The sequence below is a fragment of the Medicago sativa genome, chromosome 8, assembly GCF_051527215.1.
Source record: "Medicago sativa cultivar Bolivia chromosome 8, Bolivia_mono, whole genome shotgun sequence".
Lineage (NCBI taxonomy): Eukaryota > Viridiplantae > Streptophyta > Magnoliopsida > Fabales > Fabaceae > Medicago > Medicago sativa.
In genome coordinates, this window is record NC_140756.1 from 4,907,223 (window position 1) to 5,050,811 (window position 143,589).

At 34.2% G+C, this 143,589-nt stretch overlaps 14 protein-coding genes, 1 long non-coding RNA gene, 1 other non-coding gene and 2 pseudogenes across 19 annotated transcripts in view; 10 read left to right on the forward strand and 8 right to left on the reverse strand.

Moving 5' to 3' along the window:
• The first annotated feature begins 29,040 nt into the window (after positions 1 to 29,040).
• LOC146896330 (protein FAR1-RELATED SEQUENCE 5-like) lies at positions 29,041 to 30,457 on the forward strand (annotated as a pseudogene).
• Positions 30,458 to 31,655: 1,198 nt separating this feature from the next.
• On the reverse strand, positions 31,656 to 32,761 carry LOC146896331 (uncharacterized). Its single transcript, XM_085737849.1, has 3 exons — positions 32,606 to 32,761; positions 32,440 to 32,496; positions 31,656 to 32,231 (listed from the first exon to the last, which is right to left on the reverse strand). Exons 1-3 carry the CDS (start codon positions 32,674 to 32,676, stop codon positions 31,667 to 31,669), a joined length of 693 nt encoding a protein of 230 aa, XP_085593975.1. The 5' UTR covers positions 32,677 to 32,761; the 3' UTR covers positions 31,656 to 31,666.
• Positions 32,762 to 34,900: 2,139 nt separating this feature from the next.
• On the reverse strand, positions 34,901 to 38,156 carry LOC146896332 (uncharacterized). Of its 2 annotated transcripts, XR_015022098.1 has the most exons (4): positions 36,529 to 38,156; positions 36,102 to 36,419; positions 35,803 to 35,857; positions 34,901 to 35,113 (listed from the first exon to the last, which is right to left on the reverse strand). It is a non-coding gene; the product is annotated as an uncharacterized LOC146896332 (long non-coding RNA). The 2 variants fall into 2 exon arrangements; XR_015022097.1 differs by having other exon boundaries at positions 35,803 to 36,419.
• Positions 38,157 to 53,453: 15,297 nt separating this feature from the next.
• On the reverse strand, positions 53,454 to 54,819 carry LOC146896333 (uncharacterized). Its single transcript, XM_085733099.1, has one exon. It carries the CDS (start codon positions 54,465 to 54,467, stop codon positions 53,454 to 53,456), a length of 1,014 nt encoding a protein of 337 aa, XP_085589225.1. The 5' UTR covers positions 54,468 to 54,819.
• A 2,861-nt stretch (positions 54,820 to 57,680) lies between these two features.
• Positions 57,681 to 58,784, reverse strand: LOC146896334 (uncharacterized). The gene is made up of 3 exons (XM_085734816.1): positions 58,652 to 58,784; positions 58,486 to 58,542; positions 57,681 to 58,265 (listed from the first exon to the last, which is right to left on the reverse strand). Exons 1-3 carry the CDS (start codon positions 58,720 to 58,722, stop codon positions 57,746 to 57,748), a joined length of 648 nt encoding a protein of 215 aa, XP_085590942.1. The 5' UTR covers positions 58,723 to 58,784; the 3' UTR covers positions 57,681 to 57,745.
• A 7,518-nt stretch (positions 58,785 to 66,302) lies between these two features.
• Positions 66,303 to 67,643, reverse strand: LOC146896335 (uncharacterized). Its single transcript, XM_085733100.1, has 2 exons — positions 67,167 to 67,643; positions 66,303 to 67,121 (listed from the first exon to the last, which is right to left on the reverse strand). The coding sequence occupies exons 1-2, from the start codon at positions 67,641 to 67,643 to the stop codon at positions 66,303 to 66,305; spliced, it is 1,296 nt and encodes a 431-aa protein (XP_085589226.1).
• A 497-nt stretch (positions 67,644 to 68,140) lies between these two features.
• Positions 68,141 to 68,247, forward strand: LOC146896336 (small nucleolar RNA R71). The gene has a single exon (XR_015024374.1). It is a non-coding gene; the product is annotated as a small nucleolar RNA R71 (small nucleolar RNA).
• An 11,203-nt stretch (positions 68,248 to 79,450) lies between these two features.
• Positions 79,451 to 80,370, forward strand: LOC146896337 (uncharacterized). Its single transcript, XM_085733119.1, has 2 exons — positions 79,451 to 79,457; positions 80,027 to 80,370. Exons 1-2 carry the CDS (start codon positions 79,451 to 79,453, stop codon positions 80,368 to 80,370), a joined length of 351 nt encoding a protein of 116 aa, XP_085589245.1.
• Positions 80,371 to 83,375: 3,005 nt separating this feature from the next.
• LOC146896338 (uncharacterized) lies at positions 83,376 to 84,456 on the reverse strand. The gene is made up of 3 exons (XM_085734817.1): positions 84,273 to 84,456; positions 84,108 to 84,164; positions 83,376 to 83,898 (listed from the first exon to the last, which is right to left on the reverse strand). Exons 1-3 carry the CDS (start codon positions 84,341 to 84,343, stop codon positions 83,439 to 83,441), a joined length of 588 nt encoding a protein of 195 aa, XP_085590943.1. The 5' UTR covers positions 84,344 to 84,456; the 3' UTR covers positions 83,376 to 83,438.
• Positions 84,457 to 85,559: 1,103 nt separating this feature from the next.
• Positions 85,560 to 88,153, forward strand: LOC146896339 (uncharacterized). The gene is made up of 4 exons (XM_085735001.1): positions 85,560 to 85,908; positions 86,015 to 86,112; positions 87,219 to 87,653; positions 87,740 to 88,153. Exons 1-4 carry the CDS (start codon positions 85,860 to 85,862, stop codon positions 87,992 to 87,994), a joined length of 837 nt encoding a protein of 278 aa, XP_085591127.1. The 5' UTR covers positions 85,560 to 85,859; the 3' UTR covers positions 87,995 to 88,153.
• A 760-nt stretch (positions 88,154 to 88,913) lies between these two features.
• On the forward strand, positions 88,914 to 93,149 carry LOC146896340 (replication protein A 70 kDa DNA-binding subunit B-like). The gene is made up of 11 exons (XM_085735000.1): positions 88,914 to 89,063; positions 90,436 to 90,700; positions 90,803 to 90,899; positions 91,000 to 91,127; positions 91,220 to 91,304; positions 91,460 to 91,589; positions 91,688 to 91,842; positions 91,921 to 92,044; positions 92,123 to 92,296; positions 92,411 to 92,482; positions 92,569 to 93,149. The coding sequence occupies exons 1-11, from the start codon at positions 88,914 to 88,916 to the stop codon at positions 92,755 to 92,757; spliced, it is 1,569 nt and encodes a 522-aa protein (XP_085591126.1). The 3' UTR covers positions 92,758 to 93,149.
• Positions 93,150 to 95,374: 2,225 nt separating this feature from the next.
• LOC146896341 (serine/threonine-protein kinase Nek6-like) lies at positions 95,375 to 97,139 on the reverse strand. Its single transcript, XM_085735004.1, has 3 exons — positions 96,505 to 97,139; positions 96,153 to 96,219; positions 95,375 to 95,756 (listed from the first exon to the last, which is right to left on the reverse strand). Exons 1-3 carry the CDS (start codon positions 96,588 to 96,590, stop codon positions 95,670 to 95,672), a joined length of 240 nt encoding a protein of 79 aa, XP_085591130.1. The 5' UTR covers positions 96,591 to 97,139; the 3' UTR covers positions 95,375 to 95,669.
• A 496-nt stretch (positions 97,140 to 97,635) lies between these two features.
• On the forward strand, positions 97,636 to 102,754 carry LOC146896342 (uncharacterized). The gene is made up of 4 exons (XM_085734999.1): positions 97,636 to 98,089; positions 98,194 to 99,119; positions 99,487 to 100,692; positions 101,094 to 102,754. The coding sequence occupies exons 1-4, from the start codon at positions 97,707 to 97,709 to the stop codon at positions 102,752 to 102,754; spliced, it is 4,176 nt and encodes a 1,391-aa protein (XP_085591125.1). The 5' UTR covers positions 97,636 to 97,706.
• A 1,466-nt stretch (positions 102,755 to 104,220) lies between these two features.
• LOC146896343 (uncharacterized) lies at positions 104,221 to 107,709 on the forward strand. Its single transcript, XM_085735003.1, has 6 exons — positions 104,221 to 104,944; positions 105,123 to 105,216; positions 105,512 to 105,575; positions 105,661 to 105,819; positions 105,927 to 106,181; positions 107,309 to 107,709. Exons 2-5 carry the CDS (start codon positions 105,208 to 105,210, stop codon positions 106,088 to 106,090), a joined length of 396 nt encoding a protein of 131 aa, XP_085591129.1. The 5' UTR covers positions 104,221 to 104,944; positions 105,123 to 105,207; the 3' UTR covers positions 106,091 to 106,181; positions 107,309 to 107,709.
• A 6,878-nt stretch (positions 107,710 to 114,587) lies between these two features.
• Positions 114,588 to 116,790, forward strand: LOC146896344 (protein FAR1-RELATED SEQUENCE 5-like; annotated as a pseudogene).
• A 2,162-nt stretch (positions 116,791 to 118,952) lies between these two features.
• Positions 118,953 to 123,094, reverse strand: LOC146896345 (ras-related protein RABD2a). Its single transcript, XM_085739089.1, has 8 exons — positions 122,938 to 123,094; positions 121,712 to 121,784; positions 120,778 to 120,825; positions 120,639 to 120,686; positions 120,464 to 120,535; positions 120,219 to 120,374; positions 119,978 to 120,081; positions 118,953 to 119,252 (listed from the first exon to the last, which is right to left on the reverse strand). Exons 1-8 carry the CDS (start codon positions 122,949 to 122,951, stop codon positions 119,156 to 119,158), a joined length of 612 nt encoding a protein of 203 aa, XP_085595215.1. The 5' UTR covers positions 122,952 to 123,094; the 3' UTR covers positions 118,953 to 119,155.
• An 11,099-nt stretch (positions 123,095 to 134,193) lies between these two features.
• RPL4 (ribosomal protein L4) lies at positions 134,194 to 136,766 on the forward strand. Its single transcript, XM_085732250.1, has 2 exons — positions 134,194 to 135,063; positions 136,418 to 136,766. Exons 1-2 carry the CDS (start codon positions 134,211 to 134,213, stop codon positions 136,453 to 136,455), a joined length of 891 nt encoding a protein of 296 aa, XP_085588376.1. The 5' UTR covers positions 134,194 to 134,210; the 3' UTR covers positions 136,456 to 136,766.
• Positions 136,767 to 138,840: 2,074 nt separating this feature from the next.
• LOC146896347 (eukaryotic translation initiation factor 4G-like) overlaps positions 138,841 to 143,589 on the forward strand; it is a 4,968-nt gene continuing 219 nt past the window's right edge. The window contains exons 1-4 of one of the 3 annotated variants that reach the window (XM_085732249.1): positions 138,841 to 138,951; positions 139,102 to 140,275; positions 141,569 to 142,656; positions 143,302 to 143,589. The exon at positions 143,302 to 143,589 is cut by the window's right edge and continues 219 nt beyond it. In XM_085732249.1, coding sequence (XP_085588375.1) covers positions 139,104 to 140,275; positions 141,569 to 142,619 — 2,223 coding nt within the window. In that variant the 5' untranslated portion in view covers positions 138,841 to 138,951; positions 139,102 to 139,103 and the 3' untranslated portion in view covers positions 142,620 to 142,656; positions 143,302 to 143,589. The remainder of the gene's footprint in view (positions 138,952 to 139,101; positions 140,276 to 141,568; positions 142,657 to 143,301) is intronic. The other 2 variants (XM_085732248.1, XM_085732247.1) reach the window with 2 other exon arrangements.

Below are 143,589 nucleotides of genomic sequence, written 5' to 3' on the forward strand. Positions count from 1 at the left end.
ACCTTGTTTTTGTTTTTTCTCTCTTTGCCACAATAGTTAAGAAACTTAGGAATGACTCAACCTTGAAGGTCCAATCCATAACTATCTCAATGACCACAAAATTGTTATTTTATAATTGTTATATTTCTGTTGTGATTGTTAACTTTCTCAAAGATGAATATGCCAAATATGCCTTAATCTTCTGGGTTACTTTTATAATCTTAATCATCATTTTCAAATGGAATGATTTTTGGGATTAGGGTAAATTCTTGTTCAATGTCACTGGGTTAACATTTCTAGCCAAAAATATTTGGTCTTTCATCTGTTTCTGTTGTGTTGGTTGTTATCATTTCTGTAACCATAATCAATAGTTTTGTGATGTTTGTTGAACTTAGGTTTCAACTTTAGACTAAAGCAAAATTTGATTTTTATTTGATCTTATATTTATAATCTGTGTAATTTATTTTATTTACAAATCCATTACTACATTGTATCAAAAAATGTCTTATTGTATAAAATTTGTTGTAGGTCTTTAAATATGTTTGGCCAACCATGACCAAATTGAATCCTCGTATTCAGCTTAAACAATTAAACCATTTCTCCTCTTGTTGAATTAGTTTATCATGTTTGTTTATGACTGTAATGAAAAAAGTCATTCATTTCTTTTATTTATATAAAATGTTCTAATTTTATTAATTTTGTATTTTATGTTAATTTTGTTTATGAATGATATGAAAAAATTCCTCTCAAAAGATTACTCAAAACAGTGAACTCCAATTAATTTTGTTTATCAAGCTTCATATATGATTCAAACAGTTGACAACCTTAACAAGATGTTAGACAGATAATGATGTCAATGAATATACAAAATGTTAAACATAACTTCATATTTAATTCAAACACTTGACAATGCTTCATATCTAATCCAAACACTAATTCAAGGGACTTCAAATCAAGTGTGATAATGAGTTGCAATTTCTGTAATTGTTGATGTGGTTAGGAAGAGACTCAATCTGATGTTGAAGTGTGTTAATGGGTTGCGATTTGTATTAACTTTTATTTAAGTTAGTTCCGTTAATTTTATGTTTACATAAACTCAATAAGCTAGCTTATCTAACTTATTGAATTAGTTTATCATATTTGTTTATGGTTGTAATGATGAAATGTTCTAATTTTATTAATTTTGTGTTTTAATATTCAAATGTTCATATAGAACAATTCATACAAGCATTTCTAGACACAATCATTAAGAATTGTGTTTATATCAACATGTTCTATCATATCTATCTCAATACCTAAAATGGTTAGACCATTAAACCTTTCTTGTAACATTGTGATCTCAAGTAGTCTTTTTAATAGTTTTAACTTATAAAGACTTTTTTCTACATATGCCACAATCACATACATTGTTAAGAGAATTTTGATAAGCAATTGAAACATTCAGAATTTCAGATAACAAATTGTAGCTTTAACATACTCAAAAATTTCAAATGTTGATATCAACATATTTGGAAAAGACATTTGCAACATCTTCAATTCAGAAAAAAGATCATTTGCATCAACATTCGACAAATCCTTATGACAGAACGCAACCTTTAAGGATGTGCAAGATATTTTTAATTCATCATTATCCAATGATTTCAATATTCTTGAAGTGTGGGATGGTTTCTTTTGATGGTTTATTTTTAATATTCGAATGTTCATATAAAACACTTCATCTTAAAAATACAAAAATGTTGAATGAACAACATTATTATTCTTACTATTTTTGTAACCAAAATGTTGCCTTAGAGATTGAAAGTGTTATCATATCGAATATCCCATCTTAAAAATACAAAAATGTCAAAGTTTATCATATGGATAAATTTGTTGAACGATTGTTGTAATGCTTTAGTAATGGATACATGAGCACATGAATTAGTAAGAATTAGCACTGTTGTTGTCTACTGGTGAAAACGTGGTATGAAGGTGGGATAAGACAAAAGGACAAATTTTAATCTTTGAATGAACAAATTCTCATTCTCCGTAATTTACCATAAAACTAAATATTATATTTAAACCATGAATTGTTGGATTAAATGAAATCTCACTTTATGATCCTCTTGTACACTCACACTCCCTTGTATTTGGATTGAAAATGAATATTTAAAGATGGAAGAGAGAAGAATTTAGAGACTTTTGTATAAAATTGGAATCACACACTTGTTATTCTATATTCACTTGACATGTTTTATATACACACAATGATCATTACTTTGTTTGCATACATATAAAGAATACGATACCTACCATACAACAAGGAAAAAAACATAAAAACTAACAAAACCCTTGCTTGCACAACACATAAGCTAATTTATTGACTAAATTTGAATTGACTCTCAATACATCACCTTAATTGATGTTAGTCATTACGTCAATTCTCAGTTGATCTCTTAGTTTTTGAAACACACAAATAAATATTGAACTAATAAATTGATGGAAAAATATCATGATAGCGAGTCTACACAAAATCATAGTACAAAAATAGCAACCCATTATACAATTAGCTTTGATAATAATTTCATTGAGGCTAAACTTTGCTCATTTCAACAAACAAATATTGTTATACATAGCATGAATCTTACTGTTTAATGTCATTCAATAAGACTAAATTGCAAATTTTAGAGTTTCAACAGTTAAATATTGTTCAACAAACAAATGTTGTCATTCAATTCATTGAGGCTAAATTTTGCTCATTTCAACAAACAAATATTGTTATACATAACATAAATCAGTACTCCCGTTTGTCTGCTAGCTTAGGTATATGGACGAGCAGCTGGTTGTGAATTGTAATAGTACTAGGTAAGTTGAAGACAAAAAGGCGTGTGCTTGCTTGTTGTAAAATTGCAATACTAGATAAGGTGTGCAAAACGGACGGTTTTATTCTTTGACTGAACAAAAAAATTGCATCATTTCATTTTCATCCTTTAGATCCATCATACGGTTGATTTCATTTTTACAAACACACTCTAAGCACACTCTCTATAAATAAATAACAAAAATATTATGTAATTGAATATTATGTAATTCAATATAACATCAATTTGACATTTACCTCCATTCACTTTCAGTAGCCTTCAATGTTGGCAAATTGTCATTCTATGTAACATCAATTAAAAACAGTCAAAAAGAAAAAATAAACACTAAATGATGAGAGACAAAATGACATAATACATTTTATGAAATGAAGGATTTGAAATATACTTTATAAGCATACATTTTAGTTTAGTGAAATCTCCAATTCACATACACTTCAATTCTTAGATTTTCATAAGTAAATTTACTTCGTTTAAACCTAGGTAAATTCAATTACAATTACTACTTGTAAAAGGAGTTTACATGTTAATTTAGAAAAACAACAAATTTAAATTGAGTTCACTTGCGATTCACATGAAATTATAAAAATAACACTAGAGAATCCATCAGGGTATCACTGGGGTATTGCAATAGCAGGTATTAGTATTGCCGTTTTATGGTGGTTGTGAATTGTAATATTACTAGATAACTTGACCAAAAGAAGACAAAACTCAAAAGGACGTGATGGGTGTGAATTGCAATAGCAGGTAACGTGTATATTTACCAACACAAATATTGTTCAACAATCAAATGTTGTCATTCAATTCATTGAGGCTAAACTTTGCTCATTTCAACAAATAAATATTGTTATAACATCACAATAAATTATAAATGGGTCAACAAAGAACTAAGTCAATTACTAACAATCACACCTCCCTTTAAAATTGAATTAATCTTTTTAAGGGCCTAATAAACCCCCCCTTTTTTTTCCTGTTAGGGCTCAGATTTCGTACATATTTTTTGAAGCCTAGGACGGTTGCCCTCATCGCCCTGCCTCAAAATGCGGCCCTGATAAAAACATTTGTTTATTGTTCATCTGAATATGCAAACATGTTATATGATGTTATAATTATTGATGACCATTTTCTTCCTCTCTCATTCGTTCGTTAAATTTCCTTTATTTTCTTCCTGTTGTAAAGAAAAAGATTTGATTTTGATAACCTGAACCAGAAGGTATGACAACAGACAAAATTGAGAAACATTTTCCTTATTGTGGAATTTATTTATTTTTTGAAATTGAATCTACACTTTTATACATATAATATATTGGATAATGCTGTTTATCCCGAAAACAGCTTTCCCGGAATTATCCCGACCGTTATCCTTTTGTTGTAGCACCTCCGTGTATGGCAAGTGGGTCCTATTTTATGTCTTTTTTTTTTTTTTTTGCTACAACTGCATTTTATAATCGTGAGATATTCTTGAAAAATTTACTCGGGACAAATAGCACTGCCAATATATATTAAGCAGTAAATTAGTGACCCACACCCATTTTATTTTGATAAAAAACCCATCTTCCACTATGTTGAACTAGTATTAACTAAAAGCTAATTTTGTAAATTTGTTTTTAAAAATTACCCCACGCATATCAAAAAAATTAAAGCTATTGATTCTTTGTTTTTTTTTCCTTCTACCAATCATATGTGAAAGAAAAGAAAATTCCAAATGATAAAAAGAGATGATTGATTCAATATGAGCTGGAACAAAGGGACCAAGTGAACAAAGAGAAGCTTGAGTTGGAGCATTGCAAGTTTGCTTACAAAGTCTTTGATAACAAGCACTTTTGAAGAACTTAGAAGGAGATTGGGAAAATATCTGTAACTATAGCTTGAAAATAAATAAAGATGCATTTCAAGTGATTTAGCAAGCTAGTTCTGAATTAGTAATGTTTGTTGGATTACTTGTAGAAGAAGTAATCAGATTGTTGAGTTAGTTTTTTAAGTTAATTGCTAAAACTTTCATTTTATAAATAGCTAGAATCATAATTCAATGAATGATATCAATTATCAATCATCATTTCTCTCTCAATTCTCTTACTATCCCTTAATTCAATTCTACAAAGTGTTCTATCAATATTTTCTTTAGCAAGACGTGCTGCATTACATTGCATTTGATCAAGTCTTGCCACAATTTTATTCATCTGGTTTCTATGTTCTGTACAATATCCGAAGCAATTGAATTATATACATCAATACTCCATGAATGTTCACTATGAGCAACTTAACTAGAGGATGTTTGCCCTAACTCTGTTCACATGGTTTAAAAATACGCTTATATCAAAATGTCTATTATTTACACACTCTTCGAAATGGTTTTTAAGCAATACTCTTGAATTTTACTAAAACATAGGCATGTCTAGTGATTTTTTTTTGGTGGCCGAGGTTTGAACCCTGAACCTTACATATATCATGTATTGTCCCTACCAATTGAACTAAACTCATGAGGACCATGTCTAGTGATTTAAACACTGTGTTTAGAACACTGAGCTTAAGTAGAGAATATTAAGAGTGGGAATTCAAAGTTTAATTGGTTTGAGATATCCCAACCAAGTTCTACAGAACCAACAACTCTAGACAAGCCAACAAAGCAAAGGAAATGATGCCTAACGGTATAATAATGATCTAGTTGCTTCATTAGCTTTTTACGGAATTGAATTTAGACCTAATGTATAAAAGGAATATTAATTTTTGATGTAGTTTTTTTTATTTTAATTTAGTCCTCCTTTTTAATCATTTTGACCAATATTATACTCGAGTTGCTAGAAGAGCTACATAATTTTTTTTTGACAAATTAAGAAGAGCTTACGGTTGTAATCTCAGTGTCTGAATTATCTTGAAGACAATTATAAAATGGTCATTAATGTCACTTGAATTAATATTTTTTTTGAGGGAATTAATAAAAATTTCTCTTTCTCCAATTATAAAAAATAATTTTTTTAATCAAATCAAATTGATATAATCCTACTTCAAATTTTTAATCAAATCGAATTTGATTTTTTTTTAGGAATCAAATTCGATTCTTAAATCAGTCTAAACAAATTAAATCTAAACTTTCAGTTTTGAATTACAGAATATAAATTAATTTTTTTGAATTAAATAATATAATTTTATCAAGCACTTCAACTTTATTTTTCAGAATGACAGAGGTTGACTATAGTGCGTGATCCTAAAAGAGCAAATACAAAAGGGGCTCCAAGAAGAATAAAGAGTGGGATCGAGAGAGGTCGTAAGAGAACATCTAGTTGTAAAGTAAAAAAGGTTAGAAGATTTTAACTTCATCAAAATTTGTATAATGTTTTTTTTTTATTTTAGCATTATTTCTCATTGTTATGTATTTGTCGTGATTTTAAGTCTGCTATTGTCCAAAGAGAAGCAGTAAATACCTCAAATGTTCTCAATGGTGAAGTAACAACTGCATTGCCAAGAATGGTATGACACATTATTCTTAGGTGATTTAATATTTAGTTAGTAGATACATTTTGAGTTTTCAACTAATTGTCTGTTGTTTTCTTATTTTCACAGGAAAATCATCAGGGTTGAAGGAGCTAAGAATGTTGTTTTAAAGACTTGTTTGATATACTTTTGTAAAGACTAGATGATGATTCAATTGAATTTGATAATGTTGATGTGATAATCAACTAGACATCTTTACGTACCAGTTTATGAACCTTTTATTTTACTAATGTGGTTTTCTTTAAATAAAAGACCTATTAGGATTTAGCTATGTTGATATGATGATCAACTAGATTTGTTTATTGGTTGCTGTTTCTGTTCAGTTTGGCGGTGTTTTTTCGGGGCGTTACGCGTATGGGCGGCGCTTTTGTTTTGTTGCTTTTGCCAGCTTTTGCGTGTCTTGTGCAAGCTTGGCCTCGAATAAAATTTCACTGATTCAAAAAAGGTAGCAGTGGACTTAAACCAATTGGCTATGTTTCATGTTTGTATCTAGCAAACTGTGCATGTTTTTTAATCCACCAACTGGTTGTGTTTGTATCTAATAAACTGTGCATGTTACAATGTTTTGGTTAAAAGGAAGGTGAATCATATGAAGTGAAAATATAAATCTACAATCCAAATATACTCAAGCATTTTCCCCTGTCATGGAGTTGCAGGCTTGCACGTAGCTAATTCCTTTGCTTTTCACTTCTCACTAATTGCTTTTCTCCATTTCACCTTTCTATTTTATATGTATGCATATTTACTGCCAAAGTTTTTTTTTTTTTTTGGATAAATTAAAATTTGAAAACCGTTGATATGTATTAGTGTATCACAATTATGTTCTTTTGATTGATATGTAATTCACTAAAAGAAAAAGTGGAGTAATATTTCGACATTTACAATCATTGGTATAAGTAGCAGGTATACTTTTTATGTGTAACTCACTTGTTATCAGTCTAAAAAAATGTTACTCACTTGTTCTTAAATATTTTTTTTGGAAGGCAAAATTTATTAATAAACTAACCCAAACACAAGATGTGCAAGGATTATATAAAGTACAAAGATACAACCATCAATTACACAAACTTTATGTGTCTATCTCTCAATAAAGCTCAATGAAAACAAAAAACCAAAATCAATCAATATCTATGAAGCACAGATACATAACAGACACTAGACACAATACGAACACAAGCACATAGACACCGATAATAATTTGTAAACATCACATAATTCAATATAATTATATGTGTTGTCGAAAATTGACGCGTGTCTGATACCGAAACATACTTAATCGAGGAGTATCCGTGCTTCATAAACCAATACATTAATCCTCCTAAAGCAAAGATAGCAATACTTATGAGATTCTCTCCCTTTATAGAATTTATATTAGCTAGACAAGTAAGATTAATGATCAAGCTGTTGCTATCCGTCCACCTAATAACTTAAACTCCTTTAGTGATATCTCCACAAACTTAAGAGTCTAGCAACAACTCAAACATATTAAGCAGAGTTCACCAATCCGGATACTTCATCTTCTTTCCATCAAAAATAATAGTTAAAAAACGGAGATATTTCTTTTTCAAATTAAGTAAAACTAATATAAAAACAAATTAAGTAAAACTAATATAAAAACAAATTATGTAAAACTAATAAAAAAAATTATGTTGTTACGTATTACCTTTTCCTGGGCAAGAATTATTTCCACGAAAATCAATTCCTGGGAAGTCTTTCAATATATTGATTTGTTAAATTTATACTTATTTTTTCTTGAATAATACACATACACATGCATGTTCCAATAAATCACCTCATCATGTTTTCGTTAGCTGCCTCCATGGCCCCTTTTCATGTCGAATTCGACGTAACAAATGCCTCACTCATACAGTTCAAACTCAAACAAAACAACACCACTGATGAAAATTACGGTGTTTTAAATAGTTATAGACACAAAACATGGCATATTGAATGAATAGAAAATTATCGATAAAGCATGTAAACATGTACCTGTCATTGTTGGATCCATTGATACTTCTTGAATCGTTGATAGAGAAGTTGTAACTGCCCTCTTGCTGATGGAATAACGGCTCAGTGATAACTGACCTAATGGGATAGTCAGGTTATATATATCCACCAGATAAGGGTAGAGACCTCTAACAGGCTAACGTAAAGAATGACCCAACCCATCACGGGTCATTCACAATTAAGCCCAGTACAAATATTCATTATATTTATTTAACCAAGTGCATTAACAATTAATAATAATTGATATTATATTTTATATATCAACGTAATTAAAGTTATTCATGAAATCCAACAATTCTCCCACTTGGATGACTTTAATTAATCATTAATATATAAAATTATAAAACGAGTATATCAACTATTTTATATCAGCACTAGTCACAAAAACAACTTAAGAATGCAAGATTTCACAATGCAGAAATTGAATCCGATAGGGAAAACAAATCATATATGTTAAATACCTACATTCCACATAACAATAATGAATATGGATTAACACAACAATAAGAAATATGTAATCCTTAATGGTCCAAGCATAAAAGATGCTACAAAAGAGATATGTTTATTAAGTGACGTCATTTCAGAAATATCTCATAAAAGTTATATCAAAATATAACAATCAGACTCCCACTAATCCGGAATATCAAAAAGACTTAACTAAACCCATATGAGTCACATGCCTTTGAAAAGCTCCAACAGTTAAGCCCTTGGTTAGTGGATCTGCTAACATGTTCTCTGTAGCAAGATGTTCAATTCGAGTCTGAAATTCAAGAATTTTCTCTCTCACAAATAAATATTTAATGTCAAAATGCTTTGACCGAGAAGAGCTCTTAGTGTTTTGAGAGAAATGCACAGCAGCAGTATTATCGCAATATATCACAAGTGGCCTAGATATGCTTTCAACAACTTTGAAACGGGATATCAAATTCTTTAACCACATAGCTTGACAAGTAGCTTCATAGCAAGCGACATACTCTGCCTCCATGGTAGAGGTAGCTGTAAGAGTTACTCTTCCAAGAAATGGCTCCTCCAGCCATCATAAAAATTAAGCCGGAAGTAGACTTTCGGTCGTCAGGGCAACCTGCAAAATCAGAGTCAGAATAACCAATGACCTCGAGTTGATCAGACTTCTTATAGGCCAACATATAATCTTTGGTTCCCTGCAAATATCGCAAGACCTTCTTAACGGATTTCCAATGACCCAAGCCTGGGTTGCTCAAGTATCTCCCTAAAGCATTAACTGCAAAAGCAATATCGGGACAAGTACAAACTGTTGGAACAAAATGTGTTTAACAATGAACCTTAAAGAGTTTTGATGATAACAAGGTATTAAAAATTGTAAATTGGACTAGCTAATATTTGTTCAAGTGTACAGGACCATAATTAAAAAGTTACATCATCATTGGTTCTGAATGAGCAAATAAAGAGCAAAGGAAACAACATAATTGAAGCTTGGACGCTCCTGAAGGCAACGTGCTCCTGAAGTTAAGTCGCTTCTGAAGTAAGAATAGTGCTCCTGAAGACAAGAGGTCCAGAAGTCGTATCATCAGAAGCTGCATCATCAGAAGCTGCAGAAGTCATATCATCAGAAGCTGCATCATCAGAAGCTGCCTCATCAGAAGCTATTTCACCAGAAGCTGAATATCAACTGGATTTGCAAAGATTCAAGAATTGAAGAATCATCACTGCAAAAGCTGTCTATTGGATTCGAAAATGCTACAAAGGATTAGTGGAATTTTGCAACGGTCATTTCAAAGGTGTTTGAAGGCATGTGCTTGCAATTTGGACGAAAGCGTTGACATTTGTACGAATTGTACAACCACGTTCTCCACTACTCTGTTTTGTGTCCACGCTACAAGACAAGAAAACAGCTCCAGAATACGGCTTCGCCTGCATAGATGTTCCTTTGGATAAGGAATGGATTTCAAATTTGTTCTTCATAGGACAACAACCAAATCAGGCAAAAGATCAAAGGTGAAAGATCAAGCTTCAACAACGACTCTTTGGGTGCTGGCAATTTCACAACGTCTCTTTCACACCTCTATATAAAGGAGTGAAGACCTAGAGATTTGGTAATGCTGAACAACAGACTCTCATACTTTTACAAGTGCCAAATCTCTGCTAAAATTGTTCTGCATTCACTTAGAATTTCTGTGTCTCAAAGTCATATCTTAGAAATTCATAAGTCCATTGAGTCTGTATCTGATTTGTATTGTGAGCACCTCTGATTGTATATCAAGTGTTCAACCTTAAACAATTTTCTGTGTAATTTTGTTTAGTTGGAAAGTCTCTTGCAGTTGTGCTTGAGCAGGAAGTCTCTTGATTGTGTTCTTGAGCAAAGGTAGTCTCTAGCTTGTGTGCTTGAGCAAAGGAAGTCTCTTGCTTGTGTGCTTGAGCAATTGTAATCAGATATTACTCTTAGTGAAATCTCCTTGGATGTGCAAGGGGGACTGGACTACTTCCGGATTGTGGAAGGAACCAGTATAATTGCTTTGTGTCGTTCTTCTTCTCTCTCTCTCTGTTTTATTCCGCTGCATTTAGATTCTGATCATCACTTCAGAAGCTGTCTCACTTAGCTTTTGATCAGTGTGTTCAGTTTTTAGGAGAAACGAAGAATTTTTCAAAACACAATTCAACCCCCCTTCTTGTGTTTTTCTCACCTTCAGTTGGTATCAGAGCCTGGTCTGTTGTGTAACACTTAACCGTGCAACAGTCAAAGATCTGAGAAAAACATGTCTACTCCTGCTGGTTCTAGTGATACTAGTTATAAACATGTCTCACATGATTATAGTGATAGTAAGAAATCCAGTGTTGGAAAGATTCCAAAATTCAATGGAGATGCTGAAGAATTCTCTTGGTGGAAGACCAACTTTTACAGTTACATCATGAGCCTAGATGAAGAATTATGGGATATTCTGGAAGATGGTGTTGGTGATTTAGTCCTTGATGAAGAAGGAGCTGCTGTGGATAGAAAGAAACATACTCCAGAACTGAGGAAACTTTACAAGAAGCATCATATTATCAGAGGAGCCCTTGTCACTGCCATACCCAAAGTAGAATACATGAAGATGAGTGACAAATCCACTGCTAAAGCTATGTTTGCTTCTCTCTGTTCAAATTATGAAGGGAGCAAGAAGGTCAAAGAAGCAAAGGCTCTCCTGCTTGTACATCAGTACGAGTTATTCAAGATGAAGGATGATGAAACTATTGAGGAGATGTACTCAAGGTTTCAAACCTTAGTTTCTGGGCTACAGATTCTAAAGAAGAGCTATGTTGCTTCTGATCATGTAAGCAAGATACTCAGAAGCTTACCTGCCAGATGGAGACCAAAGGTGACTGCCATTGAGGAAGCTAAAGATTTAAACACTTTAAGTGTCGAAGATCTTGTTAGTTCTCTCAAAGTTCATGAGTTAAGTCTTAATGGACATGAGTCTACTAAGAAGAGTAAATCAATAGCTCTTCCATCCAAAGGCAAGTCATCAAAAGCTCTCAAAGTGGTTGAATCTGAAGAAGAAGAACAGTCAAGTTCAGATTCTGAACCAGATGCTGCTGAAATGGCCATGCTCTCAAACAGACTTCAATATCTGGCCAAGAAGAACAAAAAGTTTCTCTCCAGAAGGGGTAACTCCAGAAGCTCAAAGAAAGAAGATCAGAAGGGATGCTTCAACTGTAAGAAGCCGGGACACTTCATTGCTGAATGCCCTGATCTTCAAAGAGAAAAGTCAAAGGACAAGTCAAAGAGGTCTACATTCAAACCAAGCAAATTCAAGAAGCAGATTAAGCAGAGTTTAATGGCAACCTGAGATGATTTGGGTAGTGAATCTGGATCTCATAAAGAGGAAGCTGATGAAGATGCAAAGGTAGCTGTTGGGTTGGTAGCAACAGCAACTTCAGAAGCTGGATCAGATTCAGACTCAGAAGATGAAAACGAGGTATATTCCAAAATTCCCAGAGATGAACTTGTTAAGTCACTTAAAGAACTTCTTACACATTTTGAAGTAAGAACCAATGAGTTGAAGGATTTAAAAGAAAAATATGCTGAGTTGGTACAACAGCAAAAATCAACTCTATTGGATCTGAAAGCTTCTGAACAAGGACTTAGGGGCTTTGACTTCATGTGTAAAACATATGAAGATCAGCTCAGGTTCTTATGTCAGAAGCTACAAGAAAAGTGTAATGAAAAACCTTTAAGTAACCATGAAATTGCTCTTGAAGATTTTATTATATCTGGCATTGACAGAAGCAGAGTAGCTTCTATGATTTATAGCATTTACAAGAACAATGGCAGAGGAATTGGTTTTCCAGAAGTGAAACTTGAGAAAACCAATCTAAAATCTTGTTGTGAATGCATCAAGGAAGGACTGAAAACCTTCTTTATATCAGAAGGGGCTGAGTTGGAAACTGTTGTTCAATCAGAACCTGAAGCTTCTAGTTCTAAGGCTAAGATTACTTCAAAGCCAAAGAACTCTAAGTCAAAGGCTATGATCAAATCTGATTCCAAGACTTCAAAGGTTAGGATCCTGAAAAGATCAGAACCTATTCCTCAGATTCTGGTGAAACCAAAATCTGGGGTTCTGAAGTCTAAGTTTCAGAAGAAGACAATTACTGCTTCTGAAGTACCAAAACCTAAGGTGATGGTTAATCAGAAGCAACCCAACTCACAGCACAAGGTACAAGAAGTGAAGAGTAAAGCCTTAAGTACTAACCTTCCAGGACCCATAGAACAATGGGTACCTAAATCTTAAAATGTCAATGATGCAGGTATGTCTAAGAGCAGTGCCAAAGCAAAGATCATGGTACCTAGACAGCGGTTGCTCAAGACACATGACAAGAGACAAGTCCATGTTCCTCAGCCTAACAATGAAAGAGGGAGAAAATGTGAAATTTGGAGGCAACCAGTCAGGCAAGATCATAGGTACAGGAACTATTGGTAATTCCTCTACCTCAATTAATAATCTATGGTTGGTAGATGGTCTTGAACATAACCTTTTGAGCATTAGTCAATTTTGTGATAATGGTTATGATGTGCTTTTTGAAAAACCCAACTGTACAGTAATCAACAAGAAAGACAAATCCATTGTGTTCAAAGGAAAGAGAGTTGACAATGTCTATAAAATCAATTTTTCTGAACTGGCTGATCAGAAGGTAATTTGCCTACTATCAATAAATGATAAGAAATGGATGTGGCACAGAAGGTTGGGACATGCTAACCGGAGGTTAATCTCTAAGCTTAGGAAGTTGCAACTTGTGAGAGGGCTACCAGACATTGACTATCATTCAGATGCACTCTGTGGTGCATGCCAGAGAGGGAAAATAGTGAAATCATCTTTTAAAACCAAAGACATCGTTTCAACCTCAAGACCTTTAGAATTACTCCATATTGATTTATTTGGACCAGTGAGTACTGCATCCTTATATGGAAGTAAATATGGATTAGTCATTGTTGATGATTACAGCAGATGGACTTGGGTGAAATTCATAAAGAGTAAAGATGTTGCGTGTGATGTATTCAGTAGCTTCTGCACTCAAATTCAATCTGAAAAAGAATCAAAAATTTTGAAAGTCAGAAGTGATCATGGTGGAGAATTTGAAAATGAGCCATTTGAAGCTTTTTGTGAAAAACATGGAATTTTCCATGAATTCTCTTCTCCTAGAACACCACAACAAAATGGGGTTGTAGAGAGAAAGAATAGAACTTTACAAGAAATGGCCAGAACCATGATTCATGAAAACAATTTACCAAAACATTTTTGGGCAGAAGCAGTGAATACGGCATGCTATGTTCAAAACAGGATCTATATCAGACCTATTTTGGAGAAAACAGCATATGAACTCTTTAAAGGAAGAAAACCCAATATCTCTTACTTTCATCAATTTGGATGTACATGTTACATTCTGAACAACAAGCTCTACCTAAAGAAATTTGATGCCAAGGCCCAAAGAGGAATCTTTTTAGGTTACTCTGAAAGGTCAAAGGCATACAGAGTGTATAATTCAGAAACACTCTGTGTTGAAGAATCTATGCACGTTAAATTTGATGACAAGGAGCTTGAAGATAAAACTTCAAAGCAAGATGAAAGTTTTGCAGAGATACAGGTTCCTGAAGTTACTCCAGAACCTGATCAGATAGCTGAATCTGAAGATAGTCCAGAAGCTGAACCCACATCAGAAACGCAGGATGAAGCTGCTTCTGATGAAGCACAAGATGGTTCACATCAAGCAGATCCTCCCAGAAACACATTCAAACACAAGTCTTCACATCCTGAGGAGCTAATCATTGGAAACAAAGATAGTCCAAGAAGAACAAGATTACATTTCAGACAAGTAGAGTCAATGATTGGACTAATCTCAATGATTGAACCTACAACAGTTGATGAAGCACTTTCAGATGATGGATGGATCCTAGCTATGCAAGAAGAGTTGAATCAATTTCAAAGAAATGATGTGTGGGATCTGGTACCCAAACCTCAGCACAAGAACATTATTGGAACAAAATGGGTATTCAGAAACAAGCTGAATGAGCAAGGTGAAGTAACAAGAAACAAAGTCAGGCTTGTTGCTCAAGGGTATAGTCAACAAGAAGGCATTGATTACACTGAAACGTTTGCTCCTGTTGCAAGATTGGAAGCAATCAGGTTACTTCTTTCCTATGCAGTTAATCATGGCATAATATTATATCAAATGGATGTCAAGAGTGCATTTCTAAATGGTGTCATAGAAGAAGAAGTGTATGTCAAGCAACCTCCTGGATTTGAGGATATTAAATATCCTGACCATGTTTTTAAACTGAAGAAATCACTATATGGCTTGAAACAAGCTCCCAGAGCTTGGTATGATAGACTAAGTAATTTCTTAAAAGAGGACATGTTGATACTACACTCTTCAGAAGGACCCTTGGGAAAGATATTCTTGTTGTGCAAATATATGTTGATGATATAATATTTGGTTCTACTAATGCATCTCTTTGCAAGGAATTTTCTGAGTTAATGCAGGATGAATTTGAAATGAGCATGATGGGAGAGCTGAAGTTCTTCCTTGGCATTCAAATCAATCAATGCAAAGATGGAGTCTATGTTCATCAATCAAAGTACACAAAGGAGCTTCTGAAGAAGTTCAAACTTGAAGATTGTAAAGTGATGAACACTCCAATGCATCCTACGTGCACCTTAAGCAAAGAAGATGAAGGAGCTAAAGTAGATCAGAAGCTGTATAGAAGTATGATTGGTTCTTTGTTATACCTCACTGCATCTAGGCCAGATATTTTATTCAGTATATGCTTGTGTGCAAGATTCCAATCAGATCCTAGAGAATCTCATATGACTGCTGTCAAGAGAATCTTCGGGTATTTGAAAGGAACAACTAATCTTGGACTCCTTTATAGGAAATCCTTAGATTATAAGCTAATTGGATTCTGTGATGCTGATTATGCTGGTGATAGGATTGAAAGAAAGTCAACCAGTGGCAATTGTCAATTTCTGGGTGATAATCTTATATCTTGGGCTAGCAAAAGACAAACAACTATTGCTATGTCTACAGCAGAAGCAGAATACATTTCAGCTGCAAGTTGTTGTACACAACTACTTTGGATGAAACATCAGTTGGAAGATTATTAGATAATTGCTAACAGTATTCCCATTTATTGTGATAATACTGCTGCTATTTGTTTGTCTAAAAATCCAATTTTGCATTCAAGAGCTAAGCACATTGAAATCAAACACCATTTTATCAGAGATTATGTTCAAAAAGGAATTTTAGATATACAATTCATTGATACTGAAAATCAATGGGCTGATATATTTACTAAGCCTTTAACTGTTGAAAGATTTGATTTTATAAAGAAAAATTTGAACATGCACTACGTGTCTGATTAGATGTTTGCTTGCTCCTGAATAGGATTTTAGGTTCTGAAGTTAGTTCAGAAGCAGTAGTCCATCAGAAGCTCTTTATTGAAGTTCTGAGGAAAACTCGCTTCTGATGATGACGTCAGCATTTGAAGTCCAGAAGCTGGATTTGTTGCTTCTGAATAGTTGAATTAGTGGAAACGTTGGGAGTTACTTTTTAAAGAGTAACTTCTGGCCCACTAACTTGGTAGTTACTCTGTGAACTTCTTACGTGGCCTGTATGTATTGGTGTATAACTAAAAAGGGCAATGATGATTTAATAGCTTTGAAAGTACTTTTCACGCGCCCCCAATTTTGTCATTAATGTTATGTTTGTTTGTCTCTTTTGAATTGCAATCGTTTTACTTTTAACACTTTGTCAATTCACACACTACTCACTCACAACAAACACATTTGCTCTCAAACTTCTTGCGAAGTAAGCGCATTCTTTTAACCTTAGAACCCTAAAATCTTCATCTTCTTCAAATCTTTGTCAATCATCAAATGGCATCATCAAGCTCAAAAGTTTCAGAATCTACATCAAACATGCAAAGCGCACCAGAATCTGGGTCAGTCTACAAAGAAAAGACTATGGATATTCCATGGAAATCCTTAATAGTTCAAGTAGAGTCACCGGTGGACTTTGCTTCACTCAAGAAGTACGAAGTGGAAATGGAAGGATTGATAGAAACTCAGAAGCTGTCTGAGTATTTCAAGATGCTAAATGGGCCAACGTATGTGAACTTGGTCAAGGACTTTTGGTTAAGAGCTGAAGTGTACAATGAAAAGCCTGCAAAAGTCGTAAGCAAACAAGCTGGGTCAAAGAAAGGGAAAATGACCATGGATATGAATCCTACATCATTTGATAGCTTAGAAATAAGGTCTGAAGTGATGGGCATTCCTATAACCATCACTGAGGACGTTATAGCTAAAGCTTGTAGAATGAATGCAGAGGGTAGATTCCAAGAAATAGTCAAGAAGGAAGATGTTCTGCTACAAGGTTACTACAACACTCTTCTGGGTGGGAAGAAAGATGCCAAGCCTTCTGAAATGGAGATTCACAACAGGATGTTGGTGAAATTCAGTAACGACTGCTTCTTTCAAAGAGCAGGAGGGTCTGATCAACCTAACAACCAACAGAAGCTAGCAATTTACTTCATGGCTATTCTGGAAAAGATAAACTTCCCAAGATATGTAATGGATCATCTCTGCTGGGCAATAAATGAAAGCACTATCAGAGGAAGGAAGCAAGTGCCTTATGGAAGATTATTGTCTGAGATCTTTCATCAAGGAAGAGTGCTGGATTTCTTGAGAAATACAAGGAGTGCTTCTGATAATTGCTTCGAAGTCTCTACTGCAGAGAAGACTATCAGTAGCAAGACATTGCATTCTATGCACATATTCAAGACAGCCCCTAAAGATGAGAAGTGGTTAGAGATGACAACTGCTGAAACTGAGATAATCAGGGACTTTCCTCCCATCTTTAAGGAAAGTGACTCTGATTTCCTAGTTCAATCAGTTGCTAAGTATGTCTTGGAAGAAGATGCAAGCACTCAGGAGGAAGCTGTTCCTGCTAAAGTGAAGAAGGTAAAGAGTGCTACTGCATCAGAAGCAACTACTGATAAGGGCAAGCAAAAGAAGGATGTTAAAAGAAAGAGGGGGAAAGCTGAAACAGTTTATCACAAGGAAAAACTGGATGAAGCTTTGGATGAAGTAGAAAAAGAGGAAGCTGAGCCCAAGCTGAAGAAGAAAAAGGCACCTGTTGATATAAAAAGCTCTATGGTTGAGCTGACTCCTGCCAAGGCCAGAATGGCTAAGGAAATTGCTGCGTTTAAGTTAGCAGATTTACAGGAGAAGAAGAGAATTAGGGCTGCTTCTATTCCCGAGAAAAGAAGTAAGGACAAATCAAAGTCCATCATCACAGAAGAGCATCTGAACAAAGCTCTTGATGGGATAAAGGGAAATGAGCATAAGGAGATGGTATCTGAACTAACCTTCACTCCAATGGTTGTAGTGACTTCTGATATGGAGAAAGAAGCTGATGAGCAAGCTGTTCAGATGCTAGCTGAGATAAAAAGGAAAGAAGCTCAGCACAATCTGGAAAGGGATCAAAGGCTCAAGGCTTCAGGACTGGAGAATTGTGATGAATTCTTCAAGAAGAAGTCTGAAGAAGTCAAGGAAGTGGCTGTTAAAGCTTCAGAAGCGGTTTTGAAAGCACCTAGTGCTACCACTTCAGTAGCTGGCTCTTCAGTCAAGGTATGTCAGATTCCAGTCACCTCTACCCCCATTTCACCCCTTTCACCACAAGCAACTGAGCAAGAAGAATACACTTCTGTCTTACACAGTCTTGCTCTCCACTACTCAGGTGAGTTACCTATAGACAAATCTACCTCAGAAAAAGCCTCTGAAACAACTCCAGAAGCAGCTGCTTTTGAAAATGTTGTTTCAGAAAACCCCCATCAACACACACCTGAACCACATACACCCACAACACCCCCACAATCACCAACAGCTACCATTGACCCCCAACTCAACACTCAAACATCAACTTCACCACAACAACCACCAACTGAAACTGAAACCCAACCAGAGCACATTGAACCCCAACCAACTCCCATGGATATTGACAACTCTCAAGTCAATGTCCAAGACCTAACCTCTACCGCACACATTGCTTCTGACCAGCCATCAACCTCAACCCCAACTCAACACATCACCATTCCAATTTCTAGCCCTGTTCAAGACCTTGAACTTAGTGATTCTGATCCTGAAATTCTTGAACAACCACCCACAAACACCCTGGAATCTGGATATATTGATGCTGAGCTACTCTCTATTTTCTCTCAAATGCATAATCTGGTGGATCAAAGGAGGACAATTGATCTCACCAACGCATATGAAGACTCATGTGCATCACTTCAGAACCGGGCAACTGAGCTTATTGAAAACATAAAGGCTAAGTGCATCAGAGTCAAGCAAGCTTCAGTCAGAAGGCTTATGGAAAATCTGAATCAGAGTCTCAGAGTTAGAAATCCTACACTGCTCCTGGCAAACCAGCCTTTCTTCTTAGAAATGGACTACTTGACCAGAGAAGCAAGGTTGTGTAAGCTTCTGAAGAAACAGATGGCACAGCAGCAGCAAGAGGCTAGAGAAAGGGAACATGCTCTTCTCCAAAGGCAACAATTTCTTGAAGAACAGTTGCAGAAGAAAATTGAAGAAATGGAGAAGATGAAGAAACAACAACAAACCAACCCTTAGTTGCACACCTTAGTGTTTTCTTTTGTTTGTTGTTCGTTTTAAATTCTTAGTCCTTGCTTCTGAAACCATCTTGTTTTATTTCTCTATGCTTCTGAATGCTTAATGGTTCTGACTGCTTAGCTACTTCTAATTTATGTATAAATATTCTTGTTCATTTACATTGCTCTGATTGACTTAGTTATTTTCCTATTATACTCTCTTCATGTTTGAGTTTTTCTCAAATCTTTTTGTCTTTTATGCTTATTTTTTTTTAATCTTTTTGATAATGACAAAAGGGGAAGTATATGTGACAAGTATTTAAAGGCTCTGAGCCCCATTAAGGGCATTTGAATTTTTTGAAAAACTTCTATCATTTTTTTTACCTTATTGGTATAAGCTATGAACGAAAGAAGGAGTATCAAAATTCAAGTAAAATTAATTGAATCATTCCTCTTATTTCTAAATTAATTCTTTCAATGATTCATTTTTTTTAAAAGCTCTGATAATTTTATTGTGCGAAAAATGAATTTAATTAACCTGGATAGAACTTAGGGGGAGCTTACAAACCTCACCTTAAAGACTATAAGACTCAGGGGGAGTTTGAGCTTACAAACCTCAGATTCTGAGCTTACAAACCTCAGAACCCCAAAGTCAACTTGTTAATTAGATTAACAACAATTGATCAATTTTTAAATACTTTTGTTTGTCATCATCAAAAAGGGGGAGATTGTTGGAACAAAATGTGTTTAACAATGAACCTTAAAGAGTTTTGATGATAACAAGGTATTAAAAATTGTAAATTGGACTAGCTAATATTTGTTCAAGTGTACAGGACCATAATTAAAAAGTTACATCATCATTGGTTCTGAATGAGCAAATAAAGAGCAAAGGAAACAACATAATTGAAGCTTGGACGCTCCTGAAGGCAACGTGCTCCTGAAGTTAAGTCGCTTCTGAAGTAAGAATAGTGCTCCTGAAGACAAGAGGTCCAGAAGTCGTATCATCAGAAGCTGCATCATCAGAAGCTGCAGAAGTCATATCATCAGAAGCTGCATCATCAGAAGCTGCCTCATCAGAAGCTATTTCACCAGAAGCTGAATATCAACTGGATTTGCAAAGATTCAAGAATTGAAGAATCATCACTGCAAAAGCTGTCTATTGGATTCGAAAATGCTACAAAGGATTAGTGGAATTTTGCAACGGTCATTTCAAAGGTGTTTGAAGGCATGTGCTTGCAATTTGGACGAAAGCGTTGACATTTGTACGAATTGTACAACCACATTCTCCACTACTCTGTTTTGTGTCCACGCTACAAGACAAGAAAACAGCTCCAGAATACGGCTTCGCCTGCATAGATGTTCCTTTGGATAAGGAATGGATTTCAAATTTGTTCTTCATAGGACAACAACCAAATCAGGCAAAAGATCAAAGGTGAAAGATCAAGCTTCAGCAATGACTCTTTGGGTGCAGGCAATTTCACAACGTCTCTTTCACACCTCTATATAAAGGAGTGAAGACCTAGAGATTTGGTAATGCTGAACAACAGACTCTCATACTTTTACAAGTGCCAAATCTCTGCTGAAATTGTTCTGCATTCACTTAGAATTTCTGTGTCTCAAAGTCATATCTTAGAAATTCATAAGTCCATTGAGTCTGCATCTGATTTGTATTGTGAGCACCTCTGATTGTATATCAAGTGTTCAACCTTAAACAATTTTCTGTGTAATTTTGTTTAGTTAGGAAGTCTCTTGCAGTTGTGCTTGAGCAGGAAGTCTCTTGATTGTGTTCTTGAGCAAAGGTAGTCTCTAGCTTGTGTGCTTGAGCAAAGGAAGTCTCTTGCTTGTGTGCTTGAGCAATTGTAATCAGATATTACACTTAGTGAAATCTCCTTGGAAGTGCAAGGGGGACTAGACTACTTCCGGATTGTGGAAGGAACCAGTATAATTGCTTTGTGTCGTTCTTCTTCTCTCTCTCTCTCTCTCTCTATTTTATTCCGCTGCATTTAGATTCTGATCATCACTTCAGAAGCTGTCTCACTTAGCTTCTGATCAGTGTGTTCAGTTTTTAGGAGAAACAGAGAATTTTTCAAAACACAATTCAACCCCCCTTCTTGTGTTTTTCTCACCTTCACAAACTTGAGCATACATTAAGCTACCAACAGCGGAAGCATATGGGACTTTTTCCATTTCAACAATTTCTTTATCATTTTGAGGACATAGAGAATTAGAGAGCTTATCACCTTTTTGAACAGGCGTAGTGCATGGGGAGCAAGAATGCATATTAAACCGCTTAAGGATTTTTTCAATATATCCTTTCTGAGACAATCCAAGAATACCACGTGACCTATCACGAAAAATCTGGATGCCTAAAACAACTGAAGCATCACCAAGGTCCTTCATATCAAAGTGGCTACTCAACATTAATCTTGTCTCATTCAAAAGGTTAATGCAACTGCTAGCAAGAAGGATATCGTCGACGTATAACACAAGAATAATAAAATTGCTCCCACTAGTCTTTAAATAAATGCACTGATCTGAGGCGTTTTCATTAAAACCAAAAGAAGTGACAACTTGGTCAAACTTCAAATACCATTGCCTAGAAGCATGTTTTAATCCGTAAATGGATTTCTTTAGTCTACACACTAAGTTTTCTTTTCCCGCTTCAACAAAACCTTCAGGTTGAACCATGTAAACATCTTCAACAAGATCTCCATTTAAGAAGGCAGTCTTCACGTCCATCTGGTGAAGTTCCAAATTAAAATGTGCAACCAAAGCCATAACAACTCGAAAAGCATCCTTGGTGGAGACAGGTGAAAAAGTCTCTTTATAATCAATCCCTTCTCTTTGACTGTAGCCTTTTGCTACTAATCTGGCTTTGTATCTTTCAATTTTACCATCTGGATGACGTTTGGTTTTGAAGACCCATTTGCATCCAACAACCTTGCAACCAGCTGGTAACTCTGTTAGATCCCAAACATCATTATGAGACATAGAAGATAATTCATCATGCATGGCCTTTAACCAATCAGATGCATGAGAGCAAGAGATTGCTTCATTAAAAGTAATAGGATCATCATCATCATGAAGATCAAACTCGTGCTCTTGAAGATATACAACAAAATCATCTGATATTGGAGACTTACGTACTCTCTGAGATCGTCTCAATGGAAGTACTTCAGCTAAATCACCCGGTTCATCAACATCAATAGGCTCTGGAATATCATTATGGTTTTCAACCTGCAGTGGTGGTATATCATCTCCTTGAGTAACTGGAACCACATTATCTGTGGGAAGAGAAAAGACTGGTGTGGGAAGGAAGGAACGATCTTCTTCAAGAGTAACTGGTCGTGGCATAGAGACCCCATTATCCAAGTTATCCTCAAAGAAAAATGCTCGGTCAGACTCAATAACTCGTGTAGAATGAGAAGGACAATAAAATCTGCAACCTCTGGAACCCACACTATAACCAATAAAGAAACCACTAATAGTCTTCATATCAAGTTTCTTTTGTTCAGGATTATAAGGTCTAACTTCTGCTTTACAACCCCACACATGAAAATGTTTTAAACTTGGCTTCTTACCCATCAAAAGCTCATAAGGAGTTTTCAGCACAGACTTGCTAGGAACTTGATTAAGAATATAGACAGCAGTCCTTAAGGCATCTCCCCAAAGAAAATCAGGCAATGAAGAATGGCTAAGCATGCACCTTACCATGTCCATAAGTGTACGGTTACGTCTCTCTGCAACTCCATTTTGCTGAGGAGTGCCTGGCATAGTGTATTGAGCTTCAATCCCACATTCATCTAAAAATCTAGCAAATGGTCCTTGATTTCTTCCAGTCTCATCATATCTACCATAATATTCTCCTCCTCTGTCAGACTTCACACATTTAACCCTTTTTCCAGTTTTCAATTCGACGGCAGTTTTGAAATATTTGAATGCACTCAAAGAACTAGACTTATCTTGCAAAAGATCTATCCATCCAAATCTAGAGAAGTCGTCTATGAAAGTGATAAAATACTTGTATCCACCCATAGCAGTAGGTGTAATGGGACCACACATGTCCATGTGAATCAACTGCAACACATCATCACATATATTTGCTTTCTTATTCCTAGTCTTGGCGGTGAATTTCCCTTTTAGGCAATCAACACAAGTATCAAAATCAGAGAAGTCAAGATTAGGGAGAATCCCTTCCTTAATTAGTCTTTCAATACGAGGCCTAGAAATGTGTCCTAAACGTCTATGCCACAACATCGAAGAACTATCATCCCTCCTATTACGCTTAGTCCCAACGACAGAATTAACACACATTTCATCGACATTTAGCAAATATAATCCATCACATAAAATTCCAGAACCAACAATATTGGAATTAAAACGAACATCAAGTTTTCCATTACCAAAAGCAAAAGTGTAACCACATTTATCCAATGCCGAAACAGAAATTAAATTCCTTCTCATAGAAGGTACATAAACAGCATCTTTCAAAATTAAATTGTGTCCAGAAGGTAAAAGTAAAGAAACAACTCCTATTTCTACTACGGGTACTCTAGCTCCATCTCCTACTATGACCTTTGCCTCAGCATCACTTGGTTTCCTCAGCCTTGTGAACCCCTGCAAAGAATTCACAACATGAATAGTTGCACCTGAATCTAACCACCAAGTATTGCAAGGGACATCTACAACATTAGATTCAAAGCAAGCTAGAATTAGGGGTGTACCTTGCTTCTCATTTTTCTTTTTCAAAATAAGGCAATCAACCATCTTATTACCAAACTTCTTGCAATACTTGCATTCTCCTTTAAAGAAGGTTGACTTAAAAGGTTTCTTATTAGGCTCCAAGTGATGCATTGCTTTCCCCTTTTTCTTGTTATCATGATGATACTTTCCTTTGTGGTGATTTTTTCTGACATCCTTTGTGCTTGAGGTCAGGGGCGGAGCCACTCACATGATTGTGGGGGCTCCTGCCTGCACAAATCTTTCTATTTTTTTTTATATACATATACATATGCTGCTAATAACACCCCACCCACTATTGCTTTAGTAATTTCTAAAATATCAAACACTCCCACAGTCCCACCCAGTAGCCCAACTGCCCAATCCCAAGGCCCAATTGGCTAACACAATTCTGATTCACACCAACACAACACAACACAACACACGTCCCGCCATCCACAATTCACAATCACGCTTTCTTTCTTTCTTTCTCATAGTGAACAAACAAACTCCCTCTCTGTTTCAACCACATCAAAAAATCAACCACATCCACATCCTTGTTTTAAAATAAAACTTCCTCTTCCTTGTTTCTTGTGTCTCTAATCTTCTTATTCCTTATTTTTTTCTGTCTTCCTCCATTGGTGGTGATCTAAGAGGTACACTCTCTTCCTTATTTTTATGATTTTAAACTTATTTGTTTTATTTGTTTATTATTGTAATGAGAGTTAACATCTATTATTACCTTGTTGATATTGAATTTATGTTGATTGTGTAAACTTTATTGTTAGGGTTTGATAAGTGATTATTTGGGATTATTCAACAATCTTAAACTTTACTGCTATTTTATTGCTTTAAGTGTTTGTGTTGATATTTTTATGTTCTTTTTATGATTGATTTCCTATGATTTTTATGTACTCATGAGTAGTGTTTATAGGGTAGTTATAACTTATAAAAAAAAGTAGTGTTTTTAGAATTATAAATTGATTCTGCTCTGATCAATAAACTTGTAATTTGCAGCAGTAAACATTCAATGAAGAGATTTTACAAACCAGTTGCGAAATCGAATGGGTGATCAATGGTTAAATGATTGTCAAGTTACTTATATATATAGAGAGATTTTTATTGAGATTGAAAATGAGAAAATCATTCGATATTTCCAAAATATGACAAGTCATAGAGGACAATTGTAATTGTTGTTGGCAGTTGGGTTTTGGTTTGGTGATGGCCTTTGTTGTTTTTGTGGTTTTGGAGCTTAGGCAAGGGTGCTCTTTTCCTATTATATATTGCAGGTTTTTCTTTTTGCCTTTTGCTGCAGTGCTGTTGTGTTTTCCTGCTATATATATATATATATATATATATATATATATATATATATATATATATATATAGTGCCTCCACTAGTTGAAATTCCTGGCTCCGCCCCTGCTTGAGGTGGAAGCAGCAAGGTTAACACTATGAGATTTACTTTTCTTGAGAGAATCCTCCTCTTGAACTACTATAGCAATCATCTCATCTATAGTCCATTCAGCTTTCTGGGTATTATAAGAGGTCCTCATAACTCAAACTGTGGAGGCAGAGATTCAAGGACCCTCCAGATCAAAGTGCTTTCACCAATCTCGACCTTGAGATCCTTCAGCTTATTGTAGTAGTGCATCAGTTTCATAATATGCTCTCGCACACCGCTTGTACCATCATACTTTGTCTTGTCAAACAATGATAAATACTCACTTTTCTTGGCTTTGTCAAAGCGGGTGAACTTTTCACTTATGGACTTCAGATAATCTTTAGCATTGTCACTTTCTGGAATGCTTTGCCTAATGGATTTCTCCATGGTATAAGTTATGACCTTAAGACACACCCTATTAGAGGTTTCCCACTTTTCATAAAAGGCTTTCTGGGTATCAGTAGATGCATTGGTAAGGGCAGCAGGCTTATCAGTTCTTAAAGATAAGTCAAAGTTATTAATAACTAAGTAAAGATCCAGAGAATCTTTCCAATCCTCATAGTTAGTCCCATTAAGAGTTTTCACAGAGCTAGGAAAAGAGACTGTCATTGAACAATAAGGAATCATCAAAAATTATACAAAAAATGATTCCACATATATGCAGTCAAAATTATCCTAATGAAAAACTCTACATCATTATGATCTTATATCACAAAGTACAATAATAACCAAAGCTTATAGCACAAAATATTTCAATATCGATAGGATATTTGAATATAATAAGCAAAATTAAACAAGATATTGTACCACAATAATTACACTAATAATAATACATCGATAGGATGTAATTATTATTATTATAATATAGATCATAATTACTAATAAACAAAATTTACATCAATAATAATACGCCGATAGGATGTAATTACTACTAATGTAAATAATTTACTTCGTTAATAAATTGATTCTACAATCAAAAACAAAATTCACATAGTTGTATCACGATGGGTCAAAATACAACTACACAAACAAACAACTTATACGAAATTCATATTAACAATAATATATCGATAGGATGTAATTACTACTACCATGAATAAATAAATTGCTACCAAATAATTATTAATTATGCAATTAATTATTAATTATGCAATTAAATGTCCCAAAATAGCTTAAGCAAATAAAAAAAACGAAAAGGAAAAAACATATTTGATAAAATATGGGACAGACTAAAAATTGACCACGACAGGCCATATAAAAAAAATATGGGACCTACTTCTAAGTAAATGTGTGCGTCACACACGTGTACGGTCTGCAAGTAATACGGAAGAAAATCACGTGCTAAAAAATTGTCCCTTTTTTTTTTTGAATCATCTTTTTCACCCGGATTTACTTAAACGGGTCAAAATGACCCGTAATCATACCCGGTTGAATCTACCGTTTTAGTCATCGAAAAACAACGATTTTTACAGGGTTTTAATCGCGAGACAATAACAAACAATTTTTCAAAATCAATTTCATGAAAACGTCGAACCAAATTACAAATAGAATTAGGTTTTCCTTAAATTTGAAAATCAATTTTGCATCGATGAAAAGAACCGTTTTTCATGAATATCCAGATAAATTCAATCACAAACAGGGAGGGTTTATCGATAATCTAAATTAATATTTGTGAAAACATGCTTTCTTGAATCATATATTCAAACAAAACAAGACTAACCGTACTGTCAAAAGGAACAGGAACAGAAGTTGTATGCACATGAATAATATAAAGTTGTAATCGCATGCATCCAACAAACAGAATCGTACAATGAAAAATAATAAGGGTTAAATATGTTTTTGGTCCCCATAAATATGTCAACTTTTCGTTTTAGTCCCTCTAAAATTTTCCTTTAACTTTTGGTCCCTATAAAATTTTCAATCACTATTTTTGTCCCTATTTTCAACTTAATTTATGTATTTTTTAATGAAATTGTGCAGAAATGTGTAAGATATTCTAAAACAATTTCCTGAAAAAAATTAGAATTTTTTAACAAAACACAAATTAAATATGAATTTTTAACCGTAAAAAATATAAAAATTCATATTAAATTCATGTTTTGTTAAAAAATTCTAAATTTTTTTTGGAGTGATTCTTATAATATTTGGAATTTTTCTGGAAAATTTTATTAAAAAATATGAATTCTACATATGAGTTTACTTTAAAAGAGGGACCAAAAGTGAAGTTTGAAAATTTTATAGGGACTAAAAGTTGAAGGAAAATTTTAGAGGGACTAAAATGAAAAGTTGACATATTTATAGGGACCAAAAACATATTTAACCCAAATAATAATATTCATGCAATCGTTTAACCATACAATGTGTCTAATTGGCTCTGATACCAATTCATGAAAATTACGGTGTTTTAAATAGTTATAGACACAAAACATGGCATATTGAATGAATAGAAAATTATCGATAAAGCATGTAAACATGTACCTGTCATTGTTGGATCCATTGATACTTCTTGAATCGTTGATAGAGAAGTTGTAAGTGCCCTCTTGCTGATGGAATAACGGCTCAGTGATAACTGACCTAATGGGATAGTCAGGTTATATATATCCACCAGATGAGGGTAGAGACCTCTCAACAGGCTAACGTAAAGAATGACCCAACCCATCACGGGTCATTCACAATTAAGCCCAATACAAATATTCATTATATTTATTTAACCAAGTGCATTAACAATTAATAATAATTGATATTATATTTTATATATCAACGTAATTAAAGTTATTCATGAAATCCAACAACCACCTCATATTACAACTTTAAGGTTAACATTACAGCAAAAAAAAAAAAAAACGAAAATTGTTCTTCTCCAATCACGTTTTGATCGTTCCCAACTGCACTTTCAAAAATATCCTCAGTGTAACTTAAAAGTTAAAAGTCACGCAACTGTTAAATACCACGTGACTTAACTCCGCGTGAGTTAACTCACGTAGGTTACCTTTGTTCATCATTCTTGATTTGAACTTGGAGAAGAACAACATAATGGATTGCTTTATATATGCATCTACAACATAGTAGACCCTAGTGGTGTTATGTTGACTTTATCAACCTTCCTCACAAATTCTTTCAATAATATATATGACAGATTATATTCTTCGGATTTTATTTGTTTATTCCAAAACCTTTCACACGTGTTTTTCATGGTGTGGATTAGTGGCAATGGAAAGCAGGCCTTATACCACTAGTGAGACATGTGTGTTAGTCATATGGAATGCAGTGATTGGGGTGTGATAGATTGATCACTTCTACCTTCAATTTGTCAATTATATGTGAAAACAAAACCAGCATGAGTTAACTCACGATGGTGTTCAGAACGTGATTCAGTATGACATCTCGAAAATTTTCTTGTTTTAGAGAAGGCTTCAAGAGAATAAAAGATGAAGAAGGAATTGGTCGAGAATCGAATGGAAAATATGTGGTTACATCTTTTGTCAAAAGACCATAATTACCATGAACTTGCAACCCCCAGGAGTAGGCATAAGTTACCATCACAAAGAAAAGTTACCGTCGCTCAAGCGACTGAAGTTGAAATGGCGAACCGGTCCGGCATACGACAGAAACTAATTTTTGAGTTCATTAGTCGACAAGTTGGAGGGAGAGAAAATGTTGGTTGCACTACTAAAGATATTAGCAATCATTTAAATTCTAAGAGGATGAAGGAAATGGAGGAAGGTGAGGCATATACTCTTCTTCATTATTTTAAATCAAAGCAAACAGAGAATTCATCATTCTTTTATGAAATTCAACTAGACGTTGATAATCTAATAACAAACATCTTTTGGGCTGATGCTAAAGTGGTTGTGGATTTTGATACCACTTATCGCACTAATAAGAGTTTACAACCATTTGCTCCGTTTGTTGGATTTAATCATCATCGAGAAAGTGTGTTATTCGGTGCAGCATTATTATATGGTTGTTCAAGACTTTTCTTAAAGCTATGTGTGGTAAAAAGCCGATGACAATTTTAACAGATCAAGATCCTGCAATGGCAAAGGCAATTCCAGAGGTTTTTCCCGAGTCATATCATCGTTTATGCTTGTGGCATTTATTTCAAAATGCACTAAAGAATGTTAATTATGCCTTTCAGCGATCTAATTATTTTGCTAGCGAGTTGCAAAGTTGCATTTATGGTTTCGAGTATGAGGATGATTTTCTGAATGCTTGGGAGTCATTACTTAACAAGCATAATCTTCGCCAAAATAAATGGATGCAAGATTTCTTTAAAAAAAGGAAAAATGGGCTTCGGTATATGGGCGACACACTTTTTCAGCCAGTGCTACAACAACACAATTAAGTGAGAGCTTTAATGTTCGTTTAAGGCTTTACATGAAGCCTACCTTTAATGTGTTAGAATTTTTCAGAAATTTTGAGAGATTTCTAGATGATATGCGATATAAGGAGGTAGAGTCTAAATATGAAATGAGCCAGAAGATGCCATCATTGAATATGAACATCATGTTACTGAGAAATCCAAGAGATGTCTATACACCGACAATTTTTTCTCTTGTTCGTCGGGAATATGAAAAATCATGTAATCTTGTTTTGGTAATATGCAGGCAGAACTTAGTGTTATATGAATATGATGTGTGCTTGTTTGGGGCTATGAGGAAGCATAAAGTTACCTTCAACTCTGAAGATCAAAGTGTTGAGTGTAGCTGTCAACTTTTTCAATTTGTTGGTATCCTTTGCTGCCATGCTATTCGAGTACTTAATCATTGGAATATAATTGTTATTCCTTTTTACAGGCATGTACTATACCTTTTTCTCAGACAGAATCTGTTTATTTCAAGTTGATTCATGGGATACACTTTTCTATTCAGCTGTGTTTCTTTTCTTGTCATGCCCTTGGTTGTAATTTCTCTCCTTACTTACTCACACTTGACAAAACGTGATGATATGGAACATAACCAGTAAACCTTTAAATACATTCAGCACTTGTAATTGCCTGAAGAAATAACAGATGTGACTTTAATTGTCAATCAGTTGCAAGCTCTCTCTTAATACTGTCCAAGTGCATTACTAATTAGTGAGAGTTGAATACAAACTTCTTATAGCATCAGGAGCTTGCTTGTAGAAAGACACAAAATGTCATTTTGTGTCAAGATAGTTCGTCATGAGAAGCATTAGGAGCGAAAATTCTATATCATGATGACAAAGTAGAATTAACAATTTCTTGAAATTGTATCAAGTTTTAATGAATAATTAGAAACTTTACCTAATAAAAAGTTTGTACACTAAAATCCTTGTCTTCGAACACCCAACATACTTGCTCCTGGTATTATGTTTTTCTTTAACAAGACTATGATCATATGTTGTGGTTTCAAGTGACCAAGTTGTGGTTTCAAGTGACCAAGTAACGCACAACAAAGCCTATGTCATCCTTGTTCTGAATTTTGTTGAAATATATGTATTTTTTTTAAGTAAATACGCAGAGTTGTTCATCAATTTTCGATTAGAATCTTCCAACTTTGTAATATGAGTAATCTCAAATAATTTGTTTTCTTGAATTCTTCCAAATTCTAATGAATTCAATCCACGGTTACTTGTGTTTTTTTTTCATTGCCTAATAATTTCCAACCTATATAATTGCATAATGGGAGAATTAATTGAGACTGCACATTCAATAATAGAGATCGACTGGTAGAAACTAGAAAAAAAACTTCTTTTTTTATCAGAATCTCTCAATAGAAGATAGTGGGTGGAATCAACTGGAGAGAGTGTGTGAGTGTATAGAATCATAAAGTAAGATTTCTCTTAATCCAGCAATTAATAGCTTAAATATATAAATATTTGAATTTGATGGTAAATTACTGAGAACGAATTATTAGGGTATAGACAAAATTACATCAAAAACAGCTAAAACTTGATTATAGATGCGTTTTGTAGTTGATTTTCTTTATAATAATCAAATCAACACAAATTCAAACTAAAACCATTAGACTGTTAAAGAAAGAAGGAATGGAAAAGGACCAACAATGAGAATATAAACTATAAAAAACCGGATCATAATAACATTGATGAGCCGCAAAATCCACACACCAAATCTTTATTGACATAAACATAGTAGACTATGCTTTTAATAGTGTAAACTATTGATATGAAACAGATAACTGATACGAATTTTTGTATTCCTTTTGAGAATACAATGTCTTCAGTAGAGATGAATTCCCAATTATCATGGACAAGCGGTGCAAATACGATGGCCGAAGTGATCAAAATGATGCTAGCAGCAGTCCATGAGAAAAGACCAACTTCTATGACTGAAATTACATCTGATAGCAAAAGTATGAATAAGATCCCAAAGATTCTGTTGTCAATAGGGCGGATTGAACTAATATAAACCAGCCTTAATTGAATAAACAAAACAAGAGGGATGAGTATGACCATGATGATATTCTCATATTTTGCCATGAAGTTACGACCACCTGATGACATCTTTAGTATAGGCAAGATAGCCAACAGCAAGCATAGTATTGTCGAGAGCACGGCGACAATGGAAGTTTTCTTCCTACGCCATGCGACGATGCCAGTTTTGGGCCTACGCTTGGCGACGATGGAAGTAGTGTGCCTATGCATATTAACATGTGTTCATGAGATTATATACATACATTGGTTTGTAAGAGTTTTTGGGTCAGTTTGGATTGACTTATTTAATCACGATAAATAATGCTTGTGTTATAAAGCACACAAATAAATTGACCATCCAAACAAACCCTAAAAAAAAAAAAATAGTATAATTGTGTGAGGGTAAATTAAAGGGATTGAGTAGTACATACACTGCATCAGATTCTTTCATCTCCGCAAACCCATCTTTCATGCCTTTTTCACAATCGCTATAAACAATGAATATATACGAACAAACGTTTATGAATTAAAAAAAAAAAAAATCAAAAGCAAAAGCAAAAAGAATTATAAGTGGAAAAATTAAATGGGACAGAGTACCTTGTATTAGTAACTGGCTTATATTCTTCCAAGAGAGGAATTACTTCATCTTCCATTCCTTTTACCACCATTGGAGTGCTTTATTTCGGTAGATAAATGTTGCTCGCATTCGCACAATATTGCTCGCAGTCGCACAAGGGTTACTAACCTAACCTATGAGGACTTGACATATATAATGTGTGACTTAACCAACATCCCAACTTTAGTGCCCACAATTTTTGGAGTTTCCAGTTACTATTCATTCAATTCAATTAATTGCGTTATTCATTGCCTTGTTAACCCATTTTGATTATTATTATTATTATTATTATTATTATTATTATTATTATTATTATTATTATTATTATTATTATTATTATTATTATTATTATTATTATTAGGGATAATTATATTGACCTCCCCTGAGGTTAATGTAAATACAACAAACACCCCCTCTATTTTCCGAAAAATCATTCACCTCCCTTACCGTTAGAACAATCCAACTTCCGTTAGAGAGAAATGGTTAAACATGTTGTTCTGGAAATGGTATTCCTCACTCTTCGAATGGAAAACCCAAAGGAAGTGAATCAATAAACACTCGAGAATATGGAACCAGGTCATCAAAAGCAATCTTTCATCCTTTTTCTCAAAAAACCAATCTTTAATCCTCTCAAATCAACCAACTGAAACAACCGAATCCACACTACCATTCACATCAATTGCTAAATTGAGTTGGAGCATAACATATCAGGTCACTGCAATTCAAAAAATCAATAGACAAACCAGTAATTCTTGCAAGATTCGCAGCCCTGTTAAGCTGATATTGGTAGATTTGAATAAAAGGATATTCAAATAATACTTGATTGAAATATGTAGATGATTTATATAAGATCTTAAACCTAAGGGCCGCCACTGTTAAGCAAATTAATTACTCAACAATTGAAAGAACACAACAATCTGTTCAATTCAAGTCGAGTAACAATTCAAATTTTCCTTTTGTTAGTTTTCTAAGGAACCAACGGAAATAGGAATGCAGAAAAGGAACAACAACACAACCGTTCTTAGGAGCCAAGATCATACCTCTTTACATTGAGAAAAAGTATAATGGCAGTCAATTAACAGTGTTAGGCAAAGGGGGTCTCTCACATGATTTATCAAATAATAAGGGAGGTTTGTGCATAGTGAAAAAATAGAGGGGGTGTTTCTTACATTTGCATAAACTTCAGGGGAGGTTGATGTAATTTTCCCTTATTATTATTATTACTACTACTACTAGACTCTTGACCCGTGCTACCCCGCACGGGTCTTTCCAAGAAGAAGTTAAACGAATAAGTCGCAACAATGTAAACATATATAGTTTAATAGAAGTCATATAAAAATTAAAAAATAAAATGAATTGAAAATTGATTTCATCGGTTATGACCATTATTTGATGGTGAAATGTCAAAAATTTAAAATTACAAAACAGGTTGACACTATTAAAAATTACAAAAGAAATTAATAGAGATAAATGTTGCAATAAAAATAAAAATCTTCATAACATTTGAATCTTAGCAAAACATCTATTTACTTTTAGCAGATCCAAAAAGATACTCCCCCGGTCACATTTATAAGCAAAAATGCACTTTTTAGGTTCATTGAATAAATAATGAATTTGGTCTATATATTGACCAAATACATTAAGTATTGAATGAATCTAAAAAGTGATTTTTTTGCATATAAATGTGACCGGAGGGAGTAATTTATTAAGCTTATTTGTTTGCTTTTTGATAACAAAAGTTAGGAAAATATTTTTTTTAAAAGGAAAATTAACACACATGTTAGCATGATCTCGAAAATCAAAATAAGTAGAACTATAACTAATAATTAAGACCCGTTAACTATAAAAAACCACATATTTTACTGATATTAACTAAAATTTGAAGTAAAATTGGTGATGTCCTTTTTTCAGTTTACAATAGGATCCCTTTAAACAACCATTTATAGGTGGTATGGTACCCATGTACTTTTTTGGATGATGACTAAACCGATTGTTAGAGATTCCACATTGAGGCTTAAAGTCAATTATATAAAAACCACATATTTTACTGATATTAACTAAAATTTGAAGTAAAATTGGTGATGTCCTTTTTTCAGTTTACAATAGGATCCCTTTAAACAACCATTTATAGGTGGTATGGTACCCATGTACTTTTTTGGATGATGACTAAACCGATTGTTAGAGATTCCACATTGAGGCTTAAAGTCAATTATATAATCCAGAAGAATAATTATTTATATATAAGTTTAAATATATGTATCAAGTTTAGAGATATATACAAAGAATTTCCCATTTTTTACCATTAAACAATAGAATTTTCCATTTCAGAATCTCAACAATAATAATGTGGAGTGGCTTAAACTTTCTATTTTTTGGTCATTGCTACTATCTTTCTTCCATTGAGAATCATGCTATGAGTATCCTATTTCTTTTCTCTTTCTGAAAAGCTTTTTGGTTACATTCTCTTTCTCAAATGCTACAATATGAATCTGTCAATGTGAAAGAAAAAAATTAATACCAGTAAAAAAGAAACAGCTTTAACTTGTAAGAAACAACAACACAATGATACATGTACACATCTCATATTCCCTAACACTTATTCAACACCCTATTTTATCTTTATGATCAAAAGTTTATGCATAAAAAAAACAACAAAAGATTCATATTCATCCAATAAAACACACTTAAGCTTTTTTTGCAAAAAAAAAAAAAAATTCATATATTTCAAATGAGGATTAGTGCTAATACATATAGTTTTTTGGCTCCCCAATTCCATTATATTGGGGAAAAAATGTTGTGCAATATACAAAGAACTTAGATATCAAGGACTAAAGCTAATATTATTTCAAAAATAAAAAGGACTAAAACTAATATGCAAAATGGAGTTATATATGCCCTTCTCAATGTCCGAGTCATGAGTGATCACTCTATTTATAGGTTGATGGGATAAATTAAAGGTGAAATCCTATTTATAATTTTATATAGTTCGGATGGCTTCAAATAACACAATATACCCAACTTTTTGTCTCTTCATCAAAAGGCTCTTAAGTATTATCCTCCTTATCAATCATTGTTGAAGAATTTTTTTGGTAAAAATCCCCAAAAAGATTATTAAACTGTTTCTAATCAAACCCATAAAACAAAATAAAAAATGAAAATGAAAGATGATTCAACTTACATAATTTGTAGAGGAGGGAATTTGGATGAATATTAAAGACAATACACACTTGAATCTGCAATAGTGAGGAGGGACAACATCAATGTAATTGTAGCCCAGACCATGTTGTCGATGAAGAACGGTCCTAAAACTCACTATTCCAAAGAAAATTAAGAAAACAATTTGTACCTCGAACGAATCAAAAATCCATTTTAGCCATTCAGATACACATTAAGAAAAAGGTCAACAATTGAAGATAAACCAACTATCCTCAAAAGAAAAGGAATTGCACATGAATAAAAATGATGAGAGAAAATTACCTCAACGACAAAATATTCAAGACGACGGCGAGGTAAACAGGAGGAGCGGCGCTGGTACAACCTTAAGAAACTGAGTGATACAGAAAATAGGAAATTAAAGATCATCCTTGCTGCTCCTTGAGTAGGCCTTCTAGCGCCCTGCATAAAAAGAAAATAACAAATTGTTACCACATTGATTCAAGTCCAGCACAGGAAAAAAACGACACTGTTGCATTCTTACATCCCTAACATGAAACTGAATGCAAATCCTTTTGTATTGAAGTCGTAATTCATTCACAATTTTGTCAAAATCAGTGACTGGATTTAGATTCAAAGGAGCTGCACAAAAAAACACCAAGAAACTGATTAGAACCAAATATATTCAATGAAACATGATTAGATTGATTAGAACAGAAATTGTATGGAAATCCATTAAGATTAACTGTACCACAAAGGTATGTGCACGCCACTATTTATACCGGACTCATAGACAAAATGAATTTGAATCATGGTGACATGTGTACACAATGAATTGGGGAGTTGGACAGACTTCTCGTGGAATACAAATTCACTTGCTGCATGGAGAGATATGGAAGACCACATTAAATGTTTAATGGACCAGTGGGTAGTTGGCAGGAATGACCAAAATTAATGCAAGAAAATTTTGTTAATTTTGTTAATAAAGGTTGGAGCGATCTGTATTGTCAAAAAAATAGGAGTGGATATGCAACAGATAAATGGGAGTGGAATTTGTTAAGAAGGACTGTAGCGACAGATAAGAGTGGATATGCAACAGATTTGTTGTTTTTATTGTTAATAATATTTTGTTAATAGGAGTGGATAGGAACAATTTGTTAATAGGAGTGATTTTTTTTTATGTTTATCTGTTTAGTAGGAAACGATTAGGAACAATACGATTTTTGGCTTGCAAAAAAATAGGGTTAAACAAATCGGAATTAAGCTTTAGGGTTAAAACAGTAAATTTCAGCAATAGGGTTTAGGTTAAAATTAGAGCTAAAATAAGCTTTCGGGTTAACTTTTATAGATAAATAGATTAGGGTAGAAAATATTTGCTTCATAAAAAAAAAAAGGCAGGAGGATGGGAATAAAATTGGTGCGATGCATTTTTTTAGATGGAATTTGTTATGTTAAATAATTGCAAACCTAAAAGTGTAGAAAATATTTGCTTAAAAATAAAGAAGGATAGGAATAAAAAAAAAAAGGAGGATAGGAATTCAAAAAAAAATAATAAGGATTCGGCCGGCCAAAAGGAGGATAGAAATAAAAAAAAGGAGGATAGGAATTAAAAAAAAAAGGAGAATAGGAATAAAAAAAAAGATAGGAATTCAAAAAAAAAATAATATGGATTCGGATGGCCAAAATTATAGCAAACTTGATAACAAAATTCGGCTGGCATTAATTAAGTAAGATGATCAATGACTAAAATTGAATGGCGCCTAAATGTGCAAGATCCAATGGCTCAGAAAAGTGGAGGGAGAAATGGGGGAAAAATATTAGGGTTAGAAATAGCTTTAGGGGTTAAGCTTTATTATATAAGAAATAAGAAATAAGAAATAGATTAGGGTAGAAAATATTTGCTTCATAAAAAAAAAAGGCAGAAGGATAGGAATAAAATTGGTGCAATGCGTTTTTTTAGATGGAATTTGTTATGTTAAATAATTGCAAACCTAAAAGTGTAGAAAAAATTTGCTTAAAAAAAAGAAGGATAGGAATAAAAAAAAGGAGGATAGGAATTCAAAAAAAAAATAATAAGGATTCGGCCGGCCAAAAGGAGGATAGGAATAAAAAAAAAGGAGGATAGGAATTAAAAAAAATAAGGATTCGAAAAAAAAGGAGGATAGGAATAAAAAAAAAAGGAGGATAGGAATTAAAAAAAAAATAATAAGGATTCGGATGGCCAAAATTATAGCAAACTTGATAACAAAATTCGGCTGGCATTAATTAAGTAAGATGATCAATGGCTAAAATTGAATGGCGCCAAATGTGCAAGATCCAATGGCTCAGAAAAGTGGAGGGAGAAATGGAGGGAAAATATTAGGGTTAGAAATAGCTTTATGGGTTAAGCTTTATTATATAAGATAAGATTATAAGATTATAAGATTATTATTATTATTAGTATTATTATTATTATTATTATTAATTATCCTTATTTATTAATTTTGTTACGTCTGCAGCAACTTAACCTAATTTTTTTCCGCTCATTTGCTTTATCAGGTTTGCAATTATTTAACCTAACAAATTCCATCTAAAAAGTGCATTGCACACCAATTTCATTCCTATCCCCTTGCCTTTTTTTATCGAAGAAAATATTTTCTACCATATCAATGATCACATATGATCCTTCTATTTTATACTTTTTTTTTGGTCAAAAATTTTACACTTTTTTTTTGGATATTTTTTAATTTCATGCCTTTTTTTTTACATCTTTATTTATTAATTTTGTTACGTCTGCAGCAACTTAACCTAATTTTTTCCTGCTCATTTGCTTTATTAGGCTTGCAATTATTTAACCTAACAAATTCCATCTAAAAAAAATGCATTGCACACCAATTTCATTCCTATCCGCTTGCCTTCTTTTTTTTTTTTGAAGAAAATATTTTCTACCATATCAATGATCTTACGCGTTAAAGATTATTTATTGGTCTCTATTATAGTCGAGAAAACCCGTGCGACGCACGGGTCAAAAGTCTAGTTGTTGTTGTTGTTGTTGTTGTAGTTGTTGTTGTTATTATTATTATTATTATTATTATTATTATTATTATTATTATTATTATTATTATTATTATTATTATTATTATTATTATTATTATTATTAGGCTTAATTGCAGTTTTGGCCCCCTATGTTTCAAGAAGTTGCGATTTTGGCCCCCTAACTAATTAAACTACAAAACCGCCCCCTAAGTATTGACTATTTTGCAGTTTTGGCCCCAGGCCAATTTTGACAAAGTCAATGCACACATGGAAGCCACGTGTGTATTTATTTTTTAAATATTTTTTAACTAAAAAATAAAAAAATTATATATATTTTTATTTTTAAGAATTAAAAAATAAATAAATACATATGTGGCGTCCATGTCAGCTTTGACTTGGTCAAAATTGGCATGGGGTCAAAACTGCGAAGAAGTCAATACTTAGGGGGAGGTTTTGTAGTTTATTTAGTTAGGGGGCCAAAATCGCAACTTCTTAAAACATAGGGGGCCAAAACTGCAATTAAGCCTTGTTATTATTATTATTATTATTATTATTATTATTATTATTATTATTATTATTATTATTATTATTAGCAAAAAGACGGTCACTCACGTTGAACTGTGTTTTTTTTATGAAATTTTGATTTTGATTAAAACTAAAAATATAAATGTTTATTGCTTTCAAGTTATAACAGATCAAACTAACAATGGTTATCTATTTCAATTACATCAACAATATAACAAAAAAAAAATAATCTAATTTTTTTAATGACACCAACAACAATCTTTATTATATAAAAAGTTATTTAAGGGTATAACTGGGATATAAAAAAGTAAGTATAAATATATTCATCTAGTTTGTTACACTTTGTAAAAGATAAAGGAAAAAACATATATATATATATATATATATATATATATATATATATATATATTCATATCGTGTTTGTTACATTTGTTTTAATATTAAAATTTATCTTTATCTATTTGTTACATGTGTTATTTGTCTTGAAAATTGAGGGTATTTTTGGAGGTTCGGAATGGTGGTTGAGAGGTGAAAGAGATTCTACCTTTGGAGGCTGCGAGAAGCCTCCTATTTATAGAGGTGGGTGAATGTAGAGTCGTTGTAATGGCACACGTGTGTCCGACAGTTACGAAATCGAGGTAAGTGTAACCGCGGGTGAGATATTCGCGGGAACGTGGGAAAGAGATGTTACAGTTCGTTTGAACTGGTCTCAGTTGCTCTGAGCACCCCCCTGCGGGGAGGGGTTGTGTTGCGAGTAAATTGCCAAATGCAACATTTGGGCTTGATTTGTTATTGGATCTAGGTCATTGACCAGTCTAGAAGAGTAGCCCCCCAAGTTGTGGCTCTTGACAAAGAGTGATGACTTAAGACTGAGCGAGGGAACTGATCGTGGAGGCCTTGTGTGGTACAGTTAAAACTGTATAAATTAATAATGTCAGGACCGGAGAAATTTATTAATTTAGAGAGTTATTAGTTTATCGATAAATTAATAATTATTAATTTAAAGAGTTTTTAAGTAATTATACTGTACATACCAAACAAAAAGGCAAATTAGTCTATGCCTCTTAGAATTACGTTGTAGCGAACCCTGAGACTCAACGTAAATTAGTAACTACTGTGTTCATATGCATTAGAAATTAATAATGACTTTTGAAGTACAGTAAATGTAAACAAGAGGAACAAATGTGTTCAATGTATTCTTAATATTTTTTTTCAGTATCTATGAATTATTAATTTATGATTTTCTTGGGACCGAAAATTATAAAGGGATCTCCCGAAAAATTATTATCTTATTATTTTATCGAGTTTTTCAATTTTTTACATTGGCCCAAGTCGGGACCGGACAAATTTATTATTTTAGAGAGTTTATTAATTTACCGAGAATTAATTTAAAGAGTTTCTACTGTATTTTGAAGCATATCCTGATAAAGCGGATATTGCATGGATGTGCTCGTTATTAGTGTTGAAGCCTTCTGGTATTCTGATGACGGAACAATGTTTGCTCGCCATGAGATTCCTTGTAGGCTTTGTAAACAGCGGGCCAGATAGACAAGTGATTTAGAATCATCTCAGAACCTATCACATCGGCGATTATATCAATTTGGGTTAACGGTGTCGTTCATAAGAGTATGCTCATCAAGACCTTGAGTAGGCTCGTTTGGTATGATTATTTGGACGACATGTCTGCAGGGAAACCGGATGGTTTTCTAAGGAATACCGCACAAATTCTACCAAAAGCGAATTGATTGGTCAGAGTAGGCGAGCATATCTCAGAACTTAGCACTTTGGTGATCGTGTTGTCATTAGGGTTAACAACGTTGTGCAGATGATTTGTGCTCGCTAACCCTTTGCATTAGTTCGCCACCCTATGCAGGAATCATTGTCTGGTAATCATGTGATCTGCTATGTTCGCCCATGTAGTGCATAAGTGAAAAAGATTCCCTCGTTAGGGAGTTGGTCGTTTGTCATTCAGTAATTAATGCTTATGTTTCGAGGATGAGACTGAGGGGACATGACCTTTGGTTTCTTAATGCCACTTGTAAAGGCTATGATGATACTTGAGTACCTAGCACCTTGAGGGTGTCTCGGTTTACATTCATGAGGCGTCATCGTAACCGTTGATTTGATCCTGACGATTGGGAGTCAGGTGTATTTGATCAAAACCGTTGAATGTGTGGATGGGTGTGATCTGGATCGTTGCTTCACTTTACTAATGAAGGGTTTCATGTGAAGGACTGGACCGGATCTTGCTCGCTGTTTTCGGAAAGGTTGTGAGGGAAATATAAATAGTTTCAAATGTATGTTTGGAAACACTTTATCATTTCGCATTCTTAGCAACCCAAAGAACTTAAGATTATTTCCCAAATGTTTTAATGCATTTTGGACCTTCAACCTTCCATCTTCAAGTCCAGTCTCTCATCTACAACAAAGGTTTGTTAAGTTCTGCATTCTCCTTCTATTTTTCTGGTATGATCATTGTAGTTTTTGTTGTTTAAAAACTGTAATCTTGCATGAATGACTTAGGGTTACTCCGTTATAATGGTTTCCACTGTTGTTTTGGTGGTTTCCACTGTGTACGAGGAGTTTTAAGACTTATAGTTTGTTTAGATGTCGTATGTTAGAGGAGGAACCACCGGTGACAAGTTTCATCCTTTTTAGGGTTTTGATTTGTTGCCGTCATGTGGTGGTTAATTTAAGGTGATCATCCTCCGTTCTTCTCGTTTGAGGGTTTCCTTTAGCCGTGGCAAGTCTGACAAGTAAGGGAAATGTGGGTTTGATCGTTTAGATTTACCCTTTCCGTGCTTTCCTTTCAGGTTTGGTTCATGACAGGTAACCCTAATAGGAACGAGGCCATCTTGCATGACATTTCCTGGGTGGGAAAAGAGCCCTTGGATGTGATATCCTTGTTCTCGCCGGATGGTGCGGCGGAAATTCCGCATCTTTCTGTTGGAAGGAAAGAAGACTAGGAAGTGAATTTCCCGAGCACCTCGGATCGGATTTGCTTGAAGTATTGCACCAAGCGTATTCCTATGTACGAGGTGGTTTTCAAGGAGATGGGGTTTAGGCTCCTCTTCTCACCCCTTCAAATCAGTTTGTTCTAGTGGTTTGAACTATGTCTTTCCCAGTTGCACCCGAACTCTTATCCCTTCATCAAAGCTTTTGACTTAGTGTACCAATACCTGCGTGTCTCCCCTTCCAAAGACTTGTTTTTTAGCATTTTTTCAGATTGACGGGGAACTGAGAAAAGTGGTGGGCGCAAGTGGGTCTCTCTTTGTCAGAACAAGAGGTTTTTGATGCCTTCGAAAAGGAGGCAGACAGCTTTAAAGAGCGATTCTTTCTTCTGCGACCATGGACTGAGGTTGCTTTGAGCAATGTGCTGAAGATGGTGGAGAGGCCTCACACTAAAGGAGGTGTGGCCTCTACCCGCATTCCTCGTTTCCATTTTTTCTGGTACCCTGACCACTTTGAGTACAAACCCAGGATCTTCAAATGTAAATACGCTCGTTTGTCGAGCCGACAGAAAATAGACCATGATAGAATCCATGAATTCGTTAGGTCATTCCAGCCCGCCGACGTAGTGGACGAGGAGGGTAACCGCCAGTTGGATTCGTGCAGGAATCCAGTTATTGTTCCTCATGTGATCGATACTCAGAGCTTAGTGCTTTCTCTTAGTACGATGGAGATACTCGGTAGATGACTTCGTTAATTTGCCTTATTGTTGCATTGCCTCTTTAAACCTTTTTTCCTTTGTTGACACGTTCATACAAACTTTGTTTTTGCAGGAAAAATGTCGAAAATACCAAACATTTGTTCCCTTCTCCTTAAGTCGAACCAGAAGGTATCAAGTAACCGAAAGAGGGATGCCCAGAGAGAGCGCACAGTGGATGCTTGGTTCCTTGTGAGGGTGATGGACGATCATATTGAGGAGGACGAGGTCCCTCTGAAAAGGAAGAGGTTGACTCAAGCGAGCAAGAGAAAACAGGCCTGTATTGGCTCGGGTAGTGACCCTTCTAGGAACGGGGAATTATTCCAGCTTCCCAATGTTTGTGAAATTCTAGCGCGTTAGCTTTCAAATGTTTTATACGATGTTTCAACACCAGACAAAAAACGGATGTTGAGATTAATGCTTAAACATCGTGCTAACAATAACAAACAAACAAGATAAAAGTAAATGATAGAAAGTAAAAAGCACAGGAGGTTTGTTAACCCAGTTCGGTGGCAAACACACCTACTTTGGAGGCTACCAAGCCAGGAAGGAAATCCACTAGTGTAGTCCTTGTTTTAAGTTCCCAACAAATTTCAAATTTACAACTTACAACCTAGGACCTACCCGTACTGACTTCAACGTAGGAACTCCTAGATCTGAGATCACATCTGACTTCCACTCAATAGATTCATGCAAGTATGTTGGTTAAGTTCAACATTGGTTTCCTTGACAAGCTGCATTTATTATGATTTGCCATTTTATGACCAAATTACCAAGTATTTGAAGTATATACATACATTTAGAGTCTATTAATCCAACGCAACAAAATTCTTTTTAATGTTATTAAAATCAGTAAGTAGAGTATGTCATCAGTGAAACTGAAAACCATAACTGCAATATGACATACTATTGACTACAACCTATCATCTATGTACATGGTAATTATGAACATCAACTATTTTCTTGGTACCTTCTCTATTTTGATGTCTCTAGAAATATATAGTATTATATTGTCATTTGCCAATATGTGCCACTTTGTGTATTTGCAAAAGATATATCCGCTAGAAGATGAAGGACATAGTAATTTAATCTGGTAGGTCATTTACTATGAAGTGACACCTTTCTTTCAGTTGTTCAAGAGAAGACTCTCTTTTGTTTCTGAAAAAGACCAGCAAGTAAATTTTGTTTATTAGTATTTCATCGTTTGTCTTGATAGGATTAGTCACAGATCAAGATATTTGTGTTTTTGGTCTTTATATGGATTTTATTACTTAATTTCTAACTGATTATCTGATTGATTATCTTTATGAATTCAAATTTAGACAGATGATTTGGTTCTTCGCATTACTTTTTTTGTGCAATAAAATTGGTGGAAAAAATGAGTAGAGTGCAAGTATTCGTGAAGGTTAATGTCATCAGAGGGCAGGCTTGTCATTGTTTATGTGTTTAGAAGAAAGTGAAGATTGAAAACATGATTTTTTTTTTTTTTAAGTTAAAATTTTAATGCAGGTTATGTCTGTGTGTTTGAACTTAGTTCTGAAAATTTCTGGTGTCGAAGTGCATATTTTTGATCAACCGCTAGTTTCTAAACATTGTTCCCTCCATTTCTAATGATTGTGGTTCTAAGCCTGTTTGGATTTGGATTGGGATTGATTTATTTGATCTTATCTAATGGCATAAAGGCTTCTGAGATTATTTGAGAGAGCTCACAAAAACAACTTATGATATGTCCATAAGTTGTTTTCAACTTATTTCTATATGCTCTCCATAGGATAGCTTATGAAAACAACTTGTAGCTTATATTAAAACAATTTGAGTTTATCTTTCGTTATAGAAATAACTTATACATAAGCACTTATGCTAATGCTTTACGTTTTCAAGGAACACATCAGTCTATTTTTTCCAATTTTACATTGAAAAATAATCTTTCATGTTCAATTTTGAATCCTACTAACGTGAGAAGTGAATAATCAATATGAAGTTCAAGGAAACTGAACAAGAGTAGTATAAACTATAAACATAATCTTCATTTATGTGTATATGCATATTTACTATAATATATCTCTGATATCAGCTGGTTGTGTGTTCTCTGTGTCTTACAGGAAACCCTGCAAGCGAAATTGTCGACATTTTGAACAAGAATAGAACAGATCAAAAGCTCCATAACCTGAATGACAGTCCTGGTTTAGGGTGCATGGCCTTACAATATGTTGAACTATGCAAAGGAAACTGCACTAATAACAATGCTGTCAGCTCTAAACCTCCCGAAGATGATTTCGTTGAAGTTTTCGCTCCTAATTGCGGTGTAGAGTTACCGACTTTTGGTACCATAACTGGACACATTGTTGGCTGTCAAAGAAATTACCTTGAACCATCATTAGCCTTTACTCAAATTCTTATTAAAGATAAGAAATCTTTGACGCTTTTGAGAAACAAATTTGACTAGGAAGGTTCATTTTTATCTTGAGTGTCAACATCTTTATGTATTAAATTGTAAATGATACATGTACATTTGCACGAGTTGCACAATATTGTTGGTTATTATTGATTCGCTAGGAAAAAATGTGAATTTTGAGTCATTCAAAAGTACACTCTTGTAAGAACTAAAAGTAATTTCAGAAACTTAGAGATAATTTCATTCTACATCAAAATAAAGCTTCTGATACAATATATAGAAAAAACAGAAAAAGTGAACAGCAGGACAGCATAGTAGTCTGTCACCTAACCAAGATTACAAAGTCTTAAACACTTCAACAAGTATGGGTCACCATACTTCTGCAGAGGTAACTTCAACTACTACATTAAAATAAAAGATAACATAAAATATCACAAAATACTATTGTGTACATCTGAAATCTCAATGTCTCAACACTCCTCCTTGAGATTTTGGATGGACACTCCAAGCAATTCTCGAAACTTTTCAAACTTAGCTCTTGGAATAGATTTAGTCAATATATCAGAAACTTGAGAGTCGGAACAACAATGAATAAGCTTGATCTCTTGATTTTTGACAGTCTCGCGTATGGCATGGTACTTCACTTGAATATGCTTGGTTTTTCCATGTTGAACTGGATTTTCAGCAATAGCAATTGCTGATTTACTATCACAATAAAGCACAGTTGCTTCCGGCTGTTGTATTCCCAAATCAAAGAGTATTTTTCTCAACCAAATAGCTTGGTTTGCTGCTGCAGCTGCGGCTACATACTCTGCTTCAGCCGTGGATTGAGCTACAATTTCTTGTTTCCTTGAGTTCCATGAGAACATGCCAGAGCCTAAAGAAAAAGCATAGCCTGTAGTACTCTTCATGTCATCAATATTTCCAGCCCAATCACTATCAACATAGCCCAACAAACTTCCATTTTCACTTGGCATGTACCATATTCCAAATTGAGTAGTACCCTTAACATATCTAAGCACCCTCTTTGCTGCAGCAAAATGTGTCTTGGTAGGACTCTGCATAAATCTTGAGAGTAAGCTTGCTGCATACATAAGATCAGGTCTAGATGAAGTAAGATAAAGTAGACTTCCAATCAAACTTCTATAACGAGAAACATCAATTTTTTCAGCTTCATCTTCCTTTGAGAGTTTCAAATTCCACACCAAAGGAGTGGGAGCTGATTTGCAGCTTTCCATTTTAAACTTCTTCAAAACTTTACGAGCATACTTCTCTTGATTCAAAAAAATTCCACTCTCAGATTGATGCACTTCCAAGCCGAGAAAATAGTTCATTTCCCCTAAGCTAGACATCTCAAACTGGTTTTTCATCTCCTCCATAAGTTGTTGAACTTCTTGTTGATTATTGCTTGTTACTAGCAAGTCATCAACATACAAAGAGACAATTAAGGATCCACCATCCAACAACTTTTTTACATAAAGAGTTGCATCATTTTCACTCCTTTTGAATCCTTGATCAAGAAAGTGGCTATCAATTTTGCTGTACCAAGCTCTAGGGGCCTGTTTCAGCCCATACAAAGCTTTATGAAGCTTATAGACCTTGTCTTCCCTCCCTTTTACCAAAAAACCAGCAGGTTGAGCAACATAAATTTCTTCATCAAGGTTTCCATTTAAGAATGCTGATTTGACGTCTAAATGCCAAATTTTCCACTTCATTTGTGCTGCCAATGCTACAAGAATTCGAATAGTATCCATTCTTGCTACCGGTGCAAATGTTTCTGTGTAGTCGATCCCGGATTGTTGAACATAGCCCTTGACAACAAGTCTGGCCTTGTATTTGTTGATGGATCCATCTGGGTTCATCTTGACCCTATAGACCCATTTCACTCCTATGACATTCTTGTCTCTAGGCTTGTCAACCAGCTGCCATGTCTTGTTCTTTTCAATGTTGTCCATCTCCTCTTTCATAGCCTGGTACCATTCCTCAACTTTACTAGCATCTTCAAAGTTGGTAGGTTCAAGGACAGCACTATTGCATCTTTGATAAATCTCTGAAAGAGGTCGGGTACCTCTTACAGCAAAGTCATCATCAACTTCTTCATCTTGATCTTCATTTGTATCCTCGAGAGAAGGCAAAGTTGAACCTCTATCAACTTGAGAGGTCTCCCAATTCCAATATGCATCTTCATCCACCTTAACATCTCTATTAATGTAAATTTTATTTGAATCAATTCCATAGACTTTATAGCCCTTAGACTTTGAGCTATAGCCTATTAAAATTCCTTTTTCAGCCTTTTCATCCAATTTGCTTCTTTTCACATCTGGTATGTGAGTGTAGCACAGAGAACCAAACACTCTTAGATGCTTGATAGACGGCTTGATGCCTCCCCAAGCCTCAATAGGTGTCATCCCTTCTACAGCCTTTGTAGGAAGTCGATTTTGGAGATAGACAGCAGTGTTTATTGCTTCTGCCCAAAAGGACTTTGGCAATTTCTTCTCAAAAATCATGCATCTAGCCATTTCAAGGACAAATCTATTCTTTCTTTCAGAAACTCCATTCTGTTGAGGCGAGTAGCTGACAGTAAGTTGACGTTCAACACCCAAATCATCACAAAATTTATTGAATTCTGCAGAAGTATACTCCTTCCCGTTGTCAGTTCTGAGTTTCTTCAATAAACAACCACTTTGATTTTCAACAAAGACCTTAAACTTCTTAAAAACAGAAAAAACTTCAGACTTCTGTTTCAGAAAATAAACCCAAGTCATCCTTGTAAAATCATCAATAAAAAGAATAAAATACTTGCTTCCATTGAGTGAAGTAGTATTCATAGGTCCACAAACATCTGAGTGAACCAATTCAAGTTTTTCACTTGCTCTCCATGTTGCTGAACTTGGAAAAGGCAACCTATGTTGCTTACCAAGTTGACAACCTTCACACACCTCTGAAAATTTTTGAATATTGGGCAAGTCTTTGACTAACTCTTGCTTTTGAGCAAACTAAATAGATTTCAAATTATAGTGGCCAAATCTTTTGTGCCAAAGCTTAGAATCAATTTCAGCCTTACTCATTTTACATTCATGTTCAGAAACTAAATTCCAGTTAATAGGAAAACTTTTTCTCATATTTACTTCAAATAATTCATGACCATTAACATCAGTAACCACACAACTTCCTTCTTTAAATAACAAGCAATAACCTTTTTCAATCATTTGGCCCACACTCAACAGGTTTTGATCAAGTTCAGGAACTAAAAGTACATCAGAAATGTATTTAATACCTGTTGCAGTGTGAATTTTCACCGTTCCTCGACCTGTGATGGCAACTTTCTGTCCATTTCCAATCTTTACAGATCCTGCAGCGGGTTTGAGCTCTGAAAACAGTTCTGGTTTGCTAGTCATGTGTTGTGTGCAGCCTATAAGATAAGAGAGTATTTGATTTTGAGTGCTTTTCATTGATGTACAATAGCTTACATATATACATAAGAATACCTTACAGTAAATGGAAAGATAATTACTTCTATAGTTGACCGAGACTCTATTCTATGAATTAACATTATATCCTAGTAAATGACAGTAATACATACTAATTGAATATAATCATATTCTGATGAATAGGTGTTGACTGAGATATCATACTTTAAATGCCAAAATATTATAATGAATGTCTATCCTTTAATATGCCCCCTCAAGATAAAGTTACCATTTGTAACTTTTATCTTGGATGTGATTTCATTGAACTTGCCTGCAGCGAGAGGTTTGGTGAGTATGTCTACAAGTTGATCTTTGGTAGAGACATGAGAGACTTGTAATTTGTTTGCTTGTACCTGCTCTCTTACAAAGTGGTAGTCCATTGAGATGTGTTTCATGCGAGAGTGGAGAACTGGATTGGCACAAAGGTAAGTGGCTCCAACATTGTCACAAAGTAATCTTGGAGTAGTGGTCATGGGAACATTAAGCTCACTAAGTAGGTTTACAAGCCACATGATTTCAGATGCAGCAGTGGCAACTGCTCTATATTCTGCTTCAGTAGATGACCTTGTGACCGTTCGTTGCTTCTTAGACAGCCATGAGATTGGATTCAGACCCAAAAAAATGATATATGCGGATGTAGAGGTGTGGTCATCAACATTTCCTCCCAAATCTGCATCAGAATAGGCTACTAAGTTGCACGAGGATGAGGGTTGCAGAAGGATACCATGATTAATGGTGGATTTGAGATAGCGAAGAATCCTTTTAAGATGTTGAAGATGCTGCGTTGTGGGTTTATGCATAAATTGAGCAAGCTTGTTGATGGCGAAAGAGATATCTGGTCTCGTAAGATTTAGGTATTGAAGAGCTCCAATTATCTTACGATATTCAGTAGCATCAGTGGATGGTGTTCCATCATGGAGTTGAAGAGCAGCAGTTGCTGAGAGAGGTGTGGGTGATGGCTTTGCGCCCTCCATGTCAAAGCGTTGGAGGATATCACGAATGTGTTTATGCTGAGATAAGAGAATACCTGATGATGTGGGAATGAGTTCTATTCCCAAAAAATAATGCGAGCTCCCATATTCTTTAAGGAAAATTTTTGTGAGAGAGAGGATATGAACTGTTGTAAGAACTTATTGTTGTTCCCAGTGAGAAGTAAATCATCAATATAAACAAGAAAGTAAGCCATTATACCTCCATCCAAATAAATGAACACTGATGGGTCACTTTTGCTGCAGCGGAAACCATAGGCCAAGGTGAAGTTTTTCAACGCATCATGCCATGCTCTTGGTGCTTGACGAAGACCATAGATAGCCTTATGTAGTTTACATACATAGTGAGGATGTTGCGGGTCCTTGAGACCTGGAGGTTGTGACATGTAAACTTGTTCTTGAAGGTCTCCTTGAAGGAACGCATTATTGACATCCAATTGATGCATTTGCCATTTCTTCCCCAATGCAAGAGTGAGGATAACTTTGATTGTTTGCGGTCGAACAACAGGAGCAAATGTTTCATGAAAGTCAACACCATGACATTGAGTGAAACCTTTTGCTACAAGTCGAGCTTTGTAGCGAGAGATAGATCCATCAGCTTGTCTTTTGATGCGAAATAACCATTTGCATCCCACAATATTTATATTTTTGGGAGGAGGAACAAGTGACCAAGTGCCATTTTTTAACAATGCCTCAAATTCTTCATTTATGACTTTTCTCCAATGTTCATATTTCATGGCTTCTTTAACACTGGATGGTTCAACATTCTCAGCTAATGGATACTTGGTAACTTGAAAAAGTTTCTTTAGCTTGAATATGTTGTTTTGAGATCGAGTAATTGGTTTATTGGATGTTCCAGTGGCTGCAATAGGGTTAGTTGCCATAGAAATGTTTGGAGCAGGTTGTGGAAGGATTAGAGCATTACCTGGTGAAGGTGCTGAAGTTGCAGGACCCTCTTGATCTGTCACCGGATGGTTATTGGGAAGGTTTGGTAGGTTTGGTTGTTGTATTGGTGATTGGACCTTAAGTATAGTATGCATGGGTTGGTCAATGATTTCAATTGGAATAGGTGTTGGGGAAGGGCTGGTGTGAAGTGTGGTGTATGGGAAAATGTGGTCATAGAATTTCACATGTCTGGATGTATATGTTTTGTGGGTGACAGGATCAAGGCAATGATAGGCGTATTGAGTGTCAGCATAACCAATAAATATGCAAAGATGGGATCGAGGTTGAAATTTGTTTGAGGTGTAGGGTCGTAGCCATGGAAAACAAAGGCAACCAAAGGAGTGAAGGTGTAGGGGATTTGGGTCGATATGATGAAGTAGTTGAAAAGGAGATTTCATTTGAAGTACGGGTGTGGGGAGACGATTTATAAGATATACAGCTGTACGAAATGCGTAACTCCAAAAAGGTGCAGGTAAGTTTGATGTATGAAGTAACGCTTTTCCAGTTTCAACTATGTGTCTATGACGTCTCTCAGCTGTGGCATTTAGTTCGGGTGTGTGGGGTGGGGTTGTATAGTGAGAAATACCATGAGTGGTAAGAAAATTTTTTAATTTGATGAATTCTCCCCCATTATCAGAATAAAGGGTAACTATGGGTAAATTAAAAAACTTTTCTACAAGGTTTTTAAATTTGGGAAAAATTACAGAGACATCTGATTTATTTTTTAAGGGGTAAAGCCAAATATATTTGGTAAAGTAATCAACAACAATCAAATAATAAGAATAACCATCTATTGATTTAATTGGGGAAGGTCCCCATACATTTGTGTACAATAGTTCAAGAGGTTTTTTGCTAGAGAGACTCGATGTAGAGAATGGTAGCTTATGACTCTTAACTATGTTACAAGAGATACATGGTTGTTGATCCTTCTGTTTTATTTGCTGAATAAAGGGAAATTGTCTCAAGATGCGATCTGACGGGTGACCAAGGATGTGATGCCATGGAGGATTTGTGGAGGTAGTGAGAAAAGCTGCGGGTGTGGTGGATGGTTGTGGTAGAATGTAGAGACCGTGCTTATGGTGACCTTTGATTAGAGGGGCCCTTGTCTTCAGGTCCTTTACCAAAAAATGATCAGGAAAAAATTCCACATATATAGGGTTAGTTTGACAAAGAGATGAGACAAAAACTAAATTTTTTGAGATTTTTGGAACATGTAAAATATGTGGTAATTTGAGAGGGTGAGAGAGAGTCTGAAGAAAAGTTTTACCAGTATGAGTGATGGGCAGACCAGAGCCATCTCCGACTAGTAACTCATCTGTGCCATGGTATGGAGTGCTGAGATGAAGGTTATCCAAAGCATTGGTGATGTGGTGTGTTGCACCAGAGTCTATGATCCAGTCTTGTGGAACAGAACGAGACATAGTGCGAGCATGATGCGTCGTGGGTCCATTTGGACGTTTTGGATAACCATGCAACTTGTAACAAATCTTGGCAGTGTGCCCTGATTTGTCACAATACTGACAGACAACTTTCTTAGATTGAGTGGGTGATGTAGATCGGAGGGAGTTGGAGTTTGAAGGACCTTGTGTTGTACCTCGTCTCGGATTGTAAGGCTTGCCCTTGAAGGCTGCATTGGTTGTGGCAATGGATGACAGAGAAGAGTTGTTGTTCATGTTGTCTTCCCTTTTGAGATAGTTCTCAAAATTAGAGAGAAGATCATGAAGTTCTTCAAAGCTGATGGGATTTTCCCGGGTGCGGAGAGCAGTTGAGATCTCGCGATATTCGGATCCTAGTCCGTTGAGAGTGTGAATGACGAGATCGACGTCATCCAAGGGTGAGTTGATGAGAGCCAACTCATCTGCAACAGCCTTGATGCTATGAAGATAGTCGGAAATAGGACTGTCTCCTTTGGTGAATCTGGAGAGTCTTTCCTTAAGATGCATGATGCGAGCACGGGTCTTGCTAGCAAACATTTTCTTTAGAGTGTCCCAAGCTTGTTGTGAAGTTTTCACATTGCCAAGGACAGTGATGATACTATGATCAACAGAAGTGATAATAGCATGCAAGATTAGTTGATCTTGCCTTTTCCAATATTTGAAATCTGGATCAGATTCAGCAGGACATTTTGTTGTGCCATCAATGAATCCACTAAGGTCATATCCAATGAAAAGAGCATTCATTTGGACATGCCAAGCAGCGTAATTGTTACTTTTGAGTTTGATGGAGTGTTGTGTGTTTAGGACAATCACTGTTTTGGTGCCTACCAAAAAGGTGTTGTCATTGTTGTTGGCAGAAGTTGTTGTGGAAGACATGGTGTTGTGGAAAAAAAAATAAAGCGGCCAAGGATCTTATGCTGTTAAGCTATAGGCGGATGATACCATATAAGATAAGAGAGTATTTGATTTTGAGTGCTTTTCATTGATGTACAATAGCTTACATATATACATAAGAATACCTTACAGTAAATGGAAAGATAATTACTTCTATAGTTGACCGAGACTCTATTCTATGAATTAACATTATATCCTAGTAAATGACAGTAATACATACTAATTGAATATAATCATATTCTGATGAATAGGTGTTGACTGAGATATCATACTTTAAATGCCAAAATATTATAATGAATGTTTATCCTTTAATACAGCCACTATCAATAAACCATGTGTCTCCATCCTCCGAACTACTTGTAGTATTAGCCATGAACAAGAGTTCTTCACTATCTTCAGTTTCAGTCACATTTGCCTTTTGAGAAGTATGATTTTGTTGCTGTTGTTTCAGCCTACAAAACCTTTCAATATGCCCAGTTTTATTGCAATATCTACATTGAAATGGTGGTGGTGTTTTTCCCTTGTACCAACAATCACTTTCCTTGTGACTTGTTCTTTTGCAAATTCCACATTTTGGAAATCTTTCCTTCTTCTTTGTATCTTTCCCAGAATGCTCTCCAACAAATTTCTTTTCATCTTTGGTTGCTATGGCTTTTCCTTTGTGCTTGACTTGTAAAGCTGTTTCTGATGCTTCCTCTTGTCTCAAAAGTCTTCTCTGCTCTTGAGCTTGAAGAGCATTTACAAGCTCTGTTAAGGTTATCTTGGAAAGATCTTTTGATTCTTCAAGTGCAGAAATCTTTGATTCGAATCTTTCAGGTAAAACCACCAAAACTTTTTCTACAATTCTGCTATCAAGAAATTGTTCTCCCAACAATCTGATTTGATTCACAACTTTCATAACTTTCGTCATGAAATCATTTATGTTTTCAGCCTCATTCATCTTTAAGGCTTCAAACTCTCTTTTGAGATTTAGAACCTGCATCTGTTTGGTTCTTTCATTCCCAAAAAACTCTTCTTCTAGCTTTTCCCAAACTTGCTTTGCTGTCTCCAAGTGTGAGATTCTCATGAAAACTTCATCATTCACAGCAGAGTGAAGGATGGTAAGAGCCTTAGCTCTCTTGGCAACTTGCTCACTGTGGTATCTCATTTGAGCAACAGTTGGATTTTCTTGCAAAGGTGGTGGTTCAGCAGCTGTTTCCACCACTTCCCAAAGATCATAGGCCCTCAAATGAGTCTTCATCTTCACAGACCAGATTTCATATTTCTTTCCTGTAAATACAAGAGGTGCTGGAAGGGTAATATTGTTTGAAGCCATCAAGAAAAATTGTTGGGTATCAAGAAAGCAAGGGTTTTTAATCACAGGCCCTTTAAGAACAAAGAAGCTCTTTATACCATTTGTAAGAACTAAAAGTAATTTCAGAAACTTAGAGATAATTTCATTCTACATCAAAATAAAGCTTCTGATACAATATATAGAAAAAACAGAAAAAGTGAACAGCAGGACAGCATAGTAGTCTGTCACCTAACCAAGATTACAAAGTCTTAAACACTTCAACAAGTATGGGTCACCATACTTCTGCAGAGGTAACTTCAACTACTACATTAAAATAAAAGATAACATAAAATATCACAAAATACTATTGTGTACATCTGAAATCTCAATGTCTCAACAACTCTGAACAAAATATATTGTCTGGAACTACACTTTCTGAAACATGTTTGAAATTTTAGAAATCTCCTTTGAAATAGGTGATTTGGGAAGGCTTAGGCCTAAGTTGGATTGTTCTGCTTGGGCAACAGGTTATTTGCAAGTGGATTGGCCTGAATTATGGTTTTCAACTAAATATATAGATTGACCTTCACTATTTTGCATAAACATTCTAGCACCCACGACCAATGTATGTGGCCGAGTTTTCATAGCTGTGCACGGCAGTGCTTCTTCCGCGCAGCAAAACCGTATTCTTGCTCATTGCGGAGTTGTGCTTCCTCTCCTGCATGGTTGTTAACCTCTATTAGTGGCTCTAAATGATGGTTTTTAAACTCCTTTATACTATATTGTATTCTTTATTTCTTTTTAGTGTATTGCTATAAACAACATTTCTCATTCTTTTTATCCAATCCAATTTGCATAAACATGGGAGAGTTGGTAACTACCAAGCATTGTTACCACAAAGTGAGAAGTAGTATCCTACCCAATAACATCCAATCACATGTCCACAGCACAGACTAATATATACCGCATATGGCGATTGAGAGGATCCAATTTCGGACACCCATAGGGTATGAGTTTTCACTCGATGGGGCATTACTATCATGCCCACCTTACCTCATTGTTATCACTCTTGTGAATGTGACTCTTTTCATATGTATACCAAAGTACCTTGAAATGACTTGATATTAGCTTGTAATATTTGAGTTGATTGTTTATAAATCCCAATTTAGTAACTTCTTAAAGATGTTTTTGGGTAAAATATCCTTCTGATTTTGTGGTATTAATATGCTTGGTAGTTATCCAAGTCTCCCACATTTGATATAACTATCATTGAGTTTGCATACAGGACAATGACAGTCAAATAAAAAATAATTCAATGACAGGCAGGAAAATGAACGCAATTACATTCTTCTTGCCTTCTTGGCCGGAGTTCTACACCGGCAATCGACCTTTACCTTGCGGTGGAATGTTGATGTACCTCCCAAAAAACTGGCTGGCTGATTTTTTCTGACTGTTTTGATGAGTTCTTGTTGATAGTAGTTATTGTAAATGAAAACAAGCACAAAAATAAAGAGCCATAAGACCAGAGTAATCACAGCAATGTTCAGTGAAATCAGTGTCAAGGCTAAAAAGGACAAAGCATACCCCAACAAGAGTAAGAGTGAGATTTGGAAAATACTAATAGAATCATTTGGAATAGGGTTTTGTAAGAGAGTTTGGAGCAGCCAAACTAAGAAGTATGCCATAATGATGTAGACACTTGCTGAAAATATAGTATAGTTTTTTGCTAGTAACTTCTCCCCATCATTTGTGCACTTCACTGCAACCATGGCTGCTAAAGTGGTGAACATTTTATAAAAGATTTCTGCCAAATCTTTAAACACTTCATTATTTTTCCTGTTTCAAATTGACATGCATTAATCACCAAAACAAAGTTGAAAACATAAGTTAGTTGCTTGACGTATGAAGGGAGGAAAATGTAAAAAAAATATATGCAATAATATAAGCTAAGCGAGGTGTACTATACTACCTTGAAGCCGCACTGCTTGAACCATGAAGCGAATCCATGTGATTAGTTTGATTTCTTATGCTCAGCTACCAACCTGTATTTATACATGGATTAAAGAAAGTATCCTTTCATTGATTAGTTTAAAAAGATGTCGTCTCAAATACATAATAAATTAATTATAATAGTTAAAATAAATGATGTCGTCTTAAAAAGATTTTTGATGGAAATGATGTCATCTTAAAAAGAGGTCGTCTCAATTATTTTTTTTAAATAATATTCCATGCACACTCCCTCTCCAAGTCACATGTTCCTTTTCCTTAATTCAATCACTTTACTCCGTTAAAAAATTATGATTTCAATCAAATAAAACCTTTACTATTACTCCATGCATTTGAAAAGTGTCTGCCAGGGATCGTATAAATCCTCTCATCTCAATTACGACTGTCACCAATGTTTGACCGAAGAAGTCACCTTAATTAACTCATTTGCCAATGACTAATTGAATTTCATTTGTTTCTGAACTTCATATGGATTTTTGTGTGAACATATTTGTACTATAATCTTGTTTAGACATGCTACCATGATTTTTTCCCATCAATGTTTATTAGTTCAAGTGACAAAGAAGCTCAGTTTTTCAAGATTTTGTACTTCGTAATTACGGTTCAAAGTTGAAATTTAAAATGCTGAAAAAATGTTTGGCGGTTCGGTTAAGTGTGCTTAGACTTTAAAGGATAAATGCATTGTCTTAATCTCTGTCTCCTAAGAGTCCAAATATCTTTTGCAAACCACCTTTCAAATTGCTCATATCTCGATTTTCAATTTGCATCAACAAGTCGATTTAAGTTGTTTGATAGATTTCTACACCATCTATGCACATGACCCATCAAAATATACCAACCACATTACCGAGTCATCACTCCTATGCACAACAAAGTAGTGATCATTGTGTGTATGTATATAAGACATGTTAAATGAATATAGAACAAGTGTGTGATTTCCATTTTACAAGGGAGAGAGTGTGTGAGTGTATAGAATCATAAAGTAAGATTTCTCTTAATCCAACAATTAATAGCTTAAATATATAAATATTTGAATTTGATGGTAAATTACTGGGAATGAATTCTTAGGGTATAGACAAAATTACATCAAAAACAGCTAAAACTTGATTATAGATGCGTTTTGTAGTTGATTTTCTTTATAATAATCAAATCAACACAAATTCAAACTAAAACCATTATTCTGTTAAAGAAAGAAGGAATGGAAAAGGACCAACAATGTGAGAATATAAACTATAAAAAACCGGATCATAATAACATTGATGAGCCGCAAAATCCACACACCAAATCTTTATTGAGATAAATAAAATTCCAAACTACACATAAACATAGTAGACTACGCTTTTAACAGTGTAAACTATTGATAAGAAACAGATAACTGATACGAATTTTTGTATTCTTTCTGAGAATACAATGTCTTCAGTAGAGATGAATTCCCAATTATCATAAACAAGTGGTGCAAATACGATGGCCGAAGTGATCAAAATGATGCTAGCAGCAGTCCATGAGAAAAAACCAACTTCTATGACTGAAATTGCATTTGATAGCAAAAGTATGAATAAGATCCCAAAGATTCTGTTGTCAATAGGGCGGAGTGAACTAATATAAACCAGCCTTAATTGAATAAACAAAACAAGAGGGACGAGTATGACCATGATGATATTCTCATATTTTGCCATAAAGTTACGACCATCTGATGATATCTTTAGTATAGGGAAGATAGCCAATAGCAAGCATAGTATTGTCGAGAGCACGGCGACAATGGAAGTTTTGTTCCTACGCCATGCGACGATGCCAGTTTTGGGCCTACGCTTGGCGACAATGGAAGTTGTGTGCCTATGCATATTAACATATGTTCATGAGATTATATACATGCATTGGTTTGTGAGAGTTTTTTGGGTCAGTTTGGATTGACTTATTAATCACGATAAATAATGCTTGTGTTATAAAGCAAACAATAAACTGTCAATCCAAACAAACCCTAAAAAAAAAATTAATAATAATAATAATAATATAACTGTGTGAGGGTAAATTAAAGGGGTTGAGTAGTACATACACTGCATCAGATTCTTTCATCCCCACAAACCCATCTTTCATGCCTTTTTCACAATCGCTATAAACAATGAATATATGCGAACAAACGTTTATGAATTAAAAAAAAAAAAAATCAAAAGCAAAAGCAAAAAGAATTATAAGAGGAAAAATTAAATGGGACAGAGTACCTTGGATTAGTAACTGGCTTATATTCTTCCAAGAGAGGAATTACTTGATCTTCCATTCCTTTTACCACCATTGGAGTGCTTTATTTCGGTAGATAAATATTGCTCGCAGTCGCACAATATTGCTCGCAGTCGCACAAGGGTTACTAACCTAACCTATGAGGACTTGACATATATAATGTGTGACTTAACCAAAATCCCAACTTTAGTGCCCACAATTTTTGGAGTTTCCAGTTATTATTCATTCAATTCAATTAATTGCGTTATTCATTGCCTTGTTAACCCAATTTGATGATTTTTTTTAGTTATTATTATTATTACTATTATTATTATTCCTACAAAAAAAATTACTATTATTATTATTATTATTATTATTATTATTATTGTTGTTGTTGTTACTAGGCTTAATTGCAGTTTTGGCCCCCCTATGTTTCAAGAAGTTGCGATTTTGGCCACCTAACTAAATAAACTACAAAACCGCCACCTAAGTATTGACTTTTTTGCAGTTTTGGCCCCCAGGGCAATTTTGACAAAGTCAATGCACACATGTGTTTGTTACATTTGTTTTAATATTAAAATTTATCTTTATCTATTTGTTACATGTGTTATTTGTCTTGAAAATTGAGGGTATTTTTGGAGGTTCGGAATGGTGGTTGAGAGGTGAAAGAGATTCTACCTTTGGAGGCTGCGAGAAGCCTCCTATTTATAGAGGTGGGTGAATGTAGAGTCGTTGTAATGGCACACGTGTGTCCGACAGTTACGAAATCGAGGTAAGTGTAACCGTGGGTGAGATATTCGCAGGAATGTGGGAAAGAGATGTTACAGTTTGTTTGAACTGGTCTTAGATGCTCTGAGCCCCCCCCCCCCCCCCCCCCCCCCCCCCCCCCCCCCCCCGCGAGGAGGGTGTGTGTTGCGAGTAAATTGCCAAATGCAGCATTTGAGCTTGATTTGTTGTTGGGCCTAGGTCAGTGACCAATCTAGAAGAGTAGCCCCCCAAGTTGTGGCTCTTGACAAAGAGTGATGACTTAAGACTGAGCGGGGGAACTGATCGCAGAGGCCTTGTGTGGTATTTTGAAGCATATCCTGATAAAGCGGATATTGCATGTATGTGCTCGTTATTAGTGTTGAAGCATTCTGGTATTCTGATGACGGAACAATGTTTGCTAGCCATGAGATTCCTTGTAGGCTTTGTAAAGAGCGGGCCAGATAGACAAGTGATTTAGAATCATCTCAGAACCTATTGATAGGATAAACTGTTGGTGTAAGCCCTAGAGGCCAATAGTTAATGTTAAACATTATCTTATGTATCATGACGTTTATTATTGAATAATATATGACACTCTTTATTATAATTGTGTAATGTTAATAAAGTCCTTAGAATAGACCGTTTGTGTAATAATATATTAAGTGTGACTTAATCATGAGATTACATTATAATAAAAAACGCTATTCTTAAATGAATCCGTAGTCAAAGCTTTTATATGAATAAAGGATAATAATAAAGCGTCGAGACTATTATGTATGTAGACTGATGACCTCATCTCATGGGTCATAGATATGAGATATTAAGTCTATACATAGGTATAAAAATTAGGAGTAATATTTATACTGGATTGACCCACCGTGAGAATACTACATAGTAAGTTATGCAATTGTCATAAGATATTCTCACAATGATAATAGTGTATATCGCTCTTAGACCTGAAACCACTATGATCCCTAGATGTGGACTCAAGTGCTTTGTTGCCATTCTAACGTTGTCTGTAAAAGGATAACCATAACGTTGGTTGATGGGTACTTGATGAAGCGTGTTGAGGGACATGAGTGTCCTAGATGGGATTTGTCCCTCCTCATAAACGGGAGATATATCTTTAGGCCTCTTGATGAAATATGACTGTAAAACTGCATGGCCATGCCGAGCTAAGTCAATATAAGATATTGGACTTGTTCGTTATTCAGTATATTTCGGAATCAAGAAATATAAATATTGATCTATACAAGGGGGACAATATCTATGCCTTGGGATCAATAAAGATATTGAGACAAAGGAGTAATTGTACACATGAGGTATTATCATAGAAAGGTTTCGTCAGATCACTTGACATTCTTGTCACTTGGGTAGCAATGATGTGTTGCTAGATACCGCTCATTGTTTATAATATTAAATGTTAGATTTAATATTATTGCCAACGTGACTAGAACCTATAGGGTCACACACAAAGAACAATCAAAAGAGAAATATATAAGTATGACTTATATAAGGGGTGCGTTTAGTAAATAACGCTAATTAGTTAGCAAAATTACTAAACTCGTTGTTGGGCTTACTGAAGCCCAATAGTGACTTTTGACTTGCAGAGCACACTAGAAATTCTATAAATAGAACTCTAGTGCTGAAGTTTTTGGTTACACGTTTTGGAGCAACCCTTCTTCTCTGCACTTCTGATTCCTTGGCTAGCACCGAGTTTTGGAGAAGCACTGTTCGTGTGGACTTGCTAGAGGCTTTGCTGCTTGCTGCTTGCTTGGCAGTGATCGAGATTCCAGTTTCCAGTTTCCAACGTTCAGATTCCAAACTTCGAGGTAACAATCGAATCACTGATTCATGTTTGAATTTCGTAATGATCAAAGGAAAGAAAATCGAAATTATTCCACTGCTTCAACTCCTTTCTTGTATTCAATTTTCCTTCATAAACCGCAAGTGTACGGTCTATCGAAGTAGTAATAAAAGAGAGTATCGTTCCGACAGGGAGTTGTTCAATTTAATTAACTTTTAGAGAATGATTAGAGGAGAAGAAAGATTGTAGAATTGAGGGTTTTAGTTGGTTGAAAGTAAATATAATAATAAAAGGAGCCTTGGGATTATTGGTTCATCGTAATAACAAATCCTTCACAAACCAAAACCTTAACTTATAACTTCATGGTTTATACCTAATTTCTAAAGCATGGTTTCCCTTTAGCCCCTCACCTTTCCAACAAAGTCCAGTGAGAGTTTACCTCTAGCAACCAAACCTATTTCGCTGATTTGATTACTAGAAGAAGCTTATAAGTATTGAAACTACCCATGTCTCAAGAATTGCAAAGACTATTTCGCTGCCTTTGCAATTCTTGTCTAAATTCACTTGTTCCAATATCAAATCTCCGCTTTCGTATTATGAATTGATATTTGAGATGATGGATTAACAATTATCAAACCCTCCACTTTCGTTTCCACAGTTTGATAATTGTTAATTCATGTTTAATCGGTGAATTTAGATTAGAAATTAAGGTTACATGAAATTAGGGTTAAAGCTTGGTCCGATTAGGATTATGTCATTAGACTTATCCAACAATCCCAAGACAAGAGAAGTTTACTCACTCATGCTCATCGTAGACATATAGAAGAAGAGAGAAAGCATAAAATAAATAACAAGAAAGTAAATAAAATAAAAGAAGAACTTTATTAAGAAAGACAATTGTCACTTATTGAATTCCCATAAATAAAGATGAATATTTGTGATGGGAGGCTACTCTATTTATAGTTTATATTCGACTTAAAATCTAAGCAACTACATGGGCTTTTTGGTTATTAAAACTAAAATAGAGTAGCTTAAGTCCTATGCAAAAGCAGCAAAAGGCACTTTGGAGGGTGGCACGGCCGTGCCACATATTGGCCCGGGCCGTGCCAAGCTTCTGACTTGGGGGAGACATATTTCAATGTACACTAATCACAACTTCAAGTATTCCTTGTGAACCTATTCAACCCAACAACAAGTCTCAAGTGAGTGTGTGTGTGTGTGTGTGCGCGCAGTCCGACCCTTTTCTTGCTCCTGTATAAGACATATATTATGAGGAACAGGTTCTATCCTTAATACTAAAGTAACCAAGAAAAGTCCTTTCTTCATTTCATATAAGAGAGATGGGAATTTAGTTAGAATTAAATTAAATTAACAATTTAAGCGCTTGGGGCTGCAGATTGCTTAGGGGTTATCATTTCCTCATAGGAAGTCTTTTTGGAGGGGGTGTCCTTTCCTCCTAGATTCCATGATCACCCTAAGTAGTGCTGCAAATTTTTATCATCTCCGCGTAGGAAGTCTTTATGGAGAGGGTGTCCTTTCCTCCTAGCTTTGATGAATTTATTTCCTCTTTTGAGGGATTTAGAGTTTAAGTTCAATTAGGGAGTCACCACCACATTTAGGAAGTCAGAGAGGGGGTGTCCTTTCCTCCACATGTTGGTGCCATTCTCCCGCCCCATTTTAGTTTAAAACATTATAACAATATAGCACATTATTTCCCACACAAACTTATACTACTTTTACTCTGAAGACTTTTAAGGGTCTAAGTTACTATTAAAGATAGAACGTGCTCCTTAAAATACATACTCATGCATTTACTCAAAGATTGCAACTGAGTGCTTTTCTCATTGGAGAATTTTCACAATAAAACGTGATGTGGGTATAGCAAGAACACTAAAAACACAAGAGGTCACTTTCATGTACAAGAAACAACCTTTTAAGAGAAGACAACAAAAAAATTTATGACATAATAAACAATAAAAACAAGCTACTTAATCATGTCTTTCGCAATAAAACAAAACAAAAGAATAAAGTTTAAGGGAGTTTGGAAACACTACGACTCAAGACACTTTATTAGGCTCCCCCCACAATTACGAGAAGCATTGTCCTCAATGATTCAAGAAGAAGGGGTAGAAGGGATGCGGAAAGCTCACAATTTGCCGAAGAAAACAAAAAATTGAATTCTTGAGGACTGTAAGGCTGGCACGGCAGTGCCATCTTTCTGCCATTTTTTTGGAATTTTGAAGTTTTATGCAGGCTCGGCCATGCCAATCTTAGCACGGGTCGTGCCACCCTTTTGGCTTCCTATCTTCAATTCTTCTTGCTTTTTCGAATCATGGACGGGCAATTACCTACAAAACAAAGGGAAATAACAGGAAAACCAATTAAACGCGTGGGTTGCCTCCCACGAAGCGCTCTTTTACCGTCACTACCTTGACAAAAGTGAAAGTGTAGTCCTTTAAGGAGGGTTGGTAAGATTCCAAACAGACACAACTTCATTTTCTTCTCCTACATTATAAACCTTTAGCCTTTGTCCATTAACCTTGAATGGTCTGGTTTTTTCAGAAAAGATTTCAATTGCCCCATGGGGATAGACTTTGCGGACTTGAAACGGACCTGACCATCTAGACCTTAGTTTGCCTGGAAAAAGCCTCATCCTAGAGTTAAAGAGAAGCACAAGATCACCGCTTTTGAAGTCTTTTTTTAAGGATATGCTGATCATGCCATTTTTTAGTTCTTTCTTTGTAAATGCGAGCATTCTCATAGGCATCTATCCTAAGCTCTTCTAACTCACTTAATTGAAGTTTTATTTTTTGACCGGCTAAATTTGGGTCCAAGTTAAGGTTCCTTATTTCCCAATAAGCCTTGTGCTCAAGCTCAACCGGAAGGTGACAAGATTTTCCATAAATAAGTTTAAAAGGAGTCATTCCAATGGGAGTCTTGTAGGCTGTCCGATAAGCCCAAAGAGCATCGTCGAGCTTACTGGAACAATCTTTCCTAGAGTTTGAAACGGTTTTTTCAATAATAGCTTTTATTTGTCTATTGGAGACTTCAACTTGTCCGCTAGTTTGTGGGTGATAGGGTGTTGCAATTTTGTGTTTCACTCCATACTTTTGTAAAAGTTTTTCAAAATGTTTAGAAATGAAGTGAGACCCTCCATCGCTTATTACAACCCTTGGCACTCCAAACCTTGGAAAGATAATTTTTTTGAACAATTTCATGACTACTTGTGCATCATTAGTGGGGGAGGCAATGGCCTCAACCCATTTGGACACATAGTCAACATCCACCAATATGTATTGATTACCAAAAGAAGAGGGAAATGGCCCCATGAAATCAATACCCCATACATCGAAAATTTCAACTTCAAGGATGTTGTTCAAAGGCATTTCATTTCTTTTAGTAATATTACTAGTGCGTTGACATTTGTCACATTTAGAAACAAAGAGATGCACATCTTTGAAAAGTGATGGCCACCAGAAACCAGATTGAAGAATTTTGAAAGAAGTTTTTTGACTACTGGCGTGGCCACCATAGGAGGAGGAGTGGCAATGGTGAAGAATACTACTTACCTCGCTTTCAGGAATGCATCTTCTGAAAATTCCATCTGATCCTCTTTTGAAGAGGTAAGGCTCATCCCAATAGTAGTGCTTGAGATCATGGAAGAATTTCTTCTTTTGTTGGTAGTTCAATTCAGGTGGTAGTACCCCTGCTGCAAGAAAATTAACAAAATCTGCATACCAAGGTGCGTTAGTTTGTGCCAATAAGAAGAGTTGGTCATCCGGAAAGGAATCATCTAAAGGCAACTCATCCTCATTGGTTTCCCTAAGGAGGGACAAGTGATCAGCTACAACATTTTCAGTACCCTTTTTATCTTTTATTTCAAGGTCAAATTCTTGGAGGAGCAAAATCCATCGGATCAACCTCGGTTTGGCATATTTTTTATTAAACAAATATTTTATTGTCGAGTGATCTGTGTAAATAATGATTTTTGATCCTACCAAGTATGGCCGAAATTTGTCAATGGCATAGACTACTGCTAATAGTTCTTTCTCTGTTGTAGCATAATTTACCTGTGCCCCATCAAGGGTCTTACTTGCATAGTATATAGCATGCATCTTCTTTTCCTTTCTTTGACCCAACACCGCCCCAACTGCATAATCACTTGCATCGCACATTATCTCAAAAGGTAAGTTCCAATCTTGGGGCAGTGACCAAAGCTTCTTTTAACCTGCAAAATGCTTGTAGGCATGCATCATCAAACACAAAATCTGCATCCTTAAGGAGCAGGCTTGTTAGTGGCTTAGTAATTGAAGAAAAATCTTTAATAAAGCGGCGGTAGAACCCCGCATATCCTAGGAAACTTCTTACTTCTTTGACCGAGGTAGGAGGTAACATTTTTTCAATAATTTCAATTTTTTCGTTATCTACCTCTATACCCCGTTCAGAGACTAAGTGTCCTAGGACAATTCCTTCTCTTACCATGAAGAGCACTTTTCCCAATTCAACACTAAATTCACCTGCTTACATCTTTCCAAAACTTTTTTCAGGTTAGTCAAACAATTATCAAAACTAGATCCATGCACAGAAAAATCATCCATAAAAACTTCCATTATATTTTCAACAAAATCAGAAAACATAGACATCATGCATCTTTGAAAAGTAGCGGGAGCATTGCAAAGACCAAAAGGCATTCTCCGATAGGCAAAAGTGCCAAAAGGGCATGTGAAAGTGGTTTTCTCTTGGTCATTAGGGTGAATAGGTATTTGGAAGAATCCAGAATAACCATCTAAGTAACAAAAATGTGAATGCTTAGCTAACCTTTCTAACATTTGGTCTATAAAAGGAAGTGGAAAGTGATCCTTATGGGTTGCTTTGTTAAGATTCCTATAATCAATACACATTCTCCAACCGGTGACGGTTTTAGTTGCAATGGATTCATTTTTATCATTTTTAATAACTGTGAGACCACCCTTTTTAGGTACTACTTGAACGGGGCTAACCCATTTAGAATCAGAAATTGGATAAATAACACCTGCATCTAGGAGTTTTAAAACTTCTTTTTTCACAACTTCTTTCATGTTAGGGTTTAACCTTCTTTGGTGTTAACCTTCTACCTCATTTAAGCTTGCACTCACAATAACATGGTAAGTTGAGTTAGGGCCCAAGAATTCATACCTCAAGTTTGGTGGAAGCGGTTTAAGCTCCACCTTTGGTGCCTCTTTCGGTAAAGGGGATGGCTCCTCTTTCACTAGCTCTTCTATACCCAAACCTTCCACGGGAGGATTTTCATTCAATAACTCCTCGTAAGCTTTGGCATCTCCTTCTAGCTTTGTACCTGCATCATTTACCAAGCATACCTCCAAACCATCATGTGTAGTTGATGCTAAAGAGCATTCTTTCACACAATGGTCGATTACATCTAACACACAACAAGAGTCCTTAATGGAAGGAATTTTCATTAGTTTAGCAAGCTCAAATTCAACAGTTTCTTTACCAACATTAAATACCAACTTACCATGCTTAACATCAATTATGGCCCCTGCGGTGGCAAAGAATGGTCCTCCCAAGAGAATTGGTACTTGGTTGTCTTCTTCCATCTCCATCACAACAAAATCAGCGGGGACATATACTTCTCCTACTTTGACCGGCACATCCTCTATGATTCCAGCTGGGTACTTAATGGAACGGTCTGCTAGTTGTAGGGTCATCTTTGTTGACTTAAGCTCCCCTATTCCTAATCTTTCATAAAGAGATAACGGCATCAGACTGACACTAGCTCCTAGATCACACATTGCCTTTTTCACTATTTCGGAGCCTATCACACGAGGTATGGAGAAACTTCCTGGATCTTTAATCTTGGGTGGCAATTTATTTTGGATGATGGCACTACACTCTTCTGTAAGGTTCACCATTTCACACTCCTCAATTTTTCTCTTTTTAGAAAGAATTTCCTTTAAAAATTTAGCATAGGTAGGCATTTGAGTTAGGACTTCGGTGAAGGGCACATCAATGTAGATTTTATTCATCATTTCGATGAACTTTTTAAATTGCTCATCTAGCTTAGGCTTGGAAAACCTTTGTGGGAAAGGGACTTTTGGTTTAAAAGGGGGTGGTGTAGCTTTCTCACTTTGTGGTTTTTCGCTCTCTTCCCTAATTTCCTCTCCTTGTGGTTCACTAATCTCTTTCTCAACCTCATTAGGCTTGGTCTTTCTTATAGGGTCCTCTAGTTGCTTACCATTCCTAAGTGTAACATCATTCATCTTATTAATTTTAGGTTGGCTAATTTTTTGGGCAACTTGGGAGAGTTGAGTCTCTAAGATTTTGTTGTGAGAGGAGATGGAATCTATTTTTGAGGTAAGCATAGCAAGAGAGTCATTCAAAAGTTTAGTCTGGTCCTTAAGCTCCTGGAGCTGTTCGGATTGTTTGAAAAAATAATTTTCCATTAAAAGTTCAAGATTATACTTTTGAATGACTCTTTGAGCATTTGCATAACTGGGTGATGCTGCTTCTTGACCAAAGGGATTTTTATAAAGATTTTGGTTAACACTTATCCCTTGGTTATTTTGAATGAAATTTAATTGTTCAACATCACCTAGTTTGCATTTAATGCTAGAATGGCCGAAAAGAAAGAGGTGTAGAAGCAGAAGTGATAGCACTAACATTTAGTTTTCCAAATTTTTGGGTTAGCGCATCAATCTTAGCAGCAAGATAATCATAGTTAGAGACTTCGTACATACCTGCCTTCTTTTTGGAGGGTGAAGAATTGGTGACGGCTTCCTCATCGGTCAATTGGAAGAGATTTAAGGCCATGTCCTCGATCAGGGCATAAGCCGTTTGGAAATCCTTGTTCATTAAAGCACCACCTGCAGCTGCATCAACAGAAATCCTAGTGGTATATGTTAGACCATTGTAAAAAGTGTGGATGATTAACCATTTTTCCAAACCATGGCGGGGACAAAGTCTAAGCATTTCCTTGAAACGCTCCCAAGCATCATAAAGTGACTCCCCTTCTTTTTGAGTAAATTGATAAAGTTTGGCCCTTAGTTGGGCGATTTTAGAGGGGGGAAGAAACGTGCAAGAAATTTTCACCTCATTTGGTCCCATGAAGTGATGGAACCAACTTTTAAAGAATGGAACCAAGTGAGAGCTTTATCCCTTAAGGAAAAAGGAAAAATGTGCAGCCTAGGTTACACTGAGTCTCCAAAAAGTTGAAATATGCAGGTTTGGATCCTCAGTGGGTGATCCAGAAAACTGATTTTGTTGCACCAAATTAAGAGTGCAAGTTTAATTTCAAAATTTTCACCCTCAACCGTTGGATACACAATAATAGCATGTGGCTCGTCCGTAGAAGGGTTTACACTCTTTAAGAGTACGTTCTTCAGCCATGTCGTTATTATCCTTGTGTTTTCCAAAAAGTTAATGGTGAAGAAAAATAAGAAAAGAAAAGAAAAAGAAAAAGAAAAAGAAGAGAAAAAGAGAAGAATTTTAATCACAAAGAAAAAGCTAATTAAATTAGTTAACTCCCCGACAACGGCGCCAAAAACTTAATAGGACAAACCGCAAGTGCACGGTCTATCGAAGTAGTAATAAAAGAGAGTATCGTTCCGACAGGGAGTTGTTCAATTTAATTAACTTTTAGAGAATGATTAGAGGAGAAGAAAGATTGTAGAATTGAGGGTTTCAGTTGGTTGAAATTAAATATAATAATAAAAGGAGCCTTGGGATTATTGGTTCATCGAAATAACAAATCCTTCACAAACCAAAACCTTAACTTATAACTTCATGGTTTATACCTAATTTCTAAAGACCGGTTTCCCTTTAGCCCCTCACCTTTCCAACCAAGTCTAGTGAGAGTTTAACTCTAGCAACCAAACTTATTTCGCTGATTTGATAACTAAAAGAAGCTTATAAGGATTGAAACTACACATGTCTCAAGAATTGCAAAGACTATTTCGCTGCCTTTGCAATTCTTGTCTAAATTCACTTGTTCCAATATCAAAGCTCTGCTTTCGCATTATGAATTGATATTTGAGATGATGGATTAACAATTATCAAACCCTCCACTTTCGTTTCCACAAATTGATAATTGTTAATTCTTGTTTAACCGGTGAATTTAGATTAGAAATTAAGGTTACATGAAATTAGGGTTAAAGCTTGGTCTGATTAGGATTATGTCATTAGACTTATCCAACAATCCCAAGACAAGAGAAGTCTACTCACTCATGCTCAACGTAGACATAGAGAAGAAGAGAGAAAGCATAAAATAAATAACAAGAAAGTAAATAAAATAAAAGAAGAACTTTATAAAGAAAGACAATTGTCACTTATTGAATTCCCAGAAATAAAGATGAATATTTGTGATGGGAGGCTACTTTATTTATAGTTTACATTCGACTTAAAATCTAAGCAACTACATGGGCTTTTTGGTAAAAACTAAAACAGAGTAGCTTAAGTCCTAAGCAAAAGCAGCAAAAGGCACTCTAGAGGGTGCCACGGCCGTGACACATATTGGCACGCGCCGTGCCAAGCTTCTGACTTGGGGGAGACATATTTTTGTCTCCGAATCTTCGTATTTTTGCCTCGAATTTGCTCCAGACTCCTTTCTTTTGCTCCAAGACTCAATCCATCATATATTTGTTCCTGAAATATAATAATATGCAATTGAAGTAAAATAATTCAAAAAGGAAATAATATTAAAATAAAATAAAACTAAATCTAAATAGGGTAAACAGTGTTTTTATCCCCTGTAATATATGGCACTTTTGGTTTTAGCCCCTGTAAATTTTTTTTTTAGATTCTACCCTTGTAAAATGAAGATTCTTCAGGTTTGGCCCCTGACCCCTGTGACTCAACAGAATCTTTGACGCGGCATGCTGCGTCACCTTTTTTGTTGACGTGTCACGCTGACTGTATAATTATTTTTATTTTTTTATTAGGGTACACGTGGCATTTTTGATTTTTTTAAAAAAAAAATTAAAATTCTGGAAAAATGAAAAATAATAAAAAAATTGAAAAAAAAATCTGAAAATTAATAAAAAAAATCTGGAAAAATGAAAAATTAATAAAAAATATAAAAAATTCTGGAAAATTGAAAAATTAATAAAAATGAAAAAAAAAATTAAAAATACGGAAAAAAATTTAAAAATTTTGGAAAAATTAATAAAAATAAAAAATGATTAAAAAATTAAAATAATCTAATAAAATGAAAAATAATGAAAATTCTGAAAAAATAAAATTTCAAAATTTTCTGAAAAAAATTAAAATTTCTGGAAAAATGAAATTTTAATGAAAAATTTTAATTAAAATTTTCGAAATTTTAAATAAAATTCTGGAAAAATTCTAATTAAAATTTTAATGAAAAATAAAAAATCTGGAAAATATTTAAATTTTTTTTGAAATTTTCGAAAAAAATTAAAATGATTAATCATTTTTAAAAAAATGAAATTTTTGAAAAATTCATTAGTATTTCTTGAAATTTCGAAATTTTCATTAGTATATATGTCGAGCTTAGGTTTTTTCAGTGTATTTATTTCCAAAAAAAATTTCGGGAAATTTTGTGTATTTATAAGCCGAGAATAAGGGAAAAAATATGTGTATTAATAAACCGAGCTTAAGTTTTTTGTGTATTTTTCGAAATTTTGAAATTTTCATTAGTATTTTTTCCGGGAATTTTTGCGTATTCCGAGCTTAGGTTGAATGACAAGTACTTTCCGAAAAAAAAAATATTATTTTTTTCCGTTATACGGTTGAATGACAAGTACTATCCGAAAAAAAAATATGAATTTTTTTCCGTTATACGGTTGAATGACAAGTACTTTCCGAAAAAAAATATGAATTTTTTTCGAAATTTTTTAATTTTTTCCAGAATGTTTTCATTTTTTTTATTTTTCCATATTTTATTTTTAAAATTTTTCAGATTTTTGTTTTCATTTTTATTAATTTTTCCAATTTTTTTATTTTTTAAGAATTTTTTTTAAAATTTTTTTTTAAAAAATTAAAAAAAAATCAGAAATGCCACGTGGACATTCAAAAAAAATTGAAAAAAAAAATGCCACATCATAGATTCTTCTGAGTCACAGGGGTCAGGAGTCAAACCTGAAGAATCTTCATTTTACAAGGGTGGAATCAAAAAAAAAAAAATTTACAGGGGCTAAAACCAAAAGTGCCCTATATTACAGGGGTTAAAAACACTGTTTACCCATCTAATTAAAATGATACTAAATATTATAATAAAGCAGATTAATTATTGACTCATCACCTATCACATCGGCGATTATATCAATTTGGGTTAACGGTGTCGTTCATAAGAGTATGCTCGTCAAGACCTTGAGTAGGCTCGTTTGGTATGATTATTTGGACCATATGCCCGCAAGGAAACCGGATGGTTTTCTAAGGAATACCGCACAAATTCTACCAAAAGCGAATTGATTGGTCAGGGTAGGCGAGCGTATCTCAGAACTTAGCACTTTGGTGATCGTGTTGTCATTAGGGTTAACAACGTTGTGCAGATGATTTGTGCTCGCTAACCCTTTGCATGTGTTTGTCACCCTATGCAGGAATCATTGTCTGGTAATCATGTGGTCCGCTATGTTCGCCCATGTAGTGCAGAAGTGAAAAAGATTCCCTCGTCAGGGAGTTGGTCGTTTGTCATTCAGTAATTAATGCTTATGTTTCGAGGATGAGACTGAGGGGACATGACCTTTGGTTTCTTAATGCCAAGTGTAAAGGCTATGATGGTACTTGAGTACCTAGCACCTTGAGGGTGTCTCGGTTTACATTCATGAGGCGTCATCGTAACCGTTGATTTGATCTTGGCGATTGGGAGTCAGGTGTATTTGATCAGAACCGTTGAATCTGTGGATGGGTGTAATCTGGATCGTTGCTTCACTTTACTAATGAAGGGTTGCATTTGAAGGACTGCACCAGATCTTGCTCGCTGTTTTCTGAAAGGTTGTGAAGGAAATATAAATAGTTTCAAACGTATGTTTGGAAACACTTTATCATTTCACATTCTTAGCAATCCAAAGAACTTAAGATTATTTCCCAAATGTTTTACTGCATTTTGGACCTTCAACCTTCCATCTTCAAGTCCAGTCTCTCATCTACAACACAGGTTCGTTAACTTCTGCATTCTCCTTCTATTTTTCTGGTATGATCACTGTAGTTTTTGTTGTTTAAAAATTGTAATCTTGCATGAATGACTTAGGGTTACTCCGTTACGATGGTTTCCACCGTTGTTTTGGTGGTTTCCACTGTGTACGAGGAGTTTTAAGACTTAGAGTTTGTTTAGATGTCGTATGTTAGAGGAGGAACCACTGGTGACAGGTTTCATCCTTTTTAGGGTTTTGATTTGTTGCCATCATGTGGAGGTTGATTTACGGTGATCATCCTCCGTTCTTCTCGTTTGAGGGTTTCCTTTAGCCGTGGCAAGTCTGACAGGTAAGGGAAATGTGGGTTTGATCGTTTAGATTTAACATTTCCATGATTTCCTTTTAGGTTTGGTTCATGACAGGTAACCCTAATAGGAACGAGGTCGTCTTGCATGACATTTCCTCGGGGGAAAAGAGCCCTTGGATGCGATATCCTTGTTCTCGTCGGATGGTGCGGCGGAAATTCCGCATCTTTCTGTTGGAAGGAAAGAAGACTGGGAAGTGAATTTCTCGAGCACCTCAGGATTTGCTCGAAGTATTCCGCCAAGCGTATTCCTATGTACGAGGTGGGTTTCAAGGAGATGGGGTTTAGGCTCCTCTTCTCGCCCTTTCAAATCGATTTGTTCCAGTGGTTTGAACTATGTCCTTCGCAGTAGCACCCGAACTCTTATCCCTTCATCAAAGCTTTTGACTTAGTGTACCAATACCTGTGTGTCTCCCTTTCCAAAGACTTGTTTTTTTAGCATTTTTTCAGACTGACGGGGAACTGAGAAATGTGGTGGGCGCAAGTGGGTCTCTCTTTGTCAGAACAAGAGGTTTTTGATGCCTTTGAAAAGGAGGCAGACAGCTTTAAAGAGTGATTCTTTCTTGTGCGACCACGGAATGAAGTTGCTTTGAGCAATGTGCTGAAGATGGTGGAGAGGCCGCACAGTAAAGGAGGTGTGGCCTCTACCCGCATTCCTCGTTTCCATTTTTTCTGGTACCCTGACCACTTTGAGTACAAACCCAGGATCTTCAAATGTAAATACGCTCATTTTTCGAGCCGAGAGAAAATAGACCATGATAGAATCCATGAATTCGTTAGGTCATTCCAGCCCGCCGACGTAGTGGACGAGGAGGGTAACCGCCAGTTGGATTCGTGCAGGAATTCGGTTACTGTTCCTCATGTGATCGATACTCAGAGCTTAGTGCTTTCTCTTAGTACGATGGAGATACTCGGTAGATGACTTCATTAATTTGCCTTATTGTTGCATTGCCTCTTTAAACCTTTTTTCCTTTGTTGACACGTTCATACAAACTTAGTTTTTGAAAGAAAAATGTCGAAAATATCAAACATTTGTTCCCTTCTCCTTAAGTCGAACCAGAAGGCATCCAGTGACCAAAAGAGGGATGCCCAGAGAGAGCGCACAGTGGATGCTTGGTTCCTTGTGAGGGTGATGGACGATCATATTGAGGAGGACGAGGTCCCTCTGAAAAGGAAGAGGTTGACTCAAGCGAGCAAGAGAAAACAGGCCTGTATTGGCTCAGGTAGTGACCCTTCTAGGAACAGGGAATTATTCCAGCTTCCCAATGTTTGTGAAATTCTAGCGCGTTAGCTTTCAAATGTTTTATACGATGTTTCAACACCAGACACAAAACGGATGTTGAGATTAATGTTTAAACATCGTGCTAACAATAACAAACAAACAAGATAAAAGTAAATGATAGAAAGTAAAAAGCACAGGAGGTTTGTTAAGGCCAGTTCGGTGACAAACACACCTACTTTGGGGGCTACCAAGCCAGGAAGGAAATCCACTAGTGTAGTCCTTGTTTTAAGTTCCCAACAAATTTCAAATTTACAACTTATAACCTAGGACCTGCCCGTACTGACTTCAACCTAGGAACTCCTAGATTTGAGATCGCATCTGACTTCCACTCAATAGATTCATGCAAGTATGTTGGTTAAGTTCAACATTGGTTTCCTTGACAAGCTGCATTTATTATGATTTGCCATTTTATGACCAAATTACCAAGTATTTGAAGTATGTACATACATTTAGAGTCTATTAATCCAACGCAACAAAATTCTTTTTAATGTTATTAAAATCAGTAAATAGAGTGTGTCATCAGTGAAACTGAAAACCATAACTGCAATATGACATACTATTGACTACAACCTATGTACATGGTAATTATGAACATCAACTATTTTGTTGGTACCTTCTCTATTTTGATGTCTCTAGAAATATATAGTATTATATTGTCATTTGCCAATATGTGCTACTTTGTGTATTTGCAAAAGTTATATCCGCTAGAAGATGAAGGACATGGTAATTTAATCTGGTAGGTCATTTACTATGAAGTGACACCTTTCTTTCAGTTGTTCAAGAGAAGACTTTCTTTTGTTTCTGAAAAAGACCAGCAAGTAAATTTTGTTTATTAGTATTTCATCGTTTGTCTTGATAGGATTAGTCACAGATCAAGATATTTGTGTTTTTGGTCTTTATATGGATTTTATTACTTAATTTCTAACTGATTATCTGATTGATTATCTTTATGAATTCAAATTTAGACAGATGATTTGGTTCTTAGTGTTAGCTTTTGTAATGGCAGCAGAAGCAATAAGCTCAAAGAACAGAAAACAGAAATTAGAGAAAAGGAAGTGGAAGAGAAAGAGACAATAACAATGTTCAGTATGCTGCAATTTCATTCATACTTCAAAATAAAAGCTTCTGATACAATATATAGGCAAAACAGAAAAAAGGGGACAACAGCATAGTCACCCAACTAAGCTTACAAAGTCTTAAACAATTCAACAAGTATGGGACACCATACTTCTGCAGAACTGCTACATTAAAATAAAGATGTTGCCATACTTATGCAGAGGCAACTACTACATTAAAATGATTACACACATAAGCAATTAAGTAACATAACAATAGAATATTCAGAAAAGTTTTAATGGTCAATTAGTCAACACTCCTCTTTAAAACTTTTCTGGAATACTCCCAGCTTGCTTCTTAGCTCCATGAACTTGGCACTAGGAAGTGCCTTAGTTAAAATGTCTGCTAATTGTTCTTCAGAAGTACAGTGCTGCAATTTTACGTCTCCATTCTGTTCAGCTTCTCTTATAGCATGAAATTTGACATTGATATGCTTTGTTCTTCCATGTTGAATGGGATTTTTGGCAATTGCTATAGCTGATTTGTTGTCACACCATAGCACAATTGGTTCCTCTTGTACATGATTCAGATCACTCAATACCTTTTTGATCCAAATAGCTTGATTTGATGCAGCTGCAGCAGCAATATACTCAGCTTCAGCTGAGGATTGAGCAACCACATCTTGTTTTTTGGAATTCCATGAAAATACACCACTACCAAGTGAAAAAACATAACCACTTGTGCTTTTAGAGTCATCAACAGATCCAGCCCAATCACTATCAACAAAGCCTTCAATCTTACCATCACCTTTGTAGTACCAGATACCAAAATCAGTAGTACCTTTTATGTACCTCAACACTCTTTTGCCCACACCTAAGTGTGTTACACTTGGTGAATGCATGACCCTTGAAAGCAAACTAGCAGAGAACATCAAATCTGGTCTAGTTGCAGTCAAGTAAAGAAGACAACCAATCAAACTCCTATATTGAGTAACATCTGCCATAACATCTCCATCAGATTTTGAGAGTTTTTCATTTACAGCAAGAGGTGTTGAAACAGATTTACAACTCTCCAATTTGAATTTTTTCATCACATCATTAGCATATTTCTTTTGTGAAAGAAATATTCCATCATCAAGCTGATGCAATTCCATTCCCAAAAAATACTTCATCAATCCCAGGTCCGTCATTTCAAAGACCTGCAACATGTTCTTCTTAAACTTGTTAATCTCATCAATGTCATTACCGGTAATCAACAAGTCATCAACATAAAGAGAAACTATAATCCTCTTCCCATTGCCACAATCTTTAACATAAAGTGTATGCTCATTTTGACTCCTCCTGAAATCATTTTGCAGAAAATGTGAGTCAATTCTGCTGTACCAGGCTCTAGGCGCCTGTTTCAGCCCATACAAGGCTTTGTGAAGCCTATAAACACTGTCTTCATGACCTGCAACAATAAAACCAGCAGGTTGTTCAACATAAATTTCCTCCTCCAGGATTCCATTTAAGAATGCCGATTTGACATCCAAATGAAAGATCTTCCATCCATATTGTGCTGATAGAGCAACAATCAACCGAATTGTTTCATGCCTAGCAACCGGTGCAAATGTATCACCATAATCAATTCCAGCCATTTGAGAATATCCTTTCACAACAAGCCTTGCTTTGTGTTTGTGAATGGAACCATCAGGATTTAACTTGGTTCGGTAAACCCATTTAACTCCTATCACATTTTTATCTTTGGGTCTTGGAGTGAGTTCCCATGTACCATTTTTATTAATGGCTAGCAGCTCCTCCTTCATTGAATCTTTCCATTCTGTTATCAATGAAGCTTCTTCAAAACTAGAAGGTTCATTCACAACAAAATTGCAATTTTCATAAACTTCAGCCAGAGATTTGCTCTTTAGAATTGGGGAATCAGATTCAGCTATCTGATTTTCATCTTCATTTGTTGTGTGCTCTTGTTTGTCAGGAGCACTTTCAGCAGATTTTGTACTTCTTTGAACCTCACCATTTTCCCAATCCCAATATGCATTTTCATCGACATCAATGTCTCTGCTGATCACAATTTGTTTTGTCTTCAAGTTGTACACTCTATAGCCTTTGGAGCTTGCTGCATAGCCCAAAAAAATCCTCATTTCAGCTTTGTCATCCAATTTGGATCTTTTTGCTGCTACAACATGAACATAACATATTGATCCAAAGATCTTCAAATGTTTTGCTGAAGGCTTCACACCTATCCATGCCTCAATTGGTGTTTTTTCTTGAACAGCCCTTGTTGGCAGCCTATTCAAGAGATACACTGCTGTATAAACAGCTTCAGCCCAAAAACCTTTTGGTAATTGCTTTTCAGCAATCAAACATCTTGCCATCTCCATAACTGTTCTGTTTTTCCTCTCAGAAACTCCATTTTGCTGAGGTGTGTAGCTCACTGTCAGCTGATGTACAATGCCCATATCTTCACAAAACAAATTAAATTCATTGGAAGTATACTCCTTTCCGTTGTCAGATCTCAAAGCTTTGATTTTGCAGCCACTTTGAGACTCCACCATAGCTCTAAACTTTTTGAAGACATTAAAAGTTTGAGCTTTACTTGTCAGAAAATACACCCATGTCATCCTAGTCAGATCATCAATAAACAATAGAAAGTACTTGTTGTGGCTAAGAGAGGGCATACTCATAGGACCACACAAGTCGGTATGAACAAGCTCCAATTTTTCCTTTGCTCGTGTAACATTTGTGGACTGAAAAGACTTTCTATGCATTTTTCCAAGTTGACAAGCATCACATAAATCATTAATGCAATTAATTTCTGGCATGTCTCTCACCATATCATGAGATTGCAGAAATTTTAATGCATTAAAATTAAAATGACCATATCTTTTGTGCCATAGTGCAGAATCATCATGTTTGGAAACAAGTGCTGTTTGATTCACTTGATTCAAACATAATGGAAAACTATTTCCACACATTTCAACCTTCACAACTTCAGAATCAGTTGAATCCATTATGACACAAACATTATTTTTAAAGGAAATTGAATATCCTTTCTTCAATAACTGAGCAACACTTAGCAAATTTTGACTCAGGTCTGGAATCAACAAAACATCATGGATATATTTTGGACCTTTGCTAGTGTGAACATAAACAATACCTTTTCCTTTGGCCTGAACAATTTTTCCATTTCCAAGCTTCACTCTGGTTTGTACAGCTTTGTTCAAAGAGGTGAAGAGACTTGGTTCTTTTGCCATGTGGATTGTGCACCCACTATCAACATACCATACATCTTTTGAAGAAGAACTAGATGTCTGAGTGGCCATAAACAAGTGATCTTCATGGGCTTGTTCATCAGTGAAGTTAACTTGATGTGCATGTTGTGGTTGAGATTGGTTTTGTTTTAATCGACAAAACTTCTCTCTATGACCCCATCGATGACAGTGATTGCATTTAATTTGGGGTTTTCCCTTATAAAAGCAATCTTTTGACAAGTGATTTGTTCTTTTACAAGTTAGACAAGGAGGGAACCTGTCCTTTGCTGCAGATCCACTTGAACTACCATCATCTTTGTTCTTTCCTTGTTGATAACCACCATGTTTGTTGTTCCTTTTCTTCTGCCCAGACTGCTTGTAGTTGGCCTGAAAAGCCCCATCAGAAACATCATCCATTCTCATAGAGAATCTTTGTTCATGAGCTGACAATTTGCTAACCATCTCAGAAACAGTTAGTTTCTTGAGATCACATGACTCTTCAATAGCAGCAACTTTGGCTTCAAATTTGTCGGGTAAGCTGATCAGCATCTTTTCCACTACTTTGCTGTCATCTACAACCTCACCATGAAGTCTCATTTGATTCACCAAGTGAGATAGTTTTGAGGTGTATTCTTTGACAGATTCATGTTCCTTCATTTTCAGCATTTCAAACTCCCTTTTAAGAGTCAATAACTTTATGGATCTTACCCTTTCATCACCAGCATACCTTTCGTCCAGCTCATCCCATATTTGCTTGGCTGTTTCGAGATGCATGATTCCCGTAAACACATCATCTGCCAAGGCTGAATGAAGAACTGAAACTGCTTTCTCCTTCTTCAATTTCTCCTCCTCATGGTGTTTCATTTGAGCTACTGTGGGATTAGCTTGCAGTGGTGGAACCTGCTTGTCTTCATCTACATAATCCCATAAGCCAAAAGACTTCAAACATGATTTCATTTTGACAACCCATATGTGATAACTTTCCCCAGAAAATTGAGGAATAGAAATTACAACATTACTACCAGAAGCCATTTGATTTCTAACAAATTTTCTGGGTTTGTGTGTGTTTTTTTTTTCTTTTCACAGCCTCTAAGAACACTGCTCTGTATACCACTGTTAGCTTTTGTAATGGCAGCAGAAGCAATAAGCTCAAAGAACAGAAAACAGAAATTAGAGAAAAGGAAGTGGAAGAGAAAGAGACAATAACAATGTTCAGTATGCTGCAATTTCATTCATACTTCAAAATAAAAGCTTCTGATACAATATATAGGCAAAACAGAAAAAAGGGGACAGCAGCATAGTCACCCAACTAAGCTTACAAAGTCTTAAACAATTCAACAAGTATGGGACACCATACTTCTGCAGAACTGCTACATTAAAATAAAGATGTTGCCATACTTATGCAGAGGCAACTACTACATTAAAATGATTACACACATAAGCAATTAAGTAACATAACAATAGAATATTCAGAAAAGTTTTAATGGTCAATTAGTCAACACTTAGCATTACTTTTTTTGTGCAATACAATTGGTGGAAAAAATGAGTAGAGTGCAAGTATTCGTGAAGGTTAATGTCATCAGAGGGCAGGCTTGTCATTGTTTATGTGTTTAGAAGAAAGTAAAGATTGAAAACATGATTTTTTTTTTTTTTGAAGTTAAAATTTTAATGCAGGTTATGTCTGTGTGTTTGAACTTAGTTCTGAAAATTTCTGGTGTCGAAGTGCATATTTTGCATAATATATATCTGATATCAGCTGGTTGTGTGTTCTCTATGTCTTACAGCAAACCCTGCAAGCGAAATTGCCGACATTTTGAACAAGAATAGAACAGATCAAAAGCTCCATAACCTGAATGACAGTCCTGGTTTAGGGTGCATGGCCTTACAATATGTTGAATTATGCAAAGGAAACTGCACTGATAACAATGTTGTCAACTCTAAACCTCCCGAAGACGATTTCGTTGAAGTTTTCGCTCCTAATTGCGGTGTAGAGTTACCGACTTTTGGTACCATAACTGGACACATTGTTGGCTGTCAAAGAAATTACCTTGAACCATCATTAGCCTTTACTCAAATTCTTATTAAAGATAAGAAATCTTTGACGCTTTTGAGAAACAAATTTGACTAGGAAGGTTCATTTTTATCTTGAGTGTCAACATCTTTATGTATTAAATTGTAAATGATACATGTACACATTTGCACGAGTTGCACAATATTGTTGGTTATTATTGATTCGCTCGGAAAAAATGTGAATTTTGAGTCATTCAAAAGTACACTCTGAACAAAATATATTGTCTAGAACTACACTTTCTGAAACATGTTTGAAATTTTAGAAATCTCCTTTGAAATAGGTGATTTGGGAAGGCTTAGGCCTAAGTTGGATTGTTCTGCTTGGGCAACAGGTTATTTGCAAGTGGATTGGCATGAATTATAGTTTTCAACTAAATATATAGATTGACCTTCACTATTTTGCATAAACATTCGAGCACCCACGACACGACCAATGTATGTGGCCGAGTTTTCATAGCTGTGCACGGCAGTGCTTCTTCCGCACAGCAAAACCGTATTCTTGCTCATTACGGAGTTGTGCTTCCTCTCCTGCATGGTTGTTAACCTCTATTAGTGGCTCTAAATGATGGTTTTTAAACTCCTTTATACTATATTGTATTCTTTATTTCTTTTTAGTGTATTGCTATAAACAACATTTCTCATTCTTTTTATCCAATCCAATTTGCATAAACATGGGAGAGTTGGTAACTGCCAAGCATTGTTACCACAAAGTGAGAAGTAGTATCCTGCCCAATAACATCCAATCACATGTCCACAGACTAATATATACCGCATATGGCGATTGAGAGGATCCAATTTCGGACACCCATAGGGTATGAGTTTTCACTGGATGGGGCATTACTATCATGCCCACCTTACCTCATTGTTATTACTCTTGTGAATGTGAGTCTTTTCATATGTATACCAAAGTACCTTGAAATGACTTGATATTAGCTTGTAATATTTGAGTTGATTGTTTATAAATCCCAATTTAGTAACTTCTTAAAGATGTTTTTGGGTATAATACTTCTGATTTTGTGGTATTAATATGCTTGGTAGTTATCCAAGTCTCCCACATTTGATATAACTATCATTGAGTTTGCATACAGGACAATGACAGTCAAATAAAAAATAATTCAATGACAGGCAGGAAAATGAACGCAATTACATTCTTCTTGCCTTCTTGGCCGGAGTCCTACACCGGCAATCGACCTTTACCTTGCGGTGGAATGTTGATGTACCTCTCAAAAAACTGGCTGGCTGATTTTTTTCTGAAACTGTTTTGATGAGTTCTTGTTGATAGTAGTTATTGTAAATGAAAATAAGTACAAAAATAAAGAGCCATAAGACCAGAGTAATCACAGCAATGTTCAGTGAAATCAGTGTCAAGGCTAAAAAGGACAAAGCATACCCCAACAAGAGTAAGAGTATGATTTGGAAAATACTAATAGAATCATTAGGAATAGGGTTTTGTAAGAGAGTTTTGAGCAGCCAAACTAAGAAGTATGCCATAATGATGTAGACACTTGCTGAAAATATAGTATAGTTTTTTGCTAGTAACTTCTCCCCATCATTTGTGCACTTCACTGCAACCATGGCTGCTAAAGTGGTGATCATTTTATAAAAGGTTTCTGCCAAATCTTTAAACACTTCGTTATTTTTCCTGTTTCAAATTGACATGCATTAAGCACCAAAACAAAGTTGAAAACATAAGTTAGTTGCTTGAAGTATGAAGGGAGGAAAATGTAAAAAAAATATATGCAATAATATAAGCTAAGCGAGGTGTACTATACTACCTTGAAGCCGCACTGCTTGAACCATGAAGCGAATCCATGTGATTAGTTTGATTTCTTATGCTCAGCTACCAACCTGTATTTATACATGGATTAAAGAAAGTATCCTTTGATTAGTTTAAAAAGATGTCGTCTCAAATACATAATAAATTAATTATAATAGTTAAAATAAATGATGTCGTCTTAAAAAGATTTTTGATGGAAATGATGTCATCTTAAAAAGAGGTCGTCTCAATTATTTTTTTTTAAATAATATTCCATGCACACTCCCTCTCCAAGTCACATGTTCCTTTTCCTTAATTCAATCACTTTACTCCGTTAAAAAATTATGATTTCAATCAAATAAAACCTTTACTATTACTCCATGCATTTGAAAAGTGTCTGCCAGGGATCGTATAAATCCTCTCATCTCAATTACGACTGTCACCAATGTTTGACCGAAGAAGTCACCTTAATTAACTCATTTGCCAATGACTAACTGAATTTCATTTGTTTCTGAACTTCATATGGATTTTTGTGTGAACATATTTGTACTATAATCTTGTTTAGACATGCTACCATGATTTTTTCCCATCAATGTTTATTAGTTCAAGTGACAAAGAAGCTCAGTTTTTCAAGATTTTGTACTTCGTAATTACGGTTCAAAGTTGAAATTTAAAATGCTGAAAAAATGTTTGGCGGTTCGGTTAAGTGTGCTTAGACTTTAAAGGATAAATGCATTGTCTTAATCTCTGTCTCCTATGAGTCCAAATATCTTTTGCAAACCACCTTTCAAATTGCTCATATCTCGATTTTCAATTTGCATCAACAAGTCGATTTAAGTTGTTTGATAGATTTCTACACCATCTATGCACATGACCCATCAAAATATACCAACCACATTACCGAGTCATCTCTCCTATGCACAACAAAGTAGTGATCATTGTGTGTATGTATATAAGACATGTTAAATGAATATAGAACAACAAGTGTGTGATTTCCATTTTACAAGGGAGAGAGTGTGTGAGTGTATAGAATCATAAAGTAAGATTTCTCTTAATCCAACAATTAATAGCTTAAATATATAAATATTTGAATTTGATGGTAAATTACTGGGAATGAATTCTTAGGGTATAGACAAAATTACATCAAAAACAGCTAAAACTTGATTATAGATGCGTTTTGTAGTTAATTTTCTTTATAATAATCAAATCAACACAAATTCAAACTAAAACCATTAGACTGTTAAAGAAAGAAGGAATGGAAAAGGACCAACAATGTGAGAATATAAACTATAAAAAACCGGATCATAATAACATTGATGAGCCGCAAAATCCACACACCAAATCTTTATTGAGATAAATAAAATTCCAAACTACACATAAACATAGTAGACTATGCTTTTAATAGTGTAAACTATTGATAAGAAACAGATAACTGATACGAATTTTTGTATTCCTTTTGAGAATACAATGTCTTCAGTAGAGATGAATTCCCAATTATCATGGACATGCGGTGCAATTACGATGGCCGAAACGATCAAAATGATGCTAGCAGCAGTCCATGAGAAAAAACCAACTTCTATGACTGAAATTGCATCTGATAGCAAAAGTATGAATAAGAGCCCAAAGATTCTGTTGTCAATAGGGCGGATTGAACTAATATCCGCCAGCCTTAATTGAATAAAGAAAACAAGAGGGATGAGTATGACCATGATGATATTCTCATATTTTGCCATAAAGTTACGACCATCTGATGATATCTTTAGTATAGGGAATATAGCCAATATCAAGCATAGCGTTATTGAGCCCTGGACGACGATGGAACTTGCTTGCCTATTAACATATGTTCATGAGATTATATACATGCATTGGTTTGTGAGAGTTTTTGGGTCAGTTTGGATTGACTTATAAATAATGTTTGTGTTATAAAGTACACAATAAACTGTCAATCCAAACAAACCCTAAAAAAAAAAAAAAAATAATAATAATAATAATAATAATAATAATAATAATGTAAATTAAAGGGGTTGAGTAGTACATACACTGCATCAGATTCTTTCATCTCCACAAACCCATCTTTCATGCCTTTTTCACAATCGCTATAAACAATGAATATATACGAACAAACGTTTATGAATTAAAAAAAAATAAATCAAAAGCAAAAGCAAAAAGAATTATAAGTGGAAAAATTAAATGGGACAGAGTACCTTGGATTAGTAACTGGCTTATATTCTTCCAAGAGAGGAATTACTTCATCTTCCATTCCTTTTACCACCATTGGAGTGCTTTATTTCGGTAGATAAATATCGCTCGCAGTCGCACAATATTGCTCGCAGTCGCACAATATTGCTTGCAGTCGCACAAGGGTTACTAACCTAACCTATGAGGACTTGACATATATAATGTGTGACTTAACCAACATCCCAACTTTAGTGCCCACAATTTTTGGAGTTTCCAGTTATTATTCATTCAATTCAATTAATTGCGTTATTCATTGCCTTGTTAACCCAATTTGATTATTATTATTATTATTATTAGCAAAAAGACGGTCACTCACGTTGAACCGTGTTTTTTTTTTTATAAAATTTTAATTTTGATTAAAACTAAGAATATAAATGTTTATTGCTTTCAATTTATAACAAATCAAACTAACAATGGTTATCCATTTCAATTACATCAACAATATAACAAAAAAATATAATCTAATTTTTTTAATGACACCAACAACAATCTTTATTATAGAAAAATTTATTTAATTTTTTTAATGACACCAACAACAATCTTTCTTAAAAAAAAGTTCTCCTAAAAAATAATATTACAAATAATTTTAAATTCTATAAAAAAAAATATATATATATATACTTTTTTTTAAGGAAAAACTAAATATATACTTAATGTGTCAATTCAGAATTTATAACCGTTCATTTTAATAAATAATAAGATAAAAAAAAATCATACCTTTTTTACTACATTAAAAAAAATCAATTTTAACCTAATTTTTTCCCGCCCATTTGCTTTATTAGGTTTGCTATTATTTAACCTAACAAATTCCATCTAAAAAAAATGCATTGCACACCAATTTCATTCCTATCCGCTTGCCTTTTTTTTTAGAAAATATTTTCTACCATATCAATGATCTTACGGGTTAAAGATTATTTATTGGTCTCTATTATAGTCGAGAAAACACGTGCGACACACGGGTCAAAAATCTAGTTTTTTTTAATCAAATCAAATTGATCTAACCCTACTTCAAATTTTTAATCAAATCAAATTTGATTTTTTTTTTTTAGGGATCAAATTCGATTCCTTAAATTAGTCTAAACAAATTAAATCTAAACTTTCAGTTTTGAATTAAAGAATATAAATCTTATCATACTATATATAAAAGTTGCCCCAAGCTTCTGTTGTCGCCCTAATTTTTGTGATGCCCTAATGATATTAATTACTATTTTACCCTATTCCAAACTTTGGTTGTGGAAAATAAAAAGAAAAATTAAAAGAAAAATACGGATAAACATTAGAGGTTCACAATTTTCTATTTTCTTGCAACTAAACTTGGTGCACAATTCTTCCAAAATCACAACAGATAAACATGAGAAAATAGAAAACAGATAAACAGATAAACATGGGAAAATATAAAACAGATAAACAGATAAACACGCAAATAGACTTGCTTAATTGTTGTTCTCGCTCAAAGTTGTTTCCTATCACACATAAACCGCAAATCAAACAAAAGACTTGCTTCCTATATTGTTTCCAACCCTAACATAAATTCGTTCTCCTTTTCTTCACCTATGGCTGGAAGAAACATGGAAACTCTCCTCTCCTATCACTGCCTAACTGGTATTATTTTTGCTGTTTTATGTAACGATTTTTTGCTACTGTTTATATTATTTTTGTTTCCTTGCAATTTATGCATAACCAATATTTCACTCTCCTTCATTGACAGGTCCTCTATTAACAAACCCAATTTCAGATTATGACAAGGCAATCAACAAGCTACAACTCAAATATAGAACATACATCGTCGACTATGACGTTGAAACTGTGAGTATACTTTCCTCATTGTTCAACTATCCTTTTCCTTGATTTTTATAATGTTCTGTGCTTATAATTAAACTTTTGTACTTCTGTGTTTTTGGTCTCTTATTTAATTTTTTCTGTGCTTCATTATAATATACATATAAGTATATGTAACTCTAATTTTAATTAAACTTTTGTCCTTCTGTGTTTTTGGTCTCTTATTTAATTTTTTCTGTGCTTCATTATAATATACATATAAGTATATGTAACTCTAATTTTAGTCACCTCAAATACACTATTTGTTGTTTTTGTTTTAATTTTAATGGATACCTATATAAAAACATTTTTTTTTTGTCACTGTACCATTTTGATTTTACACTTTCATTTTTGGTTTTGTTTCATGCAAAACTTGACCCTCTAATTCATAGTGTTCTTCACTTATTATTTTCCATCATTATTTGCTTATTATTTGTTTGTTTGCACTTATATATAATGTTCTATTTGATGATTTTCCTTATTATTTTTGTGCTTCCGTACATATATATATTTGTCTTCCTAATTTAAACAATTTCGCCCTATAATGTTCCATCATTATAATATAAACAATTTTGCACTTCTATACAATGTTCTATTTGATGATTTTCCTTATTATTTTTGTGCTTCCGTACATATATATTTTTGTGCGTCCATCATTATTATTTGTTTGTTTGCACTTCTATATAATGTTCTGCCAAGCAAACAAAAAGAAAACAATTTCGCCCTATAAGTATATGTTCTACACTATTTGTTGTTTTTGTTTTAATGGATACCTATATAAAAACTTTTTTTTTTTTTTTTATACCATTTTGTTTTTAGACTTTCATTTTTGGTTTTGTTGCATGCAGAGCTTGACCCTCTAATTAATCTTTGCAATATTTCTGTGAGATCATCATGACCGATTGCATAATGTTATTCACTCATTATTTTTGCTCATTTTTATTTGCTTATTATTTTTTTGTTTGCACTTCTATATAATATTCTAATTTTCGATTTTGCTTATTATTTTTGTGCTTCCTTACATATATATATTTGTCTTCCTAATTTAAGACTACCATCTGCCTGCTTCCTTATGATTTTGTTGTTTTCATCAGGCTATCGTATGCTTGCCGAGAATGTTTGGCGGTGATTTTGGAGATCAGATTGGACGCTTTGCAACATTAACTGATCCAAAAGGAAATCAGTTTGAGGTCTTGGTCGATGCCATCAATGGTAACTTTTTTCTAACAAAGGGATGGAAAGCAATTCGCGATTTTTATGGTCTTGGTCTAGGTGCGTGGGTTAAACTGATTTTTCTTGGCGGTGGACGATTCGATATAAAGCTAACTGATAGGTTTCACAAGACTATCACCTATCCCGTTTTTGATCCCCCCATGAATTTCCTTATTGACAAAACTAATGTCCAACCAACTTTCAACCCCCATCTGCAACCAAGAACATCTCTTCTCTGTTATAGTCACAATATTAGTAATATGACTATAAGTTTCGAAAAAAAATTATCCCACCATGATGTGAGAAAGGGTGATTTGGTACGATGCACTTTTCCTATAAACTTAATTTTGTCGTTAGTTTTTCATGAACTATGTGTAAATTGCTTCCATCTTGGTTTTTGCAGATACTCATTTACACTGAAACTATTGCTCAGATGCTGGATACTTCTCAAACCAATGTGAGGATTGTGGATGACTGCGGTAACATATGGGACTTTGACTTGATTTTTGGTACTCTTCCTTGCGAACACTGCAGGATTGGTGGGCATTGGAAGAGGTTTGTGGAGGCTCGCAGGCTACGTGAAGGTGTCAAGATCAGATTGGGAGCTCTGAAGGCAGGAATGAATGAGTGCATTTATCTCGATGTTGTTTACAATTAGAGAACGTTTATTTAATTTCTTGAGAACCTTGCAAACTATTTCTTTTAGCAGATCCACCGTGTTATTTTAATTTCTTCGGAACCTTGCAAGCATTTGCTTCTATCAGATCCTTCTATTTTTTAGATTTAAATTTTTGAAGTCTTTTCCTCATAATTTTGATTCTGGTCCTACACCTTATACAGATGCACATTCAATTATTATTTCAAGTAGATTAAAATATCATTTTTGATTGAGTGATGAGTCATTGTAATAGTGGGAAATATAGGAGTCTTTACCAAATAAAATAACTGTTATAGAGAGTTTGCCTTTATATTATGGAATAAATTTCGGTTCTTTAAAAAACATTTTGGACGCTACTACGCAAGTGAATATCACAACACATCGCATTCCCTTTAATTATAAAATACCCTTGGTTATGGTAATATAAATTAATGTATTAATATTATGGAGAAACTGAAAGTTATAAAAATGATCTCTGAACATGAGAGGCTAAATCCAACAAACTTCAAAGTTAAGTGATATAAGAATAGTTGAATATGGTGAAAAAAAAGGAAAACTATTTTCCATGCTTATCAATATCATAATCCAATGTCAACCTTTGTTAAACAGATTGTTCTATTTTTCATGATTATCAATATCTCAATCTTTAATAAACTGTCTGTCCTATTTTTATAATACTTATCAATATTTCAATGTTTCCTCAACAAATGATCCTATTTTTTATGCAAAGAGCTGAACAGCACGTACCTAACAGAATGAGCTATTTTGACTGCAACATCAGTTCACAAATCGTTTTCCACATTCATTATAGTATCCTACGAGCTTAACATCCCTTTGGTCTATAAATACATCTCCACCTAACACAGGTATAATCTCATTATAAACAACCAACTCCTTTCTTGAAAAATACCAGATAACAATGTCTAGCATTTACACCCCAGTGTCTGCTATTGCTGGAGGAAAGAAGAACCTGAAGATGTGTGTTCGTGTTGCTCATATTTGGTTAATTCCAGAGAAGAAAAATCCGACTAACATCATTTTCATGAACATGCTGCTGGTTGATGCAAAGGTTTGTGCAATTTCGCCCTTAAATTTATATGTTTGCATATGTGCCTCTAATTAAAGTACTAAGTATATTATGCCTGCCTGCCTATAATTATATGGATTTATTGATGTTTTCCTACTTGCATACAATTAGAAGCTTACATGTATGATGTTGTCATTATTTCTGGTTTCCCTTACATATGATGTTGTCATTATTTCTGATTTTTACTGTTAATTATTTATTTTCTGCATTATATCAAATATGAACCAGAATTCTCCATAACCCTCCATACATGCTAGGTAAGGTACCTCAAAGACACTGAGTTGCACAAATATCTTTCTAAGGGATAGCCCTTTTATTCACACACACCTATCAACAACAATGTCATTCTCATCAGAATTCTTTTATGTGATTAAGCAACATACGGAATATCAGTATTAACAAGCTCATGAATTAAAAATAACTATTTTTATATTCTACTAAGGTTTACTTTTATTATGTAATTGACACATCTGAGATTTTTCTATTATTACAAAGATTTTATTGATGATTTCCTACTTGATGTTTTCCTACTTGCATACGATTATAAGCTTAAACTACGGTTGAAGACTTGATTATCATGATTTTCTGGTCTCTTAATTAACAGCAAAATAATAATGAAAAGGAAAAAAAATAGACTATAAGGTTGTGTAGTAATGCAATAAGGTCAAAGAAATTAAGAGGGGAAACTATGCTAAAACTCTCAAAGAAAATAAAGTGAAAGCCGAACAAAAAGAAGAAGAAAAGTAGAAGTAAACATTAGTTAATTTGTCATAAAATTTTATTATAAAAAAACATATAGTTTAAGCTTCCAATATTTTTTATTAATGATAGTATATATAATCTAATAATAAGGAAGTCAAGGAGTGTGGTTGTCACTTTTGAAGTTGCTGAGATAGGAGGGAAAATAAAAACATCTACATACATGCATATGCACTCATTAAATACGTTACAATTTATATTATGTTGATTGAATTAATATTTACAGCACCCATATGATAACAAATTTTTACATGTAGACAAAAGGTTTACTTCGCATGGGGTATGCATGTGATGTGAATGTACACTTACATTTTTTTGGCAGCCATGTGGAATGTATTAACCCTTACATTCTTATCTGTCACCAACTAAGCAATCCACCAATCTTATTATCCTTTTTTTTTGTAAGCATGAAATTGTTCAATAGGGCAATAAGTTTCTTTATGTAAATTATCCTTATTCTCTAACACAAATTAGCACCATTTAGTTGGTTATTTATTTGTTATTCTATTTAAGAAGGAATTGTCAACGTGCCTATTTTAAATTAGTTTATTATTTTAATTAACCACCTACTTAATACTTTTGTTGTCATCTATAGGGTGGACGTATCCACGCCACAGTCAGAAAGGAATTGGTGGCAAAGTTCAGGTCATTGGTTGAGGTAGGGGGTACATATGAGCTTCACAATGCAATCGTCGGTTTTAATGAAGGTCCATATAAGCTAACTTCCCACAAACACAAACTTAGTATGCTGCACAACTCAAATTTTATCAAAAAAGACTTGCCTACTATTCCTATCAATGTTTTTGAGTTCGTGTCATTCAATGAAATTCTCTCTTCAAATGTCCAGGACACATCTGCTGGTAAGACTTCGATTATGAATGTGTGTTGTTCATTACTTATGACTTTCTGGACTCCTTAAGACAATACTAACATTTGTTTTTCTTTTCTATACATTAAATCAGATGTTATTGGCCATGTAATTGAAAGGGGTGATCTAAGGGAAACTGAATTCGAAGGCAGGAAGAGCAAAGTGATAGATCTCACTTTGCAAGATCTGGAGTGAGCTTTATCTTTTTATTCGTACCTCTTTCATGTAATACAATTTTGATAAACATTGTGTGGATGGATGAATTGACTATTACCTAATATTTGATTGTAGAAACAACCGTTTGCATTGCTCTCTTTGGGCTGAACATGCTGACAAAATTGTCAGCTTTTTTGTTAACCATGACAACTCTTCGCCTGTTATATTGATAGTGCAGTTTTGCAAGACACGCAAATATAAGGGTATTTGATAGATTTTGGTTACTGCTTTCTATTTATATCCACACATGAAATGGAAAATAATGTTCACTTGCTGGTCAATTTGGTAAAATTAGGTGCAATGGGAATTGCTAATGCATTTTTTGGGACTAAGCTCATAGTTAATGGCGATTTACCTGAAGTTGCTGCTTACATGGAAGCGTAAGTATTTACGTTTTTATATATAATATAAACTAAACATTAATGATTCGTATGAACGTATTGTGTAAGACTTGATATATTATAATTACTACATCAATGAAATCTTTTGCTGGTTGAGTAAAATTCTTTTAATGACGTTGTTGTACTTTTATCAGCATGAAGAATGCATCGGTCCAATTGACCCAGAGTGTTAGCCAGATTTCCTCAAACGGCTCTGCATCTCTGTCAGATGAGTTGCTCAACACCGAGAGAATGACAATCGAAAGTATGATCGAGTCAACTCAGGTAGTTGTCTGTTTTAGTAATTTTTAAATATTGGTTTGGATTACTCATTGACCTTTATGTTCGAGATTTATATGTAAAAGGCGGTGAAATTTCTACAGGTGTGTCAAGGTTCGGTACTTGCCACTATATGTGAGATCGAAACTGGAGTTGAGTGGTACTTTCGGTCATGCACCGAATGTGCTTCACTGGTCACTATTGAGGATGGAATGCTCCGTTGTCGTAGGTGCAAAAAATGCAAGGGCGCTGTGCCTAGGTATCTGAGTCTTATCCGAATATAATTTTTGATTTTATTATTCATAGTAGTCTATTGATACCGTTAATTATTTGTTAGGTACAAGCTGCATGTCATTGTGATGGACGATACAGGGTCCACTACCTTTGTCCTGTTTGATCGCCAGGTAACACAATTTATAGGGCGTACCGTGGAAGACTTAATCAAAGAACATGATAAGGTAGTGGATATATCCATGTACTACATATGAGCATTTGTTTTCCACATAATTCTCAACTGGCATCTTCTAATCTTTCAACAGGGAGGTGCCAGTGATTATCCTACTGATTTTGATGTGCTTCTTGACAAGCAAGTACTTTTCAAAGTTGAGGTTGGTGAAGGAAATATCATAAAGAAGTATAGGAATTATACCGTTAAGAAGGCATCTGATGATGTTGATGTCATTGAACAATTCATGTCTAAGTATAATTTAGAGGTAGTTCATATTTGATATTACAATCTAATAATTTTTTTAAGTTAATGTTTATAAGGAAATCATCCTATGACATTCTATGACTGATTTGTTCTTTTATTGGTGTATGTATGATAGAAACCCAACGATGGATCTGGTGAGGATCCAAGTGTGGATGGTGTTGCTGCAAACAATGATAATGTTCAAATGGTACTTGATTGATCACTTACGAATGAAATTCATAACATTAAATCTCTAATAAATTTAAACAAATTTTTTTATGCAAATGTCTGCAGGATGTGCAGGAGGTTCAAGACTCATGCAGCAATACCTCCATGATTGGCACACCAACCAGCAAGACAAGTCTTAAGAGGTCCTCTGACAGCATTGACTCTGTGGCTGTTGAACATGGTGAATCTGGTCAGGCATCAGTTACAAAACCTAACAGGTCTGTTCGTGTCAAGATTGAGCCTACGGACACTTAAGCTGTTTGACTTGCTCGAATGTTGGAACTACCTGCTTTGTTATTTACTGTCTTCAATGTTCATGAATCAGACGTTTAAGATTCTGTGTTTTTCCTTTCTGTTTATACAATTTGGACAATAGTTTTCGTCGTATTATTGTGTTGGTTGTACTTGCTTAGCTCTGCAAACTTTCAGCAGTACACCTAAATAAAGTTTTGGTCTAAGCATTAAGTGCTTTAAATCTAATGTGTCCGGCCTTCAAATTTGTTGAGTTTGAAACACTCTTAGTACGATCCACACTTTAGTTTCGGATTATCTGTTAACAACTCTTCTTTTATGTGATTAAGAACCTGTTCCAATGCAGTGTTTTATTATCAAACGGCTAATGAGTTAACAACTCTTGGAATAGGCTATTAGTTCTTTTTTGATTTCCTTATATTCTGCAGTATTTTAGAATCCTTTTTGTGTATTTCATACAGCCTTGAATATAAACAAAAAGGTAGTGTTTTTAGTCCAAGTTTGGATCGACCACTTCATAATAATAACTGAAATATATGAGACCATTCAGCTATAAACATGACCAATACACAAGTCATGCCTAAAAAACTTGGTACACAGAAAAAACTCAAAAATAGAGGGCTCAATTCATATTGCTGGCATAGAAACTCGCTATTTTAATGCAGCCTTCAACTGTTAATTCTTCAGAATATTCTTTAGCATACATTTGTGATATTTTTTGTGGACACTGCACAGGCAATTAAAATGTTGGTCCAACAATCAGCATCCCACGTTATTCCTCCATCATAACTTTGTGTTAAAATCGCTCTGTTGTGATTGCTTATACATTTTAAAAGATTAAGATTCTGGATCAGATTTGTTGTGGTGGCTTATACATTTTAAATAAATCAGATTCCCACATCTCTTCTTCAGCTCCACGCCCTTATTTGCTTCTGTCATCTATCTTAGATGCATGATCTTAAATGGTCATTTATATCCTCTATTATTTATTTCATAATGCTTATGGGTTTTGTATGATGTTTATTTATCATTCATTTTTTCAGCCTTTTCAATGTATTATGCAAACCAATTTGTCGTCTGAGCCTTTGAAATTAAAGGCTTCCAGTAGAGGTTAAAAATTTCAGTTTATTTGTTTTTTGCCTCCAGTTTGAGATTCCCACTATTCTCTTTGTTCACTTTCAATCTGTAATAATCCTTTTTTTTACTTTTGCTAAACTCCATTTAAATTGGTAGTTAAAAAAATATGATCGCATATAACAACTAATCCAATCCTCTATCCATGTTGTTGTTCAAATTGAAAATTGTAGAACAAGGTCAAAGTGACATTGCTGCTATATAACTCAAGGTGGAGCTAATCTCAAGTGCAACTTAATGTGTTTTTCTATTGTGACAATGTATATGCAGAAAGTGCCACTGGTGTAGTAATATAGTCTTAGAACTTTGGAAAAGTTAAGAAAGATGCACATTCTACAATACCACAACAATGAGAACGAATTTAGGAGACTGCATAAGACATATTAGTTAGAAACAAATTATGAAAGTAAAAATATTAGTTAAGAAATATTAGGTTGTTGTGGAAGTAAAAATAATTAGAAACAAATTCTCCTCCTAATCTTATGCATACTTCCTAAATAATTCCAACTATAAGTGCATTATTTATGGAATTATGATTTAACTTTATCAACAATAAAGGTGCAGTCGACTAATAATATCTTCAACCTATTCACTTCATTTACACAGAACAGCAAGGTACTGATAATTCTGCAAAGTACTTCCGCTTTCTTTTCATCTCATGTTCCCCTTCGCTTCATGGAGAATAGCAAGAAGCGAAAAATTCTGCAAAGTACTAATAATTCAGAAATCAATTCACATCAGCCTTCATCACATACAGGTTTCAACGTCAATAACAGTTATCCTTTGTCCGACATCACAAATGGTTAGTCAAGCACAAACACCGCGATGCTATTAGTAACTATTTCACCTAATTTCGCTAAAAAAATTGATGTTTATTTGCAGAGGTACTGAATAGGCGCAGTTCTAACATCCAGATCAGCAAAATCCTTGGACCCGGTGGACATGATTTAACAAATTCCACACATATATATCACGGCCAATCTGCCGGATCCTTCGACGGCATATGTGGTGAAAACCGCGAGGATTCTGATATACCAGACAATGAAGGTAAACAAGCAAAAAACATAATTAGTTTGCATCTTATTCTATTTAGATTATAATAGAAGCACACTCACGCCTATTTTACCAAGAAACTCAATTTTAATATAAAAAATAAGTGACTGATTGTGCAATTAATCTTATTGCTTGAGACATTATTTGTCAAATGTTATTTTAGTCATTGACTTTTTTTTATATATTTCGTTGCCATCAAATATGTGGTGAATCATTGGATTAGCATAGAAACCAAGTCTTTAATGTTTATCCTAAATCAAGATTTAAAGAATATAACATGTTTGGAGATCATACCATAGCTAACATATTAGGGTAGTTAGATATAAGAAGCACCATAGCGCACATGTTCTTTTTTGATAGCTTCTTCCTTAAAAATTACCTATAGCAATTACAATTTTGATCACGGAATATATTTCGTTGCCAGAAAGTCACGGAATGAAAGTTAGTAGGATCCATTTTGTTGCCCATACAAAAATCTTTAGTTTCGTACAAAAAAAAGAGATTGATAAGTGGTAAATGGATGATCCATGATGTAGGTGTCATAGAATAGATATATAGGTAACAGTAGCATATAAGGTTGTGTAGGGCAACAAGGTTATTATGTGAATTAACCTAGGGGTCTTAGGGTTCAGCCTGATGAGCCTCATGACTTATGTACAAATTAGGGTCAGTTAGTTGCTTATTTCTTTTTTTTTTTTTCATGATTGTGCTCCAAATTTAGATGTGAACTATCTGTCTGTTTTTGTTGGTTTTTGTCCTCTCCGCGATGTTTTCCTTTTCCTGCTTCTCTTCACTTTGTTGTCTCCGTTGGTTTCCTACGAGTCAAGTAAAGGAAACATTTAGCAACTCAGTAACAAGCATGCAAAATATAAGTTGCAGCAGCTAAAAACACATTTAAGATATGTTATATACTATAAAATGGTTGAACGAAACTAGGGGCTTTGGAATTTGTTTAATATGCATGCAGAAACAAAACTAGAACAGCTAAGTATATAGCATCTAAACTGTTTTGCACGGTTGTAACATAACATGGCATTTAAAATAAGGAAAATATTATGGCATAACAGTTAATATTTATGGCAAAGAAAAGATCAACTATTAGGAAAATTAGGTTGTACATCTATTATTTATAATAAAACAAAGAAATAATTGTATGGTTGACACTGACTGGATATATGCAATGAGTGGAAGAATTTGTTACACCAACCAACCTCTTGGAATGATGTCAATTTGGACTTCTCTGTATGCTTGGCCAATCTAATCTTCTTCAACACATACCTACCATGAATGAAATCATCATAATAAGTAATAAATAACAAAAATTTGAAAACCAAAAGCATAATTGAATTAGCAAAGTTTTCAATCTCAAACAAAACTGAAAACTGATTCTTCAGCCCCCCACCAACAATTCAACACAAACAGATTGGAAATTTTCATCTGGGGTTGACCAATTTGGAACAAAAAATTTGATATTGGATTTGAAACAGTTCATGTGATGCCTGGTTTAACATAACCGTTACAAAAACAGACAGAACAAAAAAAAGAACAAAACATTTTTGTTACCTCCTTCTTTCAGTTTTATGAAGAACAAAAAAAGTTGCACCTAAGGCACCTCTACCAAGTTTCTCTACCACCTCATAATCTTCCATCTTCTGAAGAAGAGAAAACAGTGAAAAACAGTAGCTAACAGACCCTGAATTGTTACAAAATCTAGATGAGTGAAATATTTGGTTTTATTTATTTTATACCAAAGTATATAAGTTTATAAAATAATAAATGTGAGTGTGAATGAATTAGAATTCATGCTATTGCTATGTTACCAAGCTTTTATAATTAAGGACAAAAAATAGATGCAGTTTGTAAGAGAATTAATTAGGAGAGTGTGACTTTTGGTGAATAATGAATTAGACTTGAAGGGTTTCACGTTTGACATGAGTAATGAGTAAAGCCACATTTTAAATTTAGTTTATCTAGAAAAGAGAAAGATAGGGAATGAATTGAAGGGTATGAAAGTCAAGTAAAGCTAATATGGGACCAACATCATGTTTACCGTTTGAAAAGAAAACAGTAAAAGAAAGAACAAATATTGAGAAATCGGATAGTGCACACAATAAGAAAACTAAGGAAATAATTCAAGAAACATAGAAAACGATTCTATAATATTAATTTAAATAAAACAATTAATCTGAGAAGAACATTACGACCGTCACAAATTTGTTTATTTCATTTGATTCAGTGATTCATTTGGATGATGATGTAAGTGCAAACCAGAACCACCTTTTTCAAGCCACCTACACAATTTTGCCGTCTGTCACATCTGCTAATGAAGAATCAATAGTTCAAAACTGCCTTCAAAATCAGGAAGACGAAGATATCCCAACAAATTCAGGTAATGTTGCTTTTTGTCTCTGTAACTTTATATTTAATTGTGTAGCTAATATCATATTGCATGAATATGAATTTTCATCGTAAACTTATATTCACCGAACAATGATTTCTTAACGTATGTAGCTTTTGTATTTGAACAGACATCGGTAATGATATTGTGCATCAGAATTGCAACGATATGTTGTTGGAAATATCTTCATCTCTTCGATCAGGTAACATTATTTGTAATTTAAATATAAATATGTTTGCTTTCATCAGAGACATTATTACAATACATACAAATGATCATACTCGCGTTATTTTCAGATTCTGTTGAAAGTGTAAGTTACGAGGATTTTGGGCAACCAGATTGTATATGCAAAGATTGTGGATCACACATGTGGTATGGAGAGAGGACTCGCAAGGAGTGCAATCCAATGGTGCCGGAATTCTCTATGTGTTGCAAGGAAGGGAGGATCAAAATTGCGTACCCACCGTTGCCTGAATCTCTCGCTGATTTGTATTACTCTGACAATAGAAGAAGCAAGTACTTTATGGAAAATATTCGATCTTTTAACAGTATGTTTGCCTTCACGTCCATGGGTGGCAAGATTGACAGCTCTATGAATAGTGGGAACGCTCCTCCGACGTTTGTTCTGAATGGCGAAAACTACCATCGGATTGGTAGTTTGCTGCCAATGGAAGGAGATGAACCAAAGTTTGCTCAATTGTACGTTTATGACACTGACAACGAAATCAAGAATAGAATGGCAGCTGTGGGGTAAAATGTTTTAAACTTTGCTGGTTCCGGTATTTATTTTTCATTGTACTCTATGGAGTAAAGCTTTCATACCATTCATATTGATATTTGGCTTTTGTTTGTAGGATGGATGACGACAACGATTCGATGAAATCGTCAATTGTTACTGACATAAGGGACATTCTTAATGATGTCAATTCCTACGTCAAACAGTATAGAACTGCAAGAGATACTTTAAAGGCGAGAAATGCCCCTACTGTCAAGCTAAGAATATTAGGCAAGAGGAATCGGGATGGTCGGAGGTATAATTTGCCTACAGCGTCAGAGGTTGCAGCTTTGATAGTCGGAGACTTTGATTCTTCTGATTTTGAAAGAGATGTTGTTGTCGAAGAAAGATCTGGTCCTTTGAAGAGAATTTCAATTCTTGAGCCATCTTACTTACCGTTGCAATATCCGCTTTTGTTTCCAAGAGGTGAGGATGGTTATCGAAAATATATCAGATACAATGAAACATCCAAGAAGTCACAGATAAAAAGGCTATATGTCACTCTATTAGAATGGATGGCTTATATGATCCAGCATCGAGAAAGAATTTATTCAACTATTGTTTTTTCAAGGAGGTTGCTCCACCAATTTTTAGTCGACGCGTTTAGTATGATAGAGTATGCAAGATTAAGGTATGCAAGAGATCATCAAAAAGAGTTAAGGGCGCATATGTATAAAGGATTAACCGAAGCACTTCTAAGAGGAGAGACAAATCCGTCTACTACTGGAAAAAGAGTTATTTTGCCCGCGACTTTTGTTGGTGGTCCACGCTACATGATCCAAAACTATCAGGATGCAATGGCTATCTGTGGATGGATTGGATATCCCGATCTGTTTATCACGTTTACTTGCAATCATAAATGGCCGGAGGTTGTTGATTTTCTCAAATTGCATAATCTAAAACCAGCAGATAGACCAGATTTGTCTTGCAGAATTTTCAAGTTAAAACTCGATCATCTCATAAAGGAGATCAAGAAGGGCCAAATATTTGGAGAAGTCCGGGCAGGTGAGTAATCTATACACTAAATTTTTGGTCCCAACTGTAGCATTTTATTTATATATGTTATGTTCCGTTGTAAGGAATTTGAAGTTATTTTCTATTGCTACTTCAGTTCTATATTATAATACACGATGCAAATACTAAAATGAATTTCAATTAATTCCATACGGCACATTGATGAAATAGTATGTCGATCCATGTCGTATATTATGCATCTACCATGTAAATATAATGTTCATTAGAGGTATTTTGTAGTCAATATTCAATAGTAATCCACGACTCCCTGATTATATGACATTTGTGCAATACTTTATTTTTTACATTAATTTAGCATGAAGTTAACTTATTTCGAGCTTCTCTGTTGTGTGTGCAGTTATATATACTATTGAATTTCAAAAGCGTGGGCTACCTCATGCACACATACTGGTGTTTTTGAAGCCAAGTTATCGTTGTAAGAAGCCTGAGGATCTTGACAAGATTATATCAGCAGAGATTCCAAACAAAGATACAGATGTGGAGTTGTTTAATATAGTGACTACGCTAATGATTCACGGCCCATGTGGTGACCAGAACACAGGTTCACCTTGCATGCTAAAAAATAAATGTACCAAGCGCTTTCCAAAGAAATTTGTGGACCAAACCGTGATCGATAACGATGGATATCCAGTATACAGAAGAAGGGACAATGGAGTTTATGTAAAAAAAGGAGAGTGTTTTGCAGACAACAGGTTTGTTGTGCCGTATAATAGAACACTGCTCTTGAAGTACAATGCTCATATCAATGTCGAGTGGTGCAACCAAATTCGTTCTATCAAATACCTTTTCAAATATGTGAACAAGGGACATGATCGCGTCACCGCAAACTTTTACAGTGGTGGAGGTGAAAGTGGTTTGGATGAGATAAAAATGTATTATGATTGTCGGTATTTGTCCGCGTGTGAAGCTGCCTGGAGAATATTCGCTTTTGACATACATTACAGAGAACCTTCAGTTGAACGGTTAAATTATCATTTAGAAAATGAGCATTCAATTATGTACGAAGAGAACGAGGATATTGAAGAAGTCGTAGAGCGATCACGTAGAAAAACTACAAAGTTTTTGGCCTGGATGAAAGCAAATCAAAAGTATCCAGAAGCAAGAAATATGACTTACAATGAATTCCCAACAAAATTCGTGTGGAAGGCAACAGATCATGAATGGACTCCTAGGCAAGTTGGTTTTTCGATAGGAAGAGTCCATTTTGCTCCACCAGGTTCCGGCGAAAGGTTTTACCTGAGAACTCTCTTAAACTACATCAAAGGTCCAACATCTTTTGATGACATCAAAACGGTCGACAGTGTAAAATACAATACTTTCAAGGAGGCCTGCTACGCTATGGGGTTACTGGATGATGACAAGGAGTTTATAGACGCGATAATGGAAGCAAGTCTTTGGGGCACTGGCACTTATTTACGCAGACTCTTTGTAGAACTCATGGTATCTGATCAATTTGCCAGACCAAATGTCGTCTGGAATTCTACATCTGCAAGTTTAATTGATGACATTCTCCACAAACAGAGGCGGGTGCTTGGAGCTCCAGGTTTATTTCATTGCTAATTTATTATTTTTAATTACCTAATAATTATGTTTATTCATTCTTTCTCCTAAATAATTTTCCATCCCTGAAATTACATTCGTTTGTCTTTATATGAAAGTAACTACCGTTGTTTACTCAAATTACATGCAGTGATATTAGTAAATCTAATAGTGATTTTGCGTTTCTGCCAAATAATTATTCTAATGACAATTTACATTAATTATGAATGAATAATTATTTATATCATAAGTGTTTATTGTCTGAAGTTGAAAAAATAATCTCTATTAACTACATTCACACGTCTGTTTTTTATCAAAATTACATGAACATGGCTGTTTTTTTCACGTATATATTTTCGACATACAAGTCCTGCTGATTTTTAACAACCTTGATTTGTCTCCCAGATTTACGGTTGACTGATGAGCAGTTGGAGGCGTATGCGTTGGCTGAACTAGAAACGTTGTTGCAGAGTTTTGGGAAGAGTTTGTCTGATTTTCCTCCAATGCCGACAGCAGATGCATCGTTGGTAACTGATGTCGGAAATAGATTGATTTATGATGAAATGAATTATAATAAGTCTTTACTAGCTGCTGAACATGGTCAGTTGATGTCGACCATGACTTCGGAACAACGTAATGTATATGATACAATCATTACAAGAGTCAGGGAAGACAAGCCTGGGTTTTTTTTCCTGTATGGTTATGGTGGTACGGGAAAGACATTTATTTGGAGGGCATTGTCAGCTGCATTGAGGTCTGAGGGTGAGATTGTTTTGGCATGTGCATCCAGTGGGATTGCTGCCTTGCTTATACCCGGTGGAAGAACTGCACATTCAAGATTCGGTCTCCCTTTTATAATAGACGAGACTTCAATGTGTGGAGTTACCCCAAATACACCGTTGGCATCGCTGGTCATTAAGGCTAAACTTATCATATGGGATGAAGCGCCAATGATGCACAGGCATTGTTTCGAAGCACTTGATCGATCCTTGAGAGATGTTCTAAAGACCGTAGATGAGAGAAACAAGGACTTACCGTTTGGTGGTAAGGTTGTTGTCTTAGGTGGAGATTTCAGGCAGATATTACCGGTCATGCCCAAAGCTACCAGGCCAGAGATTGTCTATGGTACAGTTAACTCATCTAATTTATGGAGGTACTGTGAAGTTCTTACGCTTACAAAAAATATGAGGGTTCTAAGCGGAGCATCTGAAGCAGACATTGAAGAGAGGAAGTTGTTTTCTGACTGGGTTTTAAGCATTGGGGATGGTACAACTGGGCTAATCAATGATGTCGACATATCCGTCAAAATCCCGTCCGACTTGCTTATTCCAAGTTCAGGTAATCCTATTGCATCTATTGTTGAAAGCACTTACCCAAATTTGTTAGAAAACATTGGTAAAGCAGAATATTTTCAAAGTAGAGCAATATTGGCACCAAAGAATACAATTGTTGATCAGGTTAATGATTATGTGTTAGACTTGATTCCTGGTGAGGAGAAAATTTATTTGAGTTATGATACACCTTATCATAAAAACCTAGGCGGTGACGCACTGGACGACATCCACACACCTGAATTTCTCAACACCATTGTTGCCTCCGGATTGCCAAACCATAGGATTCGATTGAAAGTAGGAGTACCTGTGATGTTATTGAGGACCATAGATCAAAATTTGGGTTTATGTAACGGTACAAGATTGATTATTACAAAAATGGGTAAATTTGTGCTCGAGGCAGAAATAATATCTGGGTCTAATATAGGTGAAAAGGTGTTTATTCCAAGGTTATCGTTACAACCGTCTGATACTAGAATTCCATTCAAGTTTAAACGAAGGCAATTTCCGTTGTCCGTCTCATTTGCAATGACTATTAACAAGAGTCAGGGTCAGTCTTTGAAAAATGTTGGTGTCTATCTACCGTCTCCTGTTTTTTCACATGGACAATTGTACGTCGCAGTATCGAGGGTTACTTCGAGGGATGGTTTAAAGATGTTGATCAATGACGAGGACGGTCAGGATATTGATGTGACATCAAATGTGGTCTACAGAGAAGTTTTCCGTAATGTGTAGCACTTGGTTTTGTAGTAATGATTTTATTGCATTTGGGTACTATTTTTATGTTGACAGACGTTGGATTTTCTTTTTTCAATAAACTATGTCATTAAATTTTTATGTCATGTTACTGTAACAGGGTTGATGTCGTAGAGATTGTTTAATATGGTGCGTTACAAAGGTTTCTGACAATTTATTTTATAAATTAAATTATACTGTTTTTTGGTTTCAAGTAAAATTATCCCTTTTACATCTGCGCTATAATTTTTTTTTGTATGACCCGTGCGGAAGCACGGGTCAATGGTCTAGTTTACTAAAGCTTAACCCGTAAAGCTAACCCTAAACCTAATTTTTCCCCCCATTTTTTCATCCACTTTTCTAAGCCATTGGATCTTGCGCATTTAGGCGCCATTCAATTTTAGCCATTGATCATATTATAGTTATCTCTTCTATTTTCCGAAACAACTATTTCGTATTTATCTCTTCTATTTTCCGAAACAACTATTTCATATTTATCTCTAACTATAATTTTGGTCATATCCAAAATTTGTTATCAATTCACTTAAATCCGAAATTTGTTTTCCTATAGTTTTGGTCATCCGAATCCTTATTTATTAATTAACCTAACAAATTTCCCTTTCAAAAAAAAAATAAAATTAACCTAACAAATTTCATTCGTATCCTCCTTTTTTTTTTTTTGAAACAAATATTTTCTACACTTTTACGATTGCAATTTAACATAACAAATTCCATCTAAAAAAATGCATCGCACAAATTTTATTCTTATCCTCTTGCCTTTTTTTTATGAAGCAAATATTTTGGTTATATATATGAAGCCCTAAACCTGTTTCTCTCAATCTTATATCTTATATCTTATCTTATTTACTAAAGCTTAACCCGTAAAGCTAACCCTAAACCTAATTTTTTCCCCCCATTTTTTCATCCACTTTTCTAAGTCATTGGATCTTGCGCATTTAGGCGCCATTCAATTTTAGCCATTGATCATATTATATTTATCTCTTCTATTTTTCGAAACAACTATTTCGTATTTATCTCTTCTATTTTCCGAAACAACTATTTCATATTTATCTCTAACTATAATTTTGGTCATATCCAAAATTTGTTATCAATTCACTTAAATCCAAAATTTGTTTTCCTATAGTTTTGGCCATCCGAATCCTTATTTATTAATTAACCTAACAAATTTCCCTTTCAAAAAAAAAAATTAACCTAACAAATTTCATTCGTATCCTCCTTTTTTTTTTTGAAACAAATATTTTCTACACTTTTACGATTGCAATTTAACATAACAAATTCCATCTAAAAAAATGTATCGCACAAATTTTATTCTTATCCTCTTGCCTTTTTTTTTATGAAGCAAATATTTTGGTTATATATACGAAGCCCTAAACCTGTTTCTCTCGATCTTATATCTTATATCTTATATCTTATATATAATAAAATCTTATATCTTATATATATAATAAAGTTTAACCCCTAAAGCTATTTCTAACCCTAATATTTTCCCCCCATTTCTCCCTCCACTTTTCTGAACCATTGGATCTTACACATTTAGGCGCCATTCAATTTTAGCCATTGGTCATCTTACTTAATTAATGCCAGCCGAATTCTGTTATCAAGTTTGCTATAATTTTGGCCAGACGAATTTTGTTACGAAGTTTGCTATAATTTTGCCATATTTCCATCTCTTTAGTTGTGATGCAACGCATCACACGATCCATAAAAGTAGAACTATATTTGCTTGCATTCACTAAACTATCTACCAATATCACTAAAACTATATTTGCTTGAGGTTCACCTCTTCGAATCTCTTCTCCCGATTCTGCCAACTTCGGATTCATGAAATTGCTCCGTCATCATTTTCAGGTCAGTTTTCAATTCTTCTTATCTTAAGCTAATAATATTCCTTATGCATTTCTCATCAATTTTTGTCACTCTAACAACTTTCACGAACACGCCTGCGATTATAGTTGAATTCGATGAAATCTCACTCAATTGTTTTGATAATTATTATTTTTTCTAATTATTTTGTTGATTTTTGTTTGTTCGGCGAGAACTGTAAATGGCATCTAAACAAGTAGCTAAATAGAAACGATTGGGATCGATTGGAGCAAGAAATGTGTGAATGGGTCGTCCTCTTCAACAACTTCGTCATCTAAACACTGTCGGCGTCGGCGTCAATGCGAAGTAAGCCACAATTTTATCATGAAAATGTGCCTTTGGATTCTCAAAAAACCAAAGAGAATATAACTATGACTATTCAGTTTTGTTCTTTAAAGTATGTGATTGTAAATTTTGTTATTGTGTTGTGCGATAGCTGTTGATGTTAATTTGATCGATGTGTGATATATTATTTGTGTGACAGTCAGAGGGAAATTCGTGGCAAAGAGATTGCTGGTATACAGATGGAGATACTATAATGAGAAACGAGTATAATCCGTCTATAACTTATGCTTACGGTAAAAAATAGCAAAGCTCATATTTGTTAATAGGTTTTTTGCTGTTTAATTTTTTTCATTTGGTATTTAGGTTGAAGTATTGAGTAATATTTCAAAGGTCATACATTATAGTTTTGAGATTTGGGTTAGAGATTCAAAGCTCTGTATGTCATCAAATTAAGATGGCAACATAGGGAGAAATATTTCAAAGGAAGATTTTACATTAAGCCATTTAGCATTGATCGCACCATTGCCCTTCTTATTTGTATTTACCTTAGAGTTGGTGGTTACAAATGATTTGTATTTCAATGGTCAGGAATTAATGTGCCAAAATCGCATAGGTTCTGGTTTAGGATTTCCATTGAGTGATATAACAAGTGGTAAGCATAGCTTTCACTAATCATGGTAATTATGCTTCTCCTTTTTAAGGTTCAAGGAACTGCCACTAAGGATGTATTTTTTCAGTGTTCAAACGCAGCAGCTGTAGCATAGAGTCTTCTAAGCTTCTTGGACCTGGAAAACATGTTTTATCAAATGCAAAGCTTCAGAGAAACCTCACCATATCTTGCCCTTATGCAGACCCTACTGAGAATATTGAAGGTTGCAGTAAACCAAACAACTCGGGTTAGCAGATTATGGTTACGGACCTTTAAGCAATTTTAATTTTTGGCAGAGTTATACTTCTATTTTTTGACATTCTTTCTTATATATTATTAATTTATCACGTATAGGCCATGGTTCAGGCGTGGACAATGGAGTTTTAGCCAAAAATCCGGTTGTTGGTGATTTTATTAAAGAGACAGTGGTATCCGACATTAATTTCATGCAAAAGAGTTCAGGTCGAAACATACATTATTTGCGAAGACTTTTTGCAGCATTGATGGTCTCTGATTAGCTGTCCAGACCAGAGGTTGTTTGGAATAACACTTCGCCTAATCTATTTGATGATAATTTGCACAAATAAAGACGTGTACTTGGTGCGCCTGGTAAGTCTGATTGTTAAAACTGTAGTGTTTTTTTATAGGTTAAATTTACTTCTCTGTCTGGATAGCTAATCTGAATATATCACTTATTTGTTTATGGCCGGTTAATTTAGAGGGCGAAACTTATGCATCGACATTGTACTACATGCTTAATTCGTATTGCAAACCTGTGTGTAGGAAGATTAGATACTAGCCAGCATGAATTACACTATATTTCATGTACTAATATACTCAAACAAATTTGTAGTTTGTTGGTGTATAGTTTACAATCTGAATTACACTATATTTTGGCCAATTTTTCTGCGCCTACTATTTAGTTATCAAGGGAACTCTAATTTTGCTCAATTTTAGTTATTCTCATTGATGTCGCAACTCTAAGCCTATTATTTAGTTATCAAAGGATACAAAGACACAGTTGTAATGCGTATTCAATGCACATTAGTTGTTATCACTTGCACCTTTATTTGTATGTATCAGCTCCCTGTATATATCTAAGGTACTCATCTCTTTACTTGCGATAGCTTGGAAACGAAAAACAAAGGTTATAAATGGTGATTTTTGATTTGAAAGTATGGCCAACACTTACACTCCGCTCTTATAGCTGTTACTAGAGGAAAGAGAGATTTTAAGATGAAAGTTAGAGTAGCTCATATTTGGTGTATACCAACAAAGAAAATAGTTAAAAATATCAAATAAATCGATTGCCTTCTCATAAGGTAATATTATGCTATGAAATTTCATATTGTGTTCTATATTTAATATGATATGATGTTCATATCAGAGACACTTATGTTTTCGTGGTGTTTAGATTTTTCAATAGTGATGCATCAACATTTTGTTTTTTGTAAGTTGTAACCATCCTGTCGTATGCTTCATTATCCATAGGTTAAGTGCACTTTAGTTGGATTCTACATAATTATTTTTTGATGGATTGAGATGAGACTTATTTTGGAATAGCTTCTTTTTGTGATTTTAAACAATGGATTCATGCTCAACAACTTTTTTTTGTGAGATTGTATATATTTTCAGCATAAGTGGTGAACTAATATTCGGGGATTCAAAATACTTATATGTTGCTCTAATTTCCCTGCCGTACGTTATTTTCATTCATACTCTTGATGGTTTAGCAGATACATGGACGACAAACAACAATTGCATCAGTATTAGGAGGTGAGAATTCGTACTCATTCGAGAAGAAATTGTTTTCGTTCAGAGCAGTTTGCCAAAGATGTTCAGGAGTTTTGGGCAAATTATTCATCAGTAGCAGTCTACGAGTATGTCTTGAATGGAGCAGCCAAATCCCACGCCCAGTTTTGTATCAGTCTCTGTTATTGTTTCCTAGCAGTAATTGGCACTATTGTGATTCTGTGTTTGTTATTTTTAGAGATATTGAGGTCCTGTTTTTGTTATTTTAAGAGTAGACATGTTTTTGTGGAGAGAGCTGGAATGAAGTGTCACATTTTTTTTCCTGCATCTTTTAACATGTCAGTCTATTCTTTATCGAATAAATTAATTAGTTTGGGGATCGTCATGTTGTCAGTCTCTCTTAATTGGTCTGCATATTGGATCTTTACAGTATTTTGAAGTTTTCCATTTGTAGTGCTTTGGATTGTTTTGTATATAGCCCTAGATTATGAGGTTGTGGAAGGCAATTGGTTTAGTATTTTTAAGTCATCCAAAGGAATATTTTGTAGGGTTTAGATGTGAATTTGTTGAGGCTTCGTTAATAGTAAGTTGATCGAGTTATATTCATAGTATGATGCCTTCTCTAAGCTTACTATGATACTATTATTCATTTTTAAAATTGCTTTGCGTGTCACTATAAGTCATTGAGGATTTGATATCATGTAAATAATAAAGTAAATCCTAACACATTCCACATAAGAATGAAGATATTGGTTACAGTTGGAATCTTATAAGTCATTGAGGCATGTTGATCTTATTGGTTACAGGTGTTGGAATGATTAACGAGTAACAACTTGCAAATTTACTTTTAAGTTTCAAGTTTTGTAAACCCTACCATGTTCTTGAATATCTTATTTGAAGTGACGGAAAATGATTAAGTTTTGTTAACTATTCAATATAAGTTTCTTTTGGTATCGCGCTTAAAATTTGTGGTAGCATCATTCTAAATAGCAATTTTCTAAAATATATTAATGTCTCTCTTTGTTCAAGCCTCAAACTCTAACGATGTCAATTTAATATGAATTGTGTAATACATCATAATCATCATGTGAACTATTCAATTCCCCTAAAAAATATATATATATTCAATTACATTTTAGTTATCCGGTAAAACTTATTCATGACTTTTTTTGGTTGGTTTGACCCGTGCGATGCACGGGTCGATGTTCTAGTTTATTTACAAATTTTGTTACGTTTGCAGCAACTTAACCTAATTTTTTCCCGCTCATTTGCTTTATTAGGTTTGCAATTATTTAACCTAACAAATTCCATCTAAAAAAATGCATTGCACACCAATTTCATTCCTATCTGCTTGCCTTTTTTTTAGAAAATATTTTCTACCATATCAATGATCTTACGGGTTAAAGATTATTTATTGGTCTCTATTATAGTCGAGAAAACCCGTGCGACACACGGGTCAAAAATCTAGTTTTTTTTAATCAAATCAAATTGATCTAACCCTACTTCAAATTTTTAATCAAATCAAATTTGATTTTTTTTTAGGGATCAAATTCGATTCCTTAAATTAGTCTAAACAAATTAAATCTAAACTTTCAGTTTTGAATTAAAGAATATAAATTAATTTTTTTGAATTAAATAATATAATTTTATCAACCACTTCAACTTTATTTTTCTGAAGGATAGAGGTTGACTATAGTGAGTGATCCTAAAAGAGCAAATACAAAAGGGGCTCCAAGAAGAATAAAGAGTGGGATCGAGAGAGGTCGTAAGAGAACATCTAGTTGTAAAGTAAAAAAGGTTAGAAGATTTTAACTTCATCAAAATTTGTATGATGTTTTTTATTTTTTTATTTTAGCATTATTTCTCATTGTTATGTATTTGTTGTGATTTTAAGTCTGCTATTATTTTATGAAGTAACAACTGCATTGCCAAGAATGGTATGACACATTATTCTTAGGTGATTTAATATTTAGTTAGTAGATACATTTTGAGTTTTCAACTAATTGTCTGTTGTTTTCTTATTTTCGCAGGAAAATCATCAGGGTTGAAGGAGCTAAGAATGTTGTTTTAAAGACTTGTTTGATATACTTTTGTAAAGACTAGATGATGATTCAATTGAATTTGATAATGTTGATGTGATAATCAACTAGACATCTTTACGTACCAGTTTATGAACCTTTTATTTTACTAATGTGGTTTTCTTTAAATAAAAGACCTATTAGGATTTAGCTATGTTGATATGATGATCAACTAGATTTGTTTATTGGTTGCTGTTTCTGTTCAGTTTGGCGGTGTTTTTCCGGGGCGTTACGCGTATGGGCTGCGCTTTTGTTTTGTTGCTTTTGCCAGCTTTTGCGTGTCTTGTGCAAGCTTGGCCTCGAATAAAATTTCACTGATTCAAAAAAGGTAGCAGTGGACTTAAACCAATTGGCTATGTTTCATGTTTGTATCTAGCAAACTGTGCATGTTTTTTAATCCACCAACTGGTTGTGTTTGTATCTAATAAACTGTGCATGTTACAATGTTTTGGTTAAAAGGAAGGTGAATCATATGAAGTGAAAATATAAATCTACAATCCAAATATACTCAAGCATTTTCCCCTGTCATGGAGTTGCAGGCTTGCACGTAGCTAATTCCTTTGCTTTTCACTTCTCACCAATTGCTTTTCTCCATTTCACCTTTCTATTTTATATGTATGCATATTTACTGCCAAAGTTTTTTTTTTTTTTTGGATAAATTAAAATTTGAAAACCGTTGATATGTATTAGTGTATCACAATTATGTTCTTTTGATTGATATGTAATTCACTAAAAGAAAAAGTGGAGTAATATTTCGACATTTACAATCATTGGTATAAGTAGCAGGTATACTTTTTATGTGTAACTCACTTGTTATCAGTCTAAAAAAATGTTACTCACTTGTTCTTAAATTTTTTTTTGGAAGGCAAAATTTATTAATAAACTAACCCAAACACAAGATGTGCAAGGATTATATAAAGTACAAAGATACAACCATCAATTACACAAACTTTATATGTCTATCTCTCAATAAAGCTCAATGAAAACAAAAAACCAAAATCAATCAATATCTATGAAGCACAGATACATAACGGACACTAGACACAATACGAACACAAGCACATAGACACCGATAATGATTTGTAAACATCACATAATTCAATATAATTATATGTGTTGTCGAAAATTGACGTGTGTCTGATACCGAAACATACTTAATCGAGGAGTATCCGTGCTTCATAAACCAATACATTAATCCTCCTAAAGCAAAGATAGCAATACTTGTGAGATTCTCTCCCTGTATAGAAATTTTATATTAGCTAGATAAGTAAGATTAATGATCAAGCTGTTGCTATCAGTCCACCTAATAACTTAAACTCCTTTAGTAATATCTGCACAAACTTAAGAGTCTAGCAACAACTCAAACATATTAAGCAGAGTTCACCAATCATCTCAGAGGGTGTGTAAAAAAGAGTTTGACAGAGAGTTTGTCAATAACATTTCTCATAAAGAAAACTTCAATTTGAGTTCTACAATTAGTTGATAAATGCCTTTTAAAATTTACAAAATTTATTCCATTAATTTTGTCAAAAAAAGATTTATTCCATAAAAAATAATAGTTAAAAAACGGAGATATTTCTTTTTCAAATTAAGTAAAACTAATATAAAAACAAATTATGTAAAACTAATAAAAAAAAATTATGTTGTTACGTATTACCTTTTCCTGGGCAAGAATTATCTATATACTAATACTAACTAATAAGAAAATTAATGTCCCATGAATTTACCATTTTGCCCCTCATTTTTTATTTTCAATTTACCATTTTACCCCTAACTAATTTTTTTAATTATTTTATAACTTTTATATTTTTAATAACTTTTAACTATTTTCCAGTTTTTATGTTTTTAACTATTTTTTAATTTTTTTTCCCAAATTCAGTTGTTTCTACATTGCCGTTGTGGGATATTAAAGTATCGTTTGACCCAGCTTTTTTCCAACTTCTCTACATTTTTAAGGAGAAGTTAGGCCAAACACAGTATCAATTAAGTACTTACTAAAAGAAGTAATTTTATTGAACGCATAAAATTAAATGGAATGAGCTTTTGCCAAAAGCTATTGAATGTTACTTTAAAAAACTACTTCTCAACAACTTATTTCACGAGCACCTCTTTTCAACTCACGCTGGAAACCTTTTCTTTTATTTTTTAATATTATATTTCAATATGTTTTTCCTTCCATTTAACTTTATTTTTTTTTTAACCGCTCCATTTACATTTTTAAAGAGATTCCATTTAATTTTATTATCTTTTTTTTCAAAGAAATTTTATTATCTTTTTATCACTTATATATTTAATTTTAATATCGTTTAATCATCACAACCTCATAAATATTTTTATTCACGCTGTCATTTAATGATCCCAAATATTTTTATTTTCTTTCTTCAACCTCTAACGTTTAGAGTAATATTTTATGTCCGTCTGTCTGTTTTCCTGTTGCGCTAATGCATATAATTTTTTTAGTGTTGCTGGGTTGAGTGCTACCTCACCAATTTTTTTTTTAAACTATCAATTAAGTACTTAGGATACATATATGAGTTGGTTTGTACAAAGCTGAGCTTTCAGAGCATATCTGCTTGGCCTAAGGGAGTGGGCATCTTCTGATGCAACGTCAGGAAGATGTTTATGTTAATGTATTTCCCAAAGGCTATTTAACCTTGGAGGCATTTGGTGATTAATTTTCTGGAGAATTCTTGTTGTATGGTTTATCCTTTAATTGCTTAATTTCTGCTCTAGAATGGTTATTCCTACACTCTGCTTATTCTCATGTTTATGTTTTGTTTTTGTTTTGATTTTATTGGCCGATGGTAAGATTTGTTTCTTTTTGATTAAATTTAGGTATACTTTTTGTTATTATTGTGTTTTATTTCCATGGAATTTAAATTTCTAATTCAATTTACAATAGAAACTATTTGTTCTGTGAAATATTTATAATGTTTGTGCAATGTTCCTTAATTTACTCTTTTTTTTTTTGGAACAATTTTTTTACAAGATACGTTAAACAAATTTAAAATTAAAAAATTATTGGTAAAATTAAAATATAAATTTAAACAAATTTAAATTCAATTGAAGGGCTAAGAAATTAATGGTAAAATTTAAAATTCAATTTATAAAACATTCTCATTCAGGTACATGAGATTAAGACTATTAAAAATTTAATTTTTTTCATTGTTTATATTTTAAAATTATAATTATACACGGGAAAAGTCATCACTGATACAAATTTCATAATAGTTATTATGCATAAGACAACTTGTCATTCATACAAATTTTAAATTAATTGTTATACAAAAGGCAAATTGTCATTGCTAAAAAGAATTTTTTTTTCCAAGTCTTCATCTCCCTTATTATTGCTTAAACTCGCATATATGAGACAAGTTGTCGTTGATACAAACTTTAAAATTACTATTAAACATGGCCCAAGTAGCCACCAATACAAAATGTAATATAGTTATTAATTTAATATACACGGGATAAGTTGTCTCTAATACAAAGTTCAAAATAAATATTATATACGAGACAAGTTATTTATGAAAATATTTTAAAAATAATTATTAAAAAAAGACAAGTTGTTGATATAAATTTTAAAATAATAATTAATTTATTAAACACGGGACAAGTTGTCAATGATAATTTTTTTGAAATAATTATTATACATGGAGACAAGTTATTCTTGATAAAAAATTGAAAATATACTTTTAAACACGGGCCAAGTTGTCGCTGATTCAAAATTTAAAATAATTATCATACACCAAAGAATTTTTCGTTACTAAAAATCCAAAAAAAAATTATTAAACACAGTACAAATTGTCGTTGATACAATGTTTAAAATAATATAATATTATACATGGGACAAGTTGTACCAGATAAAAATTTAAAAATAATTATAAAATATGGGATAAGTTGTCGCTGATATAAATTTTAAAATAACAATTATGCACAGGAAGAGTTGGCGTTAGAAAAAACAGACAATAATTATTAAACACGGGATAAGTTATCGCTAATTAAAATTAAAAACATACATTATACACGGGAGGAGTTGTCACAATAATAAGTTAAAAATAAATATTAAACATGCGTCAAATAGCCGTTGATACAAATTTTAAAATTTTGTTAAGGTTGTTAAAGACCGAGAAGGTGTGTTTGGTCCCGTTTGTTGGTATTTATTGTAGTTGTTTGATTCCGTAAAGGCATCTCATAGATTTGCTTCTATTATGATGCTCTCAGTGTTATATATATTCCAGCCTGGATGGCGGCTCAAGATCAGCCTCATGAAAACCTTATATTCCTTGACGAGGTTCTACCACGTGGAAACTCCCCAAAGATGGAATAGAAAACATCCTATGAATCTTTACCAAAGTACCGTCTCATCACTCACTTAATTGCTAGAACTGTTAGCACTACATTCTTTAGCATTAAACATCTATGAATCCTTATATGTCAAAACTTTAGGATTTTAGTTTAGCATCCAACTTCTATGTTTATGTATCTTTGTTTTTAAAATGCTGCTAAATGAACAATTTGAAAGCAACTGCCATATTCTTATATGCCTGTAATATATATGTTTGAGATCAATTTGCTTTTAAGCATATTAAGGAATCTATGTTTGCCTGTAATAATCTATTTTTCTAGAACAAATTTTTTCGGAAAAAAGGTAATTTATCCCGTGCGAAGCACGGGTTTGTAACTAGTTTCCACGAAAATCAATTCCTGGGTAAGTCTTTCAATATATTGATTTGTTAAATTTATACTTATTTTTTCATGACGGGAAATTTATATTCTATGAATAATACACATACACATGCATGTTCCAATAAATCACCTCATCATGTTTTCGTTAGCTGCCTCCATGGTCCCTTTTCATGTCGAATTCGACGTAACAAATGCCTCACTCATACAGCTCAAACTCAAACAACAACACCTCATATTACAACGTTAAGGTTAACATTACAGAGAAAAAAAACGAAAATTGCTCTTCTCCCATCACGTTACTTGGAGAAGAACAACATAATGGATGGCTTTATATATGCATCTACAACATAGTAGACCCTAGTGGTGTTATGTTGACTTTATCAACCTTCCTCACAAATTCTTTCAATAATATATATGACAGATTATATTCTTTGGTTTTTATTTGTTTATTCCAAAACCTTTCACACATGTTTTTTCATGGTGTGGATTAGTGGCAATGGAAAAAGCAGGCCTTATACCATTAGTGAGGCATGTGTGTTAGTATCATATGGAATGCAGTAGTGATTGGGGTGTGATAGATTGATCACTTCTACCTGCAATTTGTCAATTATATGTGAAACCAAAACCAGCGTGAGTTAAGTCACGTATCGTTTAACAAATGCGTAACTTAAGTCACGCGGAGACATTTTCGAAAATTCATTTGGGAGTGAACAAAACATGATGGGAGAAGAGCAATTTTCCAAAAAAACTCATTACAAAGATAATGATTTTGCTTGAGTGAGTTTGAAACCCTTTAACCAAAGGGGTGAGAAACCTACTTTACTTGAACCAATAGTGTTTGAAGGGAACTCTACTTGATCAACCTAAAATCTAAACAACTTGGCTGTGGATTTATAATATCTCCAAACTAGACCAAAATTTGGATGGATCAAGAGGAGTCGCTTTACACTAGTGCAGTGTCGTAGCTTGAGAGTTCCTTTGATTTGATTTGATTTCTAATGGTGAATCATCACCGGTCACAGTACATCAAGGTCACATACATTCATTGGTAGTTTAATAAAGGAGAAAACTTATAAACAATACCTTACCTACTGTTTAATAAATGATCCACGTCAGATTCAAATTCACTTATTTCAATTAACTCCGTTACCCTTGGTTATTATTATTCACGTCAGACCCCCAACCCTGCTAACGTTAGTTTCCAGCACTTGTAAACCTTCATCAAACCAAATCGAAACAACAATCTTCAGTTATCTGAATCAGTCTCAGATTTATATCAAATTCTTTATTTATAGTTTCTCTTTTACAGTGAAATTGAAGGACAACATTGAAAATGATATAGTCCCAAATGTTGGTATGGAATTTGATATTGAAGATCATATATGCATATAGGTTTTATAATATTTACGCAGGCTTTGTTGGTTTTAGCATTAGAAAAGATTGGAGAAACAAAAGTAAATTATATAAGGAGATTGTGATATCTCGAAAATTTTCTTGTTTTAAAGAAGGCTTCAAGAGAATAAAAGATGAAGAAGGAAAAGTGACTCGCAAAGATATCAGAACTGGTTGTTCAGCGCATCGAATGGAAAATATGTGGTTACATCTTTTGTCAAAGACCATAACCATGAACTTGCTAAAATGGTTGTGGATTATGCTAGCTTATTTTGGAGATGTGGTGTGTTTTGATACCACTTATCGCATCGCACTAATAAGAGTTTACAACCATTTGCTCCGTTTGTTGGATTTAATCATCATCGAGAAAGTGTGTTATTTGGTGCAGCATTATTATATGATGAGACAGCTGAATCATTTGAGTGGTTGTTCAAGACTTTTCTTAAAGCTATGTGTGGTAAAAAGCCGATGACAATTTTAACAGATCAAGATCCTGCAATGGCAAAGGCAATTCCAGAGGTTTTTCCCGAGTCATATCATCGTTTATGCTTGTGGCATTTATTTCAAAATGCACTAAAGAATGTTAATCATGCCTTTCAGCGATCTAATTATTTTGCTAGCGAGTTGCAAAGTTGCATTTATGGTTTCGAGTATGAGGATGATTTTCTGAATGCTTGGGAGTCATTACTTAACAAGCATAATCTTCGCCAAAATAAATGGATGCAAGATTTCTTTAAAAAAAGGAAAAATGGGCTTCGGTATATGGGCGACACACTTTTTCAGCCAGTGCTACAACAACACAATTAAGTGAGAGCTTTAATGTTCGTTTAAGGCTTTACATGAAGCCTACCTTTAATGTGTTAGAATTTTTCAGAAATTTTGAGAGATTTCTAGATGATATGCGATATAAGGAGGTAGAGTCTAAATATGAAATGAGGCAGAAGATGCCATCATTGAATATGAACATCATGTTACTGAGAAATGCAAGAGATGTCTATACACCGACAATTTTTTCTCTTGTTCGTCGGGAATATGAAAAATCATGTAATCTTGTTTTGGTAATATGCACGCAGAACTTAGTGTTATACGGATATGATGTGTGCTTGTTTGGGGCTATAAGGAAGCATAAAGTTACCTTCAACTCTGAAGATCAAAGTGTTGAGTGTAGCTGTCAACTTTTTCAATTTGTTGGTATCCTTTGCTGCCATGCTATTCGAGTACTTAATCATTGGAATATAATTGTTATTCCTTTTTACAGGCATGTACTATACCTTTTTCTCAGACAGAATCTGTTTATTTCAAGTTGATTCATGGGATACACTTTTCTATTCAGCTGTGTTTCTTTTCTTGTCATGCCCTTGGTTGTAATTTCTCTCCTTACTTACACTTGACAAAACGTGATGATATGGAACATAACCAGTAAACCTTTAAATACATACATTCCGCACTTGTAATTGCCCGAAGAAATAACAAATGTGACTTTAATTGTTAATCAGTTGCAAGCTCTCTCTTAATACTGTCCAAGTGCATTACTAATTAGTGAGAGAGTTGAATACAAACTTCTTATAGCATCAGGAGCTTGCTTGTAGAAAGACACAAAATGAGTATCTCAAGCTGACTTTGTATCTCCTTACAATTCTAAATACTTTGAGCTCTAAAATTATTGTAGTAATCTTATTGGATTCATTGAATCCTTCACATTATTTGAATAGTTTGGCATCGGTTCCTTGTAAAAAAAATCTGTTACACACAATATCAAGATAGTTCGTCATGAGAAGCATTAGGAGCGAAAATTCTATATCATGATGACAAAGTAGAATTAACAATTTCTTGAAATTGTATCAAGTTTTAATGAATAATTAGAAACTTTACCTAATAAAAAGTTTGTACACTAAAATCCTTGTCTTCGAACACCCAACATACTTGCTCCTGGTATTATGTTTTTCTTTAACAAGACTATGATCATATGTTGTGGTTTCAAGTGACCAAGTAACGCACAACAAAGCCTATGTCATCCTTGTTCTGAATTTTGTTGAAATATATATTTTTTTAAAGTAAATACGCAGAGTTGTTCATCAATTTTCGATTAGAATCTTCCAACTTTGTAATATGAGTAATCTCAAATAATTTGTTTCGATTAGAATCTTCCAACTTTGTAATATGAGTAATCTCAAATAATTTGTTTTCCTGAATTCTTCCAAATTCTAATGAATTCAATCCATTGCCTAATAATTTTCAACCTATATAATTGCATAATGGGAGAATTAATTGAGACTGCACATTCAATAATAGAGATCGACTGGTAGAAACTAGAAAAAAAACTTCTTTTTTTATCAGAATCTCTCAATAAAAGATAGTGGGCGGTTGGAATAGAGATGTACGATATTTCCATTCTCATGGAAGAATCAATTGTTATTTAGGGATCCACACTTTCGATAAACATGGAATTTCTTATCACTGAGAAGAACCTTCAAGAGAGTGTACTGTCAATGCAAGTCTTAATTTAGAATGTTGAATTGAATAATAACGAAGGTTAACGGAGTTAATTGAAATAAGTGAATTTGAATCTGACGTGGATCATTTCCAGTGTGTTTGGAACAATAGAGATAGGGGAGAGAGAGTAAAGTGAGAGAGAAATAGGGGAGAGAGAGTAAATCCATCATGTTTGGAACAAGAGAGATACAAGAGAGAAAGGCTAAAAGTGGATGGGTCCCACCTAAAAAACAATCTCTCCATTGATGCAGAGAAAGAGCGGAGAAAGAGCTCTCCCTATGGTTTTCCATTTTAAGCCTCATAAAAGACAAAAATGATGTAATATAAAATTGTTTTGTTTTACAAGTTAAAGGATACTATTGTCAATTTAAAATACAATTATACTTCTCTCTTCTCTCTTTCTCTTTATACCAAACAATACATCAAATCTACTCTATTTCTCACCTTTTTCTTTCTTCTCATACTCTCTCTTACCTATTTCTCTCTTCTCAACTTCTCTTTCAAACCAAACACACCCTTAATCCACTTGTAATGTTATTGGTGGGTAACAGGATAAACAGTAGGTAAGGTACTGTTTATAAGTTTTCTCCTCTTTATTTATAGGATATTTCTCACATTTTTTTTTATTTTATAGGATTGTCCCTTTTATAGTTCGTACTGCTATAATTTTTATGATGGTCTTTCTATAATCTATTGCATAATTTATTGTGATGGTTCGTTATGTTCTCTTTCTTTATATTTTTGTTGTGCATAGTCATAAGATTGCATGGCACGAATACATGAAGTGGTTAATGCATACTCTCAATTCTAATGAGCAAAACTACTTGATGTATACATGAAGTTCGTATGGCTTAATCTTAATCACCCTTGTTATTTATTTACTTGTCATGAACAGCAAGTTCAAGACAACACGTTCCAAAGCAACTGAGCAAAAGAAAACTACTTGTATCATCTTAGTAAAAAAGTAGATTAGATATGAGCAGAAACATACAATTATCATTAACACAAGTACTATACTTAGGACAAGCATACCATTAAAGTGTATGTAAAGAATGGGATCATCATCTAAACCAATTCCCAAACCACACGGTGGATTATGCAATATTGGTCCACTATTTAGTGACATAACAAATCTTACATGAAAAGGGCAAGTAGCAGACCAAGTGAAATACTTTCTAGTTAGGAAGAGCAGCACCCACTTTTTTGACCAACTGGTTGTCCTCTAATCTGCACTGTTGGAGGCCTTGCATTGTTTGCGGATGGTTGGCTCGCCATTCTACATTCATGATGAAGTTAAACAAGGTGATAAATAAATTGTTCAGTAGTGAAAAAGTCGGGTTTGTTCAGTCAGCAATCCACACATTCATGCAGACAGAGATGTCGGTGGCCGTTGGACCGAGATTAGACGGTCCAGATTTCAAGCCCGTATGTCAGTTTTAAACAAAACCAAAATATGCATTGAAATCTAAACTGTCAGATATCGATCCAACGGCCGTCAATGTCCCTGACTGCATGAATGTATGGATTGCTGACAGAAACTAATCCGAATCCAAAAAAATCATAGTACATTTCAAAAGAAATCAAGCAAAACTTTTAAAATCAAGCTCAGGAAACAACAACCATTATGAATCAGTTCACAATATAAAACACACAATATGATTTGACATTTGAACTTCATTTGTAGTTGATTTTTTCGAAAGCTTTGGAAACTAAGAGCATCCACAATGGAGACACCTAACATTGGGGGTCTTAAGTGAGACTTGGGTTTTGTAAGACCCCAAAAACCTTTCTCCCCAATGGGGGTACACCTAATAGGTACCAGGTCTTCAAAATTTGAGACCCCCCCATTGGGGATGGTCTAACAATGTCAAGTAAAGTTTGGTTATTCTTTCTGGAAGTTTTAAGGCTGAGCCTACTTCAAAGGCATGGTACATTAAACTTGGTGATTTAATTTAATTTTTTAATATCAGCTATTCAATAATAAACGGGAATAATGAGCACCTATCCTTGATGGCAGCAGCCATGGCCATGAATGCTCCTTCCACATTTGTAGCATCCTTTGCACTTGTTTCCATAAAAGGTATGCCGATTTGATCTGCAAATTCCTGCGATAGAGAGAAAAAAAGAGTGTGAGGTGTTCTGGAGCATAAGCATGCACATTATCCGAAGTAAACACGAACACAGACAAACTAAAAACTATTTTCTTAATAAGAAAAAAATGTGACATATATCAAATTTATACTTTAGCTGTATCATATGAGACAGCTCTATTTGCTGTCAGATCACTCTTGTTTCCAACCAAAAGCTTGTTAACATTATCACTGGCATAGCGGTCAATTTCACTGAGCCACTGCTTCACATTATTGAAGCTCTCTTCATCGGTCACATCATAAACAATCTGCCAAAGGAACACGTTATTAGAGAATGAAAAACACAACCGGAGTGTTCCATGTTTAAACTCTTTATTGTGGTAAAAACATCACTCACAATGATTCCATGTGCCCCACGATAGTAGCTACTGGTTATTGTCCTAAATCGTTCTTGCCCGGCAGTGTCCCACTACAAGAACAGATCAAAACATAGTAGTGTATATTAGGTTTACTAAAAGTATAATATTAACAAATAAAGAAGCAGAAGAACAGAGCCAATCTAAGATACATACAATCTGTAGCTTAATTGTCTTCCCATCCTGCTCAACAGTTCGAATTTTCTGTACAAAAGAACATGATATTATAAGTTCAGACTGGAGACACAATTCCAAATGAGTTCAAGCAAAATCAGATTTGAAATGTTGTACTCACAAAATCAACTCCAATGGTGCTTATGTAGCTATCAATGTATGAATCATCCTGTAGTATATCATAAAGTTAATAATTTAAATTACTGTATTGTGCAGCAGTATTATGGAAGCGTAAAGGAGTTCAAGTTAGAAGTTAAAACCTTCCAGAAATACACAGCACAAAATAACACAAGACATGAGCTTACACAACCAGATAAGACGATTTTGCTAAATCATAAACTCAAGGCACTGAAGAACAAAGTTAGGGAAGAAGCACATTGATAGATCCTGATATTTCCTCAAGATCTATGGAGAAACTATAGAGCATTGTTTTAATTCTAGTAACAAAGCAAGACATAGAAGATGATAATGGAAAAAGAAAAACGATAGACTTAGAAGCATAAGTTGCTCTAATTCTAGACCAAAGCCTAAGCCTCCAAAAATCCCATTCATAGATTTAATTCAACCCCCTCCCCTAGTCCAGTTCCCTCCATTATATTCCCTCCACCTCCATGTCATCAATGCCTACCTTACAACCTGTAGATTCTATTCCTACCTTACACACTTCTCCTACAAAATAGATTTGATAGTTCCCTCCATTATAGATTTGATTATTCTGCAACCTGTAGATTCTATTCCTACCTTACACACTTCTCCTACAAAATTTCTGTCCCGTCATGTCCTTTTCTTCGTTCACATTTAACCGCACATTGGACGCTAATCAGGCCCAATAGCAAGAACCCCATTACACTCATTCAATGTTAATAATCTAGACATAACAACAAAATCAATGGGGATACAAAATGCGTGTAAATCTGTTTGATAAATAAATAACCAGTATAAAAGGATGGAGAAACATGGTAACATAGAAGAAGAAAATAATAAAATACTGCAATATATTGTTCAATAAAATAAAATACTGCAATATAGGATTAGACAAACAGTAGATAGCTTACAGCAAATCTTAGAAGAAGGCATGATTTACCAACACCAGAGTCTCCAATAAGAAGGAGCTTGAACAGATAATCACTGCAAAGGACAAGCATAGCATACTTACTCCGTTTCTCTATAGAGATAAACTAATAATAATCAAATGTAAAAAATCAACCAAATATCAAACACAATCACTTCATCTACGCATACAAGTATATACATTTATTACGACGACGATGAAAACTTCAAAAGTCTTCAGACACTAAAAGCAAATAAAACTTAAATCAATCGAAGTCATGAATATTAAAAATTCTAAAATACAAATCAATATTTTGTCAAATTCTTACATTCAAATTATAATGCAAATACATAAATCAACAAATTGATGTATTTAGTATTTACGTTTCAAGTATATGAGACATGTCGAGTTATAGACAAATATTTTCCACCAATTTTTAAACAGTAGTCTTAAACTCACATAAGAAAGCACAAGCCAATAGTACTATCATAGTTTTGATGATTTCCGTGATGAAATTCCAATTGAAATAATTCAAACCATGATTCCATTAAGGTTTGTATCATGCAAAAAAAGCTTCTCCTTTTCAATTTAATTTTAACATTTTTATATTGAATTACCATTAAAAAAACATTTTTACATTGAATTGTACGATCAAGTCCTTGTGAGAAACAAGAAGCAACAAAAACTGAGCCATATGCATGCATGCATTAGTTACTCAATTGAAATTGAAATTTAAAACCAATTAGACACAACATCAAGGTAAACTCATCACTTTCAAAATCAATCAATAAACAAATAAAATAATATAAAATCATGTAATCCATGTTTTGAAAAACATAAAATTGAATTAAAAAAAGTTAATCGAGTAATTCACAAAGCTGATCCAATCTAGGGTTGTAAAAAACAAAAATTCAACACAAATTAAGTAATTAATCTCAACAAACAACAATTCACACATATTAAACATAATCATAGATACCCTTTTGAAAAACAACAACAAAAATCATAAAAGGAGTAAAATTTCTGTCAATTGAAACAATCAAAAGTATAATTTTTTTACTATTCGAACCAAATTAACCCCAAATTAAAAAAACAACAATTCACACAAATTAAACACAATCATAGCTACCCTTTTAAAAAACAAGAACAAAAATCACAAAAAAGAGTGAAATTTATTACAATTGAAGAAATTCAAAATTGAAAGTAGAAAAAAAAGAAAAAGGTACATACTATTCAGGATTCATGACGGAGAAGGTGAAGTGTGGAGGAAGAGTGATCGGATCCGGTGGTACACGTGGAAACTGGAATTGGGCACCAACGGAGAAGAGAAGAAGAAGGAGAAGAAATTGTGAAATTGTGTTTTTGTGTTTTGAATTAAAATTTGTGTGGATGTTATAGTGTTGAATTAAAGCTTTAATACGGTGACGTATTATTATGAATGATTTGGTTTAATTGACTATTCATTATTCATGAATCATAGAGACAAAGGTGGTGGCTAATCTATGTGTTCCCATTAAGTTAAGTTAACCCCTAATTAATTAATAATTAAATATATCTAAGGGTCCTATACAAAAAAATTACTCTAGTTTTCTTGCGATTCAATTTGTCTCGATAAAAAATGGTAATACTGAAATACTCCATCCGGTCCTATTTACAAGAGAAAGTTTGGTCAACAAAACTCAATGTATCTAGAGTGAATTTTTAACCAGATACATCAATTTTTGTTGACTCATGTTTCTCTTATAAAGAGGACCGGAGGTAGTACGATCTTACATTTTTATACATATGACAAATTAGTTTCCGACTCGTTATAATAAAGAGACTGGTTTGTTATATGTTGCCAATATAAAGAGTTAGTCTTTGTATTATTTTTTGTTGGCTACTTTTTCTTTTTTTTGAATGAGCAAACTTTTTTTTTTGTTGGCGACTAAATTGAGTCACGAGAAAATTCTCAAAAATTTAAAACGGAAAATATTGTTTAAACATGTGATTAATTATGTCTAGTATAATATGACTAATAAATATAATAAGATGTCGCAACTTATTGACCAATAACTAAACACAACTAATCACAATTTTGAACTATGATTTTTAGTGTTTTAAATATTTGTGTATATCAATTATTCATCCAAATTAAGTTCAAATATACATTATATTTTTTAACTCTAAATATTTAGTCTAATGGTTATAAAATAGGTATTGGATATGGGGATTTGAGTTCAAGTAGCACCATCTTTTTTTTTTTTTTAGAGGAGTAGCACCATCTTATTACTATAATTTTTTTATTATTTTAAAAATATAGAGCGAAAATATTCATGATATTCATTGAACACAATTTGTGTTAAAATACACTTAAAAATTATAGTTAATAACATTCAAAATCATATTTAATTATGTTCAATGAATATTAATGAATACTGAAATATTCATTAATTATTAATGGGAGGAAAATAAAAGGATACTTTATTTCTCTTTTGAATTAAAAATTGCGTGGAGTCTTGGACCTTAAACTCATGGTGACATTTAGCATGGATGTGTGTTAAAGTTGTCCATGATTGATCACACTCGATTAACAATTGAATTTTGCAGTGATATTAAATCTTATTGTACATCTCTCACATCATATCACGTCTTCTTCTTCACGAGTTTAGGCAGGTTCTTGTTGTTTTGAGGGATGGATATCATGCGCCTTTCGAGAGATTTATTGTTGAATTTCTAGGAACGCTTAGGGTTCCAAATTCCAATACATGTATGGTTTGTCTGGCTCAGTGTCAAAGTGAACCTTGGGTTTGGTGAAAGTTGACGATGTTTCCTGAACTCCAATGCTCAAGTCCCTCAAGATTTTAGGAGAGCCTAGAGGTTTAACCAAGATAGATGGTGTACTTTTCACCAAGGATTAGAGTCCTTGAACACCTCTTTCACGCATGAATGGATACATGATGAGTTTGATAAATTTACGTAGACAATATGATCTTGTTGAAGCTTCAAAATTTAGTTTTTGCAGTATGATTTTGTCAAACTCACTGTCAGGGACGGATACGCTTAAAGTAAATTGGGGGTAATTGCCCCCACTACTTTTTCGATATTATTTGTTAAATCTTTGATATTTTAGCTATTGACCCCTCATAAAATAATAGATTGTCCCCATTAAATGAAAATTTATACTATAAAAAGAGTATTTTTATATGAATTCTATAAAATCAAATGTGTAAATGCATTTGAGATAAAATTTTAAATGATTTTTACTATACTTTTTAAATATAAAGACACATAAATAACAATTTTAATTTGTAGATGTTAATGAGTTTTTAATTTTTTCAATATATTATAGTATAGTGTTTATAATGTTAAGTATTTTTCTCAATGATAATTTATGTTATTATTTTATCACTTTTGCATTGCTAAAATTTTTGTATAAATATTTATCATATAAAATCTTGCCCCTGCAAATCGAAATTTTTGAATCCATCACGGCTCACTGTCACTCCAAACATGTTCATCTACAACATATTTCCAGTATTGCTCTGATATCCTAAGTCTCCTAATCTGATGCCCTTCCATTATCAGGAAAAACCTCAAGAGTTAGACCCAATTTAAAAAGATATTGTTCATGAACGACTTGCACAGGATATTGTTCATTTCACGCATATAAACTCTCTGCCAAGTAAGAAGCTCGTCGGTTCATTCAAGTCAATGTATAGGTTTTAATTCCAATTATAAAACATGATAACGCTTCTTTATAATATTTTTCATTAGATTCGTTTAACTAATTTAACAACATTTTAAGTTTTCCATGTTCATGACCAAAGAAATTACACGCACATGGGGTGCATAAACCACAAACCATGTGAACCTTAGATTTAAACACAAACTCAAAGAGGTCTTGACACCTTGAAGGAGTTTGGAACCCGAGGAGATAAAAAACTAAAGTACATACTTTATGAATCCAAAGATGTAGATTAAATCAACACCATACAGTCCATTTTCAACTATTTATCAAAAGATCTTTGCTATATATAGCGAAAGCCAAGTTCAAGAATAACCACGAAAGAATTAGCACCGTTAACAAGATTCAAAAAGATAATGTGATTAATAAATAAAACATGCAAACCAAGATTGCATAGAAGGTTCTTTAGAAATTCAAGTAACACTATTCAAAAATAAAATATCAAACTTTCAAATGTCTTCGACCAAATTAATTTAAAACAACAACATCAACATTTGTGATGCTAAGAAAACAATGAGAATCGCCTCATCGTTCTTCAACACCTAAATTCATATTCAGAATCAATCTAATACTCCTAATCATCATCATTAGCATCTTCAATAGTGGCCACATAAGCTACACCACCACCCTCAACATCATCATTCATCGGCATCACAATCATGTTGTAAAAAGTACTTTTGAGGTCGTAAATCGCGACACCTTCTTTTTAAGCTTGGACTCAAAGAAGCACAAAGGCACCCTAGTAAATCAAGAGATTCAAGAAGAGGGCAATCATCAAGAATGGCAAGCAACTCAACACTCTTGAGCCAAATTCCAGATAATTTAAGATGTCGTAGCCCGGACATTGTTTTTGCAATAGCAAATGCCACATCATTATACTTATACTCGGCGCAAGGGTAAATCAACCTCTGAAGATTTAACGATTTCAAATGAGGGCAACATCGACCAATGACTTCAAGAGAATCCTTGGATAAGGTGTTGTTATTAAATGTAATGGTAAGCTCCTCTAATAGTGGAAACTCCTTCACAAATTCACTCAACCTTTTATCAGAAAATTCTATGAAATACTTAATTCGTAATCGTCTCAAGTGACTTGCCCTGTAAAATATTATGAATATGATCTTAAAAAATACGATTCATTCAAACTCTGAGAATGAAAATATTAATTAAACAAACAAGATAAAATAAATTACCTAGGAGCCATATATTTGAGAATGTCATCGGTCCCAAATAACTCAAGACTAATGTCTTCTACATGACCACAACTTAGATCAATGGCATGGCCATAAACCTTATGTAAATAATGATAATCTAATGAAATAACATTGATATTACTAATGTGAATGGTACGCCACATTAGAGGATCCTTGCAAATGTTCCACCACAGAGGACAAACATTACGTGCACTTGTTACAATCTCAACAGTATCAAGTCTTTGAAGGATGTTCCTTATCAAGTCTATTGGAAGTTCAAGCCAATTTGGATTTCTTGTGCTCTCAACTTTCGCTTTTTCCACACAAGACCCCTTCATGCTACAAACAATACAGAAAATAAGTCCTACAACATGCAGTTACACTTTGTAGATCAAATATGGGTAATGAAATATATAGATAAAAGATAGATGAAGACAAATTGAAAATTATACCTGTTAAACGATGAAGATAAAGTGATGAAAAGTAGGGTACAGTTTCGGTATACGATGGAGATCGAGGGAAAAACTGAAGAAGTGCAGACAAGAATGTGGAGCTGTGGCGATAACGTGATTCAAGTAGGGTACGCTTTCAACTTCAACTAATTTATAAAGTTTGTTTCAAAATTACTAATTTACATTTTTGACCCATGCTTCGCTCGGGTTTATTGTAAAGAAATTGACATACGAATAATAAAATGCAATATATAATTGGTAACGGTGAAAATAATAACACGTGATAATTTATAGTAGACAAAATAAAACACTTCATAAAATGTATGAAATCTGAAAATATTAAAAAAGAAAATTAGGTTAAGTTGTTGCACACTTAACAAAATTAATAAATAAGGATTAGGGTAGAAAATGTTTGCTTCAAAAAAAAAAGGCAAGAGGATAGGAATAAAATTGGTGCGATGCATTTTTTTTAGATGGAATTTGTTAGGTTAAATAATTGCAAACCTGATTTGCAAATGAGCGGGAAAAAATTAGGTTAAGTTGCTACAGACTTAACAAAATAAACTAGACGCACGAGTTTTCTCGACTATAATAGAGACCAATAAATAATCTTTAACCCATAAGATCATTGATATGGTAGAGAATATTTTCTTCAAAAAAAAGGCAAGAGGATAGGAATGAAATTGGTGTGCAATGCATTTTTTTAGATGGAATTTGTTAGGTTAAATAATTGCAAACCTAATAGAGCAAATGAGCGGGAAAAAATTAGGTTAAGTTGTTGCAGACGTAACAAAATTAATAAATTAATAAATAAGGATTAGGGTAGAAAATATTTGCTTAAAAAAAAGGCAAGAGGATAAGAATAAAATTTGTGAGATGCATTTTTTTAGATGGAATTTGTTAGGTTAAATAATTGCAAACCTAATTTGTAAATGAGCGGGAAAAAATTAGGTCTATTTGCTTTAAAAAAATAAAGGCAAGAGGATATGAATGAAATTGGTGCGATGCATTTTTTTAGATGAAATTTGTTAGGTTAAATAATTGCAAACCTAATTTGCAAATGAGCGGGATAAAATTAGGTTAAGTTGCTGCAGACTTAACAAAATTAATAAATAAGGATGAATTAGGGAAGAATTTTTGTCAAGAAAAAGTAGAGCAAAACTTTCTTTTTTTTTCAAACTTTTTTTATGAAATAAAATACAAGTTTTTTTTTACTAAAAAAAATCTTGTATTTTATTGTGATACACTCGTGAAATATTTTGTATTTTATAATATCAACAAATTGATTATATGTTTTTTTTTTGAGCAAAAATTGATTATATGTTGTTGATTATAGAAACAATTATATTTCCCTAAAAAAAACAATTATATATATATATATATTTTTTTTTTTTTTACGATAAATGAAATTTCATTAACAAAAGTCTGGCAATAAATCAAAAGCCAAGACCGCGGAAATATAAGGTGGGGTCTCTTCAATCCATATACAATCGGGATTATGAAGAGAGTATTGAGTTAGATAATGAGCAGCTTGGTTAGCCTCCCGTCTAACATGCAAGAATCTTAAACTACGAAAAAAGACATTAAAATTAATGCAATCTCTAATAATAGATCCAACATAGTTGGGATGTTGTTGATGAGTGTTCAGCGTCTGAACCACTTTAGAAGCATCTGATTCCGCTATAAGATTCAGAAAAAACATGTCTTTTGCAAATTCCAACCCCTTCCGCATTGCTAAAGCTTCTGCTACCTCTGAATCTAGTGATGAAAATACTTGACAACAACTAGCAGCAACCACAATACCTTCAGAATCTCTCACAACAACACCAATACCCCACTTACCCCCATCTATTGGACCTGTTGCATCAACAATTAGCTTATAGCAACCATTATCAGGGGATGTCCAGTGAACATCAGATATAGGTAAGTTTGGACCTCCACTTAACGTCTCCAACAACACTGTATTAGCACTATTAAAATTAGCAATAGATCTTTATGCATTTTGTACAGTGGTAGCCACATCAATTTCAGTCTCCTCAAAACATTTTTTATTTCTAATGCACCAAATTTCATAACACAAGGCCAAAACATTAACTATAATATCCTCATTTTCATCAATAATAATTCTTTTCAACCACTCTTGAATGGGCATGTACCTAGAATCATGTGAATTGAACACCACACCCAAGGAGGAAGCAAACCATATGTGAAATTGATTCATTATGCTGCTCACAAAAAACACACAATGGATCACAACTGATTTCTTTTTTAAAAAGATCATTTTTGAGTGGTAGTTCTTCATGTAAAATCTTCCAAGCAAAATGGATGTGTCTTGGAATACTTTTTATTTTCCACAATTTTTTCCACACTTGTTGGTCAATGTCCTGCATTGAGCTATGGGAGACAAGTACCTCACGCCTTGCCTTTAAGAAACGATATGCACTCTTCACAGGAAAAATAGCAGATCGTGAAGCACCCCACACAAACTCATCTTGTGATTGAGAGAAAGAAATTGGCAACTGAAGAATTTGTTGAGCCTCAAAGGGGAGAAAGATTTCATTAATTAAAGGAGCATTCCAACATCGAATATCGTCATGAATGAGATCTGAAACAAACATAATATCACAATCAGAAGGTTTTGGTGACCAAATCTTGTGACCATTTTGATAAGGAAGCCAATTGTCCTTCCATATATGAATTAGGTGACCATTCCCTACTCTTCAAAAATCTGCTTTCTCAATAACATCCACACGAGCTTGCAAATTTAAATACTTCTCCAAGTATAACTTGGACAATAACCGACTGAAGCTCTCAAGAAAGTGCTTCTAGGAAAATATCTTGCTTTCAAACATTGAGAGATCAATAAGTCGTCATTATGCATAATTCGCCAACCTTGATTAGACAACATTGCAAGGTTAAAATCATGGAATGTTCTAAACCCCATTCCACATTTCTTTTTATCTTAACATAATTTCTCCCATTTAATCCAATGAATTTTACGCTCACCTTGTTTGCTTCCCCACCAAAATTTGCTAATCATGCTTTCAATATGCTCGCATAAAGCATTGGAAGTAGAAAACAACTCATCACATACGTAGGAATTGCTTGAACCACTGATTTGATTAAAATTTCTCTCCCAACAGTTGATAGAAATTTTTCTTTCCAACCTTTCAGCTTCTTCCACACCCTATCTTGGACAAAATTGAAAACTTGTTTCTTAGACCTACCAACAAAAGCCGGTAGCCCCAAATACTTCGAGTGACACTCAACAGCCTTAATTTGCATCCAACATTGGAACAAAATTTTACGATCATCAAGTACATTTCGGCTAAAAGAGATTTCTGATTTATCCAAATTGATAGAAACAATTATATTTAAAGTTAAAACATAATTAATGATTTAACATTTATAATTAGAGATAATTCCTTCGGACTAGAGATCTTCAATCCTTAGAGCGAGTGGTGACAGAATAAAGGTGGTAGATTTGAACATCCAAAGTGTTTTTATGCATTTAAACATGTGGGATTTTTATGGTAAAAAAATGTTTATATAAGTGAGGCTAAAAATTAGTCTTTATAGCGGTGAATTAGGGTTTCAGGACCCAAAAATCTAGATTAGACCGTTGTCTCATGGAACACCTACGAGAAGATTAGAACTGTTTGCCTTATGATCCGAAAGGAACACTCTAATTTCCCTTGCGTGACCTTGATTAAGTGTTTGTTAGGGCAAGTCTATACTATTGTTCATGTGTTAGCTGGTGACTTGGTAGGACTTGATTCATTAAGGGAATGAGCTTCACCTAGTTCGAAACAATTGAACCCCAAGCCTTTACATGATGGAGTCAGATAATGGCTTGTGTCCGACCTCTTTATATGCAAACGAAAATATTGAAATAGATTGTAAGACATTCATGTTCTTCATGTGTTGAAAATTTTCAGTTGGAAGACAGTTTCTGACTAATTTTTTCTTTGAATGTTAAGTTGTTCATTCACGAGTCATGACCCCTTAGTCAACCTTTTGCAAGATGGCGATCTTGATGCTTAAGTTTAGATATATCATTGCTTAATTTTTTTTCTTCTTCCAAGCATACATCAGAAGTGGAATGAATTTGTTGTCATTTAGTCGTGACTCATTTCTCAGTCGACCTTCTCTAGGATGGTTTAAAACATATTTGATCATATTATATGTCAAATTTGATATTACTTTTATTTTTTCTTCTAAATTTATCCTTCATTTAATCTTTTTCCCAATTATATCATTATGTGTCAATTAAATAACTTATTTTTAAATTAAATGGATAAGATTTAAAACTTTCTCTCAAAAAAAAAAAAACTTAAATTATTTGATCTATAAAACCGGAAAGACAGACTCATTAGTGCATGTCATTACGCTAGTGGATATAAACTCTCTTTTTAAGTAAGGAGCTCATCGGTTCATTCTAGCAGTATGATTTAGTTTCGATTATAAAACATGATAATGCTTATTTAATTTATACTATTTTTCTTTTTTTTTATTTTGAGGAAAATTTATACTATTTTTCTTTAGATTTATAATCATATATGCCTGAAACGAGAGCATGACTGAAAAAAAAACGGACATCATAATATTTCTTTGCCGTTCATTCATATACATATAACTATATAAGGATGTATGTATCATAAGGGTTGATATTCATATAATAAGGAATAGTTGGACGGATCATAAGGTCTTGACAATCTAAGGGAGTTTGGAACCTAAAACAATAAAAGAACTAAAGTACTTAATTTATGACTCTAAATATGTAGATGAAACCAACACCATCTATGACTATAGTCCATTATTCCAAACTAGGCTCATCACCATTCAAGAAGAGGGGCAACCATCAAGACACTGATGAGCAAAATTCCAGACAATTTAATTAAGACGGTGTGGGAGAGGATCCTCTCCAGTTAAATTACCTCATGTTTTCTCCTGTGAAATAATCTTAGCCATTCATTCCTTTTAATGACACCTTAACACATCTTAGCCCTTCATTCATTTTTTTTTTCTGGACAAGTTCATTCATTTCTCTGTTTCGTTTCTTTTCAATCGTTTCATTCCTTCCTCACAGCCATTCCTTCACTCTTTTCATAAACCCATCTCAACCTACTTTCCTCCCAAACCCATCTGAAAAGCACCGACACAATAGTAGTGACGGTGGAGAAGTATGGTGGCACCCACCACAGCCGAGGTTGTCCTTCCTTCTCTATTTTCCATCTTCCTTCAAAATCCTTCTTTCATTATGTTGTGCGGCAACGGCGGCGGCGCACCACGACGGCGGATTACATGATTTAGTGACAGTGAATACTAATTTGATTTGAATTTTATTTCAATTCAAATCATTTGAATGGATTACATGATTATAGTGATAATTTGAAAAAAAATCTTAATTGGATTACAATGATTACAGAATACTAAATTTCAATTCAAGTCATTGTTCTCATTAATTTTTGTTTGAATCGTTTATGATGAGATTGGTGAATTGTTGAATTTGAGTATTTGGATTTGTCCCTTGCTGCTATTGTTTTCTTTGCCTGAGTTTTCCCAGGTTGAACAAATTGAAGGTTTTTTATATTTACAACTCTAACTTAATTGGTGAAATATCTTAAAGAATTGTATGTGTTGTTATGGAAGAAGATGAAGCTGTTTCTATAATTTCCACAGAAGCCAGAACGTGAAAAGGAAGAAAAATGAAAATGACACATTAAAATGAATGAAGGGCTAAGATGTGTTAAGGTGTCATTAAAAGGAATGAATGACTAAGATTATTTCACATGAGAAAACAGGAGGTAATTTCACCGGAGAGGATCCTCTCCCAAGACGGTGTAGCCCAGATAATATTGTTTTTGCAATAAAAAATGCCACATCATTATACTTGACGCACAACCAACCTACAAAGAATTAGTGATTTTAAACGAGGGCAACATTGGCCAATGACTTCAATGGAATCCTTGGATACATTGTTCCTAGATGTAATATTAAGCTTCTCTAATAGTGGAAACTCCTTCACAAATTCAGTCAATCCTAAATTTAGCTGAAATTCTTATGCAGAAGCTTTTTAATTGACTTGTCCTGTAAAATATTAAGAGTAAGATGCTGATAATATATGATCCATTTGAGTTATGGGACGAATAATATTAAATTAAACTATAATTTAGAGTGTGTATAACCATCATCAAGAAGAATCAGTGTTGATATGATACAAACAAGGATATGAGTTGCAATGAAGTGAGATTAGAGATTGAGTCCAATGAATTAGGGAAACCTAAATTTTTCATACTACGCCTAAGAAGTGGAATGAATTTGTTGCTATTTAGTGGTGACTCATTAGTTCTAGAAGATTGATGACTCACTAGTATGTTAGGAAAAATCTAACACAATATTACATATATATTGTACTCTCTCTTTTGTTATCATCAATAAAATTATAATCTTTTCCCCATTTATTATTCTTAGAGGTTCTCATTCTTTGTCCTATACCAGAGCAAATATCTTTTACCTATTATCTATCATTTGCTGCTCTCAACAATGATACAATCAACTAGAACGCCGACCCGTGCGCCGCACGGGTCTTATGAGCTAAAAATTATAATATATAAATAAACTAACGTTGAATGTTTGGATACTATTGTCTTACTAATACAACATAATAATGTATGAAAAGTCTGAGATAGTGAAAAGAACATGGATTACAACGCAATCATGCCCTTACATTTCGAAAAACTTCTTCGTAGACTACGTTAGACGTCTCATCCGTATATTCATCATCTTCATCAGTTATAAGTATCTTTAGCCCTTGTCTCGACGTAACTCTTGAAACAGCGACATATAATTGTCCATGTGAAAATACAGGCGTTGGTAGGTATACACCAACGTCAATGTAAAAAATTGTGAGAAGGGTTTTTTATAATATAAAAAATTAAATTAGAAGGGTTTTTTGAAATAAAATTAAGTTATTAATAGAAAAATAAAAAATAGTGAGCAAAAACAAAAACAAAAACAAAAATCCTTACCCACACCACACCAATCAATTTTGAAGAGATAGGATAGAAAAGAAAAGAAGTAGATAAAGCAAAACTCTCAAATTTTTCTCTCTGAATCCAAACAAAAAAAATGGCTTCACTCTCTTCAACACTAACACCCACTTCAACTTCTCTTTCTTTCTTCTCTTCTTCAATTTTCATCTCTAATTCAATTCCCAAAATCAAATTCACTCCAAATTCAAATTCAAACTCACATTCTAGTAATTCACTTTCCATTTCTTGCAAACTCGCCACCCTCCCACTCCTCTCCTTCTCCGGCGAGAAAATCGGCGAATCAACTCTCGACGTTAAATCCGCATCTCCTTCCACCTCACGCGCCGTCGTCCACCGCGCCATCATCCACGACCTTCAAAACAAACGCCGCGGCACCGCCTCCACCTTAACACGCGCCGAAGTCAGAGGTGGTGGCAGAAAACCCTACAACCAAAAGAAAACCGGCCGAGCACGTCAGGGTTCCAGTCGTACACCTCTCCGACCCGGCGGTGGTGTGATTTTCGGCCCTAAACCGAGGGATTGGAGTATTAAGATTAATAAGAAGGAGAAGAGGCTTGCGATTTCGACTGCGGTGGCGAGTGCGGCGGTGAATACGGTCGTGGTGGAGGAATTTGGGGATGAGTTTGAGGGGAATGCGAAGACGAAGGAGTTTATTGCAGCGATGAAAAGATGGGGATTGGATCCGACGGAGAAAGTGACGTTTTTTATGATGGAGGTGAAGGAGAAAGTGTTGTTGGCTAGTAGGAATATTGGGACGTTGAAGATTTTGACGCCGAGGACGTTGAATTTGTATGATGTTTTGAATGCTGATAAGATTGTTCTTACTCCTGATGCGGTGGATTATTTGAATGGTAGGTATGGGGATAGTGAACAAGATGATGATGGTGATTATGATGAAGAAGTAATAGTTGTAGAAGATGGTGAAGAAGGTAAATCATTAGTATTATAGTAGTATTAATGATGATTAGTGATAGCATTGTTAATTGTTACTATATCTTGAATTGTTCATTGATATTCTTAGTATTTGAATATTGACACGTGTCAGACACTGGACATGCCTTTCATAAGACGTGTCGGTGCGAATGTGCTATTGGGCTATAGTCATAGGCGTAGTTTAAGTTATTAAATTGAAGTCGCTGTTATGGTTGCGTGCAATCGTTGGTATGTTGATAACTGTTGTCAAATTTGGATGATACAATTTAGGTCCCGGAAATGTACGAATTTGGACGTTGTGATCACAAATGTGGTCGGAGTAAGGGTTTTAAATAGTGGTCACAACAGGGATTCTTGATATTGCGGCTGATGTGGTTTCCATTGCAGTTGCGTTGCGTTTTTGACAACATCAAAACCGTTATGTAGCCTGCCCAAATCTCGGTCGCAGACCTTTATTTAAAACCATAGTCATAGATTTTTTAAAATATTGGGCATTGCACTTTAGATAAGAGTTAGTTTGGATAAATTTTTATTGAACATGGAGAGTGAAATATTAGAAAAATTTGACAATGATTGAGTTTTTTAAATAATAGCTTCTCGAATAAGTTGAAATTTGTTTCCATGTCTCATGATCATCTAATTTTGTTAAAATTTTATTCCTGAAGCATTATAGTAGCTTGTAAATTTTTTTGTTAAGTTAGAGAAAGTTAACTTATTTTAATTGAAATGTTTCCTTGACGTAGAAATCAATTCAAGTTTGGTTTAAGTTGCTGATATTTGAAATGTTTCCTTGAGGTAGAAATCAATTCAAATTTGCTTTAAGTTGCTAAATGGATTCTCAAGTTAACATTCTGAATAATGAAGGATGTTACTACTGATGAAATTGTTTATTTTTTACATATATGTTAATTCTCTGAACTTGTTTTAATTTGAAGATTATAAGTAGTTCACTTATTTGGAGTCATTAACTATGGTCATAAGATTAAAGTTTGACACTGTTGTTTGTTCAACTTGTTGTATCTGCATTGTGTAGTCTTATTTGTAACTGGCTTTAGCCTTAACTTTGGAGCTGGTATCTTTAAAAAATTATATTCTTGAGACTATTGAAAAGAAATGAAGTTAGTGCACTGACAGAGTAGAGTCACCTAAATCTCACTGACTCATTTTGATAGTTGTTTAGTATTGTGCATGTGTGTGTGTATTGGACATTCATGTTGGTAGTTGGGTTAAACTTAAACTGCACATCCCCTCTGTAACTTTTGAGTTGCTTATTATTGTGGAAGAGCTTAAGATGGGTCTGAGTAATATAATAGGTTTCTGACTTGGTTGCTTTCTTCTATTTGGATACAGGACCAGACGCAGAAGAAAGTGCCGATGGGGTGAATTGATGATTTAAAGTTGTTTGCACGGTTGTATCGTATCATTTTATAGAGGATATTGCTCATACCGGGTATAGAAGGTTTGAAGTCTTGTTTGTACCAATGTATTTGCTTTTTTCCATTCCATCACTTAGAATCCAAATTCAAGTAGCATGTAAGGATATTTATTTATCTCACTTACAATCACATTTTGTTGTAACCTAGTAATTTTTTGAATCAATTTTGTTGCTTTGTAGTCTCTTTTGTGCAGAAGCATGTAAATGGATAAGTCAATTGTTTTGAATCAATGTTGTTGCATGTAGTTCCTTCCTTCTGAAGAAGTTGTATCTGGTTACTTCTTTTCTTGTACTGCTTCTACTTAATGGATAGACAAAAATCTAGAACATGTGATGCTTACATATTCTTAAATGTGCTATATTCTTAACGATTAAAACTACTTTGGCTTAAACACACTTTTCACCCCTTCACTTTTGAAATTGATGTCTGCTGATTTAGGGACTCAACTTTTGGCACTCTACTAAAAAGAAGTTTGTAGAACTCTCAAGCCTCTTTTGAATGACTTTACTGCCATATACCTCAAAGTCTTTCCATTCAACCATGTTTTACACTTTGAAAAGGAAACCATTTGTAAGTTAGAAGAAGAGAAAACAAAGAACAAATGAAGTCAAGAAACATATTTCCAAGTCAAGCATCAGCTCCTAATTTAGTTAAAACAAAATTAATAGCTTATTTTCCTCTCACCGTTGGTGTCATAGTGCTTCATTGGTGATTCTTCGTTCCATGTTATCATTTATGATGATGGTATTGATAGCAAGCATAGAGAAAAAATATTTAAATAATTGGAGTATCAGAGTTTAAATATTGTTTACGTGATAAACACTGGTATACCATCTTTAATATGAAATTTATAGGCACATGATAAAGATGTGTCTAGCTTTTTCTTGTTTGCTTGACGAATGGGTATGGAGATGAACATGATAAAGCAGAATTAAAATAAAATGAAATAGATGACTAACAACGTTTGTCGCAACTCTTTGCCTTTTTTTTTTTAAAGCAATTAATAGCATATTTTTATGTTTGACCCCACTTTAACTTTTAGGCTTTGTTTGGATGACCAAAGAAAGTGAAAGGAAAGATTGAGAAAGGAAGGATTGTTTAAGGAAAGAAAAAGAGTAGAAAGTGAGATGATTGTTTGATACAAAAGAAAGTGGAATAGAAAGTTGAAGGAATGAAAAACATATGGTAATTGACATAAATACCTTTAAACAAAAATAGTAGTATTTTTGTTGTTTTGGAAAAAATAACAGTATTTTATTATATATAAACAATGAACAATTGTTTACAGTTCAGTGTAAAAATAAAATGGGACATAGCAATCCTATAACAAAAAAGTTAAGAGGGGGAATTATTTAAAAAAAGAAAAAGTTAGCGGTGAATTGATGAAAAAAATATAAAAGTTGGGTGGAGCATTTAAGATATTTTAAACAAAACACATGTGTTCCTCAACCTTTCCGTTCCTATGTCGGGAAAGTTTTCCAACATGGGTCCCATCTATATTCTTTTTTTCCTTCATCTTTCTGTAGAGTTCCAAACAACTGAAAGTCTTTCTTTCCACCCCCTTTCTTTCCTTATCACAATCTTTCCTTTGAAACAAACATAGCCTTAGGCTCCCCATAAAAATCGATTAATACATTTGAGACAATCGCTATAAACTTTTACTATTATACTCTATTTTAAAATGAGTAACGTTTTAAGGTTTTCTACAGACATATTAAGAAATGCAAAAAAATTGTCTAATGACGTAACCATTTTACTAAACTACCCCTTTAAACTATTGGTGTTTCCCACAAAAGTAGAATATTACTTTGGAAGTAGTGTACGCAACATTAAATAGAGGCATAATTGTAAAAGTTTACATTAAAAAGTGAACATGATATTCATTTTGAAACACATTTTTCTTGCCAAAGAGACATTTATTTTAAAACAGAAACAAAAAGAGTATTTATTAAAAATAGTAGTATTACTGACTTTATACATTGAAAAAGTGGATCAGGACTACTAGATGATTTGGATTTTAACCGACCTTTGGATTTTATTGCAAATGCTAACGAGTTTCCTAAAAATATTATTTAAAGACTTTCGATAGTAAGTTTTTTATAAAAAATTGTGCATTTAATGTATCAAAAATTGAAATATTAAACTTTTACAATAAATAATTTCTTAATTAAAATTCCTTAAAGATTGCTCTTAGACATTCGTTAGCAAGAGAGAGATTTTATTTAAAAGAAAAAAACAAATACTCCAAAAAAGATTAAAAGAAAACTAGTGCTTAGTGACTCACCATCCAGTAGAAGATAAAAAGTTAAAGCTGCTGTAGGCGACACTCATTTCTTCACTTCTACTGTTCTCACTCACTTCTTCATTTCAATCATCAACTTGAAGTCTTGGAGATCATACTTGAAGGTGAAGCTATTGTTGTCATTTTGTTAACAAATATTAATCCATGTAAGTTGTTACCTTTAATCTTATTTTTGTCTTCTAATATATTATTAGAGTTACTATTTTTGCCTGAAGTTTTATTATGTCTCTACACTTGTGCTTGTATTGGAATCAAGTAATTAATTAATTTGTTATATTATTTGAATAATATGCTAGAAATGGAAAGAAATAGCCGTGCCGGGAAGAGGGGTAGAGAGTTGTATTATTTGATGATCCACAAGGCTGAGAAGAAGGAAGAGGCAAAACAGAGGCAACTGAGAGCTATCTTGAACAAACTAACTCCTCAGAATTTCGATAGACTTCTTGAACAAGTAAAAGCAGTTAATATTGACAACGCGATCACTCTCAGTGGTGTCGTCTCACAAATCTTCGAGAAGGCTCTGATGGAACCTATCTTCTGTGAAGTGTATGCCAACTTCTGCTCACATCTGGCTTCTGAGTTGCCTGATTTGAGTGTGGACAACGAAAAGATAAATTTTAAAAGGTTATTAGTAAACAAATGCCAGGAGGAATTTGAGAGGGGTGAACGAGAACAAGAAGAGGAAAATAAGGTTGATGAGGCCGAGGGTGAGGTCAAGCTGTCAAATGAAGAAAGGGAGCAGAGAAGAACCAAGGCAAGAAGGCGCATGTTAGGAAACATCAGATTGATTGGAGAACTATATAAGAAGAAAATGTTGACAGAGAGGATAATGCACGAGTGTATAAAGAAGTTACTAGGTCAATGTCACGATCCTGATGAGGAAGATGTTGAGGCTATGTGCATGCTGATGAGTATTATTGGGGAGATGATTGACCATCCCAAAGCTAAGAAACTTATGGATGTATATTTTGAAAGGTTGAAATTATTATCAAACAACATGAATTTATCTTTTAGGGTGAGGTTTATGTTGAAGGATGTAATTGATTTGAGAAGGAATAGATGGCAAGTAAGGAGGAAAGTTGATGGTCCAAAGAAGATTGAGGAGGTACACAGAGATGTTATGCAAGAGAGGCAGGCTCAAGCACAAGCTGGTAGCATGGATTTTGGTCCTAGCGGTATTAATGGTTATGGCAGTTTATCTGAGCGCACACCGTATGGCTCTAGAGAGGATCTTGCATCAAGATATATGTCAGACAGACCTTCAAGTCCAGCTGGATATGATCATTTAAGTGCTCCAGCTCATAATATAAACTATGGCAACAGAGACTTGAGGAATCAGGATCGGAATCTCAACAGGCCTGTTGCAACTTCACCTCACGCTCAGTCGCAAGGGCCAATTGTCTCTCAAAATGCTTCTTCAGATGAACGACTTCAGGACACGTGCTTATCAGCAACCAGAGAATACTACAGGTACTGTTTTGTTTTTGTGTTGTCTATCTTTTCGGTTACAGTTTTTGTTCATTACAATTTATCTCATGAAATGTTTGTTACAGTTTATCTAACCATTTTATTTCATTTAGGATTAGGATTTTATCATTATTAGGATTGTAGCTTTATATCGCCTCATCAGTTAATCTGCTGGTGCCAATTATGATGTTTCATTCTTTTCTCGATCTTTTGTTTTATTTGCTTTTTATTTTGGACTACAATCTACAAGTTTTAATTAGTTGTTTGATTTTGGGGGGAAAACAAATTTACCACTTTATTTCCTTTTATAACCCTATTGTTTAAACAAAAATAGGTCATGATTAGATTAAGTTCATTCTTTCATAGCCTTTAATAATATGATTAATTCCCAAGCACCCAAACCACTCCAAACGTCTCAATTCCAGGACATAAAGTTCAGCACATAAAACGAGACTTTTAGTGATCAGGGTCTGTAACATTGGTTATTCGCATTGGAAGACACAATAGATTAACTTTTAGTGATCAGGGTCTGTAACATTGGTCTGTAACATTGGTTATTCACATGTTAAGCAACCCAAAAAGGGCAACTTAGCATTGGAAGACACAATAGATTAACTTTTAAGAAGTTGAATGCACAACTTTTTATGCGTATATTTCTTTAATAAGTTCCTTAACATGTGCCCTTGAGGGCACAAGTTAACATTTGCCTTTTATAAAACAGTAAGCAAATTTTAAGGAGTTAAATGCAGTTTCCCCCTGGTCTGTATTGTCTTCCTTGTTTCTCCTCGGAGGATCGAATTTCCCTTGCTTGTTACCTTATGAATATCAATAGAATAGTAATGGTTGGAGACTGCGAAAGGTCCTACACACATTTTGGATGGGGAAAGGAGGTATATGGGAAGTTACTTGCTCTGCTAGATTGAATTAAGATTTATTTGCTATTGTTACATTGTGTAGCTGTTGGGGATTTGTCACATGAAAGTTTGAATGTTATGATTATAGTTACTATCTATTATGCACGGACACCGACACATACACAGCATGCACACGTAAAAGTATGTACATAGCGTATACTCATAATAGTTGAGAGCATGAGATGAGTTAATCTTGACCATGCATGTAGACTCTTTTGTCAAATTTTAACTTTTTGTAATCTTCAATGTTTTGCTTAATGATAATGACTCCATCATTTAACGGTTATGGTTTTATAGATTTCTGTATAAATTTTATACTACATGAGCTTGACCCCACTTTCTGAAATTTCTGGATCCGTCCCTGGTGGCAACGTTCTACTAGCTTCCAGCAGAGGGGTTTGATTCCTTCTCCTCAGTCTCTCTTACAGATGATGCACAAGGTTGAGAAGAAGTACAAAATAGGTAAAGTGTCAAATGCAGAAGAGGCAAAGCAGAGGCAACTGAGAGCTATCTTGAACAAACTAACTCCTCAGAATTTCAATAGGCTTCTTGAACAGGTAAAAGCAGTTGATATTGACAACGCAATCACTCTCAGTGGTGTCGTCTCACAAATCTTCGAGAAGGCTCTGATGGAACCTATCTTCTGTGAAATGTATGCCAACTTCTGCTCACATCTGGCTTATCAGTTGCCTGATTTGAGTGTGGACAACGAAAAGATAACATTTAAAAGGTTATTATTAAACAAATGCCAGGAGGAATTTGAGAGCGGTGAGCGAGAACAAGAAGAGGCAAATAAGGTTGATGAGGCCGAGGGTGAGGTCAAGCTGTCAAATGAAGAAAGGGAGCAGAGAAGAACCAATGCAAGAAGGCACATGTCAAGAAACATCATATTTATTGGAGAACTATATAAGAAGAAAATGTTGACAGAGAGGATAATGCATGAGTGCATAAAGAAGTTACCAGGTCAGTGTCAGGATCCTGATGAGGAAGATGTTGAGGCTATGTGCAAACTTATGAGTTCTATTGGGGAGATGATTGACCATCCCACAACTAAGGAACGTATGGACATATATTTTGAAAGGTTGAAAATATTATCAAACAACATGAATTTATCTTCTAGGGTGAGGTTTATGTTGAAGGATGTAATTGATTTGAGAAGGAATAGATGGCAAGTAAGGAGGAAAGTTGATGAAAAGGTGCCAAAGGGGTTTATTACGGCGATGAAAACGTGGGGATCGGATCCGACGAAGAAAGTGACCTTTTTTATGATGGAGGTGGAGGAGAAAGTGTTGTTGGCTAGTAGGAATATTGGGACGTTGAAGATTTTGACGCCGAGGACATTGAATTTGTATGATGTTTTGAATGCTGATAAGATTGTTTTTACTCCTGGTGCTGTGGATTATTTGAATGGTAGGTATGGGGATATTGAATAAGATGATGAAGAAGTAGTTGTAGAAGATGGTGAAGAAGGTAAATCATTAGTATTATAGTAGTATTAATAATGATTAGTGATAAAATTGTTCATTGTTACTATATCTTGAATTGTTCATTGATGTTCTTAGTATTTGGATATTGACAAGTTTCTGACACCAGACATACCTTTCATATAAGAAGCGTCGGTGCTAATGTGCTGTAGTCATAGGCGTAGTCAAGTTTTTAAATTGAAGTCGCTGTTATGGTTGCATGCAATCGTTGATATGTTGATAACTGTGGTCAAATTTGGTTGATGCAATTGTGGTTGTGGAGATGTACAAATACGGATGTTGTGATCACAAATGTGGTCGCGATAAGAGTTTTAAATAGTGGTCATAATAGAGATCTTTGATATTGCGGCTGGTGTGGCTTCAATTGTAGTCGCACTGCATTTTTGACAACATCAAAGACTGCTTCCCAAATCTCGGTCACAGACCTTTAGCCTTAACTTATTTGGAGTCATTAACTATGGTCATAAGATTAAAGTTCTACACTGTTGTTTGTTCAACTTGTTGTATCTGCATGCATTGTGTAGTCTTATTTATCACTGGCTTTTAGTAATAGGTTTCTGACCTGGTTGCTTTCTTCTACTCCCTCCGTCCCTTAATGTAACCTCCCTTTGCTTTTTTCACATTTCTTAAGAAAAGTTGTCAGTGTAATTATTATGTCTGTTTTGTGTGTTAATATTACCATATTGTCCTTTGTTTGTATATGTATTAAAGTTGACTTTTTAAATTTCAAGATAAGTTAGTAGTATTAATTAGGGGTATGTTTAGGAAAAAAATAATAAATACATCTAGTAATTTGAAAAGGGGATTAGATTTAGGGACAAAAATAAAGTCAAATGGGTGGTTAGATACAAGGACGGAGGGAGTATATGGATACAGGACCGGACACAGAAGAAAGTGCTGATGTGGTGAATTGAGGATT

Coding starts and splice junctions, on each gene's coding strand:
- LOC146896345 (XM_085739089.1), bottom strand. Junction 120,826..121,711: donor GCCTTCTTCTAAGATTTGCT/GTAAGCTATCTA, acceptor GATATACTACAG/GATGATTCATACATTGATAG. Junction 120,536..120,638: donor AGACAATTAAGCTACAGATT/GTATGTATCTTA, acceptor CTGTTCTTGTAG/TGGGACACTGCCGGGCAAGA.
- LOC146896342 (XM_085734999.1), top strand. CDS start 97,707: ATGTGGTATGGAGAGAGGACTCGCAAGGAGTGCAATCCAATGGTGCCG. Junction 98,090..98,193: donor AATAGAATGGCAGCTGTGGG/GTAAAATGTTTT, acceptor TTTTGTTTGTAG/GATGGATGACGACAACGATT. Junction 100,693..101,093: donor GCGGGTGCTTGGAGCTCCAG/GTTTATTTCATT, acceptor TTTGTCTCCCAG/ATTTACGGTTGACTGATGAG.
- LOC146896331 (XM_085737849.1), bottom strand. CDS start 32,676: ATGGTGGTAAAAGGAATGGAAGATGAAGTAATTCCTCTCTTGGAAGAA. Junction 32,497..32,605: donor AAGCCAGTTACTAATACAAG/GTACTCTGTCCC, acceptor CATTGTTTATAG/CGATTGTGAAAAAGGCATGA. Junction 32,232..32,439: donor ATGAAAGAATCTGATGCAGT/GTATGTACTACT, acceptor TAATATGCATAG/GCACACTACTTCCATCGTCG.
- LOC146896341 (XM_085735004.1), bottom strand. CDS start 96,590: ATGGAAGATTATGAGGTGGTAGAGAAACTTGGTAGAGGTGCCTTAGGT. Junction 96,220..96,504: donor CATAAAACTGAAAGAAGGAG/GTAACAAAAATG, acceptor CATTCATGGTAG/GTATGTGTTGAAGAAGATTA. Junction 95,757..96,152: donor AATTGACATCATTCCAAGAG/GTTGGTTGGTGT, acceptor CTTGACTCGTAG/GAAACCAACGGAGACAACAA.
- LOC146896343 (XM_085735003.1), top strand. Junction 105,576..105,660: donor ATTGAGTGATATAACAAGTG/GTAAGCATAGCT, acceptor GTATTTTTTCAG/TGTTCAAACGCAGCAGCTGT. Junction 105,820..105,926: donor CAGTAAACCAAACAACTCGG/GTTAGCAGATTA, acceptor TATCACGTATAG/GCCATGGTTCAGGCGTGGAC.
- LOC146896338 (XM_085734817.1), bottom strand. CDS start 84,343: ATGGTGGTAAAAGGAATGGAAGATGAAGTAATTCCTCTCTTGGAAGAA. Junction 84,165..84,272: donor AAGCCAGTTACTAATCCAAG/GTACTCTGTCCC, acceptor CATTGTTTATAG/CGATTGTGAAAAAGGCATGA. Junction 83,899..84,107: donor ATGAAAGAATCTGATGCAGT/GTATGTACTACT, acceptor ATATGTTAATAG/GCAAGCAAGTTCCATCGTCG.
- LOC146896339 (XM_085735001.1), top strand. CDS start 85,860: ATGGCTGGAAGAAACATGGAAACTCTCCTCTCCTATCACTGCCTAACT. Junction 85,909..86,014: donor CTCCTATCACTGCCTAACTG/GTATTATTTTTG, acceptor CTTCATTGACAG/GTCCTCTATTAACAAACCCA. Junction 87,654..87,739: donor ATGTGAGAAAGGGTGATTTG/GTACGATGCACT, acceptor TGGTTTTTGCAG/ATACTCATTTACACTGAAAC.
- RPL4 (XM_085732250.1), top strand. CDS start 134,211: ATGGCTTCACTCTCTTCAACACTAACACCCACTTCAACTTCTCTTTCT. Junction 135,064..136,417: donor TGTAGAAGATGGTGAAGAAG/GTAAATCATTAG, acceptor ATTTGGATACAG/GACCAGACGCAGAAGAAAGT.
- LOC146896335 (XM_085733100.1), bottom strand. CDS start 67,643: ATGGAAAATTATTTTTTCAAACAATCCGAACAGCTCCAGGAGCTTAAG. Junction 67,122..67,166: donor TAACTCAAATGCCTACCTAT/GCTAAATTTTTA, acceptor AGAAAAATTGAG/GAGTGTGAAATGGTGAACCT.
- LOC146896334 (XM_085734816.1), bottom strand. CDS start 58,722: ATGGTGGTAAAAGGAATGGAAGATCAAGTAATTCCTCTCTTGGAAGAA. Junction 58,543..58,651: donor AAGCCAGTTACTAATCCAAG/GTACTCTGTCCC, acceptor CATTGTTTATAG/CGATTGTGAAAAAGGCATGA. Junction 58,266..58,485: donor ATGAAAGAATCTGATGCAGT/GTATGTACTACT, acceptor TAATATGCATAG/GCACACAACTTCCATTGTCG.
- LOC146896340 (XM_085735000.1), top strand. CDS start 88,914: ATGTCTAGCATTTACACCCCAGTGTCTGCTATTGCTGGAGGAAAGAAG. Junction 90,900..90,999: donor CTCACTTTGCAAGATCTGGA/GTGAGCTTTATC, acceptor ATTTGATTGTAG/AAACAACCGTTTGCATTGCT. Junction 91,843..91,920: donor TGCAAGGGCGCTGTGCCTAG/GTATCTGAGTCT, acceptor ATTATTTGTTAG/GTACAAGCTGCATGTCATTG.
- LOC146896333 (XM_085733099.1), bottom strand. CDS start 54,467: ATGGCTTCAAACAATATTACCCTTCCAGCACCTCTTGTATTTACAGGA.